The 144,179-nt window shown below is 31.9% G+C and overlaps 2 protein-coding genes across 2 annotated transcripts; one reads left to right on the forward strand and one right to left on the reverse strand.

Moving 5' to 3' along the window:
• Positions 1-6,431: 6,431 nt before the first annotated feature.
• On the forward strand, positions 6,432-117,820 carry LOC147079137 (uncharacterized). The gene is made up of 8 exons (XM_085948942.1): positions 6,432-6,704; positions 9,276-9,541; positions 93,238-93,381; positions 104,806-104,967; positions 106,765-106,944; positions 107,914-108,039; positions 115,815-116,071; positions 116,814-117,820. Exons 2-8 carry the CDS (start codon positions 9,301-9,303, stop codon positions 116,907-116,909), a joined length of 1,206 nt encoding a protein of 401 aa, XP_085805068.1. The 5' UTR covers positions 6,432-6,704; positions 9,276-9,300; the 3' UTR covers positions 116,910-117,820.
• Positions 117,821-136,689: 18,869 nt separating this feature from the next.
• On the reverse strand, positions 136,690-141,103 carry LOC147079138 (heat shock 70 kDa protein cognate 4). The gene is made up of 3 exons (XM_085953604.1): positions 141,018-141,103; positions 138,875-139,079; positions 136,690-138,636 (listed from the first exon to the last, which is right to left on the reverse strand). Exons 2-3 carry the CDS (start codon positions 139,077-139,079, stop codon positions 136,889-136,891), a joined length of 1,953 nt encoding a protein of 650 aa, XP_085809730.1. The 5' UTR covers positions 141,018-141,103; the 3' UTR covers positions 136,690-136,888.
• Positions 141,104-144,179: the final 3,076 nt, after the last annotated feature.

Genomic DNA, 144,179 nt, shown 5'->3' on the forward strand with positions numbered 1-144,179 from the left:
ATTCCACATACTTTGTTGCATTCCTGGCGTGTTATATCCAGCACGCACTGCTCTATACCACACTTTACTGAGGACATCTCTTTTACTTAGATCAAGTGGAGGTTATAATCATGATTGAAGTCTACGTATCCAATCCGGACCATGAGAACAAATGAAGACATGAGAATGAAAACTATGCAAAGACCAAATAGTGAATTTCACAAGAGAGCCTATAAACTGATTTAAAAAATATGTGTGATCCTATCATTCAAAAAGTGAATGTAACGTGATAGTTAAAATGGTTTTGAACATGTTATAAAAAAATAATTAAATATATGCAGATACATATTTTTTTATCAATTAAATTGTGTTTGGTCTTTATCCTATTTTCAATACCAATTTTAAAATTTTATTTTTACAGGAGAGTCTATAAACTGATATAAAAAAAGGGTGATCTTATCATTCAAAAAGTGAATGTAACATGATAGTTAACGTAGTTTTGAACATTTCACTATAAAAATAATTGAATATTTGCAGATACATATTTTTTTATCAATTAAATTGTGTTTGGTCTTTATCCTATTTTCAATACCAATTTTAAAATTTTATTTTTACAGGAGAGTCTATAAACTGATATAAAAAAAGGGTGAGCTTATCATTCAAAAAGTGAATGTAACATGATAGTTAACGTAGTTTTGAACATTTCACTATAAAAATAATTGAATATTTGCAGATACATATTTTTTTATCAATTAAATTGTGTTTGGTCTTTATCCTGTTTTCAATATCAATTTTATTAATTTATTTTTAAATACAAGTAAATGAATATTAATTCCATTTTTTGGCTTATTTATTTTCATAAATGTTTTTTATCACTTATAAGTAAAAATGTTACAAAATATGAGTATCAAAAATATTTTCCACTCATTTTGGAGATCAACATCTTCAACATTTTCGCCAGTTGTTTTTTAGTCTTCCTAGGACGACGAGGAGTACTAATTTCTTCTTCCTCACTTTCTAAGATGTACTCAGAGTCACTATATTCCATATTCTTGAACACATCTTCACTTTCACTCGACATAATATTAAGAAGACTCGACATAATAATAACCAAGATATTTGTAGTAGTCTAAAGACTGACTTAGGCCATCCGTTAACGCAGGAACTAAAATCTGACGAACTGGTTGGTGATGAAACTCGTAAGCTGGCCAGTGACTGATGCTTCGCACACGGCGCTACTGAAACCTAATAATCTCATAACCTCAAACTGTCAAACCCATTGTCTTTCTTAATTCATTCTAAGCTTTTCCCGTAATATCTTTACGGGAATATTCTGGAAGCCTGCAATTATACAGGCAGGAGCTTAGACTATAGATACATCTAGGCGCCACCCGTTGCATTGCTAAATGAAGCCGCGTGCCTTGCGTTTGGTTTGTGGGCGAGCGAACGCATTCGTCTACAAATGTTCGAGACCATAGACCATTTCGCTAGTGCTCGCCCAAAGTGCTCGCACTAGACGCTCAGAATTAAAATATAATTTTCTATTTTTTTTACGTTATATAGTATTTTTAAGCGGTAAAAATGCAACCATTAGATAAAGATATCCATAATTTAAGTTATTTTAAAGAAACACTAGGTCACTGATATTAAACTATATAATAAAATACAAATAAATTATCACGAATATGTATCAACTTACCTATGAAACGTAATACCATCTTCTTGCTTATCAGTACGGCTACCACATTTTAAGACAACACACAGAACCATCTTTTCTACTTAATTAATTAAAAATATTTACCATTGACTTTATGTTTAACACAAAAAATATCAATTTTAGCAACTCGAGCTCGCAAGTTATCGACGCTATGTAAAGCGTTTCGCCCCGATTTGATGTGCGATACTTTTGGAAACTAGCTCACAGATATGTAGACCTTTTATCTTACTCTAGCGCGTGTCGCAGAGATTGTAAGGGTGCCGAATACTTTCTCACTCGCACTCATGCATCGTTTTTGTTCAGGCCTTGGGCAGGAGTATATCTCAACATCTGCCATATGTTTTTAAATTAAAAATCAGTTCGCCCATTTTAACTTTTGACGCCTTGACTTGTTATTTGTTATTGTATGTTTAGTTCAGTTCAGTGCTACCAATTTTGGTAAGAAAATATGATTTTTCATCGAATTTACCGATATTGGTACCACTGTTTTATGGAACTGGAAACTGATAGACTGTGAAAATAGGATGTCGCGTCTCTTCGGTTTCGGTCGTGGACATTTTGAAACTGAGAGATTGCAGTCTTGCCGTCAGCGAGCCGCCATTAAAATACATTAGCTAGATACTGGAGTTTCAGACTCGTCTTTTTTTAGTATTCATTATTGTCTCACTTTTTAGGATAATGACAAGTCTAACGTATGACTATAGTCTGCGCTGAGCCTTACTGTAAATTTTTCACTTAGTTTTTCTTTCCAAAATATTGTGTGTTGAAAAATTTCTTACGCTTTTCGTGAAATATTACACTTTTTCTGAATACGTCCCTTATACGTGGAGGCTGTAAAGGTACCCCTCCCTCCCCTCTTAACTACCCTCGCAACGACCTCCTCGCCCCTTACTATATTCGCCGTTTTCCCGACATCAGTTTTCCAATAACCATCGCCGTGTTAGCATCTTCTGCATTGGTTCAACTCTAAAATAATACTCAATCTTAAGCTGTCTCCTCAAACATATATTTTACATCCTCGCGCTAAACACTCTGTTACTAACATTATGTGATAAAAAGATAACGCACTTTCTCATACAATGACAATTATCAAACGTGATTATTTCAAATTTCAGTAGACTAAAAGTATTTTTGCATGGTAATTTATATGTACATGTTTTGTATAAAAAACTCATTTTTAAAACAACATTATTTTTTATAAATTGATAAAGTATTATTAAAATTATAATATTACCAAAAGTCAGTTTTAATAAATTCAATTGATCTTTTATTATATTATTGATTTGACTAAATATATATAAAATAATATTATAATATAATTTTCAAGTGGTCTTTAATAATATGCAATAACGTTTAATAATGTATGTACCAGTATAAATATTGAAATTTAAATAATTCGGCGTAAAAAAATCAATTGAAAAAGACAATTTTAGTTCGTTTTATAAAGTGTAGTAGAAAAAAGTGTTCACAAAATTATAACAGTATTAATTCATTTATGTGTCATTTAACTGTAGCCGATATGTTTATTTACTAGTAAATACTTTCTTCAGATATTGTTTCAATTTAAATAAATATTTTTTAATTCTTTTTATCTAGTGCAGTAAAAATGCTATCTTACATAACGGTGTTACTGTCAACGCGTTTATCTATCATTTTAGTTGTAGTATTAAATTAAGATATTTTGGCATAATGCACGAAGAAGTTAATTGCTACAGATTATAACAACAATAAATAACAGAAAGAATTTATTTGAACACATTGAAAATGCTGTCGTACTGAATTGGTATTCACCATTTAACATACCCCTACAATGACATTAATACTTTGACCTAAAAACTATCGCCACTTACCGGTTTCTATGCAGTATAAGAATATAAAATAATACATCGCCATGTCAGCTAATTTTCTTGATCAAACGCAGTTCACATTTTCATCATGTTTCTTCTTCTTTGGCGGTTTTCTATTTTACCATTTTTTACTGAAGAAGCTCGTGAGGTGACTTTCAATGAATCGAATAATATCAATAATTCTCTTGATGATTATCAACCATTTTGCAATGATTCTGTAATTTAAACCCCTAAGTGACAAATATGGTATGATATATACTTAATAAATTATTTAACGATTACGTGACTTTTACATAATCATTTAATTTAATAATTTGAAACGCAATAATGTTAAACATAATATAAATAATCCAAATTGATGTATTCCTCCATTCATAAGTATTAACATTAAAACTGTATAAACAGCACAATAATATATAAATAGTATGGAATTATTAGTATGTTAATCATATTTTTAAAAAATGTGTAAAAGACACTCATAACGCACTTTTTAAAAATAAGTAAGATTTGTGCATTTCTTTGCAAATGTTAATATATAATAAATCTTATCCCATTTTCCTGTGATTTTTTTAAAGCCGGACGTGTTACATGGTATTAATTGTTCTCTACTTAACACAGCCAATCACTGTCCAAGTACATATTATTATTATTTTTTGGCTACCACATTCATCAGTGGGTATTTATTCTTCAGTGAATCACTATTCGAACCACTGCCCAAGATATGATGGTATATTTTTAATCAATCATCTAAAAATCACTTGGTTAGCTGAAAAACTAGCTATAATTACGTTATTTAACAGTAACTAAAAGTATCACTTCTTGGTTATTTATAGATTATAGACGTAGCATAATAATAGGACAGGCTGATAACCTTAGTACCGGAAATTAGTTCACTATGAAATGCGAATTTCGAAAATTAAGCAAGAAAATTTTCATACACTTCCTGTGTGAAAATATGAATTACATTTTAGGATTCATCCCAAGCATTACTACAAATGTCATGCTTACCTTTTTACAGTAACTTTCTCCGACATCTTTCTCTTTTTATCGATCTGTATTCGTGTTTAAAAATCATGGAAAAAGATTCAACACTTTTATCAGTAAAATTATGTTGTGTTCCCAAAATTCGCCATATATTTCGTATTTGTGACATACACCATCTTTATTATTTTGTTATCCAAACATTGGTACTTATCAGAATCTGTCTTCTAAATATTGACAGACCGTTTTTATTTTTTATATCCGAATTTTCGTTTTCCTAGATACCATTATTTTTGCACCAGATGTAGTCTAATTTCTTAGTAAAAGTAACACTTGTTAACTCCCTGCACTCTATTTGACAAAATTATCATTCAATATATTATATCATAATGGAAAATATGTAATATAAAGTATGAAATATTGTAATATCGTCACCCGAGTTCCATCTAATTGTAAGTAGATTTATTATTACATAATAGATTATAACTATTGCATCAAAATATATGCGATATGTTATACTGCCAATCAATAAAATATAAAGATTTATTATCAGTGAAGACAAAAACCAAAACGATACTAACACTTCATTTTCGCCTTACAACAAAATATAAAACATGATAATTATATATTAGTCTGTCGATATTATTAAGTAGATAGACTACATATTACAGGAAGATTTTTGAGTTTGTTGTAATTCCAGCAATAATTCAACAAGTTTCATTTAACACGTATAAAAACAAGAACAATAATTATAAATCTAATTTTTTCTTGCAATACATTTGATTGAACAGTTTTAGTATCTCTTATCAAAATCTTAATAGTTTGTAAGGCAGCTAAATATGTGTTCGTAAATTAAAGTCCAAGTGTTTGTCAAAACGGCATAATCGTGTTAATAATAATTAACTAACCATAAAAGTGATACTTAACGTTTTAACCCCATCTGCACATAACTAAAACATGACCATACAGTTAAAAAGAAAATCTTGATACGAATATCAAATATAAAGTTTGACAATGATATAATAATTATAAATTTTTGATCCATTAATTTTCTTCGCCCAGTTATTTTCAAACTGTGTACGTTATTCTGCTGATGTCTCGATGTCAACTGTCAATTATTCCTGCACTCCACAGCTAATATAGCATTTGTTAGAAAGAACCACTTATACTAGAGTCTTTATATGACCTTGTCGATAATCACCAGATTCTTCAAACGGGTTCTCCTGCGAGCAATATGGTAAAAAATATAGTGTCTTACGCACAACGCCGAGAGCATAGGGAATTATTGATGGCCAGCTGTTTCACGATGAAGGCGTTCACGATGAAGGCGTTTGGCCGCCCATGGTATTCTCAAAGCATCTTCATCTATAGCCACATCTAAAAAATGACCAAATATATTCTCACTCTTGCCTTAGTATACATATATAGTATATATGTATTTAGATAATTTAAAATCATTATTATTATCTTTCCATCGTACTGTATTCTATATTTTTATCTTTATCGACTGAAATGCCACCAAAAATTGCTCCCCCATCGTTTTTCTGCACTCACCAGTTCTGATCGCATCTGGAGAAGGAAATTCGTAGCGTAACACGCTTTTCCACATTTCATGTTCCTATTATATTTTGCAAGCCATATTGCAAGTTTGTATTTTATTCATTTTACTGGTGCCAAGATGTCAATCGTCCAGTTGATTAACCATACATAATATAATATCGCCAGTGAAATAAATGGCATGTTATATTGTTTAATATGCTATATTTCTCAAATTGATATTTAAAAAAAAATAGAATATTGTTATAAAATAATATTGTTTCATAACTTATAATTTCTTTAGTCATAAAAGGGTTAAATTATTTCTTCTGCATACGCTTGCGTGCAAATCATTGTGTAGAATAAAAATTACTCTTATAATTATTCCACACGCATACAAAACACTTGAAACGAATAAAATTCTTTTATTCTAATGAAAAAATATAGTGAATGAAAAAAAAACAATTTAATTATGTAACATTTAAGTGAAGTGTTTATCCTAATAATAGAATTATTATGTGTTAAGAAGATTTCCAGACATTGACTGACAAAATAAGTGTTTAGTTTGTATGGTAGTGGACTAATCGTATAGTTTAAATGTTCGAATATTACCGAAAAAATTGTACGAGTTTTTTGTGAAATAGGTAAGATCCTTTTAAATGTATTATTATAAGTTACTTATTCATATCATGATGCATGCCTGATTTGAATTGACCACAAGATATACCACACTGTACTACAATGTAAAACTGTATATTATCTGTATGTTTGTATTACTAATTTTGCATTTATTATAAATTGACCAAAGGCTTACCTGAATGCAATAATAATATTTAATTTGCAACGGAAATGTCATAATGGAGTCATTCTAATATTATACTTAAGTGCTCACACCTAAAATTGACCCAAATAATTCTGGCCATTTAACATCAAGGTTTCATTTAAAATTATACTTTTTTGGATCTTCTAAGTCTAATACCATGGCTGATCAAGTTTCGTGTTGTTTTATAATGTTTATTTTAATCCAGAGACTTGAAAAAATGACTGCCAATCTTTCTTAAAAAAAAACTCTCCGAAAAGGGCCCAAGATAGATTGCAAAATTAGTGGTAATAAACAGTATCATATTATGTTTATTGTACGTACATCATTGATTTTTTACTTCGTCACTCAGGATAAAATCTGATTTTGTACAATAAACGTCTATTCAAGTGTCTAATTTGAGAACACTTCTCAAAATTTATTCTTCTCCATATCTCATTTTACGCTCAGCTGACGAGAATTTATAAATTAGTTTTGCTACAAATGATACCGGTAACTTTTAGACATCCATTTATTTTCACAACTTAAAAGAAAGCGTCTCAAAAACTAAAAAAATCCTTGAAATTAAATTGGTTCGTTGAAAGTGTATGGAATTGACAGCTTATAATTACTTTTAATTACTTTCCACCTTATTTTCATGAAACTAGATTTTTTATGTGTTGGTACCTTTTTTAATTACTTTGTGCTGAAAGAAGAATGGAATCAACTTTTTAATATAATCTGAAAATGGCGATATCAATTCTAGTGTGATAAATCACATAAGATTAGTTTCATTTCAAGAAATAAAAATTGTGAGGTAAAATTACTAATAATTATATATTTGATACATGCAATTTATAAGTACCGAGCCGAGCTACATAGGATATCGACGTTATGTTAAATTGAAATAACATTGAAAGCACGTGTAATATTTTTTTTGATGTGCCGTAAATACAGGTGATGAAAACATTTCATAAATTAAGTGGACCATAATTGTTGTCAAATAAAATGAAGGGATCCGGTCATTTGAAAAAGGATAAAATTCTCAAATTATGAAAAATACACCGAACCATCTAAAGATCAACCATTAAATTTTATAGAAGTAAAATAAGGATAATATTCCGGGGCGATATGTTAAATAACATAGGCGCAAACATTTCATCTGGGGGCTTCCGGTTCGATCCTGGTGAGGTCACAAAATATATTTATGTGATTTTCTCAAAGCTTGGGTGTTTGTGATTGTTTCACTTCTACTTACTAATTACGCTACTATTATTAGGTCCTCGTGGCCTGTTATGTTAAAAAAGAATAACATTCCGATTGATGAAACACAATCATGTAGAGCTCCTCACTGTCAAAGTATATGATGGAATAGTCACAATTAATTTCAAAAGGTTACAGGATACCCCAAAAGTTATCCACTACATATCTACCGTAACTAAAGAGTACAAGATATTTTATGATGAGTCTTTAGTATTCTACTACCCGCATACGTGACAACAATGAATAAAAACGATTTTTTTTCTATTACAACTATTTCATAATATTTATAAAAAAGGATAATTATTTTGTAGTTTATGATTCTTCTTTCTTCTTTTGACCGTATCTTATCCTAATATTATGCTTATATGGGCCTTGAAAGAGTGGAGATTTGTATTAACAGATTTTTGCTTTACGAAAAATGGATGTCAGCCATTTGCTCAACCTATTAGGTCCATACTCAAACACAAATTGAAAAACATTTTGTGTATTTGCCATACCTAAGATTTGAACCTGGGACGCATTATAAGCCGACGCATGAACCGTTCGGCCACCGTGGGATGAGTTTATGAGTTATTAGTAAATAATAAGTTTTTTTATTAAAGTATTAATACATAATATAGTAAAGCATTTAATAGAAAAATGATAAAATTTCAGCACTTTTATTTAATAATAATTAATAAACTTTACTATTGGGTAGTTTTACCCTATAAAAAATAATTGAATACTTAGTTAGCTCTATAAATAAGTATCGGTATTTTTTTTCAATAAAACTAGAGTCACTGGTGTTATACTTTTTCCAACACTCGTTATACTGTCATATCTCAAATAAATGCTACTATTTATGTCATAAATTTGTACAAATTACCACTTCGCCAAAGATATGATCGAATAAAATAATATTTAATTCTGTTTTAATGATTTTCTTCTATTTGTGAATCGGCCAATTAGGCTCAGTTCAGACACGGCGGATTCACCGCGGGAGCCATTTTTTTGCGGTTGACTAACGGATATAGAAGCTAGTACAGATTGACTCCATGCAGATCAAACCGCGCGGAATCCGCCATGTCTGGACCGAGCCTTAGTTTTGACCAATTTTACTTTGTACAAATTACACGTAACAAAATTAATTGGTAAAATTAAAATATTTTCCCAGGGTGTGTGATGAGAAAGTGGTGTGGATGAGGGTTGCGCGGCTGCTGCCGGCGGCGGCAGCGTGGTGCTGCGCCGCGGCCGCCGCGCTGCCCGCCGCTCCTCAAGCCGCGCTGCTTGCCGCTCCGCAACCCGCTCTGCTCGCCCCCACAATGCCGACTGCGGGGCCACCTCCGCCCGGTGAGCAGCTCTTTTCGCCGCCCGACGAAGACGATCAGCCTCCGTCGTCGGATGACGAGGAAGACGAGCAGGACGAGCATAACTCATCAGGTGAGTAAACTCACACATGTACTATTATTTATTTCATTTTAGGCTATTTTTACGACTAGGGATTGCAATACCGGTATTTCAGAACCGGTATTCAATTATTTATCGATACCGAAATACCGGTTTCCAAAATCCAATATACCGGTATTTTCGGTATTAAGAAAGCATACACGTTTATGTTTTTCGAAATTGAAATTAATGTTATTTTAACATTACTTACTACTATATCGTATATTAAATTTAATATATAAGTTTTATGCTGTCAAAATGCAAATATATTGACTGAAACTAACAAAGGTTAAATAATATTAAAACAAAATCCTTCAAATAGACTCATAGAATAATAATTGTCGCGATGAATTAACGTATTTCGAAAAAGATAACATTCGTGGCTAATATTTTTAAATAGATTTTAATAGTCATATTTTTATTGATAGCTACTTATTTTTTTCTATAATTTATTTTGACGAATATCGGTATTCAATAAGAATTACCGAAATACCGGTATTAATATATTCATTCGGTATTGCAATCCCTATTTACGACCGAACAGCGAGTATTAAGCAACACGGTGGCATATTTGGTAGAACGCCAATATCTAAAGTTGAATCCCGGATGCAGGTTTAACAAAAACTACATATTACATGCGTGTGAAACATGGATCCTAAGTAAAAGTGAGATCCAGAAACTTAAAGTAGCACAACGTGGTATGGAGAGGTCCATTTTTGGCATAACGCGAAAGGACAAAAAGAGGAATGAGTGGATTAGGAAACAGACAAGGGTTTGAATTCGCAAAAAACCTCAAATGGAAATGGGCTGGACACATAGCTCGAAAAAGCGACAACCGTTGGACAAATTTAGTCATCCAGTGGTACCCAAGAGGTACAAAACGTCCGCAAGGTATACCTAGAGGCTGCTGAATCGATGAAATTATAAATTTCTGTGGAAGTACGTGGCAACGCAACGCACAGGATAGGACAGAAATGGAATTAGCTTGGAGAGGAATTCATCCAGCACGGAATACATTCTGATAGGCTGATGATGGTGATGACATGTTGAATACAAACTACTTATTATAGAGACCAATATTTTCTACTTAATCGAAATAGGCCGGACATATCGCTTGTTAAGTGAACAATCGATGGACAAATATATCATGTACATATATATCATACAGTAGTACGTTGGATAGACGAACTCATAAAGTTCGGTGGATGTACGTGGCAGCAAATAGCTAGGGACCAAAAGAGTAGAGGGGGCTAGGAGAGGTCTTCATCCAGCAGTGGGTCGACCCTGACTGATGATGATGATGACGACATAATTTGAAAACACTTTTGAAAAATACATAACCATTAGAAAAAAAAATGAAAAAATACGATGCCTTGCAGAATTTGAACTGCGCCCCTCGGGAATCGTGCCCATGTGCACTGACCACTATACTACAGATATATTATCCAATTGCGACCAATTTAACTAATGATTGCATTTATAATCTATTAAAATTTTAAATTATGAATCTTGTGAATTATTATTCGTTGAATAAAAAAATAGTTTATTGAATTATTAGTAAGGCAAGTACTGACACCTTGACACCGGTTAGTAATTAAGGTAATTTAATACTTTGATAATACAAAAAGTCAATTGCCAATTAGTAACGCAATTTATAAAGTGCTTCAGAGAGTATTGTAAAAACCATAATACAACAATAAGTTAATACAAACATCCATCCTGTGGAGGTCCATATGGTCTTCTTAGGATCGTATATGGTCAAATATTGTTTCTTTGTTATGCACCACAACAGGCCACGAAGCACAATTACAGAGACAAAACTCCCAGGCTTAAGGAATTTGCATATTAGATTATGTAATTATATTTTGACCTCACCGGGTATCGAACTCGGAGCTCCCGAATGGAAGGACAGCGCCTTACGCACTGCACCACGAGAGCCGCCAAATATATTTATATACTTAATTATATCTTTATCTTATTCACTTCTTCCGCCGTGTTTACCATATTCTTAACTATAATCCCTTGTCTTGCCATCATCTTGCTGGTATGGCAATCCACAAAATATTTTTTTTTTCTTTGCCGACCAGATCCGTTGACGTTGACGCTGACGTCAAAAAGAAGTAATGATGGTAGTGGAAGTATTTGATCCAGTACAAGAGCCCCATGGGTTGAGTGAATTACTTATACTTTTATTATAGTCCTAGTAAAAAATCTATTAATACAACCTCCGCCCTGTGGAAGTCCATATGTTCAATTTAGGATCGAACATATTGTTAAATACAAAATACATGCTTGAAGCATGGGTGATGACCATCTTTTCGTCATATTCTTATCGAATAACAAATTTGATGAAAGGCTATAGTTTAATGATTTTCTTTTGCATATATAATAATCAATGTTTAAAAACCATTTTTTTTAATTGCTTCACTATTAATATCAAAAGGTTTAGTTATGTTACTTGCTAGCTCCGTGCTCCAAGTAAAATCTTTAATTCAAAATATCTATGATCAAAAAATGTAATATTTTTTAAATAAACTTTATTTGAAAGAATGTTTAAAATATCAATCTTCAGCATCAAAAATTTTTCGGACAGTAAATCATCATTCATCGTTGCCTTGTAAAAAATACTTTTATAACAGAAAATAGATGAAAATCTGAAGCAGTAAATTTTTTCAGTTCTCCATCTTTGCTCGACTCGCACCAGATATGCGAGGGGAGTTCCATAAGTTCTAAGTAATGGGACAGAGAGAAAAGAATATGTATATATTATTAACTATTTTTTTTTATTCAACGAATAATTCACAAGATTTTGAGAATGTACCGTTCTAATTATTGAACACATTATAATAAAATCTAGTGAATTATTCGTTGAATAAAATAAATAGTTAATTTTTTTTTTTAGAAAGTTTAACTAAGTTACAACAGAAAATATTGGAGTGATCCGTGACGTCGGTGAGTAATTAAAGTAAAACATACTTTAATTTAGAATACAAAAACCGATTGCCTACCGTAATTTGGAGAGCGCTTATGAGCTTATTAAAAAAGCCAATAGTTAAAATTTGTCGCAATTAAGCATGGCAGGTTCGATTCCTGCCGGGTGTCTTACAAAGATTTTTTCTATTGGCTATATTTTCTCATGAGTGTTTTTAAAATTATGTCTTTTGAATATATATATTATATTTTTATTTTTTAGTAGAATCTCCTCGGACATTCTTAGATCTATCGATTATTTTTTTAAACTTTCATAAAAATAATTTTCCGATTTGCCTTAAAAATACTCGTTTACGGCTGCCTGTAGGGATTCATCATCATCACAATGTTTTCCACGTAAGACTGGTTTCAAATTTGGAAACAGGTAATAATTACTAGGTGCCAAATCAAGACTATAAGGTGGGTGAGGCAATTCCTGGAAGCCGAATTTTCTCATAGCAGCCATTGTAATTTGAACCTTATGAACAGGTGCGCTGTCATGAAGTTAGAACACGCCTTTTATTAATTTCCCCCTATGTTTTACTTAATAGATTCTTTTAAGCGGCTTAGAATATTAGTTTAGCATTGTCCTGCGATGTTGGTGCCTTTTGGTTTATAATCTATAAACAGGATTCCATGTGAATCCCAAAACACCGTTGCCATTACCTTCCCAGCCGATGGTACATCCTTAAACTTCTTGGGTGCTGAACCATCCTTTTTATACCACTGTATGGACTCTTGTTTTGGCTCAGGGTCAGAGATGAACACACGTTTTATCTGCCGTAACAATTTTGTTGATAAGTTCCTCTTGATTGACGCCAGACAGCTTCAAAAACTGCTTAGAACATTCCACACGGTAACTTTTTTGATGTGGCATAAGCATTCGTGGCGACCATCTTGCGCTTACCTTTGACATCCCAAGATTTTCCTGTACAATTCTGGAAATTGTTGTTTTGGATAGATTGGACCTTTCTGTGATTTTGATTAGTAATAGCCGACCATTTTCTTCGAGTTTTAATACCATTTCATGTGTGGTGACGTCACTGGGCCTTCCATAACCGTCGTCATCTTCTACTGACTATCTACCCTGTTTTAATAAACGTTACCGTTTGTAAATCATGGTTTTACCACAAAAAGAGTGCTATAAACCAATTTCGTTTCATTCTGGATGGCTTCCATACCCATTACCTGTTTTATGAAGAATTTAATTACTGGACGGAACCTATTTGACATTTTTTAAATTATCATTGACTTTTATTTTTGTTCTTTTGAATATTGGAAGCGATTTAAGCGATTGTTCTAAATCAACTTGAAATTGCACAAGTATACTTGCTACTTTCACCACCAATCCACGAACTTATAGAACTCCCCTCGTAAACTGTAGTTATAATTAATAAATACATCAATAGTGAGTAGGTACTTACTGGGAATTGATTTTAAATTAAAAATATATGAAAAAAAAAACAATACAATAATGAACATACAACGTTCAATAATTAAACTGGTACATTCTTAAATCTTGTGAATAATTCGTTACTTTCAATTCTGTTTGTTTGTCAGTCAGCTACTGGCTTGTTTCATAGATGCCAGAAGAGAGAACCCGGGTTTCGAAAAAATAATTTATAATAATATAATTATTTCTTCAGAAAAAAAAGAACGTTGCGTTTATTCAAATTTATTTCTCAACGCCTACGAACGACAGCCTAATCTGACCTCATTAAAAATAGTATCATTAATTCCAAACGCCTACTTATTGCATTTATCAATTCTGAAATATTAAAAATAAATTTATATACATAATATATTATATGGTATATTATTAGTTATTTAACTATATATGCACTGAAGTACATACATAAAACTGACTCGATAGTGATGTATGAAATAATTGGTCTGGAAAAAAATTCTTGGCGATGCAGCAAGTTACCGCTATTTCTTTATGTTAGGAAATGACGATGGTAAAAGCATATTTTCTGTATAAGACATATACTTTTGACCTACCATGAGCCTTGCAAAATTTAATATAAGTACTACGCAAGAGGTTATCTCTCTAATAAGCGATTACAACCACGACCACGACCAATGCAATAACCACACATCATATTCAAGAAATACATTTCTCAAAATGAGGTACCTCCTTATAATATAAACCGTAACCTAAAACTGAGACATTTTATAGTTTGCTGATATTCACTAAAATCTATTTTTTTTACACATACTCGTAGATGTGGATGCTAAACTTGCATATACCACTGAGTGTTTAGGCCTCTGAAGTGTATTTGTATAGATGTCTTCTCACAATTCCTTGAATTAGAGTGACTAATTTTGACGTCCTCAAATGGCTGTGAAAATACCGAGAAACTCTACATAGCATCAAAACTGGAAACTTACAGAAACTCGGCCGCGGACAAAAATACAGCGTCACTCAGTTCATTATCTAAGGAAATATAAACGGTATATGTAGCAAAGGAAGACGCTTCATTTTGTGACTTAACAACCACTGGTGGCAGACCTCCGATATGGTAAGGCAAAAGAATATTCTTTCTAAAAAAAATGAATTCATCAAAATCACCACTTTTCCCCTATGGAATCTTGTTCAATGACACTTAGAGTGTTTGACAATTGAGTTAGTATTGGCATTTTGACTGAATGGAATAATTCTATAAATAGCCAGAGAATTTGATTCTGAGTATCGACGATTGATGTATGAGACAGAAAGAAACCTTATTCGCTTGCTAGTTCAAACGAATCTGTTGAAAATACATTATATCAGAGCGAATGAATGAGATTGTGGTTATTTTACTCCGGCTGATTAAATAACTTTGATTGTACAATCAACAACGGAGTTATTCTACATTGTGGTTTCTGTATTGTATTTCATCTTTTGTGTTATATATTTTTTCGGCTGCTCCATTTCCCAATATTTGCGATAAACAAGCGCTATTACGTCGTACTTTTTGACGCTCCGGCGTGATACCGCATGTAGGTCACGATTTTGGTTTACGACTCCAAAGTTTGGCACTTTTGAAAATGAAATAACTTGAAAAATGCCGTGTCGTTTTAGTGGTTACCTTTAGTTAACTCTTAAAAGCATAGAATGCTGTTAATAGTGATCAACCCTTATTTTGGACAGAATATGACGATGGAGCATAGAATTAAATTTCTTATTTACTAATTAACTGAGCTAAATAAATGAACACGTTGTCGCTGAACTGTTAAAACTTCCAATAGGTACAACAGTTCTCTCAATAAGTTTTATTTTTTATATTCTCTGTTCTGTTATTTTAGTTTTTAATTTGACTGTATATCACAAAAATTTAAATATAAATATTTAATTGTCGAAATCTTTAATTTAACTTAATTTAATACCTAATAATGTCTCCAATATATATAGTCATCACGTGGGTGCTATGCCAAATAACGAACCGCCCACTACCTACATGTTATTTAGATAAATTAAGTTATTCAAAGATTTACAACAAAAAATTGAGTCACCTTTATTTTTCTGACAAGAAAGCAGTTTTGTGGCTTTCGAAGGTTTTAATATCTCAACGATAATACAATAATATAATTATAGAATTCGCCGTGGAAAGAGGCGTTATACTCGTAACATATACGTATGACATGTAACCACTAAAGTGGCTGGTAAAAAAGACATTGATGAAATTATAATTATTTACTAATTTACGTACTTTTGAGTATTTTAATGCAAACGTTTGGAAAGTTTGTGGCAGAATTATTCCCAATTGCGTCAAATTACAATTTGCCGATTTTAAATAATACACTATATCTATTTGTAGCCTTGTTAATTGACAATAGGTGCCATGTAATTAATTAACCACCAATATTTTATGACCCATTACACCAATTTGGTCCATATTAATATTTTGATGAAACACATGCAATATAAATGATACATATAAATCTGCAGTATTCGAGTAAAACAATAAGAATTAGTCGGTTTTGGTCGAAAATTAGCATTAAAAATATTCTCTTCAAGAGTAAACAGTATATTTTAAGATCTTAAAAATTATTATCAAAAATCACACCTAAAAGTAATTTTGCCTAAATTTAAAAGTGCTCTCATGTGGAATAATTATTTCAGGATTATATAGGTTCATAGTATTGTGAACACAGTATAATTAATACATTGTCAGTATTCCCCCTTCACAATATTGTCTGAAATTATTGCTATATTTAGTTACACCTGAAGTAAAAGATTTTTGGTGGTTTCTAATACATTCAATCTAATATACATAATTCATAAAATTAGACTTCGGGGCTTCAATCGTTCTAAGAAACTTTAACGCAGCATTCTGTTTTCATCAATATTTTAATAAAAGCTAATAAAAATCAAGAAAAAAATTTAATAGTCTAATAAAGTAAAGTCTCTTAAATAGACATACAATTCTATTTTTTACATAATTTTCACAACAAAGAAGAAAATGTGTGAACCAAAGTAAGATCACCAATGCGTTAGACAGCGGCGTGGGGCGGGGGAGGTAGGCTGTCAAGATTCGACATAAATAGTGCACACTAAACTTTGTCTGCCATACTTATTTGTTTTCATTGAAGTACGAATGCAATATGCTGGTTAGCATTTCTATTTTTATAAATGCCACATATGTTTCTCAAGACTGTAACTATTTTGTTAACGGCTCCATTTATATAGTTGGGTAAACTTAATAGCGACATCTCTGTAGCTGGTTCTTATTTTTTATGAATCACGTTTTAACGGCACGTATTTAAAATTAAGCATTCAATGTAAATAATACCTACATTCATTTTCCATTGCGAGTTGGAACCAGATTATAAAGATTCGTTGCGTAATGTAGAAAATAAAATCAAAATATTTTATTCGTAATGCCAAAGGTTGAAGGGATAATTCTCATAAAAATTCACCGCGTAGACTGCTATCAAAAAACTGTGTTTACGGTCAAAAATAAAACTTCATAAATAAATTTTCGCGAGAGAACATTTCCTAGCGTTACGTTTTGCCAGACAGGTGACCGACATAAAGCGTCATGTTGACGCAACCCTGAGGGAGACAAAAACATTTTATTTGCTTGTTTTTCTTAGCCATCCAGATAGCTTTTCACTAAAGTAGAGTTGAGACAGTGAACGATAAAGAAATAGATTAGAAAGAGATAACATCGCTACAGTTGAAACTTGTTCTTTTACGCCAGCGTATTGTTTTTCTTCTACATTGTATACAAACCTGTCTATATGCATGGTTCTCTTTTGTATACCTTTCTCTTTGTTGGCGTATCTTGCATCTCTATCCAAAGAGAGCCCGTGACGTCATGCTAGAGGTGGAACTATGACGCGGTCAATGCCCCCATCCCTATTCTGCCCTTACGACTCTAAAGAAAAATTTTACTACGTGCTTTTAAGAACCCCGTTCGTAAATTTATGTGATTTAAAAAACATGAAAAATGAAAAAGATTTCAGGTAAAAAAAAATATTTATCGCTTATACGTTTGAATAAGTATGACATAATATTATTTTTCCCATTTTGGCTGTATTCAAGTTTCTATAGAACTCTATAATTCAGAGAAAATAAAAAGTGGGTGAATAAAATGTTGTATAAAAGCTCTTAAAATGGGTTAGTTGTAGTGGTTATATTTTGCAATTGTTTATGAAAATTCAGTCAAAGAGATGGGAAATAAAGGTGATTTTTGCATGTATTATACCACACCACATAACATAGTAAGTTTTATTGTGATTAATTGACCAACCCTTCGATAAGATTTTTTATGATTTAGGACTCCTACTTATATCAAATTTTGACAGTACATTTATAAGTGCAAAATCAATATTATTCAGTTCACATTAAACAGTACAACTCAAATCCATCTATAACACGTAAAAACTAGAGTCGGGCATAACAGTATAAATAAAATCCTCAAACTGTACGCGGTTACAAGAGTATAAAAAGTATGTTTTTATGAACCATTTTACTATTTTTTATTTTGTTATTAACATTTTCCCAGGAAGGACGTTTTTTTTGTTTTTATCTACATTGTCATGTCAAAAAAATATTAAGACCTTTTCATGTGCTAATTTTGTAGGAAACATTTTTTAATATTTCAACTGGATTATAAGATAGCTTTTTCTTGATAAAATCCATGAAATCTTATTTTTAATGTCATTAGTGGCTGGAGTTTGACAACTCAAAAAACCAATTAAAGTTCAAAATATAATCCCGTTATCTGTCTTTTTCCTGGCTAAAAAGATGTTCAATGCGATTACACTACTGATAATATTGATATAAAGTATATAAAGTTGAAGCATATTGATTATATTATATACCTATAATCATGGACCCCACATCCTAAAGCGGCCCCCCCGACCAAGATCTTTGGCGGGCCCCCTACCCATCGCTAGGTTTAATAGCATGTGTGATGCACAACATAAGCGTTTTTAAAATTGTGTTAGAGGTAAAAGTAAGGGCTGTCAGTTTATTTGTAACGATTTAGTGGAGTTTTAATACATCTACTTGAATTATGGAGTTGTCGAATGGTGTACAAAATAATCAAAAATTGCATTTTACAACTTCATTTTTTAAATGTTAACAACCGCTTCGTGCTAAAGCGCCGCAGACAACTTTTTTTACTATTAGAGTGTGTGATGATCATATTTGTAAAGTGTGTTTATCTCATATATCTGATTGACCCGCCACGCCGGGCCCCCCTGAGCCCGGGCCTCTAAGCTAGAGCCCTGTCAGACCCCCCCCCCTTGTGGGAGCCATGCCTATAATATATTTAAAAGAAACCTTCCAGTATTGTTTCTGCTAGTAGTAGATAGTACTTGAGACAGCACCTATCAGAAATAATACTACAATAATATTAACGAAATAATTAATATTTGTATCAAGGCATCAGAATACTGGGCACCCAGAAAACAGAATGAGATAAATATGAATGAATATCTTTGAGAGGTGAGTTTTAAGAAGAATCTTTGGGGATATTCAAGAAAGTGGATATGGAGGTGAAGGGTAATTAGGAGCTGTACATAATTTATGGGGGTGAAAAGATCATGTGGAGATACGATCGGCCACTGCATAGACTGCCGGAGGATGTACCGGTGAAGCAGTCTATGTTCGCAACCCCCGATGGCAAGAGAAGACCTGTACGGCCGAAAATGAGATGGCTGTACGTGGCACCACGGGAGATTTAAAAATTCTCGATCAAATCAACTGGAGAGTGTCGGCGCTGATCGTCCGGGATGGAGAAAGTTTTTCAAGGAGGCCAAGACCCGCCATAGGTTGTATTGTACCATTAATGATGATGATGATGTGCTTCAATAATAATTATTAACAATACGATTTCTATAAATTAGCCTATTAAAATCTTTATAATATAATAACAATGCAGATGAAATACTATATAAATGCAGTAGGTAATAAATTAAAACAATTAAAAAAAATATCGGAAAAACAACTTTAATTTGATTTAAATTATATCGATAATTTTTTAAGACTATCACTCATTAAATTAATCCTAGATAACAATACTTACAGCTTTTAGAAATAATTATTATGTCATAAGAGACTTAAACAGATTTTCTTGTAGGTAGGTCTTAATAATATGAGAATTTGTGTAATCTGGATCGTAGAGAAAACATTTATATACCAAAATTAATACATTAATTAACTTTAATACCGCCTTCACTCATAATGATATTATTCTGTCATTCGTTGAGGTCATAACTTAATATCGAGGGGATACTGACAGAAAGCATTAAGTCATTAAAACGAGTTTTGAGATAATCGCAAAAAGGATTTCGTTTTCAATCAAACATTTGAGTTAGTGTAAAACATTTAAATCACTGAGCTCTTGTACAATAATAGAGTCCGGACTATTATAAATCTATAAATCTTATAAATCTACTCAGGACGTCTATTGAAAAACATTAAAAACAACCTCAATGACATCATGAACGATGTATTAGAAAACAAAATGGTTAGACGAGTATTTATAACAGGCCAGTGATTTCTTGGTTAGCAATAAATTGTTATTCGTTACTTAAAGGGGAGAGGCATGCAAGCAGAGGCACCTAGCGGAAAAATACGAAGCTTGCAATTAGAGACATTTTTTTGATAATTTACAATTTCAACTGTATTCATTAATAAATATGACGTATTTGATATAAATAAAAAGGATTTCAAGTTATACACATTTCTATTTTTATAAAAATCAATGTTTTTTTATAACATATATTAATTATTAGTAATTTTCGATTCAAAAGAAAATATTTTAATTAGATAATTATGTATGCGCTTTTGTTACACTATTTATTCAAGTCAACTATTACAAACTGATAAACAACATCCATTTTTTGAAAGGGAAAATAATATATACATAATATGGGCCTCGCACTTCCTAGAACCAGCCCTGAGTACAAGTACTTGTAGTATACGCTATATTTCAACTACATATTATTATAATAAGGCTGTCAGTTTAATATGAAAACTTTTGGTAAAACTGTCGTTATTTCCGAGTATAAGTCGTATAATTTAGTAGATAAACGATTATAATAATCTCAACTAATAAACCATCCATGTATTCGATTATATATTATCTTATTTACTTACGAAATAGGGTACATTATGCTTTTATAGCTACAGGCAGTTAACGTTGTCAGCTTTTATTATAATTTAATATTTTTTGGGAAGACAATTTTGTAAGATCCTGTAAGTTATTAATTCTAAATAATTGTTTTCCTTAAGTGCCTTCAAGTTTCCGCCAAGTGTTAATTTGCTTGGTCACAGCAGATGTTGCCATACGCTGCTTTTAAAAATGTTTTATTATTAGTGTTATAAAGCTAATGAAACGCCCTATGGCAACATTTCAGCGTTAAATGCGCCAATGCTCTAGAATTGTATGCGCTTGTTTCAAGCTTACACGCAAACACAAAGTGTACTAATACGTTAGATCATGGTTTCCCAAACTATGGGTCGCGACCCACCAGTGGGTCGCGAGCGAATATTGAGTGGGCCCTCGCCACTGTATACATGAATTAAAAAAATAGGAAGTGATAAATTTGATATTTCATTCCGCTATTTATAATTCCTAAAAATTGAAATAAACTTAAGTTACGAAATTCTGGCTCTCAGTTGCTGATAATTACCCTTGCCTGTTCGATGAAGCTATAAACGTCTTCCTCCTCTTTATTACCTCATATCTATGTGAGATCGGATTTTCGGCTATGGTTAACATTAAAACTAAATACCGAAATAAATTGGATATATCAAACTCACTGCGATTAAAAGTAACTAAAGTTGAAGTTGATGCTAAAACTTTAATGAAGAGAAATACGAAACAAATACATCTTTCCCATTGAAATAACTTTGTAAAAAACCTTGCAGGTGTAGGTATTTAAGTAATATTTTTTTTTATTTAAGTTGTGTTTCTTATTTCAACAGTCTTTCATTCATATTGTGTAAAACTTATAAAAAATATGTTTTTTATTTCAATTAGAAAAAAAAGACAGCATTAAGTAGTTCCACGACTCGCCACTAGGGAATCTGAGCATTACCAATATTTATGCCCTCTTTTCTCTAAGACAGCTACGAGGTGGGTCCCAAGATTGGAGATTTTTGTTAGATGGGTCGGAGCCCAGTCAACTTTGGGAACCACTGCGTTAGATTATTGTATAGGGTTATGCATTATTTAGTAAATACTGACATACATAAATATTATTTTATATCCATTATTATTTAGTATATACTAGCGATCGTTCACGAATTCATCCGCGGAAAAAAACGAAAAAAAGAAGTAGACAGATGTACACAATCAATAATCAATAAATTGTTGTATATTATTATTTTCTTAGTTTGTACGAATAACGCGGTCTATGAGCTATGTATGTTTTATCAATATTGGTCCAGTAGTATTATGAGGAATTCTATATTATATTATTAATTTATTTGGAACTGCATCGTATTATTGAGTTAGGAGGAATTTAATCAATCAACTGGAATGCACAGATAATATCAATTAATCATCAGCAAGTTAATAACAAAATAATTCATCTAAAAACTAGGAATAAAAGAAATCCTTGATTGATAATAATAAAAAAAGCTCATTTTAACAAATATCCATTTAATATCAATCTAACATTTTAGATATACTTAAACGGTTAAATGTGCTTATGGGTATTAACAGTTTTTTTGTATGTTTGGTAATCAGTATTGTAAAACTATAAAAAACTAAATACGTAACTCCGTTATGTCAAAAATGTGATTTAACGCACTTACTTATATGTGGCTAATATTATTATAATTCCAGAAACACATTAAACATGGTATGTTTAAGCAAAAAACAAATAAAAGAATTTTAAATTACAATAATTTATGTTTGAATTTTTTTAAATGTGTATTTTATTAACTTTGGATTATATTTTAAACTTTCCATGAAGACAAATAAGCTTTTAATTTAATTTTATTAGCTAATATTAGTAAAATTCTCTCGTTTAAAAAAACAAAAATAAAACCTCCCATTATTTTCCTGTTTGAGCCTACCAATATTTACCGACTTAAACTGCGGGATATTCATATTGACGTGAAAAATCGTTGTCTCTCTCTTTCTGGCTTTACGGTTTAACGATTCTCAACATTTTTTTACGTGGCAACCTGAATATTTTCTGTATATTACCATGTAAAAAAATCAAAAAATCCAAATCCAGGCCAACATACATACATTTATCCGGAGACAAGTAACAAAAATTGTTTATGAACTTTTATATATATTCTTTTTAAAAATGTTCTCATACATTTTTTGGATTCCCCCGCGGATCGACAACATGCCCAAATGCACTGACAAACAAGTATGGAAAATGTTGTGATAAATGCTCAATTTTATACGATGGCAACTTTCCAAGCAATATTTAATTTGACAACCATATTTTTAAGTATGGACATGCGTTATCTGTCCGTGAAAGTTTATAAACAATAATTGTGTAATTTGTTTAGGGGACAGTCGTTGTATATTCACTACTATAAAAGATACTTCGCAAAGAGAACTAGTCATCCGAATGCGAATAACGAAAATAATCTTCGACTCTATGCGGAATTACTTAAATTCACTGTTGTACTCGGTTGAATCTGATGATGCTGATGTAGTCGTGGTACCTTACGAAGTAGCCTTATCCTGAGCTTCGAGAACAGATATTTATGGCGAATATTGTGGGTTATTCAGAATCGAGGAGATAAGAGAGTATTTTGCTGACTTTTATCACATTCGAGTTCACGATGCGACGTTAGATTTAGAGTCTGTCTTCTATAAGCTGGTGTCCGGTTTCTCCCCCCCCCCCCCGCTTCAGCAATCAGCACTGCATTCTCTTTCGTTCCCTTCCATTGAAAACTTGCAACAGTCGAACGCGATGGCACAAAGCTTTCCGTCCAGGAACGACGGGACGTGAACGCCAGCTTATAGAATACAGACTCTAAATATGCTGTGTGGTATTGATAATAATAGGTTCCATACCATTTCGCGCACATACGAGACTCTTTTTCCTGGTCGTCTTTTGCTCTATATATTTCATTAACTGATGCATTGCATATTCTTTCCAAAGGATTAAAGCTTCAGATTTCGCAATATGTATAAAGAACCCCGGAAGGTTTTTAAGGCAATTATTTTGAGTATTACCTCATTAAGTCGTATTTATTGTTTTCACTGTGACTTGAGGAGTCTCCAATAAATGTACTTCTAAAAATCCTTTAGTCTCTCCTTTAGTCGTCATCAGTCATTACTTGGACAAAAGTCCATAAATTATACTTCGCAAGAAAACGCAGTATTTAGTCAGTCATGTGCTTATATATAGGTCCAATCACGGGTTGCACAGGACTTTAGGGACAGGAGTTCAATTTGCAGAACGGATTTCCTCTCTGTTCAACCCGACAATAGTGTTTAATCAATTAAACAAAGCAGTTGTGTCTTTTGTATTTGTTTTATCGCGATTACTAAGGGTTGCAAAATCTACATCAAAAGTACTCATTGACAGTTTCAACACACTCAACGGTCATTCGTCATTTTTTCACCCATTTTATATCCCATAACCATAGCCTTGAAATGGACCGGAGCGCAATGGAGCGCCGTTCCGATTCATCATATTCCTAAAAGTATCGCTCCGTCTCGTGGAAAAAATAATTCTCTAAGCTAAATATGCAATATAAAAAAATCTAACACTTTTTTTATATAATTACATTACTATGTTAATATTTATAATCAGAAAAATATCGAGCGCTCTGGTTCGTAAAATTTTCCATTTCGACAACTGCGGCCATAATTCCTAATTAACAGACAAATGGCCATGACATGCTTCATTTATTAACTTCGTTTATCTATAAAATAAATTTCTAATATAAATATTCGTGAGAATATTCGATTTGTAAATTAAATTCATGAAATTCAACTTAATTCATCATTCATTACCAAAGCTTGATGATTGATGACTGAAAAAATTAATAACCATTGCCGGAGATGGCCGGAGAAATTTCAACCGAATCAATAATGTACATAAATCCCAACACGCTTCTTGGGTAAATGCGTTAATTGTGTCTATTTGATTAGGGTAAAGGGTTCGGTCTTTGCATCAAATTTGGACTATTTTAATTGACAAGTTTGTAATCTTACAAGGAATACAACGATGACACATATGACGTACTCTCTTCGACTGTACATGTATTTCATTCATTAAAATAATAATGTAACATATATACAGGTAATCATTCCGTATAATTTAATACATCAGATTTCTAGCATTCTTCATTGAAAAATTATAATTTATGTACATAATTTGGAACAACTTCAGAAACATACTATTAAAAAAATCATAATAGAGCAATACCTACATTATTAGTTTTTTTTCTGTGATTATTTTTTACCATTCTCTAAAAAAATATTAAAAAAAAATTCAGACACGCGATGGGTACAATCCATACAGTGGTTATCTTCGTATCGGGTCATCACTGTTTATAAGTTATCGCTTGAAGGCAATAGCAGTTTTTCCACCTTGTAGGATTTGCTAAAGTTGAATTTAAATGAGCATACTTTGCATGAAAATACATTTACTATGCTTTTAATTTAATCATTCTTACAGACTCTTTCATCAGAGATTCCTCATTTCACAATATTGTGTCATGTTCAGTACTGGACACTGGCAACAGTGGAAGATTAATAATGTCCGTCGGGTCAAAACTAGTCTTAGGCTTATAATAGTCGTAGAGTGAATGCTGAAAAACTTTTAACTACATATTTTAAGTATTTGTTAACATATCATTACATCGAGAATTAACGGTGAAAATAATTAGTATCACTCAACTAAACAAATCATTTGTGCAATAGCAATATTAGATTGTAAAATTTGTATCCTGGTCATTTCATATATTGGAGTTCTGGTTTAAAGCTTTTACCAATTTAAGTTACGTTCGAAATTCACCAAAATCTACGCATCGTGTGGAAACATCAGTTTGAAAAGCGCTCTAAGCCACTGGTGTTATAAATTGGAAAAGTTTTCAGAATACCAAGAATTTAAAGCGGCTAGCTTTAAAAAGAGGCCACAAAACTGTAAAGCTATTCACGTATATTGTATGCACAGGTTTACGCTACATACATATTGTATGTTACCTATATTGCTCGTTATACTGAAGCTTTTAACTCGTGTATACAGTAATACCAGAAAAGCTCATTGACACCCTGAAACTAAGAGTTAATAAATAATTAACTATATTATATACCGTATAATAAACCTTGATATAGCTTCAAAATCTCCTATGCAATATTCATACAAAAACACTATCACAAACACTCCCTCCGAGTCTCAAGATATGGTTTAGTATAACTCCCTCCATTTGTTCATTCATTTAGTCTAGGTAGATGTTACTAAATTGGATTCAAAAGGTTTTAAAATTATTATTATTTATATTAAGTGGTTTACATTGAAAATTTATTTATTTCTTCGTGTGCATATCAATACGTCTCGTTTGAATAGTTTATGACAAAAAATATTATAAAATAAACTATACCTATACTAATATAATACCTATTATAATAAAACATTTGGACTCTAGATAGGAGAAGTCTAAAGCGCGAAATATATTATGGTGCATGTCGCGGACTATCACGTGACGTCGCAGTAAGCTGCCGCTACGGGAAAAAAGTGTGTAATGTCATTTTTCTTGGTGTTTAAAATGTTATCAAACTGATGCTCCCATCCCGTAGCACGTTTTGAACCTTTAAACTGATATAGTGAGTTGGAAAAATTTGCCGAAATCACCAGAACAATGATAAGGTCACCTCACGTTGAACTGCACTGCATCGACACCTGCATGACGTTTTGAACGTTTTTATCAATTTCTACATGTCTACACTTTTTCGAATCATGTCAAAATCACGTTTTTTGTTTTTAGTGGTTGGCACTACGTATTTTCTATAAGTATATTGTCTATTATCTATGGTCTGCAGGTTGGGTCTGTTCAAAATATTATCTATGGATATAATATCGCAAGTAAATTTAACATACGCATACGTAGAAACTGTTAAAATTAATTGACATTAGCATGAATAATTAATAATAATTCAAAATACTAATATATTAGGCACTCTCTATAATTGAATTTAGAGAGGTGGTGATCGTTTAAAATATTCTGCAAAATGACGAAACCATAGACCAAATTTACCGCCGTGACAGCGTGACAGTGACGTGACATGTATCTCAATTTGATCACAACTTTATACGCATTCCGTATTAGGAATTTTCAAATGTAGTTCGATTTTTGAATTGAAAGATTGTACGTGTAGTTGTATTGGGTACAAATTCATTATTTTCATCTTATATTGGCAGCCCTAAAAACAAAATGGTGGCTTGCGCTCTGGCTTAAACTTTGTTACTTTTTTACATAACCTGCATACGCATATTTTGGTGTTTACGTGATTATTAATCTCAAAAATAATAGTCAATGCTTTTGACTGCCTTTATAAAATTGAACGAATAAATATTTTTTCACAACTATTTATATTTAAATGTGTCATATTATGTGAGTTGCGTGAAATGTCAAATTGAATTCGAATTTAAATATACACTATCCAATCATATTTAAGAATTCGACACTTATTTCGCAAATGTCTGCATATTATAAATTCGTGTATTTAATTAACTAATTGGATGAATCTGAAATTATAGTATAATGGCATGGTATAATAAAGTATTGGTGTGAAGTTCTCTTGAAATGAACCTGCAATGCAAAGTCACTTGTAGCTAACTTAATCAATATACCCGAGGTTCTCTTTTTCCTTCAATTTCATACATTTAGGCATCATCTGTCTAGCATAAGGTTTTTTCAATGTTCTTGTATGATACCTATATACCTATATAATAGTACATCAATAGTGAACCTTTTTATGCTTACATGCCAAAATACTCGTAATAATGAGTGGCGTGCCAATGGCTAATATCGGCGGTAAATTATAAATTAGGAACCACATTATGTGCCTATTGGTAGTATTAATTGATTATCAAAAATTTACGGAAATCTATAATTTTTTTATTTCCGCCCTGCCGTCTCCATAAAGTGATGGTAAAAATAAAATAATAAAAACAATTTCAAATACGATATTTTTGTTCTTATGGATATGACACATATTGGTGAGACCTCAATTATATGCCATGTATATTCATCTACAAGCAGAAGATTTGGCCAGTTAAGCCTCAATTACATTGAGGTTATTTACGAGCTGTTTATTGGCGAATTTAAAAGCGGGCGATTCAGCTACTGCGATTTGATGATTACACACAAAACTTTCCATTCGCTGAGAAGCCACAAACCAGTGACTATTTTGACGGAACGTAGTTTTTTTACCGGGAGGTTGGTACTGCGCTCTACTGCGCAGACGCAGTAGGCCCACACGCCGGCGTGTAGCGTGTAAAGTTGGCCGGCTTTCAACGTTTCTCGGTAGAATGTTTACAACCTGCTTATTAGCTTATTCGATGATTACACTGGGCGACTTTACATGCAGATTGTAATACGCTACTAACGCTAATTGTAATACGCTAACAGCTCGTAAAGAAGCTCAAGGTAATTGAGGCTTTAAACATACATTATTATTCTTACACAAGATTCTTTCGCGTGCCAGCAAAATTACAGCGCGTGCCATAGGTTCGCCATCGCTGCTATAGTATATTCATATGGCTACAGTTTGCCATTTATATACAAAACATATATAATTTGTCAAAAAATCAAACCGGCCAAACTTCGTGTGATAATCGAGCGTTGGCAATTTGTTTATTAATTTTAAGATATATGTCATCAAGAAATATTGCATAATGACACAATTTAACAATTTCGTATCTTTCTATATTGTATACCTACTAGTTTATTTTTTATTTTTCAAACCACTGTTGAGATAAGTGTTCACAATTATGGATGTTGAGCTATAAATAAATAGTAAACAAACATAATTTAAAACATCTTATGTATATACCCACTAGAAAAAATCTAAATTAGAAAAAAAACGACACCCGACGAGACTTGAACATGACGTAACCACTGGATTCGTGCCAGTGTGATGTTCCAATTAAGCTATGGGTATATTAATATTATTCCAATTAAGCTATAGCTATAGCTTAATTGTAAAATATCTTACATTATTTTTTTTAATAATGTTGACTATATAGGTACATAATATGTATGTCATATTATGATATTTCCAAATTAATGTATGTTCAATATTTTGAATGTTACATTCTCAAATCTGTGAATCATCCGTTGAATAAAATAAACAGTTTATTAAATAAATATTAGTCAAAAAACGGTCTACTGATATTTGAAAGAAATATTCTTAGAACGGTGTTCGGAGCCGACAATGAAGATTGAGTATGACGTATACGAGACACAACCATATATAGGTACGAGTAATCTCATTAACCCAAATATGATCTAAAATCTCTAAACTAATATCACCTGGACACATTCAAAGAAGGCACACAAACTGACCAGCACCTGATATTAAAGGTCACTTGGGCCCCAATTCGTATCAATCCTCATATCCTTGAATCGGGAAGCTACGCTTCTGATGTAGTACGTATGATTAATGAATCATGTGTACCTATGTATAAAATAATGCGTAGAAAATGGCCGCATCATCTGCCAGGCTTAGTTACTACATAAAACGATATTCTACTAAATAATAATCGGAAATCGCTTAAACACGATGAATTTATTTTTAAGGTCTGATCCCTTCACTCGCTGTATTCAATTTCCGTTACATAAAAATTTATAGCCAACTAAATGAGTTTTCAATTCAAATTAGATTTCAGTAAGCGCCCTCTGGCGAAATGAGCTCGAAAGGGGTGAAATTTATGTAAGATACTGAATACATTTACTGGGACAGCTCCAATCTATCAATCTTTAACGACTGACTTTTAAATTATTACTATAAAAAGCAAATTAGTATTTAATTTAGGAGTGCTGTCAGAAATATACAACTTCTCTTCTCCAATTTTGCATTTATATTTTAATTTTGTATTTATTTACACACATTAACTATACGCTTAGTCTTTCTGTGCAATATTTTAAGACACAAATAATGTTATATTATAACAAATTTCGCTGACATGAACTTTCTTTGGTGAGCCTTACCTTTCCGCATTTTCTGAGGGTATAAGTTGTTGCCATTCCAATATAGTTACGAGAAATAATAATATTTCATTAAAATCCAAAAATAGTCTCCCCCATGGCCGTAGATTGCGAATGGAAAAATAAACAGAAACACCATAATGATTACCAGTAGCATTTTATAATACGTAGACCGATTACCCCATGATAGAAATAAATCCGTCAAACCTATAGTAAAAAATACTTTGTATTTTATGTTGTATTTGTTTATACTTTATGACAGGTTATACACCCATTTTCAAAATGTAGGCTGTACGATACGAGTATTAAAATACAGTAATACAGCGATGTTTACTGATTATTTACTGTATTTAAACCTACCGCTACAGACCATTCAAGTCGATGGCCAACTGCACAATCTCTATCCCGAGCTTTCTTTCTCGCTCCAGTCGCTCACGCAGCCTCTCTACGTACCTTTTGACGTTATCCGCCCATCTCCACTGGGAGCGGCTTGGCGTTTCTTTACACACTTTATTTAGAGCTTTAGATTCATCGCGTCTAACAACGTAGCCGTCTCACTTGAATCTTCGCGCCATCAAGAGATTTAATATATCGGGCTTAAATTGTTCGCACACCTCTAAATTCTTACGGTTTTTGGTTTTGTTTAACCGATCGAAGTATTCTTCGGAAAATATTATTTCTCCGTTAGCCGCCAAGTTTTACAACCATACAGAGCGATAGATTTCACGGTCACGTAATAGAGTTATATTTAAAATATTAATACTTTCGACCGAAGGTACTTGATGGAATTTGAATTTAAATTCTAATGGATTCAAGCTCTGTACTATTCCATTTAAGTCGTTTTTTGCGACCCGGGTTTCGCCTTTCGGCATCTTCAGTAGAATTAAAAAATGACCCTACTGTTAAATTTAATAAAAATGTGAAAGATTTAATTAAAAATTCAAAAATTACTATTAACTCAAAGGACATGTTTCATTTAACTGAGCGTAATCCATTAGCTCCTAAACTCTATGGGTTACCAAAATTACATAAAACATCTTTTCCTATAAGACCGGTAGTCTCATATGTGAATGCTCCAGCCTATAAATTATCTCAGAAGGCGAACCGATTAATTCGTTATTACACTAAATTTAATCCTAATTACAGCGTTAAAAATTCGATAGATTTAATTAGTAAAATAAATAATCATAATAATTGTAATATTCCTAGTAATTCCAAATTAATTTCTTTTGACGTAGTCAGTTTATTTACTAATGTACCCGTAGGTAAATGTAAAAATATTGTTCATGAAATGTTAACTAAACGCCGTGTGAATCCAGTGATTATCTCGGAGTTGATGAATATTTTAGACATATGTGTAGAACAAAATTATTTCCAATTTAACGGTAAATGTTATAAACAAATTTCAGGCCTGGCAATGGAAAATTGTCTGTCTCCTTTGTTAGCAGAGTTATATATGGACTTTTTAGATTCTATTATATTCGAAAACAAAACTAAAACCAGAGATATCATATATTGGTTTCGGTATGTAGATGATATACTTTGTTTGTTTAATGGTACAGATAGACAACTGACCAAATTCCATAAGTTTTTAAATTCACTAGATGATAATATTAAATTTACATTAGAAGTAGGTGTTAAGAAAATTAATTTTCTAGACCTAAATATTAACATAGAAAAGAACATACATGAGTTCAACATTTATAGAAAACCGACATATTCGGATTGCATTATACATAGTTCCTCGAATCATCCACCTGCATATAAACTAGCCGCATTTCATTCAGATATACATAGACTTGTAACTGTGCCCTTAAGTGAAACAAATTTTCAAAACGAACTTTCAACGATTAAACAAATTGCTATTAACAACGGTTATGAGGAGTCTCTTATAGACAAACTTTTAATAAAAAAGAAAATAAAATTAGTATCTAAATTATTATATAAAGGTATAGAACCTACCATACCGGTCATTGCTAATCATTGGTGTAGATTAAGTTATATAGGTAAAACCAGTGAAAAAGTTATAAAACATCTGTCCAAAAATAATGTCAAACCGGCATTTTATTGTAATAACACAGTTGGTAGATTATTAATAAATAATAAAGACTCCATAGAGATTAAAAATAAATCCGGTATTTACAAATTAGACTGTAACAACTGTCCTAAATTTTACATTGGGAAAACTACGAGGAGCCTAAATATTAGAATTTCAGAACATTTAGCAGCCCAAAGATTGGAGAAGGATACTTCAACGTTTGCTAACCACTTATTAAATGAAAAACACACGTTTGACATTGAAAAGGGTGCAAAACTACTTCACAGTCATACGGGTGATTATAAATTATTCTACCAAGAAATATTAGAAATAAATAGAGTACAGTTGCAGAGCTTACCTATATTGAACGATCAACTCAGCTTTCCTAGTAGCCCTTTGTTATATCCTGTAATATGATGTTTTACATATGAGACTATATTATGGTCAATTGTATTGACACACAATTTATATAATATGTTTGTATGAGATTATATATATTTGCATGAGAGTCTAGGGATGAGGATTTAGGTATGCATAATTGTATAATATATATATATATATTATATTAGGTGAGTTATATATTATATTATATTAAGCGAGTTTATATGTATAATTTTGTTTTTGTTAAAAAATAATGTTATAAAAATAAAAGTAGGTACCTTGTAAGTAGTATTATTATAGACATCTCATTAGTTAACTCGATTAATTATTTTTCTTAGAATTGACGATTTACACCTCTTGAGTGTAGTATTTTTTATTGTTATAAAGAATTTTGACCTATTATTAGGTTTGACGATTTATTATAAAAATATGCTGTCCAGTGTATTGTTATTAATAAGATAGGGTTTTTACTAATTGGGTTTTTTACTGACACTTCAGCTATTCATAATTTGTTTATTGTACTTTTTGTTGTAATTTCTGACTAAATAGGTAGGTAATGGAGTTTTTACCTACTTTATTGTATTGTTTTACTATATAAGGTAGAGTTAAGGGTGTTCGTTGTCAGTGTGTGTTTGCCTTTGGTGAGTGTACACGACGCCTGAAGATGCCGAAAGGCGAAACCCGGGTCGCAAAAAACGACTTAAATGGAATAGTACAGAGCTTGAATCCATTAGAATTTAGAGTTATATTTCCTTACATACAACTCTACTACATGTTACATAGTCTCATACATTCAGGCTCAGTAAGTAATCGCGAGGAATACGTTCTGGACAAAGTCGCGATAATCAAAATTTCGCGATCAACGGGGGGGGATTCTCTTGTTTGGCCTCTCTACGTTCACATATTGTGCAAAATTTGCGATTACTGTGAAGTAATCCACGTTTTCAGCACTCACTCGCTCGTAGTCTTCGACGTTCTCTTCTAACAACTCCATGCATTCATTGTGAAAAGAAAGGGCCTTTGCAATGGTTTTAATACTTAACTTTCGCACAAGAACAGGTTCGGAGACGTCATTTTCTAGGGACGTATGGCAGACCATTTCCTGCAGCTCTATATTAGTTAAGGGTTCGCCGTGTGATTTTACATCAACATACAATATTCTACATCAACACCTTCGATGCCTCCGGATATGGCTATAAGACTAATCTCTTCGATGATTATGAAAAATAAAAAGCGAGCGCCATATGCACTTCAAAGAGAATCGCCACTAATGAAAACACTATAGCTACTACAAATACACATAAATACACATCAGTAAAACTCGGTGCGATCATTTTTTACTGTAGAATTTTTAGGTACTATGTATTAATTATACTGCTGAAAATAAAATCGATTCCATTATTTGGAAGTATTTATTTTCATTTTCTCTGAATGATCGATCAAGTGGCCGCCATTATCTTTTAAAAGGGAATTATCCTTTTTGACGTACGTGTAACGTCTCTACCGCCTTATCGTCGTTATGCAGTAATCTATTAATATATAACGAATATAAGTTATAAAATAGTATCATCGTTGGCAATATAAAAGCAGTAACGCTGCCAGTGAGAAGTAGCTCGGCCATCGGAGATCCGGGCGGCGCGAAGTTCTCGCAGCAGGCCGATACGTCCGACTTCCGGCGACGATATCGATTACCGTTTTCTCACTCCACAAAGACATGTGCTCCTGATACTTTATTCTGTGCGTGTGCAGGTGGGATTGGATAATGGATACTTTTATAAACGGATGGGAGGAAAATCACTATCACATATCGGTCGTATAACAAAGACAAATGTATCTTAACACAGACATGCACGCCCGATACTTCGTATTTTGTGCTTGGGAATAAAAACTTTGCGGAAACTTTTTTGAAATGCTCAAATCTATTGTATTTTCAATTAATTGAAATTTATTTTTAATGTGAAACGAATGCTTACCTATAATTTAACATTCACTCCCTTTATGATAGATTTTTTAATAGGAGTTATTGTTACCATACGCCACCAACCACAGGGTACATTTTTTATCCTGAAACTGGATTGAACTCGTAAATTATTTGTTTTGTAGGTATTCAATTAATTATTATTTTATAAAACTTAATAGTTTTTATTGTCTCCACAGTCCGATGTGAGTCATAGCCACCTCGCGATCGTTTTTTTTTTAACTTAGATACATGCTTTTGTCTTGACCTCCCGGGCGGATTCGTTACGAAAAATTGCACAGGCGTAACGAAAAATAAAGTCACAAAAGTAGCACGGCCGCAACAGACTCCAGTCGGCCGCGCACGGCACTTCGGGAATGACGTGTACACCCGCGCCCCGCAATTTATTTTATTCTCTTTCGAATTTGGACAACCAGCATTCAGAGAATCAGTAGGCAAAGCATGGTTCCATGTTTAATAATTTAAGCCGTTAGGGTTTTTTTATATTTTGCATATTTTCGCATTGGCTAATCTCTGTAATGCCATAATACTAAGGGTTCGAACCCTGTTTTTAAGAGAAATTATGTTAACCACTTTCCTAACATATTAGGCCCATGCTCTGGGTATAACCATACATTGACAACCACGTGGGACCCCCGACTTCATAAGCGGACATGTTCCCACTCGTCCATCGCAGGCGCTCTGCGGCTTCACCTGTGCGGCGGCCAATTTTACGGTTCGATGTCTTCCAATCGGCGTCGCTCATAAGGTGGCACTAAATCCTTCAATTCCCGCAGGGGCTACGCTAAAAAATCATATGATATATTTTACTATTAGGTATATAAATGCAAAAGCTGCTTTAAGTTTATTTAAAAAAAAAAATACGGTTAGAAACGGATATTGCTCGGACCAAATACAACATATTATTATTATAATACAAAAAGATAAATACACACACAAAAACTATTTTTTTTCACCGAATAATTTAAAAGATTAAATTATTATGAAGTCTTAATAGGTTATAAATAAAATTTGGAGGGAGGTTAGTAATTAAGGTAATGTTAATACTTTGATTTTAAATTGAAAAGTCGATTGCCAAAAAGTGACACAATTAAAAAAGCAATTCAGTGATTATTGCGAAAACCATATTAAGTTATAATTAGATAGGACACGAATAGCTTAGTATCAGAGTACATGGGTGAGAATCCTAGGGGGCGCGGATTCAAATCCTGCTGGGTGTCTGGGGTGTTGATTTTTTTCAAAAAGATGTTTCCTAGTGTTTATATATTTCACAGAAGTATTGTAAAAAGCAACATAAAACGAGTATATAAGAAAGTAGGTATACCAAATAAGGGACGCTCTATCTTAGCAAAATATAAAACTATATCCACCTTAGACTATATATACATGCCTGTCATCAAACAAGTGGAATACATCGATATCCGAAGCAATTTGGGAGAACAAACACATCTCTTAATGTTTATCAGGAACACACAGATTTAATTTTTAACTTAAAGTTTAGTATGTATGTGATCCGAAAAAAATCAGTTGGAGAAAGTCACGGGTATTACCGATCCATATATTCCCAAGTAAAAGTCTCACATTTTTTTCTGAACCTTTCCCATTTTAATGTCGTACTAAATAGTGTAGACGGATTTTATTTATCTTTCGGATGACCTTCAGCTTAAAATAATATAACTACAATATAACACATTTGTATATTATGATATTTTTCTTTTTATTTAAAGCTTGCATAATATTTACACATGGGTTAGAATTAAAATTAACCACTGATTTGAAGAACATGTCAACAATTATTAAAATTGCTAGGATATATTATGGGTATTCGAATCATGAAAAATATATGTGTGATAATGGTATCACCCACTGAAAACCATAATGTTAGTTGAGCTGTTAAAACATCCAATATATAATATAATAGTAATATAGAATTTCAAATGTAATAAATATTGGTAGAAGATCTTAATAACTACATAATTTACAAAAAAAAATATTTTGTATAATCTAAAGCATCAAGATTTCCTGGGTAAGATTGCTTAGTCATATCCGATCAACGAATAAGGATGGACCAAGTCTAAGGACCAAGAAGGTTTTTTGTATGTAAAGCAATCTGGTTGGGAGGGTGAAATGAGACGTAAACCGTGGTGGCTTGATGACGTGGTGTCCCAATTGCAATGCGATATTAAATGAAAGTAGCTATAGAAAGACCGAACTGAGGACGATGACTTAAGGAGACCAGGACCAGCCTAGGTTTGGGTAGGGTGCCACGGGTGATGTGACATTATTTATTTAATATCAACGTTATGATATTATCTCTGTTTATAGAGACACGGCCAACCCTGATAAAAACAATCTTAAAAGAAATAATTTTTTGCTTCTAGCTTCAGTTGACAATGTCCTTATGAGTGTAAGTGGATGAACCTGGTCAAGATCATTTTTAAATTATGTAAATTAAGTACCACAGTTTAACTGTTTTTTTTAACCTAGGTCTCATCTTTCAGCATCATCAGGCACTATGCACAGACACCAATAATAAACGTACATCAGTCATACACAGGTAACTCTCGTTTATCACGACCATGGCGAGTGAGAATTAGTTGTATCGCGAACAATCTGTAATAATATTTTTTTGTACGCACTTACTTTGACATGTGCCACGTGCCAAAAATCATCAAAGTGGAATCAAGCGTAAATGATCAGATTATTTGATAGTTATCGACAAATTTTACATCATACATATAGACAAGCCAAACAGGACAAACTATTTCAATTTATTATGTTGTCTAGAAATGCATTATATTTTCAATTTTCATCAAATTTAATAGATTAAAGTCAAATATATTCGGTAACTTATTCAATTTATAGCAGTCATATCTTCGAAAAGAGACCCATAGATGGCGCGGCCCATTAACTAAGCGTCGTAAGCGCTATGTGGACAGATTATGATTTAACTCTATATATAGCGACGTAACTTCAAAAAGAGACCCGTAGATGGCGCTACCCATTGACTGGACGTCGCAAGCACTATATAGACGGATCAGGATTTATTTCTATGTTGACTCCGAAAGTGAATCTTTTACAGCCAGCCAGTAAAGTCTAATTAGCTCTGACCCTTTTGATCACACAGATCCTCTATTTTGAGACTAATTACCTTACACTATCGAAATTTGTTTCTAGTGATAAGTGTGGTATTTAGTTTTTAAATGAGATACCTACCTGAACTGAACTTATCCTTCACGGTAAAGGCAAGTTCATCTGGTTATTTATTTGGTCGAGCGAGTCATCTTACCTTGTTAATCTATTTTCGTGTACCGTTTGAAGTATTCTGTTATCGTTGATTAATCTCTGTGAACTCGGAATAAATACTAAAACTGGAAGTGTTTCTGTTTTATTACTAAAATATAATATAACTGGCAAAGTTATAAATCAATAAAAACCATCCAATAAATGGAGTTTGTAATCGAGTCGTAATTTTGGAGAAATTGCAACATATGTCGTTCCGTATTTGCCTTTATTATGACAATTGTATATATTATTATCTGAAGGTCCATTATCTCCCATTCAAAAAGTGCTAAAACATGTAAAGAATAGAATATTTTTTATTTCAAAATATGATTTTATAATATATTTTTTATAAATATAAGCACATATTTTATCATCAGCGTTCTATCGGCAATCGGATATTTTCAGACATGTAAAATCACGTTCCGGGATATTGAGATATTTGTTGAGATATTCGAAATGCAATAAATATTTTCATCACACATCTACCGACGTTATGACACGAAAAAGCAGGGAGAAATTCTGTATTTTATTCACATGAGAATAAAAAACCAAATTCATCCACATGTGACATGTCATCTGCTGACATGATGGGATTAAATTATTTGATTGCTATGGGACGACCCCGAGCAATCAATGTTTGGAGGCTTTACAAAATGTTTTAAGCGTAATATGACTAAAAACTCATATTATCTGTTCGGATTACTTTGGCGCACCATTTAAACTTCTACTGGCATAATATATAATTCAGTGGTGACGAATTCCTGTAGGAGGTAGCTAAACTATAAAAGTAAACAGTGATAATACTTATAATACCTGGTACTTATTATTATTCGAATTCGAATGTTGTATGGATAGATTACTATCAAAATATATACCACTAAGGCCGGTTTCAGACGGGACACCGGTGTCGCGCTCGTATATAATAAGGATACCTTTATTTTCGAATAAAAAGGTCTTTGTATTATGTTTATGAACGCCCCGAGCTAATGAGTCAAAGCGTGTATGGTACACTTTTCCGTCGGCCGCCACATTCTCAAGCCGCCAATACTCATGTTTTTATGACCGCAGCCAGTTTTATGTTCTAATTTATATCGCAAAATTATGCGTTGACTCATTAGCTCTGGGCGTTCATAAATATAATACAAATTCCCCTTTATTCGAATACAAAGGCCTCCTTATTATATACGAGCGCGACACCAGTGTCACGTCTGAAACGGGGGTAAGACGTTGGTAATACAGTGGCCTTTTATATGTCGTTTTTTCGAAACATTAATCTTCTCTGTCTTAAGGAATTAAGGGCGATCCATTTCGCTTTTCTTCTTCATAAAACTTGACAACATTATTTGTAATGAAATTTTTAGCCTGAGATCGCAAAGGTTTAGGCATTATTAAACCGATAATCGATGACGACGCGACGCTTTGATACAGACTAAAATTGTAGACCAGGAACGGTAGATGAGACGCTCTGTAAGAGGGGGGAGTGCATCTTTACTTTTGACGTCCAACGCAACTTCTGTGCGCATCGGTTAATAAGTCAGTCTGTAATTATTCTCAAATCTGCACATGACGTTTCTGGTCACCAAAGATTTCGAAAGGCCACAGAAATAAACTAGACATCGCGAACTCGACAAAAAAAATACAGCCCTGTTAAAAATTTTATGTCAATTAATACATTTTGTTTTTAACCATTGAGTTGAATTTTTTAATGGAAAGATATTTTAGTAAGACTTGTAGCTATTTCTATATTATTCTGCCTACTCCCACAGGACGTCACTGTCAACGCCATTTCATTTGCTGTACAGTTGCTATGTGGATTTGATTTGAAAACATTGAATTTATATGCGCATGTCAATAATTACCTACGTGTCCATGACCTCTTCTGAATCAGAACTGTTTTCTCGTGTCATGCTTATAAGACACCATTAGAAAGTGGTGCGAGACTAATAAATGCACTCCCCAGAGACAGATATTTTCAGTCATGTGGTAAGTATTTTGTTTTTAATGTTATTATTTAACATTTGTGTTTTGTATTCATCTCTCTTCTGAGGGTAATGTTGACTTAAGTAATATTTTTATTTAACTTGCTTGAGTATATATAACCAGTTCCTTTTACATTGAATTGTAATATTTTGAACGTCCTGAATTCTGATTTGATATGTACACATTTTTTTGTTTTTAAATAAATAAGAATATACTTACATAATTTTGAAACATGTCTGAGAAATATGTAACTACTAGAAAAAATCTTTTTGAAAAAAATACGACACTCTCATCGACATGTGCTCTGACTGCTAAGCTAGCTGACTATCATCTAACTACGACGAAATTAACTAATGGTTTTTACAAAAAATTCTGAATCACCTTCTAAACTTATTTCGTTCCACTTAGATAAGACATGTATCGCTTAGTGGTCAGAGCAATGAGCCTGAATACCAGGGACGCAGATTCAAATCCTGCTGAGCGTCTTGTTTTTTTCAAAAAGATCTTTTCAGGTGGTTATATATTTTTCAAAAGTATTTTCAAATTTTGTATGTTCATTATTAAATATTGTGAATTATTCGTTGAATAAATGAAATGGTTTATTAGAGGTTCTTTTAAACTATATTCTGCCAACGCAATCTTGGTCTCCACATGTAGAATCATTCTTCCAGCTTTGTCTACATAAAGCGGTTTCACGACAATGTGACAGTACCTATTATATTATATTATATTGTATGATTAAACTAGTGCCGCCATATTGCATTTTCACATAATATATTAGGCCAAAAATCATTTTAAACGCCCTACGCTAAAGCACCATTAGCATCTGGCAATCAGTGGAATACGTAGTTCATGTCTCAGTCCTATATAAGAGCAATGGCCTCACGAGAGTTTCGAATAACCGTATCTTTGTTTTCCTGGGTAATTTCATTGTAGTAGATCAGGGTTTCCCAATTTTTTTCTGCAATGGAATACTTCGCAAACCCGGAAATTTTAACGGTTCACTTAGCTTATTTTTTAGGTTGGTAATTCCTACTAGTGAAAATTTAAAAAAAAATGTTATTAAAACACATTATTTATTTAGTAATTATTTTAAAATATAAAACTATAATATAATATACACATGAAAATATGATAAATAAATCACTTAATGACTTTGATGATGTTGAGTCCTTGAATTGCATATCTTCTTGATATCAGGCATAATATTGGTAAGTTGGATTCTAATATCTGGTCTGGCGTCGAGCCTGTTCCTGCAATTTGACTTCGTTGCAGCGTAAAAAGAAAATCTCGCTTCGCATAAATGGATTGTAGAAAACGGAAGTAAAACAATAATAGCTTGTTTTGAAAAATTGGGGTACTCTTCTGACAAAATCGCCCAGAAATCATTTAAAGGCTGATTTTTGTATTTTTGTTTCAAATTAGAGTCACTAATTAAACCAATTAGATTTTCATAGTCAATTGCGCTTAAGCATACCTACTGGTTTGGCTATCACGGAAAATGGATTCCGAGCCCAGAAATCGTCCTTACAAATTTCTTTAATTATTTTAGTTTTACTTCTACTTAGTAGAAGATCTTTAAATGTATTGCATTGTATAAAACCTTTCCAGATTGTCGCGGAACACCTACTCAGGTTCGGCGGAACACTGGTCTTCCGCGGAACATAGTTTGGGAAACCCTGTAGTAGATCATGTTAGTGATGATTACTCTGCGTTTGTTTTGATTGTCAAATACTTTTTTATTTGGTCACATCGGAGGTTCTGATACATCAACAACGATATCTTACTAATTTTCAGTTTTGTTTCATTAAAACCTCTCGATTACTACTCCGGAAATCTTGCGATTGGAATTTTCTAGTTGATAGAAACTCTTTTCTAAATTATGAATATATGTTATATAAAGTGCGGTGGCATTCAAAAATATTCCCAAACCTCACCATGATCATTGTTTATTTTATAACAGATATATTTTTATTTAGGTAAACAACAAGATCAATCACAAAAGAACACAATATGATTAGTATGAGATGTAATGAGTGATGGTCTCAATAACAGTCAAACACAGAAAGCATAAATACAGTTATAAACAATACAGTGGGGAGAGTTATTAACAATTGATGAAAAAATAAAAACAGATAATACGTATAACAAAAAAACAAATTAAATATACCAAAAAACATGAAATTTAATATAAATGCCAGGCAGACGATACAAGAAGAAATGCAGTCGTCCAGTTATAATGAGGAGTAAATTTTGGAGCAACTTAATTTAAAAGAGGCAAGAGAACAAAACAGTTACAGTCGATCCAGTGACGTTCCGTGGGGGTAGGCAGATTGAGCATCGCTTGGCGGTGGCAGTTACTCGAAGGGCGGCAAATCGAGGAGAATCATTAGGAGTAGGTATATAGAAATAGGTACTAGTAATAACGGAAATATCTTTCCATTAAACGATTGAGCTCACTGGTTGGAAACAAAATGTATTAATTAATATAAAAGGTTTAACAGGCCTGATTTTTTATTGTCGAGTTCGCGATATCTAGTTTACTTCAGTTATCCTTGGACGTCACATCCTTGATGACTAGCAATGACACGTGCATGTTTGCGAATTATATTTGAATTATAGGTAGGGACATACTGACCTAATTAATTTATCCAAATATGTTTGCCAGTCATTAGCGAGTTTTGAAAGTTGTCAGGTACATGGCCCCCACAAGGAGAGGGCTGACAGGGCTCTAGCCTGGAGGCCCGGGCTCAGGAGGGACGTGGCGTGGCGAGTCGACCAGATAAGTGAGATAAACACACATCACAAATTTGCTTTAATAGCAAAAAAGTCGCTATTCTCCTTCGATAATGGTATTATTTAAAGTTATGTGGTTGTACGATACAACTTTAATTGTGTGTCGATGCTCGACAACTCCATAATTCAAATGGATGTATTAAAATATACAAAAAAAACACTGAATATAGGTACACATTGATTTTACCGGCTACACCATTAGAAAAACACTACTGTAGAGCGTCACACTGCCTTTATTCTTAGCGATAGGTAGTGGGCCCGCAAAAGATCCTAGCCTGGGGGCCCGCTTCAGGATGTGAGGCCCATGGTAATGTGTATATTTAAATGTGTATGTATCTGAAACCGTGGACACGCAATATTGTCTATTAAAGTATGACATTTAAATTAGATTCAGTGGTATATATTTTGTTAGTAATTTACCTATCCATACAACACATGTCTTAGATATTGGAGTCATGAAAAAATGATAAAAATTACTGTATAAAAAAATGGGGCGGCATTTTGTTTGGGGACGTCACTGACTCGATCACTTTGATGGTTCATAGTTCTACGGAGTCGAGCCACCAGACATAGTACCCTGAATTGGTTACATAATATGTTTCAATGTGTAGAAATGAAAAGTGTGAGAGCGAATTTTTACTCTCGGTATGTTAAACTTTTTTGGCATTAATTATTGTGGGCAATTTGAATAATTATAATTAATTTACTAAAGATAAAATGAGGTCACAAATTTAATAGTACGCCAGATTGCTAAAAAATGGGAATGAAAATGTAGTGTAGACAAGTTAATGTAAAGGTTTTTGGTGAAAGAGAGATATTATAAAACTATGCAACGTAGAACTGCGGGGATACGTTGCCTGGTTTCAGTTTTATAAAAGACATTTACACTTTGCGTAACCGATAACAGGGAATATTTGAAAATAACACGTAGTACCAAAGCAGCGGGAGAATTACACGGAAACGAAACGTGAAAATTTTTCTTTCGTATTCCACGCGAAGATACCGCGGTATTTAAGTGACAACTCATATAAAAGGGATAAAGCCGATCCCACAAAAGGCGGTAAAAGAAAAATTCTTAACTCAGAAAAGCACCAAGAGAAAGTGTCGATTGAGGGGGATTTTTGCGGAAAAAAAACGTTTTCTCTTCGAATGTTTTTCTTTGTATTTATATTTTTGTTTCGAATCTATTGAGCCGATTATCTTACGGCGATCAATGGTTGAATAAAATTTGCTCTATATTGATGGACGGATCATAAATTTATAAAATTTGAAATTAAAAAATCTAATGAATAAATTACTCACTTACTTTAGACCATGTTGAAACATATGGACACAAGTCTTGTTGATTCTTCGCAGGCCATGACAGCGTCACGCATCTCCACTGTAAACACTCTATGGTTGGTAGGTACTTATTTAGCACACATCCAGGAATCCGGTTAATTTAAAGAACATTCAGGCCAGATTGACTAAATTAACATAAAATAATTAGATCCATTTTCAACAAGAAGTAAACTGTTTTTCCTTGTTCATTTCAAAAACCGCATACATTTCAACACAATTTTGGATTCGCTCAAACCGTATTGTATTAAATTCAATTCCTTCAGAATTTTATTGTGTTCTGAATGAGTGGTATTGTTTATTTATTATGATTACTACATTTATATTAACCACATCGCACACGAAACATGTTAGACTTGTGCCGAAATCAAAACATTTATAACAAAACTCAAACGTAACTAAAACTGCCTCGGAAAAGATAGATCGTGTCAACTATTGTGCTTATATAGACTGCCAAATCACCAAACCATCTTTTTAGAAAATTTACATAAACATTCACAAACATTTGGTAGGTGTAATTTCATCATCATCATCGTCAGCCCAAATATATCCACTGCTGGATGAAAGCCTCTTCAAGCTGATTTTTCACTTCTCTCGGTGCTGTGCGTTGCGTTACTACGCAGAACTTTATCATTTCATCGATACAACGGCTTCTGGGTCTACCTTGCGGACGTTTTATACCTCTTGGGTACCACTGAATGACTATATTTGTCCCATATCCACTCATTTCTTATTTTATCCTTTCGCGTTATGCCCTGCATGTACCTCTCCATACCACTTTGGGCTACTCTAAGTTTATGGATCTCTCTTTTACTTAGGGTCCGTTTTTCACACGCATATGTGATTACGGGAAACACACACCGGTTGAGCACTTAGGTATGATGTGCATACATAATATTATTGTCAAAAGTAGCGGTGATAACCAATATTGCATAGCGGTCATTTTTTAATGCTATAACGTAAAAAACACTATGGCTACTAACTCAACCCTACTAAAATCTTTGTTCGCCATCAAGTGTTGAATTAAAAATGATCATAAGATTTCTTCTAGGTATATTTATTTTTAACTCTTTAGTAGTAGCCTTATTTTGTGAACGTACACAGATGCCGATACCAATGAGAACTAACTTATAAAAACCAACGTAAAGACGAAACTGACCACAGATCTAATGGCCGGACGAGTGGAGTTATAAATAGAAGCAAATAATATTCTTGGTTGAGTACGTACTTGAATTAACTACAGTACCAGCACATGTACTTTATAACAATGAATACTGGCAGGTGGTTCTCCGTAGTGGTTTTGATTAAGGTTCTCGAAAAATAATGCAAACAGTTAATTATTCTCGTTTCTCGAGATTTTTTGGTCAAAGATTTCAAGATTCTCATTTCTCAAGATGAGAATTTCGAAAGTTGGAGATTTTTTTTACCAAGAGTGATAATCGGTAATAGCCTTTCCATTTTAACGTTTTCTTGCCAGCATTTTCACATTACAATTCACAAATAAATGGTTACGTAATACCAATAATAAACCAATCTCAAATTCTCAAAAATCTAACCTCAAATTTAAATAGGCAATTGGGGTTAAGCGTATAAATATATAACAACGTCTAATCATTGTGTCAAATATTAAAATACCATCCATATTAATACAAAAACTGTATGTTATGTTGTATAACGTGAGTTGTGAAAAAATACAAACAATACACTACATCTTATCTTTTCTATTGTTAGATGTCAAAGAATCAATGTATCCGATAGTATCCGACCGAACATATATTTGAAATGTATGTCAAATGGTGTCATAAACATTTATATTGCCAATATAATATACGTACATCTATTATATAAAATATATATAGATAGCGCTTTCCTCTTGATGTTTTAGTGCCAACATAATACTAGGTATTATCGACGATTTCTAAAAATAAATTTATTTTATCGAATATTATTTCTGAATTCATGATTGGCAAAATAAGCGTTTGGTTTATATGTTCAAAATTGTCTTATAGTTTATTTTATAAAATATCTTGTGACGATATTATGTCATCAAACGTATGAATCTATGGCGAAAAAGTTTATTAACATCGCAACTTGATAAAAAAAAACTACTAATCTAACTTTACTAATCCTCTTTCATCGAGTATCATATCCATTAAGACTTTTTTTTTCGACCACGTCCGATTCTAATATGAACATATGGGCCTCCACGGAGTGGAGGTTTGTATTAACAGATTTTGTTTTTACGAGAAATGGATGTTAGCCACTTGCTCAACCTATTAAGTCCATACTCTGACTGATACATAAATTGAAAAATAATAGGTATGTGTACTTACCAGACCCAGGATTCGAACCTGGAATCTACGACGCTATAGACTGATGCCTAAGCCGCGCGGCCATCGTGGGTATCAAGACTAATTAATGATATTAACTGCGATATGTATCGGACTTTATTATTGTATTTAAAAAATCTTCGGTAGCTTTCCGATGCGTTCTAGTGTAACAACTCTTAACTTTCCCATCTAGCTTTAATTTAGATAAAACGATCATATTTGTGGTCACTTTTTTACTGTTAAATATCTGGTTTCGACGGTGCAAACAGTAACCCGATTAATTACATATAAAATATATCGTAACATTTAATCATAAATATGTGGATGTGAAGATTAGATTTCTTCTCGTGGACAGTAATTTTTCAGGTCTAATGTAATTTGTTACAGTTACTGTTACTGGATGTACTTACATAAAGCGTATTGCATCGCGTTTTCTCTCTTGGCACCCCTTTGACTTTGCCATTTTTCGTGCCAAATCTATCGAACCTCACGGTAATATAGTATGTTTATAGACCTACCGACAATATAGAATCTCATACCAGGCTTCAGATGATGTCAATTTATGGCGTTTGTTTCGTGTATAATTGACATGCTGCCATCATATAAATAATATAATCATTACATATTATTACATTCAAATAATATTAACTGTGTAAATAAAAAGATATTATAAATTGAAGAGCCACCGCAACATAAATAGATGTTTACAACCCTCTTTTTTCTTTCTACATGCCTTACCTTTTAAGTTTTTTTATCTTTAAACAAAAGTATATTTCATGCGGGAAAAATAAATAAAGTTTTCGTCTCCTACTGGAAACCATTATTTACAGAAATAACATTTGCAGTGGAGTGCTGAAAATTGTTTTTCTCAAATGTTATGATTATAATATGGAATAGCGTTGTTATGATAGCTTAAAGTTATTTATATAGGTAGGTACCTACTTAATTATAGATTTCAGTCCACATAGCGAAGAAAATAATCATCTTGGTTACCTAGTTCATCATTGTCACATTGGAATAAAATTCTTATCAAACTGTATAAAATATTTCACTTAAATTAAGTCGTCTAAGTATTTTAAAACACGGGAACAGAAAAATCTCGTCTGTCCATATAAGTATCTAAAAAAACATTTATTCCGTCACCTCTATCATGCGGTTCACACTGCTAGTGATAATACGTTATCTGTTTTCAACAAATAATATATAAGACCCAAAGTGTATTAGATGCAATCATTAATTATATATATTATACAATAATGAGAGCGTCTCACACCATGATCAGACGACTTTGGTGTGTGGGACACGTGCAACGCATAGTGATGGGTTGTGTAACCAGGTGGTTTGTAAAGATCCTAAATAGCAAAGACAAGTTGGATGTCCAAAGCTTTGTTAGGCCAATGATGAGCACCGTCTATTTTAGAATTTGCTAATATATTGAGCTATGTTCTATTCACATACATTATATCTATTTTTTCAACAGAATATTATTATATTTCATTCAATAGATGTTTTCCACATATAAATTCTGTACCTGAGAGCCAGAATAAGTACCTTAAGTACAAAAATGAAACTTTTGGGAAAATATAATGTAAGGTTGTTCGTATACTAACTTAATTTTTTAACTGAATTTTTTTATGAATAAACTCAACGTATGAATTGAACCAGATGAATATATAATATTTGCTGTAAAATACTGAATTTTTCAATTTAGCTGGAGCTTATTCGTAATTTAAATAAAACTACTTAGCACAGTATTTATAAACATCGCATGTCGTTTCAGTCGACTGCGACCCGTAGCAAAGTCCCTACATATTACATATTGTTATACAGAATTAAACCCACCCGGCTAACGTGTAAAACACAAAAACCTGCCCCTGTATGAGTTTTATGTGAAAAGTTTTTCGCCGCGTTCAAATGCATTTTAAAATAGACCATCGCAGCTAATTTAACAAGGAAACTACCTCCACGCTCTCTAAAAATATGCCGCGTACATGTCCCTACGTCGTTAATTTTGTTATGCCTTAAAATTTTAACGATATATCCCGTGATTAAAGTTATAAGTAGGTACTTTTTGTTATGCATATATATGTTATAATACACATGTGGACACTAGAGATATTTGAGTTGATTATAATAAAATTGTTAGTATATTGGCACGCGTGCACACTCTCCACAGACTGCCCGAACTGGGGACGTCACAGTACCCCCTTCGTAGTGAAATGCTTAACAATAAAACTCTTCACGCTGTCACAGTCGGCTAGACTGGTGCTTTGTTAGCTTTGGGTACCTTCTTGGAAACTACAGTAGGCCGACGCAGAAGCGGAAACGCCTCCTCACGATTTTCTGGTGGCGCATGAGGCTAGTGCCGGTGGTCTTCCTGCACTTAGTTTTCACTGACCAGTTGTACAATCGATGTTTAGCTGCACTGGCCGCATTGTGATTTTTAATGCGGTACGACGTTATCGTACACTCCACCGACACAGGGCATTTGTCTCATTTCGGCGATTACCCTCAACTGACTGCACTAGACGTCATACAAATTAGACTTTTTGCAATAATTACCAACATAAGAATTACTAATAACAATAACTGAGGGCCAATGATTTGAGTTTCCCCATCTCCAGCCGCCATGTATATGCAGCCACAGTTTGTGCACGGCCGCATCCATGACCCTATAAACGTGTCAGAATGAAAATATTTTAGTGCCACACTTCCTTGTCCCGAAGCGATGCTGCACGGGACTAATGTAGCAACCAGTCGGTTCAACTAGCAGTTGGGCCCATCAGACCGTCCGACCTGGTCGCCACAAAGGCCAATTTTATTGCATTTAGAACATTTGCGGCGTCATACTGCCAACATTAAGTTTACTTAGAATTTTCGGCAGTTTTGTATTAGCTTTATTTATTTCTACAATTTTTAATATTGCCTCTACGTACTCATCTCTCTACCTTAATTTAAAGTCGTGTAAATTCTGTCAAAGCACATTCGAGTGCATGGCGACTTTATTCTTAGGTAACTGCTCCTGAGACATTCCCAGTCATAAGAAAATATCCTTCACATCCAGACGTAGGGTCCCGTGATACGCCCGATTAAGACCGGGTGTGGTTTGGTGGGGCCATTAACTTCGATGAGGGCCATAAGTCAAAAAAATAGCTTTTAGGATGCCACAGAAAACTCTAATCGGAAAAGAATATTAAAATTAAATTTATTAGAAATAAAATAATTTTGAAAAACCTCGGAAATATACCTACATATAAGAAAAAATCTAGAATAAAATTAGAATGAGTGGAACTCGCACGTACGTCTTTAATGTTCCAGGTGAGTGCTTTTTCCTCTAAGATATCGGTCCGTTTATGATCCATGCAAATTATTTATTCATACCTACTTCAAATTACATTGATTAGAAGAAAATCTACTCTGTGATCAATTAAGATGACTGGCATTACTAATTTAACTGTAACAGACGACAGTTAGTAATGTCATGTTATTGTAATCAATAAATCATATTTGCAAGATTCTGAAATTTGATATTTCCTCATTGTTAACTGTTTGGTTCATTGTGGTTGGCTGTTATGCAATAACTAATAACAAAACTCGCCCATCTCACGTCGCGGTTTCCAGTTTTATTAATTACACGTATATCCCATATGTAAATTATTTCTAACCCTTGGAACCTGGGAAGTCTAAGACCCTATTTCAATTCTGTCAATTAGTGTGGCAACGGTTTAATCGTGCAACTGGCACACAAGGATTAATTAATAATTATTCATAGTGTGTTATTATTAACTTATCCACAAGTTGAAATTAATTCTACTCTCTACCTCACTGTTTTTATATAATAAATTTTAAACAAAGTCCTATTAAGATAATATTATTTAAAATACCCCAATATATTTATTATAAAATGTACTTGTATTTACATTAAAAAGCTCCATTGTTGTGGTTTGAAAATAAAGTTTTTGTTAAATCTACAATATTTGAATTATTTATATTGACGGGTGTTTCGAGATATTTTCGCAAATCCTCCCTCCCCTCACCACCAACTCTCTCTTTTTAATAATATATAATAATGAACATTAAACATAAACAAAAACCACTACACCACTGCTAAGAGGTGAGGCAAATAGGTTAGGATAATACACCCTCTGTTTCTGACACTATATAACCGCGATTAAACGTTCGCTATATTAATTTTAGTATTTTAATATACACATATTATGATGGAAACCGTATACCTAGTAATTCATTTCTTAATGTGTAATGTAATATAACATACTAATATACATAAATTGTTTGATAAACGTAAATAATTAAAAATTTCATGGGTATAATAATGTATGTATTAAGAGGTTTTCATTTTTATTTAATTCCGTCGCAATTTTGCTTGCGACGTTTTCAGACTTCTCTCTCCACGTCTCCTCCTTCAAGAGGCTTTGAATTAATGACTAACAAACAATCTTTGTTAAAAAATATCCTTTAAGACACCTCCACATTCTTCAAGCTTTGCCTGTACCAGACATGGTAATTAACTTTTAAAGCTCATTCAATTCCCGAACATTTCTCTGGGAAATAAGTTCGTATCCGAAATTGTGTACGCAAGCAGTTGGCCGTATTACAGTTTAACATGAGCTTTTGTATCGGAAATCGATGACCAAATAGCTTTGAGATCAAATTCATTGCTAAATAAATTACTTACAAAATAGGTGTGTAATAAAAATCACCGGAATAAAAGTGGAAGACAGACGAAAATAAGTAGGTGAGTAAATTAGAAATACAATCGTGTCGTATAATCCATATAAAATTCTCGTGGATGCTCGTAAGTATCAAGTTGTACCTATCAAAAATATGATAATAATGACAGCGTTATTATCAGATATTTGATATCATTCATGTTATTATTGAATTTAATAAAATTGGAACATTATTAAATAAATACACAAATAATTCACAAGATATAATTTAAATGTAACATTCTTAGACACATGCCTTGAAGAAATATTTATAAAATATATGGTTTCGGAAGGGACCGCGTGTCCAGTCCGACCGCGGTCTCAAAAATATGTTTCTGAAGTGTTTCCGAATTATGTATGAAGAAGAAGAAGTACATAGAGTATTATGTTATTCATCAAATATTAAATAATACAATATAACTAATCATACGTCTATCTTGGATATCAAATGCCAATTGACGATGTTATATAATATGACGAGATTGCTCGCAGAACCAAGCCGGCATGAAGTGTATTTGGGCGCCAGAATAGTATCTTCAAAAGTGACCTATAACTTCAATTGAGGCATGGTCTAAAAAGATCGTGGCTAGGCGATGCGCGGATTGTGCAAATGACACGTGCCAAACGAAATATACATAAATATATATAAAGACTCGCATTAAATCTATGTAAACCTGATGATTGATGAAATTTCGCTCATTGTTTATTCATATGACCAATCATCGATTTTATGAGATTTATTATTGCGCTAATATAATTTACAGTGAGGGAATTTTTGCTCTTTTGTTGAGCACAAAGCTACATATTTAAATTTAATCGCACCCCACTTCCCTCCGTCCACCCTCTAATTCCAAATATTGCATAACATAGCATTCAAACAATTTCTATTTAACCTATCAAAAAGAAAGTGAAAAAAATTTGGCCACTAATACCATAAAATGTCAAATTTATTAATTGCATTATTTATGAATATTTTGAAATATTTTTAGCGCTAAAACTTATGACGTCCGGTGACATTTTGTATGAACTAATCAACATTTTCATTTGATAACAGAAGCACGTCCGTAATATAAAATGATATATGCTTGATTCATGCAGTGACGGATATTAATTACTTACATTATTATCAAAATCGCAAATTAAACTGTCAACTCCGCGTGATAATGTGTGAACACGAACAAATGTATTGTCACTCTATCTTGAATATTATTAATATAACAACCTCCATTCATCATCAGCGGCGCTATTACAGAATGTGTACCTTGGCCGCCTTCAGGAAACGTTTCCACTCTTATCTATCTACCGCTACGCACTCTCCACTACCCTAGTCTCAGTAATGTCGTGTCTCTTTTTATTTCTACAGTCCAAACACCGCAGTATATTTATTTATTTATTTAAAAAAAGACACGTTGAGCTCATAACAAATTATTAATTCAAGACGTTCACAACATGACATTTAGAATAAAAAGTACAAGTAAATCAACTATAGAAAAAACAAGGTAGAGAAAAAAACAAATCAAAAAAAAAAAAAATTATATTCGCATCGCTAAAAATGTCCACATCTCTAGAGAGTGCATTGACCAGGCTGCCTGGTGAGCCTGACATGAGGGAAAAGCTTTCGCCCAAAATAGGTCATGACCACGCATATAATTGACGGGTGCATAAAAATTCAAATTTACCAGAATATCAGGATTGGAAACTATACCACGTGAGAGCAGGGAAAATGCTGTAAGAGCAGAAGTGACCTACGAGCTTCAAGAGAATGAAATGCAAGCATTCCTTGAAGAAAGTTAGTCGGAAAATACTCGTTTGAGAAGCTGTCAAAAAGAAAATAATTATAAACATTAAAATAAAGATATCAAGGAAATTTGTCTTCCGACTCCCTTTTTCCCATCTAGTGTATTGAAAATGTGGTTTTTGGGCACATGGTTGTCTTCCATCTTCGATACGTTGTCTGCTCAAGGGAGCTGTATTTCACGCGTGATACGATGGAGGGTCATTGCATAATGCTTATACTTCACTGTTATACATTCCGTGTAATTGTAATTGAATACGGCTTTAAAGACCCTTGTCAATATCTTCTTTTTTAATATTATATTTAGGTACAATTCAGTTTTTGATGTCCCAGCATTCCGATCCATATGATACTTTATAATAGCGCTTTATTTGAGTTTATTTGAGTGTGGTTATGGTCTGACATATTTATAAATCGTAATAGGATTTGTTTTTCATCGTAGGTACCTAATTTCTTCTTCAAACTTCATGAATGGTGTTATACCTATGTCGTTTTGAGATGTGTTGAAAGAACCTCCTTATGTTAATTATTTTTTTCTAGTTGTCGTCATCAACAAAAAGTTAGAATTCTACCATTCTGTTCAATTGATTACAGATTACGTTATCACTCGCATAGCAGATATTAAAAAAAACAATGTGTATGTTTTAGTTAAAACTATATGAAAAACGGCACTCAAGTGTATAATGCATCTTAACCTCGCTCCTCGCTCTATGCGTTTTGACTCCACACCCCACCACATGTTTTCATCATTTTGGGCGTAACGAATGAAAAGTTCCTTCAAAATAGTACTGGGAGTGTCATGGTATGAACTTCTTAAAACCCTACTTGTGAATTACTTGCACTATAATGTGCAAGTTTTGTATGTTAATGTCCATTGAATTGAAATCTAAATAATCCCTTTCGTAGATCGTAATAGCCAATCGGCCCAGGTAAATGTGTTGCTCTGGAGTGGATACTATGGGCTGTCGTGTTTATAGTCTATTAACTCTATACATGCATTATTTTCAGCATCCAATCATGCGTGTCTCTTACTACGACCAGACATAGTGTGTCTGGAGACAGAAATAATTAAATAATTTGTCGCTACATAAACTATATAGCTTAATAATTTATTGTTGTAACCGTTAAAAATTAATCTGTTCATATGAACGTATGCTGCGCAGCCACTTTCCATGTTTTCACTTAATAATAATCCGTATCTTCCTAATAGCACTGTCATAATATGTGCCTGTCTTCCCTTTCAAAGAGTGCCTGGGCAAGGGGAGGTAACATATAGCAATACTATATTACAGTAATACATATAAATGGTTACAACACAACATAATTATATGTTCAACCTCTGTGTCAATTTATTTTTATTTCATCATTGTCGTAGAGTGGACGTTTCCTTTCCGCATTGCATCAATTTTGGTTTTATGTATTTGAAGGTTGTTGAATAATAAATTTGCCAATATGTTAAAAATCTCATATTATATCTTGATATTACTCGTTCAGCTACTTTTAATAGGTTAATGTAGAACCGGTTAAGAAAGCCGTGGCCTTCCAATCTAACACCTTAACGCAAAATTTAAATGTATTTGGACTAACAAAAAAACATGTTCAGAAAGGAAGATAATATAAGAAGGCACAATATTAGATTTTATTTTTCATTCATACTATTCATAAAAAAAACTGTACGTCATTATTCAGCGTATACGCAATGAATCACAAGCCTTCTTGGGTTTTTTTATTTTCTTGCTGTAGCAATTTTTCATTCCTGTAATATCGACACGCGATCTTTAGACGGATAATGCCTTGTAGAGTATTATATTAATAGACGCGAAAAATTATTGTAATATCATAATCATTTTTGAAATTCTTTCTGGTAGGCATTGATAAATAGTTATTACAAATAATGTTGTTTAACACAATCTCAATAGTATAAGTTGTAAGTAATAAAACATAGTAGTTATTAGAAACGGGTCAAATGTATCTTATAGTATTATTATTTCATTCAATACTGAATATACACAATGTTAGATTCTTATTAAGTATTGGAAATGTATCATTTTTTTTAAAACCTCAGAAAGATATAATATATTCAAAATTATACATTATCTTCTATTGTAATTATCATATATTTGTTACCTTTCTACGCTCATTTTTACTATTTACAATTTATGTTATCTTTTCTAGTACTTAGTATTATTAGCATATAGTTAGTATTATATGCAAAATCGGGTCTCCAAAAAAATTAAGCTCCATGGCAACTACCCCTCTTTTGATATTCCAGTATGATAAATTACGCGATTTTGGCAAATTTTTCATCTGAATATTCAAAATAATGATCATTCATTGTATTTAGCTGTCAATCTGGTAAGTGTTGAATATAGGAATTGTGAATGTATGCAGCGATTGTTAAAATAATGCCATCAATTCATTACATATCAAAGTCTACGGTTTGTGTATCTTAGTTTTTATCTATACATTTAATATTTTCATTGATTGAATTGAGTTTTAAGTGAATCTAAGATTTTACTGAAATGCTTGCAGTTTTTGACGAATGCAGGCGATAACAGTGAAAAATGTGCTACAAATAAAGAAGTTGGAATTTAAATATAAGAAGAATTAAAAATACTTTACTTCTGTTATGATATTTGAAATTATTTAGCAAACTCGTTAAGCATGATTATATTGGTAAACTATACCAATCACTATATCACTCAGTTGTCATTCCGATTTTTTTATTCACGTAATATGGCCGCCATTTTATTCATTGTGATTATTTAAACAGTTATAAACTATTTTACAATTTTTTTTAGGATTTTCAACTAAATAATAATTCGTAACGGGTTGTTTATTATTTACCCTGAAAATTGGGAAATAAATGTCATATCAGTAGTGGGAATACCTCGGCAAATGAAACTGAAATTTAAAGTCACGTGTAGGTAACTTAATCAGTGGACCAGTGGTTATTTCTTTTTTTGTTTAATTTTATACATTTAGGCTCCATCTCTATAGAAAGGGGTTTTTGACACATTTGCCACAAATGAATTTACAATTTGAAATTACTCTCAGATGATTTAATCATTAGTTTAGATTATTTAAAATACTCAGGCTCCGTCTAGAATTGAAATTGATAACAGTCAAAAAATACTCATTTATCTATAAAATATCTAAAATTATGCAATTAAATCATACATCTTTGGATAATTTATAGATAGAATAATATTTTGTATCTATTATAGTTTGGTTTAGGCAGGCCTTAATAAATTTAAAAAAACGAACCAACAATATGTGCAATATGTATTCTTAATCGAACGAAAATAAATAAGTATGAATGAAAAAGTGTGTACAATTTTGTCGTATCGTCCTTTTAAAAACCAACAAACACCATCTCCAAATTATTGTAATCTTAGTTCAATAAAAAAAAAAGTGTGGGTAACAAAGATTAATCTGCACTATTTATGACGGAACTTAACAGCCTACTTCCACACTTCGCTACTGATATATATAGAAGGTTTTCTTCAATGCCTATATTACTAACTTTTTACAAGATTAAAAAATGATTGAAGTTGAATAATTTCTGTTGTTTTTTTTATCAAATAATCATTATATTTCTAATCTTCAAATGTGTTTTACAAAACAGAGTAATTATGATATTTTACGGCACCCAATAAATATACAGTCATTAGAGATTTTCGCGACACGTGCTACGATCCTATCGTCGAAGCGAAATATTAATAGCTCGTTTAAAATATCGATTTCACTTTTCGAGTATATTTTTAGTTGTAAACCAAATAGTATTTCCTTCGTAGATACATAACATAGTAGATAATTTGAAATAGAGAAGGTCACACAGCTGAGACTTAAATATTTATATTCGACCTGAATAAGAATAGTTCACTGGTACACAAACATACGTGAACTGGAGTACGTACAATGGAGTAGGTAATTATAAATAAATGATTGGTGTTTAATTTGATAACTTTAATAATTCAGTGCCTATAAAAAGACCAGATTATTCGTCATATCGTTATAATAACTGTGTATCTAAATATACTAACAATACATGTTAAATGAATATGATATTTGCTTATTTGACAGCGTTTATGCAACGAAATATTGTTTTCTCATTGAATCGATAAGTACTATTATAAATTATGATCTCAGAATAACTTAAATCAAAATTAAAATATATTGTCCGATGCTAAAAAGTGCAGATGTTAGATCAATAAAGATGCAGTAGGTATTTTAAATATGAAATAGTGCTAAAGCGATTAAAGCAACGATTAATTAAAATACCAGGACGTGAGATCGTTTAAGAACAGTAAAACATTTACCTATATGGATATATGAATAGATAGCAGTAAAATATAAAAGTTATTAAGTATGTATATTAGTAATTAGGGTGCCAAGTTGAACATAATGAAATAAAAAAAACCAGTGTAATTTAAATAGTTTACAGTTATTTATTAAAAAATAAAACACATATTAATCTTAATTAACTATTTTTTTTTATTCAAAGAATAATTCACAAGATTGGAGAATGTAATATTCTAATTATTGAACGTACATAATTTTGAAAACACGTCAGAGAAAATAATATTATATAACCAATAGAAAAAATTATTTTTGAAAACTTAGAATGTTACATTCTTAAATCTTGTGAATTATTAGTTGAATAAAAAAATAGTTATTTAAAATTATTAGCAATTTCAAGTAGTTAAAACAAAAATATCTAGGAGTAATCCGTGACGTCGGTTAGTAATTAAAATAATACCTACATTACCCATATTATAAATACAAAAGACGATCGCCAATAGTAACTTAATTTGGAAAGCGCTTCAGAGAGTATTAAGAGGCATTAGTAAAAATTTGTCGCAATTAAGTATGATGCCTATAGCATAGTGGAACACGTATATGTGCATGGGCGTGAAACCTGAGAGATGCATGTTCGATTCCTGCTGGATGCTATATTAGCTATATTGTGAGTACCAATTTGGTAGAAATTCATCTTGATATCTGAAAATGTTTCGAACTTAAAAGAAAAACTTCTCCAAGGCAACGCACTTGCAACAATTCATGAGAAGTAACTAAAGATAAAGTGGTAAGCTCTGTAGTGGTGAGCTGAAGTACATCCATATGTTATCGATCACGTGGGATTATACTAGGGTTATACTGACATGCGTGTCTAAAGACGTTTATTGGATGTTCATATAAACGAAACGACTAGGTATAGGGCCAACCATGCATATCTCATTGGTATAGAAATTTATAATAGAAGGATCAATTACATCCATTCTTCATTCTGTATACTTTTGCTTTCCGTATTTCACGCAGATAACGTTACGGGAGATTGCTAGTTTAAGTCTGTAAGTATCAAACTTATTATTTGTTAGCGTAATCATATTATAACTTATAAAAACAATGAAGAACAACAAATAGTAGAAGAAGATTTAATACGTAATGCACATAAGAAAACATAATAACTAGATTAGCTGTTTGACACTTACTACCAGATATATGAGAAAATATGGCGTAGTATGGGATTTTCTATTTTGGCAGTGAAAAATAAAATTGATTTAGTGGATTTTTTTAATGTTGATTTTAATATTACAAAAAGTAGAATAATATATCATACATGTATATAAAAAAAAGTTTGCTAATTTCACACGCAATTTTCTTAGATGTATACAGATATAAGATATATGCATGGAGAGAAAAAAACAAATGAAAATATATTATAATAGCATGATTATAAAGGGAAACATAATTATCAGAGATTAAAATGTTTTCTAATTTAGAAAAAAGTTTTATAAAACAGTTCTCAGCTATTCCATGGTTTTTAGGACGCAGTCTGGTGACATATTTTCAAAGAAATCTTTCCCTAATTATTAAAAATTATCATTTTAAAATAGGTCATTAAATTTATTTATGCAACATTATTTTTTTTAGAAAAATATAAAATAATACAATAATAAGAACAGTTTAAAAAAATCTTAAAATTTGATTTATGTGATTGTTCTCCCGGCCATCGATTATTTTAAGGAATCACTGAATACTAAATGCACGTATAATTTAATAAATGACTAATAGCATTCATGCTATTAGTCATTTCTTTAGATAATCTGTCATCGACTCTTTAATTTCGATAATTTATAAATTGAGTGTGATATAAAATGTTACATAATTTTGTTATATTGCGATGCGTATATAATTATATAACTATATATAATATTATATATACATCTGGAAATGCCGCTTACGATTCTCATCTATATTTGCATATGATTGACAAATTATAATATTGAAATGTCATAAGTTTTTCATATATTAGTATAAATTAAATATCGATATTGTCTAGTAGGCTCTACGCTTGCTACGCTAACATTGGCTACGACAGCGACGTTGTACACCGTAGCACCGTAGCACAAGTTTCTTGATTAAGCGCATACTCGTAGTCCGACTGCGGCGCTATGACGTCATCACGTAACTCATTTTGATTCATCCTGGAATTATCGTGACCTACTTTAAATATTTTCAAACTCGCTCCAATTGAATAAACGAAATATTTTCAAAATTTATTTCACTGGTTTTGTATTATTTGTATTTTGAACTCGGGAGAGTTTTCGTTCCAGTCCAACAATTTGTTAAATTGATAACTTTCCTACATCAAATATTTATTATAAAGTCAATAGTATATTTGGGAGGTATTTACATAAATTTATTATTGTTGTTTTTAGAATAATAAACAACTTTATAGCATGGTGCTAAAAAACAATATATTACAATAAACATTATGGTACCTATACCTACTCTGAATACATAGTTACACAATCAAAAAATATGTTCTTTTGTTATATTTAATTATCTAGCAATGGCGGAGCGTGGAGGTTGGATATTAAAATCCGACAAAAATAGTGTACACTAAACTGTGTCAGTCAAACGTATTTGTATTCATTGAACTAAGCCTACAATGTGTAGTGTAGATAGTGTTTGTTAGTTTTTAAAATTCTCTATTCTGTATAATTCAAGCCATTTTCATTTACCTATAAAATATCTAAAATTATGCCATAATACCATGGTATATATTTTAGATATGTTATAGATAGAAAAATATTTTTAATCGATTACGTTTTAGTATAGGACTATTGAATTTAAAAAAAAACTAGCCCACACCATCTGTAATATGCATTCTAAATTTAACGAAAACAAATAAATATGACTCAAAAAGTATGCACTATTTTTGTCGAATCACCCATAGCATATCTTAACTATTATGGTCTGGTTTAGGCAGGGTTTATTTGAATTTTAACCAGCACCATCAGCAAATCAGCACATTGTGAATCTTAGTTCAATAAAAACAAATAAGTTTGACTGACAAAGGTTAGTGTGCTCAATTTATGTCGAATATTAACAGCCTATCTTCATCCTTCGCCACTGATGTCTAGTAAGTACTATAGTCATATTATCAGACTGGTAATTGGTCGATCTTAGGATCAATAAATAAACTGTTAGTTCTGCAGTTTTATGTTTGATACGAATATGGTGGCAGTTATGTTTTATACTGAATATTAAGATAATACAATTTTCATAAGTCGTGCACAATGAAGTTTAATTTTTGAGACGTTCATTCACTTTAGTAACAACCTAACAACATGATTATTAAAAATGTATGTAAACTGTAAAATTGTAAATAGTATTTTGTTTCAAGAATATTTTTTTGCGGCTTGGCTATTTTCAGCAGAATGTAGAGAAAACCTTCTCGCATCTGATCTATATCAAATCTCATTTTTTTATTTTTTGTGGACTGGCTACTTTCTGCATAACTATGTCCAATTAATATTGCGTAATTGAATCCTGGCTGTACATTCTTTCTTCATTCCTTCACATAATCTTTTATGTTGTAAAGGTTTTAAAAAATTAATTAAATAAAAGTCAATCCAATCCGTATAAGTTACCTAATACAGATCGGTACCAGTTTTGTCCACTCAAATAAACATTGTCAATTGATTTCCACGTGATTGGACAAAACTATTAATTATTATTTCATTCTAATTGTTATTTTATCTCTCGACCAAGAATTTAATATAATCAATCCTCGTAAATAATTATTGTTCATTAAGATATTTTGAAATTTGCACTTTGTGGAAAATTTAACATAATTTTATGTCCTGTCAAAATACTAAAATAAAATCCAACATATTAACACATTGGTTAGAAATCAGTAATCAGTAGAATTGATAATATTAACATAGAGATATTTCTTGAATCCAGAATATTTATTATTCGTTTGATGTAAATACTATTTCATTTATATTGAACATCAAAATATGATGTCAACAATAATAATAATAAGCAATCCCACATAGAAAACGCGCGTAGAGAAATTACTGATTTGTTATATATAGTTTTATTATGTTTTTTATTTGTCGTGCTTTTTAATATATTTTTTTCATATAATTTCACCTTGACTTTGCTTACAAGGTGATTTTTTCTATGCCTCTTTTTTATCTCATTTTGTTGAAAATTTTCTCTTAATATATTTTTGAGAGGCAATAAATATATTAAGAGATAAATAATACTTTTATTACATAGAGATATTGAGATTTGCTTTGATATAATATACCAGTGTTAAGTTAAGTGAATAGTATACCAAGATTTATTGCTACCAATTGTTAGGAGAAAAAAAGGTGGATATAGAAAATTATTGGAATGAAAAGTAACAAGAGTAGGTAGACGCTTGAATAAGTAAAGTACAGACATATTGACAATTACTACTCAACAGTAAAGCAAAGATTAAATTGACATTCAATATTAAGACGTAAAATCGCGCTGTCACTTAGATTTGACTAACGGATATCAGTTGACAAAGGTTATTAAATACCATTGTGTTGTTAGTAAGTATATTAATAATACGTACGCTTAGCGTTATCTTAGATATTAAAGTAACTTGACAAATATTTTTTAGAAGATAAAATATATATAATTTTAATTAAATTCAATACAAAAGGAAGATACATGATATGTTTAATAATTGAGAGTAAAGTTGTGATCTTTGGTTTGCAGATATAGTAAATTTATTCTAACTGTATATTAAGACGTATCCGGAAATTTGTACGTAAACAGTTCAACGTAGAACACTTATTCGTGTGCCGCAGTACGTGAAACATGAGTTCGTGCAACATTTAATCAAATGACGAGTTCTTCTTTGAACATTTCACCGTGGAATACATTTCACCGTGGAATGCGTATTCTACAACATGTGGCGCTGGTTTGCAGTTCCAATTAGATTCAATACGAATTTTATGAGATGTCTTTATTGGTTTTAAATAATTTAATGTTGAAACTACATACATATAATTACAATATGAAACTATTTCTAATTTAGTTACCTACTTATTTTCTTCCGTCTTTCCCATATACTCCGATGGTTTAAGTGTTATAATTTTACATGATTATTATATGTTACCAAAATAGCATTATTTACTTCAAAATTGTAATTAAATAATATTATATTTCTTTACCTTCGTAAAAGAAGTGGTTATGTCGATATGTCATTTTTTCCAGTACAAACGATTCTTTAATGCCTTTCAAAGTCATTAATTGATAATTTAAATAATAATATGCACGATAGATTTTTATATTGTTTTTAATACAAGTAAATAATTTGGAAAAGACCAAAAAATAAAGCAATTTTTGAACATTTTTAAGAACTTTTCAACACTTAACTTAGTATTGGCAAATTTTGATATTAGCACTTATTTTACCAAGATCCAGATTTATAATTCCTTGTGTAATATAGATATTATCGTGTAAGTATTAAGTACTTAATATTATGAAGTGCACTTAATGGTAACTATAAAAACAGCTATTTATTGGTTGGAATTAGGAAAACATTTTTTTAGGTAGTTAATTAAAATAAAACACAAAAATAAGTAGTTAGTGTTTATTCCACAATTCACACATGGATATTATAGGTTAACCTATAATCCTGAGATATTGGTATCATTTCAGTATCGTTTATTATGTATTGTACTTATAAGTAATAAGTAAAACTATTAATACACCCATGGTGGCTGAGTTGGTAAAGTGGTCGTCTATCAAGAAGTGGGATCGATCAATACAGCGTAAAGACCCAATGTGTCGTGCAGTGGCGCAACCAGGGGGGGCAAGGGGCCCTGGCACCCCCCAAAAATGAAAATTATCAGAATGATTTTAAACATTGAAATTGAAAGCCAATAAACTATACCTTTGGGCTTAGACAAATAAAGACACGGCAAAAAAATGATTTGTAATAATTCTCCATCACCCTTTTTAGAAAAATTTCTTAGATTTTAATTTTTAACACAAAAATTTTGAAACACTAATGTCAGGTTTTTTTAGAAACACAATCCCTAATGGAAATGTCAAAAATTCTCGATGTCCACCCGAATTCCGGAGTAGTGTCGGTCATGGCTGGGGAGGGCTGACAGAGCTCTAGCCTGAGGGCCCGGGCTGTGGGGGGCCCGGCGTGTCGGGTTGACCAGATAAGTGAGATAAACACACATCATAAATTAGCGTTAATAGTAAAAAAAGTCGCCTGCGGCGCTATTATACTTCATGGTCATGAACATTTTCAATTACTTATATAATTATGCAATATAGTTTTTGATTATAATGTGTCGATACTCGATACTGTCGAGACAGCTCCATTAAAGTAGATGTATTAAAAATCGCCAATAATTCACTGTATAAGTACCCTTAATTTGAACTGAAACACAATTTGAAGAACGTTAATGTAGTATTTCACACTGCCTTTAATCTAATATCGTAGTCTGAGAGCCCGTTTCAGGATGTGGGGACCATGGTGTAGGTACACCGAGCGCAATAGACAAAAGACCGATAAACGAGAAATTAGGCTGTGAAGAAGAAATAGATCCTATGGGACTAATTTACATTTTCCTCCTTGCCCCCCCCCCCCCCCCCATATTAAATCCTGGGTGCGCCACTGGTGTCGTGTCAAGTGATTATTTCTAGTGTGACAATCAATATATAGAATGTTACATTCTCAAATCTAGGGTCTTATTCGTTGAAAAAAAAATGGTTTATTATAATTTTTATAATACCTATGTATTTATTTAATAATACATTCAGTTTACTGTGGGAAACATGTCCTAAATATAATTAAAAAACCAATAACGTAGTAAGTATTTTGAAATGATGCATTACCTAATTACAAATCCGTTTTATTTTGGTGGAATCTAGTAAGTGACACAGATTAAAGTCTAAACAATACATTCATTCAAGACAAATGTGTCCAAATGGTTAAAAGTTTTTGTATTATGGTCAATTTATTGGGTTGGCCCTTTCTCGAGAGTTCCCTTGTTCATAGTATATAATTAGTATATATAGTAACCATATACATAGTATATTTGTCTATGGTAATACCTACGTAATGCACATTAATGGTATTAACTATCAAGTTTAGTATTGATGAGAAAATATTAAGTATATTATTAATTTAAATACCTATAACACAACAATAATATTTAGGTAAGTACCTAATGTTTATTTCACAATTTAGACAGGTATATATATATATATATATATGTACAGATAAGTTTACTGAAATTACAAATATTCCTAATGCTAATTTAAATCTATTTCCGTTTTATCTATGAACGTATATTTTATATTATTTTTATAATAACTTAACTTGTGTACTCCATCATAATGCAGGAAATTAAGAAGGCATCAGAAGTGTAGATAGATAAAGATTGTCATGGCTACGGAACCAACGTGTGTTTCAAAACATACATTCTTGAAATTGACTACAATGTTCTTATAGCTATTTACCACGTGATAAAGAATATGTTAATTACATTATGTAAGTATCATAATATGTTTTATTTTGTTAACTGTCAATTCATGGTGGAACTGCATTGTTGTTATATTATTTCTGTCGCTTTGGAATTTGTTTGATAAATATTGTTTTAAAAAAATGTATTCAGTTGAAAATGTCCCTCTGAGGCGGACGAAACAGGTCCTAATTAAAAGTGGAATAAGTACTACAAAAAATGCGTTTTATTAAATTAAAACAACAATATCATAGTATGCATTAAAGTTTCTATAATATTGGCAATATTTGAAGACACTAAACGGGCTAAGTATTTCTTGCGTTGCTGGCTTCAAATTCTTCATCGATGGTGACTGGCTTTCGCATTTCTATCTTATTAATCAGTTCTATGGTATGTCCTATAGATATTTAAAATGGGTACTGTTTGGTTATACGGAATACAGAGGAAAACATATTTTGAAAATAGCCGATAAACTGGATTATTTGTTAGGTTAACCTAACCTAACCTAACCCAACCTAACCTAACCCAAACTAACAAATACTCCAGTATATCGGGTATTTTTAAAATTTGTTTTCCGCTGTATTTCGTATAACCGAACAGTACCAAAAAAATATATTAAGTAAGTATATGAAAAATATTCTCTTAGGTATAAGTATAAATAAAACAAATCAAATGTTTCTCCTACACATAATTTTGCGTGCGGACAGTGGACTAATTGAATTAAAACTTATTGTAAGTAGGTATTATTGAAAATACAATACCTACTTTAATTTAAAAAAGTAAATTTTTTTACCTAGGTATATAAATAAATGCTGTTATTTAATTCATTTAGGATAATATCGATCTTTATATATGTAAAGTATGCAGTACCTACCAACATGTCCTAAATATAATTAAAAAATCAATAACTCATGTAGTGTTTTGAAATAAATCAATTACAAATCCGTTGTATTTTGGTGGAATCTTCTGAGCCTGCATGTCATAAAAATGACAAAAGACGTATCCAGATGTTAATGATTTTGTATAGAAATTAGGGTCAGTTTATTGTGTAGGTATGTCCTTTAACTTTCACGTGCTTCTATTATTATGTGCACAAAAAATATTTGGCCACTGTAACATACCTAATATCCGGAGTTAGAGTTTATAAATAAATGTACCTACAGATATTTCACGGGCCCCCTACCTATCTCTAAAGATATAGACAGTGTGATGCTCTTTTCCAAATGGTGTACGCGGTAAAATTAATGTGTATATTTAGTGTTTTTTGTATAATTGAATTCATCTATTTGTCTTTTTTTACTATTCGAGAGAATTTGTGATGTGTTTAAATCACTTATCTGGTCGATTCGCCACGCCGGGCCCTTCTTGAGCCCAGCCCCCCAAGGTAGAGCCCTATCAGCTCTCCCTTTATGGAAGCCATGTCTAGTGGTATCCAATAAGTACAAAACGTTCGCAAGGTAGACCTAGAGGCCGCTGGATCGATGAAATGATCAAGTTCTGCGGAAAAAGTACGTGGCAAAGCAACGCACAGGACCGAGAGAAGTGGAAACAGCTTGAAGAGGCTTTTATCCAGCATTGGATAGATTCAGGCTGATGATGATGATTATCGAACTTAGGGTAGGTTTGTATGCTATATTTTAACAGCACCTATCTTGCTGCTGTTAAAATATAGCATTTATTGCAACAATTACAAATATCTTATTGTAATTGTTACAATAAGTGTTTTTCTCACGTTGGATTAACACACATTAAAAAAACAACATGTATTTTTTATCCAGTCACGTGATTGAACCCACTTTTTATATGGAACCGCTCTGCCAAGTCGGATACCATACCTGTATTATCAGGATATGCTAAAGTTAAAGTACCTATGTAGTAGTACCTATCTATAAAGTTGCAAAGATCAATCATATCCAAAATGAATTCAATAAATGCAGTCATCTATATAAGTAGGTATATTTATTTTTACGTTCGTATATTCAATAATATCCATTTACAAAAAGTTTCAAACCAACATTGTCCATAATATTATTTTAAATAATAATAAGAACACACATTTTCTATAATACTATAATAAATTTTCAACATATTTGGTAGTTAATTAAAATAAAACGCAATAAGCCACAATAGACAAGTAAAATTTTTTAAACATTTAAAACCAATAAAGACATCTCATAAAATTCGTTTTGAATCTAATTGGAAGAGCAAACTAGCGCCACGTGTTGTAGAATACGTATTCCACGGTGAAATGTATTCCACGGTGAAATGTTCAACGAAGAACTAGTCATTTGATTAAATGTTGCACGAACTCATGTTTCACGTACTGCGGCACACGAATAAGTGTTCCACGAAGAACTGCATACGTACAACTTACATGTAACCATATTAAGATACATAAGTGCGTATCTGACTTTCCTCCGTTTTTTTATATAAACTGACCAGATTATTTTTTTCAAAAGAAGCTACATCTTTAACTGAATTTGGATGGATTGTTCAACAAAGAGTTCCGATCGAATGTTTGGTTAAGTGGAAACTATTAAAATTTGCAGTTATGTATATTTACTGATTTTGAAACAAAAATAAGTTTTAGACACGTAGTTATACTTAAGAGGTATTTTGAATTTACAGTTAGTACTATTATTTTAGGATGTTTCTGCATTTACTGTAATTAATCTTTTTGTGAAAAATACTTAGGTACTATCGTAATATTATACAGTCTTTTGTAAATTATTTAAAATAGATTATTATACTAAACATATAAAGGTCTTAATTGTGTATATAACATAATGTAGGCACAGAGTTCAATTCATACAAATGCATAATGAACGAAACTTTTGTAGAGCGTTTTAAACATTTCGAGTGTACCTATCCAATTTGGGAATCGATTATTTTAACAGCTGCAATATGTATTTGGATAGAAGCTACGCGCCTGTGTAAGCCCATTCATTCTCATTACAAGGCACTCAAGTAAAATTATTTTCATTGCCGCTTATCTAAGTAATTTACGCTTAGACATATTTAAATTACCTAGATGGCCTCTGTAGATACACAGTTTTCATAAATATTCAGTATTTATATAAGATAATGTTATATCATGCCTTTCTTTGTTTGAATGAATGAGAAAAGAAGAAAAGCTTATTAGAGAGATATTTAGATATCACAAACGCCCTAGATTGGGAACAGGTTATCCGAATCTTCAGCTTTAGTTATAGCCGACTGTTCCGTAAATGGGTTTATAGTCCGAAACGGCTATCATCGCAAATCACTTAATTAAAGTTGAATTAACTAAAATTACTTTGTTTCAAAACCGATATATCATGCCAATAAAGACATTTTGTCATTTTCCGCGATAGTTAGGCTCAGAACTTTCTTTTGCAAGTAGCACAACACTATCACTTAGCTACTACTTTTTTTTCTTCTTTTTTAAAACAACCAGGGGCGGCCCTACCTTAAGGGTTCATAGGGACCATCCCCACATAGTTATCATGTCAAAAATACACGTCCGATATTTTTACCATTATCATAATAAACCTACTTAATTACATAATTAAATTAACTATTTAATTTATTATATCCATCTAAACCGGTCGCAATTTTATAGAGATATTTATTATTATTAAGCAAATAAATAAAATAATGATTGTAAATTATGTAATAGCATAATGATGATTACACGGTTTTCACATAATTAATTAAATTAAATACACCCTATTTCACGGTGACACCTCTGTACAAATTAAGAAAGCTATGGCGTCTATTTTTTGATGACCGGGGTTACTCAATCCTATCCCGTCGCCGCGGTGCAAATGTCATTCTACAAAGGATTTGAATACATTAGCGTTAGTATACGCATACTGGGGAGCGAATCAAATGACCCCCCGGTTAGTAAAAACGCCCGCGGTTTGTCGTTGTTCAAAACTGATAATGGTAAGTCTATAATAATAATTATTATTAATTAAGTTAATATTTTTAAGCAGGCGTTTTAGATGTGATTAAGTAACGACTCAGATAATCATATGATGTATTCTGAAAAATTACTTTTTTCCTAATTAATAAAATCATTTTATTATAAGTAGCTTGGTACATAACGTATTATATGAGAAAATAGGTAGGTATGTATATTTAATAATTAGTGGCTAAACCCCACCACCTATGTAGTCGTCGAGCCGTCACTGAAAACAACACATGCGGCCCAATGACAGTAATTTAGTAGAACAGGTTAGGTATAGCAGTACTGGAAGTGAAACAATCACATAAACACACAGGCTTTGAAAAGATCATATAAATGTATTGTGACATATGACACCGAGAATCGAAACTGGAGTCCTCGAATGACAAACTAGTGTCATCATAATAGTGTATCATTTTACAATACTGTTTACCAAACGTGTTAACATTGGGCATTTTTCACGATTCTAATTAACCTACTTGTAATAATATGTAGGTAGACATACAAATGTCAATAGTAGCAAACAGACGAAATCGATCCTTATCATTATCAAGCTTTTTAGTTAAGTGTATTGAATAAAAAAGAACTTTATCGCAAGTACGAAAATAATAAAAATTTGGCTAGCACCTGACGTGAGCTATAACTAAGTTTGAAATTTCATTTACCTTAATACATTACAAAGCTGATTGCTTTTCATTTGGAAGAATATCCAATAATTAAGTATTTAACATACTTAAAATCGCATGTATTTTCAGTATGAATTAATTAATTATCAAAAAGTTTAATTATTTCTCATTTCATCACTTTACTAATATACATATTGCATGTTTTTAGAGAAGCTTATAAACAGAGAGTATCGATAAGATCGGTAAGTAATTGTAAATATATCTTTATACGTGATTTATAGTGAAAGCTCCAAAGAGCGACAAATAAGGAAGTAAGAATAACACAGCCGTATCAATAGCAATGTCGTTCTAAAAATAGCTTTTAAAAGAAGCATAAAGACTCAGTCTGTTTTCGTGACCCAATTGCGGCAGGGTTGGGGTTCGATTGATTATTTTTGGCCGAAATCCAAAACTGCACACATTCCTTCAAGTCTCTGCACAAATGTATTCACTTTCGAAAGCTTACCGGCTCTACGCTAGGAAACTTTTTACTCTCGTATATTTGATCTCTGTTAGAAGGACTTTGTTCACCACACGATTATGTTAATGTATCAAAGACAAGTTTTCACATATATTTTGCGCGCTTTTAGTTATAAATATATTATATATATTGTTACTGCTTGTTTTTGTTTTATTTAATTCAAATAATGTAGTATTTGAATAGAATATTTTTAATATATTTAAATCTTGTTGTATTTTACCAAATTACTTATGATAAATAGTACAGATTTATTAATATACTAATCACCTATCTCTATAAAATTTGTCAATATGAAATATAATTGTAATTAAATGTTGGAACTATTTCATAAGAATCGGTTAAAGGGACACAAACTTTATAAATACATATTATGTAATATATGTGTTTTTATAATGAATCTTTGTTTCAACCATGTATCCACGATCCTAATAAGATCATATGGGCCTCCACAGAGTAGAAGTTTGTATTAACAGATTTTGCTTTTACGAGAAATGGATGTCAGCCACTTGCTCAACCTATAAGGTCCATACTCTGACTCGTACACAAATTGAAAAACAATATTTGTACCATTGCTAGACCCAGTATTCGAATCTGGGACCCACGACGTTATAGGCCGACGCTTAAGCCGCGCGGCCATTGTGAATCTTTACCCGACTTGAATCTTCCCGAAGAGGATTATTAACATATTATAATATGTATAGTTTACCTATGAACACACTGACTATACATGAACATATCTAAAAAATCAAGGTTTTGAGTTGATAATGTCTTTTTATGAAGATTTTTTTAAATAAGTCAGTTAAAAAATATTTGAACGTGTTATGAAGTTGAATAACTCGTTTCAGAGTAATCATTATTTATATTTTCTACGAGAATATCTAAGGATATTTATTATTCAAATGTACATTTTTATTGAACCTTAGAAAATGTATTAGGGTAGATAAAAAAATCACATTTTCCTCATAAATCAAGGTTTTTGAATTGAAATGAAAATTTGTGTTAAAACTTCAAACATCATTATATTAGAGCAAGGTTATTGAGTGGCTTCGGTGTAGAACTAGGTCGTACGGTCGCTTCATTATAAAGTACCGACATGATAGTTCAAAGAAATCACACGGGGGCCTCTAAACGTGTCAATGCCTCACACTTTCGCGTACTTAAAATTACCGCTGTTTGAGAGGAGGTTTCGTAAAAATGATCTTACCCTCAGATGATATATACGCATTTTTTTCAAGATATTTGTTGTATTTTTCACTTTAAGATAGTAAAATAGACAGGTATGCACCACAATTTCACAAAAAAAAATGAGCCTAAAAATAAAAGGTGAGGGCATTTTACGTCTGACTAAGGGCGGCGCTTTGTCTAGGGATGTATACTATGTTTTCTAAAATAATAAATTGTTTGAATAAATATATTATTTGGAAAATTAAAATTCGTTTGTTCGTTGTTGTTTGTGCGTGGCGACCTCAATCTTGGGTATCTGCTCCTGAGATATTACCAGTACGAAAAACTGCTGATGATGCTTCACAACCAAACGTAGGGCCTCGTGATACGCTCGATTGAGACCAAGTGTGGTGCGAGGTGGGTTGGTTTGTAGGGGTCTGTGTTTGTGTTGTTCATTTACCTATCGTAAGGGGCAGGTCTTGGTAACTACATCTTAAAGAGGCTTATTACTAGATATTCGAGGAGACATCTGTCTTAATTGTATAATTTATTTACGTTGAATTAATAAAGATATAATTTTAAAATATGTTAGATACTAATATAAATTTAAACCTTGAATATACTTACATATATTTCATTTCCAATATGATATTATTATAACAATGTTATCATAAAGTTTGGACCCTATTCTAGATAAAATCTGGTACCTGAGACATTCATGTATATTACACACATTAGCGGTGACATTTATTAGCGCAAATTACCAAAATTAGAAACTTAACCATAAAAGCTGTTAAGTGAAGCTTGCATAGGGGTGGTAATAGGCAAAACCGTAGATGTTTTTCATCGAGGTCTAGCGTAGAGGAGTTTTTGTAGACACATATATAACACTGTGCCTATGCTATTGACCCAAAAAATTGCTAACCAAAATCACTGCGTCACTGCGGTGAATTTTAGTGTTATAGCTAACAATGAAATTGTTTATTGGGGGATAATAATTGAAAGGGTCTTGTGTTATCAAATCGTATATAAATCCATTGCCATTTCAAGGTTTTTTAAGCAGTTTGTATAGCTATTAATTACGAGCAAATCTACCTTTGTTATTTTGTACTCGTAATTATTCATGATCACGAAACCATCGAATATTCAAAACATTGTTAACTCAGCCTATATTATATAATTTAGGTGATGAGAATTAAACGAGTACAGGTGTCACAGATTTAAAAAATATTTACGAGCACTTTTCACATCACTGCATACGTCTTTATACGTGAAACAGAATTCAAAGACGCAACCGCTTTGTATGAAAATATAATAACGTTTTATTCCCAACACTGGAGTATTATATATTCCATGGATACGGAATATAAAATGTCGTTATTATTTTCACAGCAACCGTATATAATTTGAATGTTTTGGCTTAGTTTAGTCTCGTTGAAACATTGCAAACATTAATATCAATATTTTGGAATAAAATAAAGGATTTCTAACGAAACTTCATCAATACAGAATGTTGTGAACCGTTGTATAGAACTTAAAGTCGCATGTAATTAACCATCGTTTTAAAGTCGTTTTTTCGATTACCAGTGCACTTGTATTCTTTCAATCTTCGGCATTTCGATCATGATCTATATTTCGTTTGATATTATTAATAATAATTATTCTCTCAAATGCATCAAAGAAAAGCTTATCTCAATATAAATGTGAAACTGAAAAAATCTTATTAAAATGAATGATTAAATTAGCCGCAACTTATTTTGTATTATAAATTTATCTGTAGCAACTACACACTAATTATATGCATTTATCAAAAACTACTAGTAGTTAAACAAAAAATTTAATCGATAAATTTACTATGTATTTTTTTTTTCGTGAAAACATTGTGTGTCTTTCAAACATAATGAAAATGCTTGAACTGATTTTTTTCTTCGTCTTCCGATAGCACTACAAGTCAAATCAAACCTTGACCTTTTCCACCGCCATCCTCTGCGGTACCTCTGCAGTCTTCGGCGATGAGAAGGACGTGTACTGTATTAATTTCCTCATGCATGGTATCTTTTTACATTTATTTTTACCATTTAAAAAAATATAACACATGTCAGTTTCCCAAATTCATTGGTATGTATTTCTGGTAGACCTAACATTCTCTTATGCAAAAAAATAATTTTAGAGCTTTGTATATATTATGGCTGTTATGAATGAAAAACACGAATATTACGATTAATTTATGAAAAATGCATAATTGTTAAAAGAATACAAATTTAATGAAGCGATTTGTTCATTATGTACTTACTTCATAACTATCGACATTTTCCAAAAGTTTAACTAATTAAAAAAAATGCACTCACGTGATACCATAATAAACATAATATTTTGAATATCTTTAGTACACAAATAATTTTAGTAGCAAAACTATGAAATTTAGTTATATGATTTTAAATGAATAAACGTGTGATTTATTTAAATTGTCTCCGCTGTCAAAAAAAGCAGTCACAACTCACAAATGTCAGCGTATTGTCGTCAACACGGTACTGTGATGGCAGACGGTTATAACTGCTATTTTTTCACTTTTTAGTGCTTTTCCATAACATGTTCAAATTTTACATTCTTTAATGTAGCAAAATATTAAAGCTGCAACTTTATTGGTCACAAAGTAAAGTTGAAAGATATCGGTATCTGACCAAATGTGAAAAAAGTTGATATGGCAGAAAGATATATCTGCTTAAAATGCAAGATACATAAAACATAATTTGTTTTAAAAGAATGATTTGAGGTTTCTGTTGGAATGCTTATTTTGCTTATTTTGATATAAAATACTTCGAAATATCTTATAAACCAACTCTTGTCAGACTGATTTTAAAACATTGTTTTTGCTTTCTTGTAAAATTGTGTAAACAATAGTTATAACCGTTTACCATCGCAGTACCGAACTATTTTCAAACACAATATGATTGCCGTCGGGTGGCGTATAGTGTTTTTCTTTAAAAAAAACGCACAGTCCTATTTAACTATGTTTTTTCTCCTAGCCGTAGACTGTATAATATGATGAATCTGAAAATATACACAATAGTTCTTTAATTTTCTGAGGATTTAGTGCTTTGTTTATTTCAGATATTACTATTAATTTAATCATTGGTATAAGAGTCACGTATTGTCAATATATAAATATGTATAATATAGTTATACATATTGTTATTAAACTCTTATATAATTCTTATAATCAGAGAATCGTTGAAGTCCAGCAACGCAAAACACCTACGTTAATTTATAAGACAATTTACAATAAAACTAAAGAAACAAAAAAAACTTGAAAATACGTCAGCGTAGGGAAATTCGTCATCCGCAGTGGCAGCATAAATTTTAATGAGATTAAAAAGTTTACCTCGGCGAAGGGGTTAAGCACAGTTCCAAGATGGCGGAACAATTGTTCCACAAATTCAAAGGCCTAACGTAGCGAGCATGCAAAATAGAAGTGTGTTGGTACTTCTTTACCTTTTACCCTTCGATAGGGTTACCATATTCCGTAAAAAAACTATTTTTTTTCAAGCTTATGTAACTACACGTCCGAAAAAAACTTTAAATTAATACTTTTCATATAACTACATCACCAATCAACTTTGTGTTTACTTAAAATGTTTATTTTGTAAATATAGCAACTATTGAGCGGCTTGGAAGAAGTCTCTCGATGGATTTCAGCTCTTTCTATTTTCATTTTTGTAACCCTGACTATTAATACTTTGGACGCGGAAGACGCACACGGCGCGTAATGACCAGGCGGCCGATCGATGTAATTAACGTGCATTTTAAAGGGGGCAATTAAAATCTCATTATCTCTTCAGCAGCGAAAGCGTTAAAGACCGTGGCTTATTGTATACAGTCATAATTCGCATATATATGTGTGTATGTGAATTGTTTATCCCGTAATATCGGTAACTTGGCCGGATCATCTGCAAGGAAACTTACGTCTTCTGCATCAACCGTCAATATATCCTCTGTCGATGAACCTTTCCAAATTATTGTTTTACCTTCTGGCATGTGACTAAATAACTACAGAACTCTGTGGAGACATGATGTTAAGAACCGGTTCTTCTGGATGTAATATAAAACATAAAACACAACTTCTTGTATGAAAATTACTTCAAATTTGCAAATCGACTAAATGCAGTTACTTGAACATATTGTTTGTGATGTTTTATGTCGTTATATTTTTATCAAAAGAAAAATAATATGTTATGCATAGGCAGCATTGCAATATTTATCATTATTTACAAATAAAAAAGATGGCAATAAGTTTTGACGATTTGGCTTACTTACTTATTTTTACAGCTGGGGGAATTTCGTTTCCAATAACCCACAACGTGTGTGGAGAACGGCTTATATTTTACAGATCAAAACAATATATTATATACATATATAATATTTTCATTTCTTCACGCGAATGGTAACCCTATCAAAATCGACCGATCGAAATCCTGTCTGCTTTACAAATGTACATATAACTCACCCACGTAATTTTACCTTCAGTATCCTGAAATAGACTCAACCCCTGTCAGGGTTTGCAAAAAATCGTGTTAATTCGGTGGGCTGTTATCGTCGAATCGTTTTTTTATTTGAGTCAACAAAACATCGACCACACGTTTTTCCCTGTCGAATATCAAACACTGAATAAGCAAAACAAGCGAACAAAATATCGTCGCTGCGAGCTTTTGCAATCTTTATAATGGGAGCTTTTCAGCCGTTTGCGCGTTGACATATTTTTAAAGCTCCGTTTGGTATTATTATTATTCCAAAAGATATTTTCCTCTACATTTTCAAAATAGATTCTCTCAATTGAACAATATTTACATTTAATCTGCATGACAGAATATCTAGATCGCTTCCATTCCATGTAATGTATTATATTATTATATTATAAATAGAAGAATTCAATATTATATAACTTACGGCAGAGGTTTTTGAAGTGTCGGTACGTTGAGGTGCTGCAGGGTATTCTAAATTGATAATATTTACATTAAATCTCAATGTAATGCAATACCGTAGGCAATATTTCAAAGCAGCATACTGTTGTTCTCTTATCGAAGTTATCATTCATGGAATTAGTTAGGTGTTCAGTATAATCAGTAAAGGATTTATTTTCTTTCCAGAGTACTTAATCTGATCGGATCATAGTGCCATTTACAATGATTTACGTGTTCGATGTTGTAGTATAAACAAAATAGCGTTTAACATGGTAGCTTTATTTAATTCTATGAATTGAAAAAAATTCGTATTTAAGCAAATTTAATAAGCATCGCATAACCTGCCCGGCCTCACAGGACGTCCCGGTTTAGGTCGCTGTGCACAAATCGTTATACATAAGAGATCCGTAAAATTAATTAGTTTGAAAACCACTGGTACTGTATTTACATCAAAACAGTATTTTTTACAGCATAATATTTGTAAACCTGTCATAATATAAATGTAAATATTCATAATAAGCTCGCGTTTGAATTCATACCAATACAAACAAGCTATACGATCTTACCTAAAAATATTCAATCTGACGATTGAGGTGTCAATCTGACATGACATGGACATTTACAGAGTGATGATTATATTAAAAGATGTTTTACAGGAAATTATTTTTTGCCATCCGACCAATATCCATTTTGTTGGCAGCTATGGAATCGAACTCGCGACCTCGCCTTTAGTGACATCCGTTCTACCAACTGGGACACTATTATTAGGCTTTTTAAGCAAGCAATATTTTAACAAATGTATATTTATTAAGATATATAACATGATACATTACGCACAAACTCATACACAGTAACCAAACAAGCACCCGGGCGGCAGATTTCAGGGTGCGGTAAAATACTTGAAAAAATATTTATAATTAATATTTAAAAAAAAAAAAAAAAAAAAAACATATACCGCAATGTACAAGGTATGTATTTTTCTAGGGGTGGCACTTATTAAGAGGCTGCAAATCGAAAAATGAACGAAAAAAAATATTACAACATATATTTTTTTCTATTGAGGAATTAAACAGCGTTGGTCTATGACTATATGTAACAGTTTCAATAAAAGTAACCGCCTTCGTTAAATTTGCTATATTTTATCTAAAAGTGAAAATTTCAGGTCTCCATTTCGAAAATTTAATAATATAAAAGTACCCTTGGCACGACCATGCAAACAAAACTATACCAACCATGTATCCAAAAGCAATAGAAACATATTATTATAGAGTTGAAGTTAAAATTTTAATGAATGTTCTAAATGAATTTTGATTACAACTACCTTCCCATCACGCCTGGCCAATAGCTAATATAAATTAGAGTAGGTATTACTTAATACCAATATAATATTATATTCACATGATTTTCTGAGATTTTGTGTAAGTTTTTAATGAAATCAATTAGTCTTAATTAGTCTTTCTGCTTCGCTGATATCATGTTCAAATAACTACCTACCTACCTACCTACCCATACGTAGGTAACAATACGTAGGTATTTAGAGGCGTAATAATATGTAATTATATAAATAGGAAAACTACTTTTATTTTTATTATTAGATGGAATACATAAGCTCACGGGACTTGAAAAATAGAATAATTAACAAGAAGTGAAGTTTTTCTCCAGATTGCCATGAATTAAAAGGCATTTATGACATAGGTAGGTATCATTATTTGATCAACGTCGACTATGTTCATCTTTTTAAGTCAATTGTCACTGATCTCAAATTTCTTAGACTTTGATGTTCAGATAAATCAGAGTATAATTAATAAAAAGTAGATACGTTTTTTGTGATTTTACCAAAGCTTTGACTGCGACTTGCTGTCACATCGCCTCTTCTCTTCTAGAAGGGAATCCGCCGATCAGACCCTCAATTCTATTCTGTTAAAGAACTTTCCAATTATTTCATTCTTTTTTGCTTCATACTTCTGGCATTCCATTGTACAATCATAGTTAGATTTTTATTATCTATTTTGTTGTAGAACCTCTCCCAGAATTTCTCCTAAATGCCCTTAGATACGTTTTAATATTCTAGTTTTCTATTAGCTTTCCTTCAAAAAAATATGTCCGTCCGCCAGAATAAATCAAGGCCTTTATTTTTTTCGTTCCTATCTTTCATTACCTTTTTATTTTTGTTTTTTTATTTATATTTAATACATCTCTAATTACGCCCAGACATAATATAGTATTTGATTTAATATGTATTATACATAATACACTGAATAATGATTATGGTTGAACTAATTGTAAATAATTACATTTTATATTAGTTATATATTGATTAGATTGTTTGATATAAGATACTCTTGGAAATGTCGAGTGATATCCATAATATGGTGTCTTAAGGGGCAAATTCAAAGAACGTGAAAAAGAAGGATAAACGTTTTAAGCATCTTAGCTTTAACGAACCTTTCTGATAGCGATAAATTATTTGTGGATTTTTTCCGGTGTGTCTCTTAGACAAATGAGCCTACGCCGTGAGTTGATTTGGACAATTAATTAATCTCCAAAAACATTATTTGATTACAAACTGTCCATAAATCACAGTCTTGTTTTTTTTGCATTAATATAAATATACTTACTGCAGTATTTTAGTGCGAATACACTTACAAAATAATGAAACTATATAAACATTGACGTAAAGGTAGGTTTACCAAGTTTTTATTTGAAAATCCGGGAGTTTGAAATATTAATAGAAATTTCAGATGTTTATTGAAAAAAAACTCTTGTCCTGAAATATTTATAAGGCAAAAACGTTGAATAAAAGTTTCTCTACTACGGGTAGGTATAAAAATAAACCTGAATAAATAGTTATTGTCTACTTTTAAAATCGCTTCAATTCATTTCGCATTACGGATTCATCTCTAATGGTACACTTCTTTCGACCATAATTGTAACATTTTAACAAAATGTCAACCGAATTTTTTGTTCAATGAAATAGTAAATATCTTAAATTATTCTTAATCTTATTGCTTTTATTTTTGTATTCAATAAAATTATTAAGCCCGTGTTGTTTTAAATTTAAATTATTTAATATTATAATGATACACGGTGACGATGAATAAGATCGAGAAACAGGCTATACTGAAATTAATGATAAAGGGCTTATCATTATAAAGTTAATTGTAATTACTCACATATTAGACAAGTTAACGGATTCAACGGAACGTGTATAGAAATTTAATGAATATTTTAATAAAAAATCGTAAATCAATGGTATTGTCAAGTGATACACAATCAGTAACCATACGTTTCAAAGTAATAAAATTATAGATGCCCTTAAAATTATATTTTAAATTTGTACGTACAAGTAACTTGCTTGCATTTTAGACAGTACATAATATAATAATGTGTTTGTCCAACACTACGCTAAAAAATTTTCCACGTTTGCAACTGGTACAGACAATGCACGTTTATTTTTTTTTTAAGTCTACCCACACTGCGTATTTTTCAAAATAGTTTTTAAGATGACTTTTGCTATTTTTTAGTCCCGGAAACTCACGGAATTTTGGTAAGATTGGAAACCCTAGCAGCAGACTATTTTTCTTGCTGGTAACTGCTGGGTGGTTTTATTAAAATTTCAAATAAAAAGAATATAATAAGAAGTCATAATAATATTCTTCGCTTGCGTTTTTGACATACGGATTTCAAGGTGTCAGTATTTTTTAATTGATTAGAATATTAGATGATAACCAATTTTTTGCTCAAATCGCAGATCTGCCGTGAACAGGGACAGAGAAGAAACATGACAAACGCCCACGTTAACTGTACAATGTTTTACGTTAAAAAAAAAATTTACTTTGACCCTGATGCATAGAATGACACTAATTATTAAAAACTAAACACCCGTCGGGTAAATATTATTTAGTTTGTAAATATTGACTAGATTCTGCGAAAATGACAATTTTACGGATGGTTTCAGAGGTGAAAAAATAATAAAACCAATTTCATCAAATATATTTATGTAAGTAATTGTCGCGATGAATTATCGTCATATTATTTCGAAATAGAAAACATCCGTGACAAAAATGTTAATTAAAAATTGTAATTTTATTGATTAGCACCTACTTCTGTTTTTTTAATGTTTAAGAAATACTGGTATTAATACCGATATTCAATAAGAAATACCGAAAAACCGGTATTGACATTTTCATTCGGTATTGCAATCCCTAATGTAGCTGTATACTGTTTTACTCGTTTATTTTATAATGTACCTTTCCATATCTCAATATAAGGCATTCATGTACCTAGGTGTTTTTCGATATTTTTACAAAATATTTCAAGGGTCCAAACAAAAGGTTGGGAATTACTGATTTAAGCGATTAAAACACACAAACATCATTAACCCGATTTTATATCACATATATAACGAGCGCATATAAATCACAAACAAGACACTCGACACCCACTCGTTATATTTCTTATAGAACATCGCCAATATTGTTTCCGTGATAAAAGAAAGCACCCTAATTTCAAATTTGTTACATTGTTATCGCGTTTAATATCAATTATCTTGAAATTTAAAAAACGCCTCCGCTAATCTTCAACTCCCTTCCGCGCCCAAGCTTTTTTGCTTGAGCGTGAAAGCTTCCGTAAAGGGTGTGTGCTTTTAAATTTAATCTCGAATTTTCAATATGTGGCATAAAAAATATTTTGAAGAAATATGAAATAAAGTATGATGTTGGATTCAAATGTTTTTATGGCGACATGAAAGAGATATTCGTATAACATATTATTAGGTTTACAATTTAGGTGTTACCTACAGAAAAAATAATATACTTACCTAATAATATATATATATATATATTATTATACTGTTAGTCTTTCATGTGTACGTATATAATCGATACTCAAAATAATAGTCTATTTTCAAAAACATGTAGGAAACGACATTATAAACTATTTAGTCAAATTTTCAAGATATTCGTCGGGCGAGCAGATTCTTGTGCGCAAGTTTAGCGCGTATTATAGACGTTAAAGCTCGGCAACCGAGACATGAGATAGCAACCTGTATAATAATTACCATTATTAACAGTATTACCATAATATACAAACCTAGACACAACAATGACGTTTCGTACTCGGGCCGATTTTTTTTTTCTACCAATAGCACCAAATTCAAGTTTATATATTTTACCTATAATGAACATGACAAATTCAAAGTGTTCACAATATGACAAAAAGAGCGGGTACTGAATTGAATAAAAAAGGACATGGAAATAAGCCGAGGAACAAATTAGACCATATTTTATATGCATAAATTAATTAACGTCTACGTAAACACCCGCGTAAGTAGAATATATGAATATTCAAAGTGATTTTAATGAACACAGTCATTGGCATTAGTGGTTAGTTGTGCATATTGGAACAGGCACCCTGCCCCCTTCCTCTCTCTATGTATCAGTTTGTATAAGTATTTTTATTTATATCACACTGATTTTTTAAATACTTATGTATAATTATGTATTTTCATTGTTTTACTGTTAACATCATTTGTAATGTTCATCCATGTAAATAAATTAATAAATTGAATTTAATTACCATTAATTTTATAATTAAAATAATATTAAAAATAATTTATAATAAAATAAAAATTGCGGTAACCCTGGCCAATGCAATTAACAAAGTGTGGAGCGACAATTTTGAAACGCTGCCTTCTCTGTATTCATTAATAAACCTTCTTTCTTTCGACGTGATAATATTTTTATGCATAGCGTTATTACGATAAAAAATTTGAGATTTCAAATTGAAAGATAAATACTGAAAAGAAAAACGAAATTGAAAAATAACAGTTAAATGATTTTGTGTGTCGTCGGCATAGATTTTTAATTAATATCTAAAATTTTAAGCAATTAAAAAAAAATACACAACATTTACATCGAAAGATTCGAAAATATTTAATTATTTTCTTGAAAAATATCATGCATATATTATAGTGGTAGGTACCGCCTTACAATAATGTTATGTCTTCCCATGAGCAAGGAGTATAATAGTGTACGGACTAAAAATGGTCGCCATCACCGACAGTGTACAAAATCTCCTATATATTATTATCCTAAGAGATTTTGGAAAACTTTTATTTATTATTTTACATATTTTTTATTATTTTACATCTTCACTTCAATATGTGCGCTGCCGAATTATCTACCGATTGAATTGACTAAATTTGAGAAATATCCGATGATTTTCCAGAAACGTGACGTTTATAACCGATATTTTCTCATATACCGTATACAATTCGCCATATTTCTTTTAACGCACAGCAGAATGACGTCTTCGTCACTTAAGACCTTCTAATCCTTTATTGACAAACGGAATCGATTATTTTTATTCAAATATCGTAATGTAGGCATTGGCGCACTTTTTTCCGGCGAGAAAGCCATAATCTTGGTACAATTCACGATATTTATGTTAAAATGCATTTTGACAGACTATTCCTAATCGGATCGACTAATACACATACTTTATTTAATTTAATCATGTTCCCGAGAGATATTAAATGCGAATTAATTCATAACATCGCCTCAAAAATTAAATAGGTACTCATAACCTCAAAATAAATGTAACGTCATCATAAAATAATGTATACACACATAGTGGTCTTTTTTTGGTATGGCTATAAATACTATTTTTTTGAACCAATGAAAATTATTTAAAGCCTGGATATAAATACAATTTAAAATTAAAATTCATTTTTGACAAACATCGGATCGACTGATACACATACTTTATTTGATTTAATCATGTTCCCGAGAGATATTAAATGCGAATTAATTCATAACATCGTCTCAAAAAGTAAATAGGTACCCATAACCTCAAAATAAATGTAACGTCATCATAAAAATGTATACACACTGTTCTTTTTTTTTAAGTATGGCTATAAATACTATTTTTTTGAACCAATATATTATATTTATCAAAATTTATGATAATTATCTACTATTCATATCGTCATTATCATCATCATCTGGATTAATCCACTGTTGGATAAAGGTTATCCCAACTTGATTCTACTTTTCTTGGTCATAGAAATTGCTATATTATATATTTAAAAATCGTGTTTTTATATACCTACCCATTTATATCATCATTATCGTCATTAACCAGTATCAATCCACTGCTGGATGAAGGCTTCTCTAATCTGATTGAATCCCTGTCGGTCATATGAATTACTGTATTTATCAAAATCGGTGATATTATATTTATCATATCTACATATTCATATCATCATCATCAACCAGGATCAATCCACTGCTGGATGAAGTGTTCCGCAACCTGATTCTACTACTATCGGTTTAACGAATTTGTGATATTATACCTATTTCTATCATCCTTATCATCTTCGACCTGAACCAATCCACTGCTGGATAAAGGCCTCCCATAGCCTGATTATACTCCTTTCTGTCATTTGAATTGCTGTATTTATCAAAATCGGTGATATTATATTTATCTACATATTCATATCGTCATCATCATCATCATCATCATCATCATCAGCCAGGATCAATCCACTGCTGGATGAAGGGTTCCGCAACCTCTATTATACTACTATCGGTTTAACGAATTTGTGATAGTATACCTATTTCTATCGTCTTTATCATCATCGACCTGAACCAATACACTGCTGGGTAAAGGCCTCCCTAGCCTAATTCTACTCCTTTCTGTCATTTGAATTGCTATATTTATCAAAATCGGTTATATTATATTTATCTACATATTCATATCGTCATCATCATCATCATCATCAACCAGGATCAATCCACTGCTGGATGAAGGGTTCGGCAACCTGATTCTACTACTATCGGTTTAACGAATTTGTGATATTATACATATTTCTATCGTCCTTATCATCATCGACCTGAACCCATCCACTGCTGGATAAAGGCATCTTTAGCCTGATTCTACTCTTTTCTGTCATTTGAATTGCTGTATTTATCAAAATCGGTGATTTTATATTATATCTATTTTTATTGCCATTATCATCATGAGCCTGGATCAATCCACTGGTGGATGAAGGCCTCTCTAATTTATTTGTATTTCTGTCGGTCATATGAGTTGCTTTATTTATCAAAATTGCTGATATTATATTTACCCATTCATAATATTGTCATTATCATCATCATCTGGATTAATCCACTGCTGGATGAAGGCCTCTCTAAGGTGATTCCACACCTTTGGGTCTTATAAATTCCTATTCTAATCAGAATTGATTTATTCCTCTCAGATGTATATATTGCTTCATTATTTATCAACATTTCTTTCGATATGAATGTCCCGCACCGACATTGAAAGAAAATAATGTTAAAATTTATTAAGTATTAGTAAGTATATTGTTTGCATTGTCTTGCTTGGCTCCCTTCCTACTTTCCATACTTATGTATAATGATCAATGTGGTACATGTAGGTATGCATATACATACTAATTTCATATGGCTACATTTTATTGTTCGTATATATTTTATGGGGAAAACAATTATCAGTAAACAATTTTAGTTGTATGATATATAACATTACATGGGAAGCCTATCCAAAGATGTACGAAAAAATAATTTAATTCTTGTTAAACATTAGGAACTTTATAGTGACATACCTATATAATTTATGAACGTGTCTCGTGTGAAATAACAGAAAATATATTCTTATCACTAACAAGGGAAATGAAAAAGGCTTTATTAATTATTAAATGTGAAAAGTACTACTTACATAAGCCTTCATCGTTTCCTTAAAACCTTCCAATAAATCTTTTTCATTATATAATCCAAAATGTTTACCATTATTTTAAGGAACCGTCACAATACAATATGTACCTAGATACACAATGTACGTGTAATTTAATTAATAACAATAATATTGTTTAATAATTAATATTAATTTCAGTGCGCAATGCAAATGACAAAAACGCTATTTAAATCTATTTTGAACTGCACAGAAGATTCACTTTTTGGAAAATATAAAATAAAAATTATATTTTATAAGGCATGGTGACAAATATCAACAGTAGTAAAAAATCGGCGTGTGTACTTATGTACGCGCGTTAGAAGTTGTACTTCTTTGGCGTAACAAAACAAAATAAGCCGTTACCTGAGTCTATGAATATTACAGTGGATTACAAGTATATTTTCATAGCAAATAAAATCCACGGTCACATTGCATTTTATATAAATGTTTTATTAACCTTTGAATCATAACTGTGAGTATGTTAGAATGATATTGTCAAGGTTAGCGTGACATTCATTGCATTTTCATTGCTATCATGTGTTTAATATTATTAGCAATTCAATGACGATGTATTGTATCTTCTTATTTATGTGCTTGTGGTTTACCATGAGAGATAATGCAATATTAAAATTTGTTTATTATTGTCGACATTTGTTTCCACTTACACGCTAATTCGTTTATTTGCTCAGTATTTATTTTATTTATAAACTTTAGTTAGTTACGGTATTTGCGTAAGTAAGTAGTAGTAGTAGTAAGTAGCGGTAGTTGGTAATAACTAATACCAGAAAACTTTTGTAAATAGCATTGAAAAGTAATTACATAATAAAGCGTGCATTAAAACCACTAAGAATGAGAAAAATCTAGCGCATGAGTTATTCAGTGAGGGTTTAAGTGAAATCATATAAATATCCACGTACGACAACATCAAACCACAGTCACTAAAACAAAATCATGTTATAAATAAATACATCGTTTGCACTAGGCCTAGGGTGACAACGGTCAAGTTTCGATTTTGGTAGATGACAGAAAGCATCCCAGGAACAGGAAAGACATACAAAACGCATGTCTCAACGATATGATTAGAATTGTTGACACCCCGGATATATTATATTATTATACTATAATACACAATATCGAGTATTATATTAACGTCTGTGGCTTAGGCCTATCATATACATATTTGCGGGTGAATCAAGTACCTGAAAACTTTACTGTTGGGTCTAATATCAGATAGGAATTTCTTACCTTAGGTGTCTGCCATTCACGGTACCAGACCTTTCACCCACCTCCTCTTTTGCCTACTAGTTATATATGGGCAATAAGATCATAATAATATAAGCTTTACGCTTATATTACGGGAGATTAAAGTTTTTAAAAAAACCTCTTTATACTCTTTTATAGTCGCTGTGTCAGGCTTGAGCTTCCTAAGTGGGTTAAATAGAAACTGCTATAATAAATTATAACGTACTTACCCAATTAGAATAATAATATATCTGTCAGTTTCCGAAATAATTCGATTGAAAGTCGCTACTTTTCTTCCAATTGACAGCATCAGTGGCAAATGAGCTCTATATAAAAAGATAGCAAATAACAGTGAACTAATAATGGTAATAAATTGATCAGTTACACTACGCATGAGTCGGAAAAAATAAAGAACTCTTCTAACCTTTAAACTTTAACTAAAACGTCTCCCAGCTGCCTTCATATCAATAAGACACAGGATGGTATATATCTTGTGGTGTAAATATTTATATTTACGTACATACTACTAAGTATCGATTACTTTTGGAGAATCAGATAGCATCTAGACCAGTGATTCTCAAACTTGTTCATACTACGGACCCCTAAATCTGAAAAAAATATAAAAACAGTTCATAATATGAATATTATTCATACATGCGTATAAAATGAAAAAATTACGACGATATTAATTTACCATATAAATTAGCAAAAAAAAATGCTAACTTATCAAAAAAAATAATTGAAAACTTTAAACCATGTTGTAATTCATAAACACAATTTTCAAATATGAATAAATAAGTACCAAATATAATTGTACCGATTTTTGTCAAATTTTGTAAATAAAATCGATTTTTTGTGTTAAGTATATAAATATAAAAATAATAATATTATTCTTTTTCTTTGGAAAACAGACTCATGGAATTAAATTGTATTATAAAAAAAACAAATAATTGGCAAACATAGTTTCTACTTTACTATATACATGAACGATGTAAACCTATAGGTTTCAAATCAACTTACTATGTTTGTTTTTAAATATAGATATTAGTAGATTATTTTTAAATACACTATTTTTTCGAGGATCCCTGAAATACACTTCACGATGTCCCTCAGTTTGAGAAGCACTGAACTATGCTAAAAATAGTTGTATTGGTGAGTATGTAAAATAGATGATTCGAGATTTAATGTTTGCCATAATTCGTAGGCCGTTTCTATGACAACCGAGTTCGATCAAATGAGCTTGCAATTTTTTTAACAATGCCAAAAATGGGAATATCGTCACCGTTCAGGCAAAAGTCACCAACCCTAAAAATATAGTTTTGAGATATCGCAATTCGAAAGTTTGAAAATGCAGGAAAAATCAGATTTTAATGTTTTTAAGGTTTTATCTACATTAAATTATTTTCTCATGTCTTCTTAATAATTTCTTTAAGGTAATTTTACTTTTTGATGCTAATTAAAACATCTGGAAGATTTTGAAGGAGGCAAGGTAGCTCAATTATGGTTTGGTGACTTTTGCTTGTTAATAATCTGAACAATGTTAGCCAAAAGAAGGATCAGTAAAACTCACCATCCATAGTATAGTGACTTTTGCTTGTATATTTATAACGAAGGATTTATTTTTTTTGTATAGTAAATAATGTCTATTCACCTATAATGACTTTTGCTTGTTAAGATTTTATCGAAAGTCATTTAGTGAAAAACAAATAATTGGGATTTTAGCAAAATTTTACTAACTAATGTACCGTGGTGAGTTTTGCATCTTAAAGAACATAATTTTACGCTTCGGGTGACATACTCAACTCAAAACTGCCATTTTCAGGGTTGGTGACTTTTGCCTGAACGGTGACGATATCAAACATGCGGCCCGTAACCTTACTTAACGTTGTATTATGATTGGGTGATATATAAACATATCATCACGTGCTTTCTCTCCATCACCCACCACGTATATACATTGTTTTGAGTGTATACGGATTTTTAGTTTGAATATTCCAAATTTAATTTTGGTCGAACCTAGATCAGAAGAGACATTTTCTCTTGCCATAAGATTCTGCATATTTGTTAATAATGTCAAGTAATTAGCCCTCGTGTAAATAGCCGATCGGCCCAACTGAAGGTTAGACGATAATATTGTATAATATTGTCACAGTATTGATTGGTTTACGTTCAACCAACTCATGGGAATGTCATGGACATCCTCCGATTCGATGCTTAATTGAAAATGTCCGTTAGGAAGAAACCAACTTTGTTTAAAACCAAATTATAATCGTGGTAAAAAGTATATTCAAAAAAATTATAACTTTTATTCGTCTCCACCATGGCCGAGCGGCTTAAGCATCGGCTTATAATGTAGTGGGGTCCCAGGTTCAAATCTCGGGTCTGGAAAATACGTTTTCAATGTCTGTTTGGAGTAAGAGTATGGACCTAATAGGTTGAGCGAATAGCTAACATCCGTTTCTATATGATTACATATGCCCATATGATCTTCTTGGGATAGGACATGGTCAATAATATATATATATGTGTGTATATATTAATATTATCTTATCACTGTGTATGGCAGGAACTCTGAATGACTATTGTATTATCTGAATGAATGAAATTCATATACTGGTATTTAACTTTTTATCGTAGAGCAGATATTATAATAAGTTATAGGGTTTAAAACGCCATTCATAAATATGTAGTATTTGAGGTAATAAAAACAGTTTCGGGTACGAATACATTTCATCAAATTGCCCTATTTTTAAGACTTTGTACTGAACTAACGAGCTACTTCGCGCAAACATTAATGCTTGGAAAATATATTATTGAGAAATATGTGTTCATGTTGAAGTATATTAATCATTTTTGGCACAGTCTAGTTCAGCGAACTTCAATCTTTTTTATTGATGTACCCACAAAGAACCTCGTTCTTATATTTTGTATCTCACATATATACGAGTAAGTATATTATAATAAAGTATGTCTAGTATATTTTTCTACGAGTGAACCTCTAAGTTGTGACCATACTGAAACTCAATTCAAAATAAATAAAAATGATTTCATTATAAACCCTCAACGAACGCTAATTTTATAGTTATACTTTTTTTTAATTGTCACTTTGAAATTTCTTGTATAACTGTCAATTATCGGTGGGAATACATTGAATTAATTAAAATAAAATACAATGTGTAGTGCTTATTCCACTTAGTTTAATACTCACAAGGATCGACTTCGCCCACTTCAAAAAGAACAGTGTCGACTGGTATAGAATAATATTATGCGATTCATTGGCGATAATAGATACTAATATTTATTGAAGATACGAACAACAATTGAATATTATGATTCTAAGAAGTTCTCTTTTAAAATAAGCAACGCAATTTAATTTACCGAGTTTTTCAAATAATATTAATACAATCGTATTTAGGTACTTAGGCTATATAAAGTGAATGTTGTAATATTTCAAAAATTAAACTCGCATTATTAAAATATTCTGATTATTGTTCAACTAAGTGGAATAAGTACTACATATTGTTTTTTTTGTTTTTATTAATATTACGCAGGATTTAAAAACATTCATGGTTTTATTTGTCAATCACCAGGTGAATTAATAATTTATCATTTTACTCCTACACGTTTATACAATATATAATAAATATAATATTATTATTTGTTTTTGCAAACAAACAGTTACATATTATATTAGATTGATACTATATAGAGAAAAAATAATAGTATTAAAAAATAAACGATATAAGTTCATATAATATATTATAACCCAATAAACTAATAATTATAAAATTATTGATATACTCTGTCTCCCCAAGAATATAAAATACCCTCTCCAGTCCCCTGGATACCTAAAACAGCGACTGCTCTTTAGATTTATATGCTTATTCGCTGTCTCATATACTCAGTTGAACGGCACTCACCTGTTTTATCAGTCAAGCAATGACCAATGCCACGTCTTCAAAGCAGAGGGTCTTCATGGTGCAAATGTTTTGAACCCCAGGGGACAGACGATATAATTGGGTGACAGATTCTCGGCTACCCGCGGTTGAATAATTCTGGTATAATTAATAGATTGTATTAGTATATTATTTTTTAAACTATCTGATGTCACTAATAATATCATGTATACTCATGTATAAAAAAGTTGTATATTTATTATATATAAGTATGTAAAAAAATCTTTCAGCATACTATTGTATTGTTAACAAATAAGGGCCTTCCTTGCGAAAAATTTAAGGGGCTTAAACCTGTCATAAAAATTCAAACAAATAATACTTGTAACATATTAATATGTGGAGTTATTTTCAAAAACCGATAAGTATATAATTCACTGTGTGTGGTAAACGACGATTTTGGGAATGAAGCCGTAAATCATTATATTTTTCATCCTTTTGTTTTTTCAATTAACAACATCCCTCCCATTTATTATCTACCCAACCTTTCTCTGCAATAAATATAAGCAAAATAAATTTGGACATATTGACATTTATTTGTATCATTTTAAATACTCGGTTTCTGTCTTTATGTTTAAATATATTCGTATAATTTTAGCGGGGCTTAGAAGTTAATGATCCTTACATATTGTGTGAACCGACCCTAGAATATAGATATATATGTATATACGAGTATTTTGACCATATGTGTCTCTTGTCTTTGTTTGAAAATAAGTGTTTCAAATACGTAATATATCATGTTGTCATTTTTAAATCGATACGCATGAAATTGGTTATTTTCTATATATCACTGCTAACCTTTTAATTGCCACATTTAAATAACACGTTAATTATATCTCATTTCCAACGACTCCAATCGCGGCAGTCGCTGTGTGAATACACAGTGTGAGTAAATACTTGTGTATTTATAAAACAAATGACGTTTTATTGCATATTATGCTAACTGCTATGTATTGTTAACTATTTTGATATTGAAACATTTACCGGCGTTAGTTTCGTTAATATAGTTTTAATGATTTCAAAATTCGTACATATATATATATATACACACAAATATTTTTTCATATATTTCTTTCCTTTGATTTTGCCTTACCCCATGTTGTCAGGAAATAGCATGAATTCAATCATCCGAAAAACATTTGACGAATATTTTATATAGCGGAAATAACAAATTACTTTCGAGTATCTTTTATAATTTTCACCCCAATTTGATTCTTAGTCAGTAAATTTATAATTTAGTTTCGTTGAACTTTCAAGTAATATTAAAAAAGCTGTTGTTCAGAGAAAATTCAGCCAATATGAGCTAACTTGCATTTTTTTATTTGTTCACACTATACGCAAGAAATTGAATAACTTGTATAAAGAGCTGTTTTTTTTTTATTAATTCTCTCATATAAAAGTTACATGAATTATTCTCCATCCAATATGTCTATGATGGAAGCACATATTTTTATTTCGTTGAATTTTCATGCAATATTAAAAAGTAATACGCGAGAACGGCTCTGCAAAAATTCCGTCGAAAAGAGCTTACTTGCATTTTTTGTTTGATCACACTATAAATAGGAAATTGAACAACTTTTATGAAAAGCTGTGCTATATTAATTTTCTCATATAAAAGTTATTTTATGAAATAAAAAATACTATCTCCCTGCAAATACCTAGTTTTATTATTATCGTTTACTTATTTCCTAAAAAGTATTCAAAGTGTTTAAATAGGGTGATATTTTTTAGAATGCGTCACTATCATTGGCTCAATTAGTCACCTATGGATCTTGTCCACCTCCACAATATTTATCCACGCATGCCTGTCCTGACCCAGTACGGTAGAATCTCTATTAATGCAGTCAAGTTATCTCAATGAATGCTTAATACTTAAATGCAACCAAATTGACCAGGTAGCACGATGCGACGGCCCCAACAGCTGGTTGAACTTACTTGAGCAGCTCTTCCTTTTCCATACGCATTTTAGCATATTCATCACAGGGTGTGGTGTTCATCTTGTATTTATCCGCCATATGGACATGTTGAACGGTTAATAAGACCGAGCTCATAGATCCTGGCACTCTGTCTAGTCCAGTTCCCCGTCAAAAATTTTGATATATTGTATACTATATTATAAATACGTCCACAACTCCAATATCGAATTTCATGGGAAAATTCTACGAAAATGTTTACATTGATTACAATATTTGGCTTCACTTGACAAAATGTTAAAATATTTACAAGAGTAGATAATAATATATTGGATAAAGGTGATTGGTTTCGCAATATGCTTTTAAATTGGAAATGAATTTATCAAATGACTGCCAGCACTTGAAAGATTTCAAAGCTTTATTGAAAAAATTTCTCCATCATATTCAATATATTGTTTGAGACGGGTGGAATATTTCATAATAACCAAAGATAGCGCTCTATAAAAAAACATTGCGAACTATATTGAAATCATAATTGTATTCATGAAACCGTACCTATTCTTCCGTGTATGAACGTAACATCGTTGAAAACTACTTTAAAATTCTTATTTTTAGTTTTAGTCATATTTTCTCAATCTGCTGCCTCTTTATATAAAGACGCTCCAATCTTTAAGAAGTCAGTGATATTTTTAAGTCTTCTTTTAAACATTCTTCTTCTGCCAAGATTATGAAAGAGCTTCTAGATTAAAATAATCTGGTTCAAATGCGTAAAATGTAACTTACGGCAATCGTTTAATAATTAGGGTTATAAATTAATAAGCTATGGTTACCAGGTGGTATCCAAAAGAAATACATGAATCCTTTTTCAATAATGTCCTCCATTCATTTTAGTAACGATCCTCCTTTGTTCTCTATTTTGAACTGGTCATCGGCCACCGATTAGAGAAAAATTAGCCATTTTTTATTTTGCATTTGCGGACATAATTTCAAATTAAAATTGTCATTGGTTCCACTTTTAAGTACATCAGAACCTGTGAGCTAACCAGTGCTCCGCAACCGATGTCAATACTCAACAAATAGTTATTATTGTTAACCCGACAACTAACCATAATTCAAGTGGATGTATTAATAAATACAATCGCTAAACATACAATCAATACCATTAATTTCACCTCGAACACCATTTGAAAAACGCTATTTTAGAGTATTACTAGGTAGGGGGACCCGCCAAGGATCCTGGCCTGTGGTACCTCTTCAGGATGTGGGGTCTATGTTTTGGTGTATAAATTGTTTTACGTGTGGTGTGCCATGGATTAGAAAAGGTTGCGGAGCACTGAGCTAAAGTATATGAACTCATCAGTTGCCCCAATGCATATTGTTTTGTTCATCGTGGAGTGACCCTGTGGCAAAATTTATTTAGTGTAACACACTATATTTTGTTTTTGGTAACTGTGCAATACCTACTGAAAATATCTGTTTACCCCAAAAGCTGTATAGATTTTATATTATTAAACTTACTATGATTTTCAGATCGTGGCATGTTCCTGGGAGCACCGTGTGAGTTCACGTGCAATCCGAAACTTCACCACGTGTTCTGCGACCCTGTCACCGGCCACTGCGAATGCGAGAAAACATTTCCGGTCAAACTGGGACCTTCAAAAGGATGTGGAAAACGTGAGAAAAAATTTATTGATCTATCCATATCAGACAGTATTTATCAAAAAATATGATAAGTATGTGTGTAAATTTTAAACTCATAGTTACTTTAATATTATGTAGTACAAACGCCCCACTTTGTAAATGCAATCATTAAATCGTTACAATATATTATAATATATTTTAAGTGAACTAATATTTAGGTACAATAATTTACTGATTACATCACTGTCTTGATATCTTGTGTACCTGCTTCCACTTTTTTTAAAACCTTACTTCAGCCCCGAGATTCATTTTCGGATTGTAATATTACAATCCAACAGTTTGCTCATTGAGATAACACTAATAACAATAAGTAGGTAGGTACAACGATTGGGCAATACTACTAAACCGTACCTAATTATTCTCATCACAATTGTTAAAAGTTTAAATATTTAACACTTTATTAAATCATTTTGGTATTACTTTTAAAGTATCGAGTATTGCTCTACTCCGTTTAACACAAGCGTATAGCGCAGCCATGTTATGTATGAGATTCTCATACAACGTAGGTAATTGCAAAGTCGAACCGTTAAATATTAGGTTCAGTAAATGAAAACCTAGTACCTCTATAGATCGGCGACACAGCAATCTCTTTTCAGCACTTATGTATGCATCAATATTTTACATAGCTCTTGATATTATGAAAGAACAGTGTAAGTAAAGACAACAAGATAAGAAACGTATATTATTAAAATATATTAAATAGGTAATCGATTGATTAAGTAGGACTCTAATAGTAGTGGCAGCTCGACGACGTTCTAGGTGGTGGAGTTTAGCCATTAGTTATTAAATATACATAACTATCTACTTTCTCATATTGTACATTATGTACCAAGACCAAACTACTTATAATAATATTATATTATTAATGAGGAAATGAGTAAATTTTCAGAATAAATAATATGATTATCTGAGGCATTACTAAATCACATCTATAAAGCATACTTAATGAACTTAATTAATAGTAATTATTATTATAGACTTACCATTATCAGTTTTAAATAACGACATACAGCAAGCATTTTTACTCACCTAGGGGTCATTTGATTCGCTCCCCAGTATGCGTATAGTACGCTAATGCATTCACATCCTTTGTAGAATGAAATTTGTACCGCGATAACGGGGTGAGACTGAGTGACCCCCCCCCTCCCCCGGTCAGCAAAAAATAGACGCCATAGCTTTGTATATAATTTAATTAATTATTTTACTACCGCTTAATCGTCATTATGTACGTTACATAATTTACAATCATTGCTTTATTTATTTATATAATAATAATAATAATTATCTCTATAAAATTGCGACGGGTGTAGATGGATAAAATAAATTAAATAGTTCATTTAATCATGTATTTAAGTAGGTATATTATGAGAATGATAAAAATATTTGATGTGTGTTTTCGACATGATAACGATGTGAGGATAGTCCCTACGAACTCTTAAAGTAGAGCCGCCCCTGTCTAATAGAATATAGCACCAATACGGGTAAAAATATAGTGCACTTTACATAACATGTATAATCTCGTATATCTGATATCCAAGCTAAGTAAATACTTCCTTCTCTACATAATAATTTGACGAGAATCTATTATTAGAGTCGTATTGTATTGCTATATATTTTCAAATACTTCTACTACTTCTACATAGAAAATATCGGCTGCAGTGCAATTTTGTTCAGGTTAATAATATACTTTACAATATTCAAGCAACTATCCGTATTTAGAGTTTGCTATTGTTTGATAGAAACGCTATTAGATGATCAATATTAGCACCAAAATGATTATGAACATCCCTGTTATATATTGTACTATTGATAAATAACCGTGTATCATGTATTATATTATGTTATGCTAGTGTATATTTTGGATATTACGTTTTCGGTATATTATTTTAAAACAACCATTTAAAAATACCTAATAATATTTCTGGCTATTTGCCATTTTTTATATATCTCCAGTATCGCTGAGTATAAAAAGTGTTTCAAACCGATAAGCTAAATTTTTTGAAATATTTTAATATAGATAGGTATGTACTTTCATTCTCTCTCTACTAAGCACTTAGGAACAGGTGTGCAGAACAGGCCTATAATCCATTATTTTTCACCCAATAAATAACCCGGCTAATTACATTTACTTTAATAATTTAATTTATGCTTTGTAAACTTTAAATTTCAGTATTAAAATAGAATTTTATAATTTATAGCGTCCCAATAAAGTCAATGATAGACTTCATTAAAATAACGCATGATTAATGAAAAACTATAATAAATATTCGCACAGTAAAACTTTAATTTTATTAGTATTTAGAGGTTTTTTTTAGTTAAAAAAATATTTTTTTTATTTCTGGTAGTTCATGACGCGTAGAAAATAAACTATACACATAATAGCATCCGTCCTAATCCAGATTTTATTCTGATAAGCAACGGATCTGGAGTTTCGCAAAGGGGGCTTATTATCCGAATTGGAATAACTGGAGCAACTTTCAATTCTATGCGGAATGTCTGGGTGTCAAGGCTGTACTATGTTACAACCAAATTCAGTAGCATTCTGACGATGCTGTTTTATGGTAATGCGTAGTGGCATCTTCCTAATACTCAAAGCAACTGTATGCCGGAATTCGAAAACAAATGTTTGCGGTGGATATTGAGTATATGCACAGTAAACCGATCATACAAATTCGTCTCGACTGCAAAACGTTTAATTTGTCGATGTTACCTTGTTATTCACAAAACCCATGTAAATTAATGTACTGCTGTACATAGCGTTGTTGTGATATTTTTGGTAGAAAAAAACATATGATTTCGTGACATCTTGCGTTTCTCTAGATTCTTGAATTCAATAATATGTTTTTTTTTCGAGAATAATTCGAGATTGGTTTATAGATTTCTCAATAATTTTGAGAATTCTCTAAAAATATCTTTAATTCGTTTTTAACTCATCTCGTTCAAATTTTCTGACAGCCAAGTTAATTTTAGCTCAAATTCGAGATTTTCTAAGCTATTCTTATGCCAAAAAGTATTCTCCGATAAATTTTAAATGATACGTTCCGGTTCAAAGACGAGGGTTTTTTTTAGCTTTCGTGCCAAAACATTTTTTATTGGCAAATTTCATAGATTCTATTCCGGTTGAAAGTTGAGAGCTTTATTTTTTTATTGCCTTTCTTGTGTCTAAGATAGAGAAGATACCCTATAAAAATTTTACCGGCGAATAAGAAATGCCGGTACGGTTCAAAGTCTAGTGCTTTTTTCCTCTAGGGAATTGCAAAGTTTCCATTTCATTCAAGGTCGGCAACATTCTTTTTCCGTTTCAAATTCCATTTTTTCTTAGTAATAATTTCTTGAATACTCAATGAGGTTCTCATTGATTATTTCTGATGAGAAATGATAATTTTCGAAATTTCGTAAAATTTATTTCTCGTGATTAGAGATTCACCTTTTCTGATTATTTCTCGGTCACAACCTCAAAATGCACAATGCAACATCTAATCACATTTAAGGTGAAGATGTGACGATAGCCATGGCTCGGCCAACACAGTCTGATTCTGACGTCCTAGAAGACCGCTAACATGGTGCATACGACGGAATTATGGAATGCTGGAATAGCCTGAGAAAATGAAGGAAATCGAGACAGTAACAGAGTCATAGAGAGACCGTGTGGTATTTATATGCTACACCTAAGGAGCGGAATGGACAAACAAATATATTTATGACAATTTATAAAATTTTTGTTGTAATTTGGGATATAGGCATATATTTAATTGAAATACAACTGAATATAACGTAGTACTAATTCCACTTAGATTAATAATAATCAACACCAGTTTCATATGCTTCAAATCGATATTATCAACTGTACAATACAATACAATCAAAAATCAATTTAATTTACCTAACTTTTCAGAAAACATTATTTACTCATATTCAGGTAAGTAATTAAACTTAATAAAACGAATATTAATATTTTAATATTGATGTGGGAAATTTTAGAAATCATCACAAATTAGAAGTGAATTAATTATCATTTACGAAAGAAACCCCTGATTTTTAACATTAAATTATATTAGCATAATTACAATAAAACCCACTTACTTACTAACCATAAATAAACTACGATTTTCTTTTATTTTATGCCGAAGGCAAAATGTTTCTAAAATAAACCGTATTTACTTATTTATTTAGCTGTTTATTTTGTGCTATTAAGCAGATAAATAATGTTATTTACTGTTATATTTGTAATTAATTAGCAATTAAGATTTACATCAAAACAAAAAGCGTTCAAGTGTTTATGATCTACCTAATTGGTAATAATATCTTCTGCAAATAACATATAACGTGATTATAATAATTAGGTAATAAAATAATCAAAATATTATTTGTGGTAAAATTAACAATTACATTAGAAACATATCAACTTGGGTCAATGTCAAGGTCTACCCTAGCTTCTTTCGGTACTTGTTTTTCGGTGTTGAGTAATAATTGTATTAAAAAAAATATAGTAATATTCTTATGTACAATACGACTATATGACAATATTTAACAAATCTAATCATATAGTGGCAGCCAAGAATCGACAATAAAAATACAACATAACTCACAGCTATTTGGAACAACTATTTGGAGCTTTGTATTATAGAGGTACCTTATCTAGTAGTAGATTGATTGATTACTAATTGTTAATTAGAGATTTAATAATGGTCTAATCCAATATTGGTCAATAAATTGTTAACATTTAAACGTAGAAATAATTCAATAAATATAAAATATTAATAACAGGCATCTTGTCATTTATTTAACTAAAATTTAAAGCTTTTGTTTTGTGTAAATTTAATAAAATTGCGGTATAAACAATACCATTTTACTGACTATCAAACAGCATAATAGTATTCTTGGACGTTTATCATTCCATCAAGTTTTAATTGCTGAATAATATTTTGTACATCATCTCATAAAGTAATCTGATCCACTCTGATATTTCGTATCCAATTAGTGCAGAGCATTCTGTATTCCAGTCACACAATCTTATTGTATCAACAGCCGTAGATCGTTAAATTGTATAGCGTTATATAACATCGCGTTGAGTTATGAGCTCGGAGCTACGAAACCATGATGCTACGAGCTACGACTGCTACGGCCGCTAAATTTGAAATAATGTAGACGCGTAGACCCTTCCAGAACAACGCTCCAGAACATTCAGCAAGCACCACTATAGTTTTTCAGCGAATTCCTTGAATGTGTAATTATATTGTTATATTTCTTCAAACATCATATGTGTGCATTTCTTAGTACAGCATCTATTTTCCATAGCCCGGGTTTATGATTTTAAAATCGGCGCACCAAGAAAGTATTTTCGCAATTAAAAACGATAATATTTTTATGTTACCACTTTTTAAATTTATAATTGTACGAGATATTTAAAAAATATTTACTGAGGATATATTATTATATCACTGAAATTACAGGCTTTCAACATATTATTCAACAATATCCTTCCATCTAGACCATGGGTTTTCAACACGGCTCCCATATGCGTAAGTCTGTATATGGAGATTTCTGATTGCGCCCATTGTAAAATACAAAATAATAGTAAAAAATATTTATTTTATTTTATTTTTAAATGTGATTTTTTTAAATAAAAATATATACATAAATATACTATGGTGTCTTTTTACGAATCCTTTTAATTTACAAATGGAGATAACAGAAATGGCGAAATCAATAGTTGATACCCATTGAAGCAGAAGTACAGAAAATTGAAGAGAAAAATTTGGAACTTCTTGTATTCAACGATGCATCGATACAACGATAGAAGCCTTGAAAAGTTTATTATTAATTAAAAATATGTTGTAGGTATTATTTTCCGATAAATCTAACTTTTTTTTTCTTTTATATTATCACTATTTGCTTTATAAGACATATCTGAATGCAAATACTGACCTTTTTTAGATTCGTTTGAATATTTTACTATTTGAAAAAAATATACAAAATTGACTTTTTATTAAATTGATTTTTTTCATACAAAAAAGTTTGTTTGCAATTATCAATTCTTCAAAAATAAAAAATGTTTTGCAGGTTTCAACTGTTTTTTTTTTATTCACTTGCCTAACACTTTCCAGCATAAATTAAGAAAGTTGTCGTCCGAGTTTCTACTTACCTCACATGGGTTGGTAAGTGTTAACGCTCTACCCTCAGATCAAAAAGAATTCATAACTTTTATATTAGTTAATGTACCAAAGTTTTTTTTTTCAAAATGAACTTTCCTATTTTCCATTGAAAAAATGTTGGTGCACGTCACTTTCTGCTCAATCTCAAATGCGCTCGCGACTATAAAGCTGGGTGTTGAGAGCCCTTAATCTAGAGCAGTGGTTCTCATGTGCGGCCACCAGAGGATTTTACTGCGGCTACCAGCGCTTTACAGAATATTATTTCAAAAATTGATTTATAAAATTATAAAAACGGTTGAATACAAAAACAAACTAAAAAAACATACTGAAAAGTCTTGTGTTAGAAGTTGAAAATGACAATTTTTCTATTTTATCTTCTTTTAGCGATTTCAAAGATAAAATTACGAACATAACTTCTAAATTAAAGTTAAAGCTTGAAATAATAGAGTGTTTTCAATCTCTAAATCTGGAACATGATAAAAGGTTCAAAAATTGATTTTTTTTACTCTTTCTTTCGTAACTTCGCCTTTTCAGATGATGGCAAATGAAAATTTCATGGGACTACAAACGAAATTAACATATTTTTCATTGTTTAATTTAATTTAAATTAATTTAAAAAAAGTGTTATTGGAAATGAGTCATGACCAAGTACTTAAAAACCATTTTAATAATACCACGGTTGAAAATTTTTGCTCGAAGTTATACGTTGAGCAAGAATCAAGTCAATTCAAAGAATTGGCAACAATAATTGCTTTATTAATATTGTCGATTTTTAATACTACTGTATACTGTGAAAGATCATTCAGTGTAATGCACTTCATAAAAATAAATATCTAAGCCAGTTGACAGAAGATGTAAACTTAGAAGCAGCCATTCAGCTCGCATTGGAAAGTAGTATTGAGGAAATTCCATTTGCATTATTTTTAAATAAATAGATATGTACCTATTAAAAAGGTCCAAATGTCTTTTATTAAATGGACTTTTCTATAAATAAATTAATCCATTTTTTTAGTAAATAAAAGTTAGCTTTAATTTTTTCCATCACAACAAAGGTGATATTTGGTGCGGCCACCAGAAGTTTCCATAGAACTGTCAATTTCGATTGTGCAGCCACAGTTAAATTTAACGTGAGAACCACTGATCTAGAGCGATCCTGCGCTGATCTTGTAACGTTAGTTATTGTCAATTCAGTCACTTACTTGATAGTAATTCTCCATCTAGAAGGCGCACGTCCTCGCAACCTCGCAACCTCCACCCTTCGACTCCATCAGAAATCACTCTTCCTTGGCTTACAGGATCACAGTTTTCACATCACCATGTATTATTTATTATCAAAGCGACACGTTTTCAGTGCGTTGTTTCTGTGAATGTCCACGTCTTCCCTCCATTTAGTAGGACCTAAAACACATAGCATCTCACCATTTCCATGTATAGGTCGTAGCTGCACTCTATTTTTTACAGTTATGTAAAAAAGCTTTAAGTTTATTTGCCCAATGCATTTCAATTTAATGGTAATCTCACAGTTATCATTCAGCATATATATAAGGGATCATGTACTTCATTCAAACCATGCTCTTTGTTAACTCATTCACGAATAATAATCAACCATTCTTTCTATGGAAATTTTCATATTGATTCAATTTTATGAAAATTCAGTAGGAACTAAAAGCATTATCAATATGTTCCTACAGTGGCGCCCTCAGGATTTAATATTAGGGGGAGCCAAGTAGGAGGGTTAAAAATATTTTTCATGAAAATGAAAAAAAAAACATTTAGTAGGATGAAAATTTTATTTACAGAACAAAACCAAGTTTTCTTTTTTTTACAAAGCTCTTCAATTACTTTAATCTCTCTGTTTATATAAATTAAGGCTAGTCCATTTAATCTTGACTGCGTCATAGTAGATCTTAGGTATGTTTTTAAAAGGCGTTAGGTTGAAAATGATCTTTCACTGACGCATGTTGTGACGGGAAGTGTTCTGAATATTTTAAGTAAATGAAAGATGTTGGGGTAAATCTTTTGTCGCATTCCGAAATGGCATTAATAGCATTTCTGCATGGAGTGACTGCATTTGATTTATCGAACTTTTTACACCATAATATCAATTCGGCGTTCAAAATTGCAAGATTTGTAGAAGGCATATCACGGTCATAAAATTCGCACAGCTCATGAAATTCTTCCAATGCCCTTTCTGTTGGAGCATCTTTTCCGTATGGAAGAGCTAAAAACTGCTTCAGTACTTTGCGATATAGCATGAAACGTTCATTGAGCTGATTTAATATTTAGTCAATAAATAAAACAAAGATAGTTCTTCTGAAATACTCTTCTACTGAATCAACTGGAACATTACACCTCAATGTTTGTTTCGATGTAGTTAGCGACTTTTGTATTTGAACATTAAAGTTATTGGCTTTTGCACACGCTTCATCATAAATTACTTTAAATGAAGATTGTGTTCTTTTTAAAACGGTATTTATTTCACCCACAACATCATCAACAAAAACTAGGGCAGTTAAAACGTCACTGTCTGACTTTTGCAATATTTTAGACAATGGCAAGGTGTACAAAAATTATTTGTCTAAGCCCAAGGTATATTTTATTGGCTTTCAATTTCAATCTTTAAATCATTCTGATAATTTTTATGTTTGGAGGTGCCAGGGTCCCTTGCCCCCCTGGGTGCGCCCTGGGTGCCTACAAAAAGTGTAGAATAATATTTGGTAAATATTTTGCATTTTGGAAAGTGTTTAAACCAACGTAGTGGACAAAATAATTAATTTATCACCCCATCACTTCAAATGGATTCGTTTTGTTTTTTTTCTCTCCTTTGTCCATTATGTATTGTTAGAGAAGAACAGAGAAGCAAAAATTGTTTTGTAATGTAATTTACATGTCACCAGCTAAGCCAGCACGAGTGACATAAAATAATTACTCATCTCTACCTGTGTATTTAATTTTGTAAATAATATATGTATATTTTATTTTAGATTATTGAACGCCCAGAATACATGCTATACCTACAGCGAAATTCAGGTCGTACGAACGGTTTTTTCGAATATCGAGTCAAAATTTGATTAAACCATGTATGCTAACGTTTATTTGTAACTACTGTCAATTGTCTTTAATTAGAACACATCGGAACTAGGTCATTTTGGCTCAATTAAGCGAATTCCACATAAAATTAAATATTGAATATTTATCTTAAAAAAAATATTTATTTAAATTCTAATGGATTTAAGTTTTGTACTATTCCATTTGAGTCGTTTTTTGCGACCCGGGTTTCGCCTTTAGACATCTTCAGGCACTGTGTACACTCACCAAAATCCATTAAAATTTAAATTCAAATTCCACCAAGTACCTTCGGTCGCTAGTATTAACATTATAAATATTTATTTCTATAGCCAGGAGAATAATAAATTCTAAAAGAAATATGTACTTACATACAATTTTAACAGCAAGAGTCATATCTTTTAAATTGACAAAAACCAAATTTACGCATATTTCGCACACATAAGGCGTGGTAACTGAATATGGTACGTTAACCAAATGGTAGTCGTAGACTCCTTGACGACTGGCACATCGCAACATTATTGTGATGTATAATGAAAAAGAACGTAGCTAACTGGTGTCCAAATTAAGCAGAATCATCTTATATAGCACATTTAGTTGTAACAATAATACAGTAAGCTTTTAGTTTATCGGTAACCTTAAAGTAGTTTGGCTTAGGAGTTAGATGTATGGGGACATTAAAGTTATAACATACTTACTTTGATACAGTTTTTTACTCATATTTTCGTAAATCATTTAGTAGGGATTTGAAATTAAAATTCAGTATACAAAGTAAGATAATGTACAAATAATGGTAACATTTAAAGGGAACCAACAGAAATACGTGACCGTAGGATTTAAGGACAATGAGGGAAATGGTTCTGGAATCTGTCACGTTCTATGGTGGTCGGTCGGGTGTTGCAATTTTCTAATGTAGTCGACGTTGAAATACAGTTTTAATGACATCAGGTTCAGTCGTTTAAAAGGCTATTAATCTATTTCTGGCAATATAAAATTGATAATATTAGTAGCAGGTATATACCTAATAATATATCGTTCACAAAATGATTGAATAGATTAAAAATAAAACACAAACAAATCTGAAATCATTTAACTACATCATACGCTATTCCTGTATCATGTGTCCGTATACGTTATATTTTAGTTTATGATTTTAGTCGTAAAATACTCCAACATGCATCAATAAGCCCATTAAAGGCAGCTTATATTTAGTAATACGGTAGGAGTAGCTTAAGTAGTTTTTGCATGGAGGGCCAATATTTCCAGCTATGCCACTATACCTGGGCACATAATACAACTACATATATGCCTGCAATATTTGACGTACAATGTAAACCCAACATACCCTTTGTGGATTTAGGATCAGCTATTTTAACCTTTACGTATGAATAAATTAATTCCTGTAAAAGGACAATGTGTCATTTGAAAAGTTATTCGATTTTTTTTTTTATTAAATACTTTTTTAACTTCAACCTTCAACTTTAACATAAATAATTTATTTAATCGCTTATCGTGAGCTAGTGAGTTTGTTCATCGGTAGAGTATTAAACTAGCATACATAATTAATCATGAACTTCAATACCAAATGATCTAAAGTCTCTTGATGGATGGGGCAAGAATTTTGTAAATTTTCCTCAGTTTTTTACAAGTGTGTATGGTTTTGTTCTATCTTTAGTATGAATGAAAGTCTTTAATGCCTGGAATTATATCCTATAAATATTTAATTAAGTGACAATTTTAGGTGGAAAGACATTTTTTCAAATAAAATAAAACGTAATTATTATGTTGTAGGTACTTATTCCACATAATTTATTTATAATCTTTGCCAATTTCATCCACTGACTGACAGTTGACAATATTCAATTTAGAAAACCGGTCCTGATTATTATGTAATTATGTGGAATAAGTACCTACTATAAATTCTGTTTTATTTTGTTTATAATCTATAATATATTAATCACATATATTTTAATTCTATCTTCAAATTAGTTTATTGAAACAAAATCGATAAAATATTAATCAACCATAGTAAAAACAATAAAATAATACAATATAAAATTTACATCAGATTGTGCCTGGTGGATTTTTGAAGGAGCTCAAATGTACACAGAGTTAAAGGACATGGCATTAAGAGCTTTTTATCAAAATAACTAAATACTTTTACTCTCTTTTCCAGCAAAAAGTTTAGGGGAGCAGTGCTTCTATCGACAGGCTTGCACATTTCTGGACCCGCATGCCTCCTGCGTCCAAGTGAACCACAATGCTCTGTGCCAATGTGAATCAGGATACCACAGTGTCTCGTATTCGAAGCCAGTCAGAAAAGTTTTTTGCACTGAAGGTAATATAATATTCTATCATTGTTTTCTTAATTATGTCGCCGTAATTATCTGTACTTTATACCTACTATGATAATTTATACCTTTTTCGAACAGATGAAAATTCAAGAGAAGTTTATTTAGTTTACCTTTAAGCATTGATTAAGGGCATTAGAGACATTGAATTACGCATTAACTGGATATTGGTTGACATCCTTTGTCTATGTCTGCTCCTTCTTCAGAGTTTATGGACACCACGTGACCTCTCCAAGAATCAATATTGCTCGCCAGTTTTCTTTGTCTCAATTACAAATGGTAGAAAATAAGGTCAAAGATCATCTTCAAAATTAAGATGGCAATGGGTCGTATCTTTAATAATAAATACTTCAATCTCATCGATCAGTACATATTTTATATTTTATATAACGATGAATAAAAAAAATATTTACTTTCTCATCAGCTATCGGAAAGACCGGAATCTGATTGAAAGTACTTATATGAAAATGCTAGAAGAATAATAGCGCTTATGCACATGCATGGATTTACTGGCAGCGATAGTGTGTAATTTAAACTATCGTGATAATAACTATTTACACGTATAAGTGCTGACTGTCTCTCCAATCTCATTACTCAAGATTAACTCATTTAGTACTAACACTGCGACTGGCGCATTTGGAGTCATTGACCATTAGATATAATTAACGTGTTATTTAAATGTGGTAATTAAAAGGTTAGCAGTGATTGTGTTAGCGAGACGCGATGTTGTCATTTTATGGTACTATTTCACAGGTCGTAAAAATCGGTTAACCTCAAAATGAGTCTCTCTGCGGTGTAGTTCGTTTTCTTGCCGGCAGGTTCGTCACTATCGTTCTACTGCGCAGGCGCAGATCGAAAAATCCCAACTGTCGCATGAAAATTCAGAAGCATTCAGAAGCTTCCTAACTTTTTTTATTCATGCATGCAATCTTGCAACTGCAGGATAATATTTTTTTACGCGTAAGTACATTTTCTTGTTATGGCCGCGATAATTCGTACTACCAGTAGTAAATCCATGTGCGTGTAAATGGTGTTTTATACTATAAAGAGAATGCTGTCCTACACAGATCCTATAAAAACGACGAATCAATTATTCTTTTATTGTTATCAGAAATAATTTTAAATAAAAAACTTGTAAACATAATAATGAGGACTATGCCGGTTTTTAATAACAGACAAAAATATTATTTATTAATAATATTGTTATTTGATTTCATTTCGTGATCAAAGGATAACAATGACAGTTAACTATCTCCCCTCTTTTTTTATTTTATTTTATTTTATTTATTAAGGAAAACAAACAGTTACATATTGATTACAGAAATTTAAAATATAACAATAAAAAGTTATTGCAACCAGCAAAGTTTCCATATATACATTATAATATAGTTGAGCCTAACAAGATAGAGAGTACAAATAACATAAATATAAAGAAATTACATAAGAAGATTGCATGAGAAAAATGAGGAATAATAATGAATAATTAAATGATATACAAAAGAAAAAAAGAAATATAAAAAAGTAACATAAAAAAGATAATATATATATATATATGTATAAGTAAATACATTATATATCTATTTATACAAAATTTTGGAGATCTTGCTATAATAATTATACTGAATCACAGAATTCTATGTGACCGTGTCTGATTATTCGTTATTCTTCAAAAAAAATTCTATTGAATATTTTATAATTAGAACACTGTGACTTAAATTCAGTTTTAATTTACTTAAATTCTCATATTTAACTGGTCGTTTATAAATACAATCATTTAATTCCAGATCTGGCTTTGCTGACAGCTGATGTCCCAACATTGTTAGGTGTCTGTTCCGGCATTGCTCTCTTGGCAGGTCTGCTTTGCCTTGTGTTGCACCTCTACACCCGTGGAAGAACACCTCATCACGCTGGACATTATGCAGATGCTAATCTGTCTCCGCCGATGCTCTTCTCGAGTGAAATAGGTACATTTTACCTGTCTATCGACTATTTCTTAACCTTTAAAGTTTGTATAGGTATTTGGTAAGTTTCATATAATTAATTAAATTATGTGCCTATCTACATCTTAAGTTTTTTATCGATATTTTTAATGGTGGCAAACAACCTAGTTGGCTATTAATTCTGCACTTTCTTCAGACATTCTTTTTCTACTTCTATTCTATCTGTCTGTCCAGGAAGATGAATTTCTATTCGACAATTTTATAATCACGTAAAAATGAAAATTACCATATCCGCTACAAGATAGAACGCATGATCCTTCATACTGTAAAACCATCGTTTTCTTGGACATACTTCTATTATATATTGTATGTGTTCCATTCGTTCATGGATCATAAGGGTTGTAGAAACGTAATGTTATGAATGACATAGCTGGATGATCTCATTTACAGGACAAACTTAACGGATGTGTTATTATAGTCCACAAAAGTCCAAACCCTTGATATACTATATATACGCCCTTACATACAATCTCTCAATAGTAAAATGAACACAATTGGCAGAATAGTTCAATGAAATCTGACGATAACCTGTAAAATAACCCTTATTGCTATGTATGTAGAGTTCATTTGCTATACAACATATGTATTTTTACAAATATATTTACTGGTTTACCGTAGACTGCGTTAGCATAATAGGACAATACATATATTGTGACAATTATTAACGCATATTTGGAATAATAACTCGAATTGCAATCTATGTAAAGTTCATTTTTCAACCACATTTATTGTTATAAAAATATATGTAAGTAAGTGCCTATATTATTTTATTTTTTTTCTTCGAAAAAACAAATTAAAAAGTTGGCCCTGGCAGACCCAGAATTCTAAAGGCAGACTAGTTTACGAGGAACCTTTTATTTTTGATACGGTTCATCCAGTTATTCAATCAATGGTTTCGACCGTCGTTGACCCTCGCAACTGCTATGCCCGCAGGCATTCCAATGGCTGTCCAAGGCAACCGGCCGTCCTCGAGGTCCTCTCAGCGCAGCTACAACGGCCGACGCTCGACTCCGTCTCCTCGGGACGCCAACTCGGCGCCCTCGTCGTCGTCGCGCGCAGGTGCGGCTCGCGCGGCGGCCATCTTGCTTATCTCTTGCCGCATGCCGGAGCGGCGTGCACTTAGCTTGCCCGCGGCAGGTGAACCCACTAACGTATCGACGTGTCGTGTCGTACCATATATCCATGTTTGACCGTTCGTTGCCTGCTGTTGGTGTTTGTCCCCAGATTGATGTGTTTATTTTTACGACCGCGAATTTTCAAAAGGGTTTCCGGAGTAGGCGGAAAGAACCTAGCTGAAATCTCTTTCGACAGAACCGAATCCATGATCCACCTTTAGTCTTTTACACAAACAATTTAAAAATACCTCAGATAAATACCTACCTACTAGAAAAATCTTTGAAAAAAATATCGACGGGACTCAAACCCGTATCCACTAGATTCGCGCCAATTTGCGTTACCAAGTAAGATACGTGCGTCCAAGAATATTACATTTCCAAATCTTATAAAAAAAAAAATTCGTTATTAAATTATTAGCAAGTGCAAGTACGTTAAACAAACAAAAAAGTAAAATTTGGAGATATTCTGACCTCGATTTGCAATTAAGGTAATTTATACATTGACTTAAAACACAAAAGATGATTGCCAAAAATGAATGCAATTTGCGCTTTACGGTGTACAAATTACCACTTAATTTCGCCGTAAATAGATAGGACGCACGTGGCTCAATTGGTAAAACATATTGTCCCGAATCCATTGGATACCATCGAGCGTCGTATTATTTTCAAAGATTTAATAGACATATTATATGTGAGGTGTTTTAAAATCATGTATGATCAATGAAAAGAATCTTACATTTTCAAATCTTGTGAATTATTCATTGAATGAAAAAAAAATATTTATTAAATTAGTCTTGTGTTCAACGTTTTAACATTTTATTAGTTTCTCGACTACTCTCTTCCTCCACTTAATCATAGCATTACTATGAGGAATGCTCACAGCGCGAGAGACGCTGTTAAATGCATGTAATCGACCTTTTATGTTTTGTAATACGATTAAGTAATTTTATGAACACGTTAGTTGAGTTTTCTGACGAAAATTTGACACATAATACGCTAAATGATCTTTCTAGTATGCTATCAAAATAATAAATCTACAAACGTTGCAATACTACTCACCAAAATTCAATTTTAATGTTACAAGCCCCTGATAAGATGGAATGCATATATTATAATATAGTATTTTCAACAGCATCGTTTACAAGAAAAGTCACCTCTAGTATCTCTATTATGTTTCGTTTTACTTCCACAACATGTCGATATCGCAAAATATAAGCACATTTTTTTATTTGTGTAAACTGTAAACGTAATTCAATTTTGTTGATACGCATTTTTTTACTGACGCTGCATACTTGCTATAGCTCCGGATCATTTGCATGCAGAAATGCGACGTGTTTACCTACCAGAGGCACCTAACGGAAAGATACGAAGCTAACAATTTGAAACATTTTTTTGATAATTTACAATTTCAACGGCACAGTTTTGGTACACGGGTACAGAGGACACTTCATGTCATTAAAGATAAATGACGGCAGAGCAAGTTATTTTTTTTTCTTAAACTCTTTCTTTAAGCACTAAGGTGCATGGTTGCTACATCGGTTCCATGCAGCATCGTTTCGAGACAAGGAAGTGTGGCACTGATTTTTTTCATTCTGACACGTTTATAGCGTCATGGAAGGCGGCTGTGCACAAACCGCGGCTGCATATACATGGCGGGTGGAGATCGGGCAACTGAAATCATTGTATTAAATAATAAATATGTAGATGCCTATCTGAAAACATTAAAAAGAAACATATTTTTTATTATAAGTCAAAGATAAACCTACAATAATTGTAAAAAAAAATTATAAAATGTGAATTTGTCAAAGGACCCAATCTTATTATTACATATTTTTTCCATTATTTTATATTTATCGAGCTTCAATATTGGACCACACCTAAATAAGATTTCATATAAATAAAAAGGATTTCAAGTTATACACATTTATATTACTATAAAAATCGATGTTTTTTAAATAAATATAAAAAGTATTAAAACTATGAATTAGTCAAAAACATCTTAGGTATAACATAGAAAACTTAATAAACTAAATTTTAATAATAAATATAACCACAGAATATAATATGTAATAATAAGATTGGGTCCTTTGACAAATTCTCATTTTATAACATTTTTTACAATGATTGTAGGTTTATTTTAGACTTTTTCTTTTTAATGTTTTCAGATACCTAAATATATATTAATTAATACAGTTGACATTGTAAATTATCAAAAAATGTCTCAAATTGCTAGCTTTGTATTTTTTTCACTAGGTGCTTCTGGTAAGTAAAGACATCGCCTTAAGGAAGCGCGGCGGTACGATGAAATTAATTAATATATAATAAGTTTGTATTTTTCCATATAAAACACGTATTGGTACCTATCTATATCATGAATTTATTGGGAAATTGTGTGACTTTGTTAGAATATTATATTTGATATTTTATTTTAATAATAATATGTTTTCTAAATTGAAAATATATAATATTGTTTTAACTTTACACGTCCCATGGTTAGGCAAATATAAGAGATTATTGAAAAAAGCTTCAAAAGCAATAAAATACCCAATACTAAAAAGCATAACGCAATGAACTAAAACTGTACTAAATTAACAATTAATCGTAGTTTTTAGCTTCATTTACATATTGTGCTTTTTATGTTGGATATTGTTTCAGCGGAAATAAGGCGATTTTAATGATCGTTTTATAAAATATCAAAATAATTCGATGTGCTATTATAGCAGCGTTTGAGTCTCAACGTCTCAACTTTTCACCTGGAAATAATATTTAATACACAAAGATTACCCTCGCACTCTTAGCGTAATGCGCTGGCCTTTCATCTGGGGGCTCCGAGTTCGATCTCGGTAAGGTCACAATATATTTATGTGATTTTATCAAAGCCTAGGTGTTTGTGATCGTTTCTCTTGACAAAATTGTAAATACACTACCGTTTCACTACACCACTGTCATTCGGCCTCGTAGCCTGTCGAAGTGTTAAAAAGAATAATATGTATACATATATACATATTATTCAAAAGAAACCTGGTGACGGTGCGTTAATATAAGAATATACATACAAAATAACACCACCCTCGCTTTCATTTTTAGATCTCGAGCGTCAAAAATATATAAAACAGAAATTTATTTGACTTCTTTACCCACTTTTTTAAAATCTCTGACAATTTCATAACCAAACAATCAGGTACCATAATTAATTGCGAATTTTACTAGTCGGGGCTCCCTATAGAAAAAAATACAATGTGAATATTGCAACGTTAATAAAATACACATTATAATATAATCTACTTACATGCATAAAATGGCAAATGATACGAAAAATGTAATTTAATCTATAATAATTTCTCAATTAGACATATAATAATTGTTTTGATTACATATTATATTAATATAAATTGGTATTCTTATAATATATACAGGAAAAAATATTTTCCGATAATGCATTAAAGCCACTATTCTCTTTGCTACGTCGAATTAATGAAGATTTGGATACAATAAATTTATGCAACTATTATTGGTATTTTTTTAATTTGGGGGCCCCTTGTAAACGCGGGGCTCTACTCCTGTGCTCAGTAAAAGTACTTGTAAATCTGCAGCTGCCCATAATAAACAATGGTATCTATTAACATATATATTGTGATATTATTAATTACTTAACTTAACCAAATTTTATATATTATACATATATATACAATTTACTGACAATAATCCTTGGCAAACATTTTATAACCCAACATATATTTTTTTTATTGTTGCTACAATATTTTAAATGCAATGGATAACATGTTATGACATACGTTTGTACATTTATATCAAAATAAAAATAAATATTATTATATTGATACAACGACTTGTACGCAGATATGCAAAAATAAATTGCGCGGAAATAGATACTGCAGAAATAAGGAAAACTTGGAAACCTGTCAAAGAGCTTTCAGCTTTGGTCTTTGAATCTAGAATACCCTTATAATAGATAAAAATCGATTGCATCTTCTTAACGTGAAATAAATCACCTTATCCACACTACCTATTTTTTCTACATCATTTTTTTGTTCAATTCATTCTTGAATCTAAATTTATATCATAAAATTTAATCTTAAAGGTTTCTTCATTGCCTAATTTACTCTCTTGGAGTCTTTCTATTCAACAAAAAACGGCTTTAAAAAGAATCGAGGATTGTGTACGTATTTTTAAAATACGTAAATATGTATATGACCTAGTCTACTTTATAAAGATTACCAATTAATAATCAATATACAATATATAGAATCTTTGATTTCTAAAAAAATCTTGGAAAAATCTTGTTACTACATTTATGCATTGTTGCACAAACTTACCTGAGTAGGTACAATAAGTAAGTATCCAATAATTATTGTAATAGTTAGAAATACAATTTAAATAGGATATCACACCATAGATGGCAACTCTAACAAATATTCTAATTGAAAAAAGTTTTCTAATACATATTTTATTACCACTCAGGCAAAGAATCCTCCAAGAGAAGCAAGATGGTCCAAGGCCTTTTATCAATGAAATATTTGTAGATAGAATTTTACCCTTTTTGCCGATTAAACTTTAAACTTCTTTCTTTTTATTGCTTTATATTTTTATAATATTATTCTCACAAACCTTAACTTCCACAATAACACACATTTTATTAATGGTAATTATAATTATACATATAATAAACACCTTCATTGAGTATTTCAAATGAATAAAAAAGATACTGAATTAAAAAATGAACCAGCTTTAAAGCATGAAAAAAATACTTAGTAAGTATGCATACAATTAAAATAATCCATATAGCATTTTGTCAAAAAACAAAATCACTGACTTAAAAAAATAATTACGTCTCAATAATGATAATATTTGTCATTATTTGTAAAAGAAATAATCATTATATTTAATTATCATATTGATTTATAATCATATCGATCAAATCTCTCAAATCAAAATGCTCAATTCAAAATTATTTACTTTTTTTATATAAAGGTGTAACGATATAATCATGGCCTTTCTGCTATCTCTGTTCTAAAATTTTAATGGTTTTTGATGGAGTATAATATATGCATACGAATACAAATTTAATATTATGAATGACTAAATTCACTACATAATAAACTATATTGACAAAATGTAATATGGTTGGTAGAGATTTATTAGGATAATTATTTATGTTGATATGAAAACGCACCAAAACGCAATGTGTGTAATGAATATTAAATGTGCACCTACCACACAACATATTTTTATGACTACTGTGCTTTTCACACTTTCCGGCGCTTTTTTTAACTTTTTGAATCCCATAATCTTATAGTTTTATTACTTACGTGCTTTCGATTAAAATTTGTGCGCCTTTTCCCATAGTTATTCATTTGTTTCGTCAATTATTATTTTCTCCCAATCTATTGATTGCGGTAATACTATAGTAAATATAAACACACTTTCCCAGAATATCGTTTAATATTCTTTTTTTTATATTGTCATCAAACAAATTTAATATTTATCATTCTTTATTATTTCTCATTTGGCATATAATTTATTAAAAATGAAATTTTTATAACAGTGTATTTATCAAATCATTTATAAAAATCAATTGCTGAACGTTTATAGCACCATTCCAAATAATAATCATAGTTTTTAGTAGGTAACTCACTTTTGAAATGATTTCGCATTTACGAATTAATCAACATAGAGGTATAAAAAATGTGACCAATAATTTAGGTCATAGGTAAGGTATGTAATCTCTAAATTGTAATTAAAGACATGCACAATTTATAAAATTATGTTTAAATACCCTACCATAATAATATTAAGTTACATTAAATTGTATGAACAAACGCTTTATTTGTTGGCAGTAACTTGTATGGCTTAAATATATTATATTTTAAGAACAAAACAATTTGATGAATATTGAAGATCATTTTGAATTAAATACTTTGTTTATTTATTAATCGGTGGCGGTTTTCCTTGAAGTGCAGAAAGTTGAAAAATTTTAAACAAATTTTTCACGATTTGTGGTTTTAAAGTGTACTAAATCTCTGCAATACTACTTGCTATATTACTTACTGTACGTACATATTTTTACCAGTTATTAACGATTTTTGCAAAAATTTAAATTTCGCATGGAGTCCTCCAAATCTGACATAAAATACGAAAAAAATAATAGTTGTCTACAAATGTAGATAATATACGTAAATCAATCTGTTTTATCCAAATTTCAAATGCGATAAATCTATTTATGTCGGTACATTGCATACAAAATGAAATAAATATTGTATTTTTTTTAATAAAATTTGATTAGTTTAATTTGTATTATAAGGGAACCTCCACCAATCTTAAACCGCCACTATTAATGTTAATGTTATTAGTTTATTTATGAACCTACTACTGTTTTGGTTAGCTTCTTTTATGTCCAAATGATGATATTTCGTCACTTTCCATTATAATTAGCCTCCATTGTCATCCCGTTATATTTTTTCTAATTTTATTTATTACACATTTATTGATAGAAATTTACTTCATATTTACACTTGTGAAGGTCAGCATGATAGAATGTCAGTGTAAACATAATTATAAGAATTTAATATTACAAAAATACAAACTTTTTTTATTATTTTATACTGGGTAAGTAAATTCATCAAATCTTTGTTAAAATAAATAATTCAAAATTAGGTACAATTTACATGTGCTATAATTAATAATCCGGTAAGTTTTTCATTTTTAAATCATAATATATCTACATTCTACACACAGTGGAAGTTGTGCCTATTAACAGATTTTTGTTTTCACGAGAAATGGATGTTAGCCACATGTTCAACCTATAAGGTCCGTATTTGCCAGATCCACGAAATTATAAGCCGACACGTTACCGCTCGGCCTCGTGGAGGGACTGTAATTAAAAGAATATTAGTCAAACGACCGTACAATATATTATATTTCGATAGTACGATTTAAAAGCGTTTGATTATCAATTATTATGAATTCATACATACCTATATGAAACTCAAATTTCGACGTTACGGGTAGTTTTTCAATGTTAACTACATCAAAATCACTCTATATATAATATAGTAAAAAAAGTTGCAAGACTTTAAATTGGATGATACATAAATGAGCATTCTATCGAACCGATCACTGGGACTTTCTGAAAAGTGTCACGAAAAATTAAGTTTACTACATTATATAATATAATATTTACCATTTTTTTTTAAGAATTCAAATTTTAAAGTTGTCACTCGAATCCATTATAATTAAACGATATTATTTGTGATCAACACACAATCATTATCTTGTAATGTCTTGGTGATTGTTAATTTAATTTAATATTGCAGTGGGAGGTCATTTTTTTAAACGGCTGTGAATCTTTTCGACAACATATAATATCGCCATAAAATGAATACAAAAAGCTACCGTGTACATTATATTATATTATAACGAATTTTCTAACACAGCCGCCAAGTAAACTCGTAATATCTTTGGGAAGTTCAAAGTAAATAAGTTTCAGGACGTTGTACATAACATATCGCTTCGGTTGAATGCTCGATCAGCAAGAAGTTATATAATTTGAATCCAGTGCTCGAAAAGGAAAAATTGCAGCTGCGTTCCGGTGTGCTCCGGCACATTTCGAGCCCTGCATTTGACATTATATGTAGAGCTATGAATCTATTTTGAAGTGGTCCGCTCTAATGTTCAGCGCTCGCGTGCCTTATTGGTTTCCAGGTTCAAGACGTCCAAGTATGACGTCGTTGCAGAGCACCTCTTCGTCCGTGCGCAGCTATAGTGCACGTCGCTTCGAGAAAGAGAGGGAGCAGAAGGAAAGGCGGCAACACCTGCAGATGCAGATGCGCTTTGCACAGTTTGCAACAGACTGTGATAATGGGATCAATAATGGAGACGGGAGAGGAGGTCCTACTCCGAGCCCTAGGACTCCTAATTCTACGGATGGTCTTCTTCCGTCTGTATGCGAGGGTAGAGAGGTAAATATATATTAAACCATTGTATATTATCAGGATTCATACATTTCGTACCTATGTAGTTCATAAGCGGTTGGCTACTCAAATATCAAATGGTGGCGTCACATACGTACCTTCAATCAGACCTAATCCAAAAGCGTATGCTAAAGGATCTTGAATTAGATTTCATGGGATATTTTTCAATTGGTCGCTCATAACAGTCATAACACTCATAACATAATTTTAAACATGTCCATGTGGTGGAGCATACAAGATGCAAACCACATCCTCCGGAAGCGTCCGAGAATGTGATCCGAAAGGGAAGAGATGAAATCGGTCCAACCAAAGGCAAATTTTATTGCGTTTAAAAACATTGCGCACGTGAAAATCTCTCCATATAGTTTTTTATCTACGTATTGTTTTAGCTTTGTTTTTTGTATAAGTACCTACTATATATTAATTAATTACAATCTTTGTTTTTGTTAGTTCACTATGCTCCTCTCTCCCATGAGTACTGTATAAGAAAGTCTCTTTCAACTAAAAAAAAAAACTAAAGTGCGTGGCGTCCTTAGTCTTGGGTATCTGCTCCTGAGACATTCTCAGGTGTAAAAAAACTACTGATGCCGCACATCCAAACGTAGGGCCTCGTGATACGCTCGATTAAGACTGAATGTGGTGCGGGGCGGTTTGGGTTCGAGGTGTCTATGTTTGTGTTGTCATAATAAATTAACTATTATATTTTAACTGATAGTTCTTTTTGTTTCAGCTGTCGTTATCGCGATCTCCAGGCATGCACGAATACGGTTCTTCTAGTATGGATGGCATTCTTGGGCCGTGCTCATCATCGGGGACTTCTTACTGACAGCTACGACCCCAACCCAACGCGTTGCCTTTCCTTCATTGGGGAAACAATACTATAAGACTTTTCACACAATGGCTGTTGCAAGTGGACACAATATATGACATTATTAATGCTATATATGTGGCGGAACTGGCCTGCGTTAAAGTATACAGCTCGAAAGATAAAATAATATGCTTTATGAAAATACTTAATATTCTGATGTTTGTTTTCAAGTTATAAGCATTTTACAATATTATGTCACTCACCTACGCTCACATGATACCGAATAAAAGTGTGCATTGACATTCACCGAATTGGTAAAACGTATTCATGCGATCAGAATACACAATATATTATATACTAGACTTGATTTCATCGGTATTTGATTTTCGATAAAAATAACTTAATCTAACAATAATCGTCATTTTATCGGTTTTTTTTACTTATAAATATGTTAAAATTGATAGCAACTGATTTTTTTTTCAGTTAGTGCCGCTCCTAAGCAGCGATGCAACGCGTAAAACGCCTGAGCATTATCTGATGATGACAATATGATGTTATCTACATATTCTACCAGTTTAATTTGGAATTAAAACTATTTCTCAAAAAACTGTCTTACATTTGCGTAATGCTAAATTATTATTAAATACAGATAACTTGTTTAAATATTAGATTTGAAAAACATTGTAAAGATTGTAATTACATACCAATTCGGCAATCCGTCAAGTCAGTTGTCGTGTGAATGAGGTGTTATTGATATTCTTTAAATGCCTAAATGATAAATATATTATCAGTCGCGATGAATTAATAGAATTGAAAAATAATTATGTTTGATGCTTTAACAACGTAATTTGCAAAATAATTTTTGGTTTTGTTACTTAAAAAATATCATTTATTGACGTGCCGTAATAAGAAAACTTAACAAGAAACCTAAGAAAAAATAAATAAATTTTTCATTTTACTGAAGTCATAGCCATTTCAATATGCTGATTCCATTAATAATGCACAAAACCTCTTAAAGAAACAACCGCAAACAATCGTAATACATGTATGTATTCACAACGTTCAGTACAGTTATTTTATATAAAAAGATGATATCATTAATGTTATTTAAAGGTTAGTTGCCTAATGATTTATAATACTTATAATATCATTTCACGAAACTGTTTTTTAAACAGAATATTCGTTTTAAAGCTTTTTTTAAATTTCTAAAAGCTACATGATTAAGTAATAACATTACGTTAGAACACGAATTAAAGAATAAAATTAAAATGAAATCATGCTTCCTAAAAAAAATTAAATAGTTGTGTCTAGTGCACAATTGTGTATGCTAATTGAATTAATGAGTCGACGTGCATTGTTATCGTTCAGAATGAATCTATGAAATTGAGCATCAAACTGTGAAACGTTAATAATAAATTACAATAAAATCTTAATAGAAATTAATTAATAATATGTTTGCTAAAAAAAACTTGAATTTCCTTACCGCATTGCACATGCGCATTGCAGTGGACTGACTAGATGTAACAATCACATGAAAACTAAAATATTTGGCCTACAATTAATAAAATTATACTGTAAGGATGCGACAGTAAACTAATTGAGAGTTTTTGTACTATTTATTAAAAAAAAAATTACGTGTTGTTTCACGTGATTTAATGGGTATGTAAGCAAGACAATTATTAAGTGATTATTTGTGAATGATTATTATTTATTGTGTGTACAACATCTTATAAAATCTCATAACTTAAACTTACAACTAAACATTTCACATAACTTATAAATTATCATGTAGCTAATATGAATCATCATTTCAGTGGTCTCGTTTCAAGGGTAGAACTGTCACGTCATATATTATAATAATGGGTATAATGTGACACTTCTACCTTTGATACCTGACAACTAATTCTTTCCTAGATGCTTTATCTATAAATACTATCTTGCAATATGTCACTTACTAGGTACCTACATACTATTTGAAATCCATTTTAGCCATCACATAATATTACATGAACATGGTCTGTAATCCAGCCACGATGCTATACATCATAATTGAATGGGTACCAAAATATATTTTAAGTACCTATCTAAATTAATATTAACTGAAAGCTAACAAATAATTACTTGAATGGGCTAATTAAACAATAAACGCAGATTGGTGGAGCGGACCATACAATTTTTCGGGGAATATTTTCAAAATTTGTTTTATCTTTTTTGGAAAGTTCTTAATTCATTGCGATTGGAATTCTATACGGTCAATCATACAGTATGTTTACTTAATAAAATCGAAATGTTCATATTAACTGTATCGTGTTAATAAACTACAGACTCTTATAACAGATTGTTAAATTTGACTTTGCAAGAAAAAGAGGGCCGCTACATGAGAGTGAATAGCGTTGTTCTGGATTACTGGCATTATAGGACTGCCTCTGAGATTTTTTTTTGATTAAGCTTTCATTTCATGGTTGTGTAACAAGAGAATGTGTGGATTTGAAGATGTGCAATTATAATAATTTATTGACGGTATCTATTTACAAAAACAAAGGTACACATTAGAAGTGGGAAAACTGGTCGATGTTGAAGACTAAGTATACTTACTACCAGTATAAAAAAGTACTTAGTAACAAAACTTGTTCCAAAATACTTATTAACATTTGAAATATCGGCTTTAATAGAATCGCTAAAAATACACAGAAAATGAATATACAATGATTTTTTTTAAATTCAAAACATATTTTGAGCTGTCATAACAAGCCTGTGCCCTCACCCGAGGGAATGTGCTGCCAATTACACAAATTATATGACCTATTGTTCATACATAAGATTATGTCATTCGAGTGCATAGACTAATAAATTAAAATGGTATACTTGAAAGGCTTTGGAACAAGTTTATTGGGCCACACGTACTGAGTATGAGTAGTTTCCATCCGATACTTGAGTACACAAACTGGTGACTGTATTTCCAACTCACCTCTAGTACACATAATGGATAGAAGATGAAGGTAAGTAGTACCAATATACCTAACCGACGAGATTATAGTGTAAAGTCAAATATTGAAAAATATTAATGCGCATAGTCGGGGCATAAAATAAGCCGTTTGAATGATTTTTTTTTAAATACAAGTACAAAATAGCCGCTTTACTCAAAATAATCAAGAACATTCTCAAAACACTGTCATAATTGTCACAAGCCATGAAAATGAAACCCGCAAGACATCAGCAGCATGAGCCCAAAACTCATGCTGCGATTTTTTTTAAACTGAGATATTATTATCACTTGATATTCACGACATATGAAATTATTTATATACATGTGTTTCATCCTCATCGTGAACTGCGATTATGCGAACTGTATGATTACTGTGTGACCTAAGCACGTGTCCTAGATGCATAGCAATACAACTATGCAAACGCGAAGCATGTAAGGAAGGGATGGCGAACCTATTACACGCTAGTCACTATGTGTGACCATTTGTGTGCGACACGGGGGCAATGTTTTGTTTTCGTGAGCAATTTTTTTTTATAGTTTTGTATACTTAATGTATCTCATATAAGCCAATTGCAAATTGAAAATTCAAATTTCTTGATCGTTTTATCGTGTTAAACAGAGTATGCGACAATTTAAATAATATTAGTTCTACTTTTAGCAAACAGGCAAAAAACAAATATCTTACTAAATTGTAAATAATGTACGTTTGCAAATTTATAAAATATATGATAACCCAATCTTTTTTTGTAAATTTCACAATAAACAAAATGATACTACAAAATAAAGGTAGGTACTCGTATGTAAAAACCTATCCAAGAATTTTCGTTTTTTCTTATTTTATTTATCTGGCACTAGCCAATATTTTTTTCATTTTTTGCATCAAATTTTACACACTCGTAGAAAAAGGTTCGCCATCTCTGGCTGACGAAAATCTTTAAAAAAAAAAAAAAAAGACATGTGTACACGCTGAATCCTCTGACAAGGCTATCCAGTGAGCTTTGCGGTTCATCAAATATTTGACATGCATTCAGTTCAGTAATAGAACGGTGTGAAATTCTTCTGGCAGCACAGGCGACTCATTTAGTTGATTATTACTTACTTTATTAATTACTTTCAAACGACACCGTTCCAAAGTGATTTTGCGTGGGCGCAATGCCAGAAGAATCTGTCCTTCCTTTACCATATAAAACGTGTATAAAAATATGGTAATCATAATTCAACATATTAATAATTGTTTTAACGGTTTTATGAAAAAAATAATATTGCAATATTCTTCCATTGGTAATATTTCTCAGAGGTGGGAATATATTCTTAAAAAAACTCTTGTATGACTGACTTAATCAATACAAATATCAATAATCGTTCATGGTGTTCAGCTCGAAATCAATAAATCGTCATTTAGATTGTATTCTAAATTAATTGAAAAACAGTGTAGAGTAAACTAGAAGAGAATATCAGTATTTTCTAAGCAATATATTTATAGACTGGTGGAACTCTTTATATCAATAGAAGTAATCCTTGAGACTTAGACATTCAGGGTAGAAAATTACAAGCCTGGCCGACGATAGGACTTTGGTCGTATAATTTCTAGTGGCGTAGCGCTGCTACGCCAAGCTGAATGGGCTAGCTGGAATAACTCACATTATTGTATGATAACCGGAACAGTTCGATAGAACTGCTCGCCTATTGGTCATGGATATTCACGGGGTCTTCTCTCCCGGAATATTCCTTTCACTTGTCCTGGTATAAACAGTTGCAGAATGATTTACTTTAGCACGATCGGATTTTGCCAGTCGGGCCCTACTGGGAGTTACGTAAAAAAATATATTTAACAAATATTCTTAATTATTACAACACAAAAGTGTTAAAACATAGAAATAGTGAATGTCATGAAACATTGCATTTCATAATATTTAATTCAAATAATTTTGATTTCACTTCTCTGATTCCACAGCACTGACGTATCGCATAGTGTGGTACATCGCTGTTTCCCTTTTAAATAGTTCAGTATCTTTGAATAATATATATGTAGGTTTTATTGTGCGTTTTATCTTTGGGTCGTAATCTATCAAGTATCAAATCTTGTGACAGTTAATTTGTAATGACATTGATACATTTACATTAAGAAAGAAATATGTATACATAGTCTCAATAAATAAAACGGCCAGCCCATCCAGCTAGACGTTCTAGAGGCGTTTCAAACATATTCTAAAAAATATATTGATTTACCTTAACTTAAATACTATAATACATTCTTCAAGTTCTAAAAGTTACGTTATGAGGTTTCGTAATTCAATTAGACAAAAAAAAATTGCTGATAATGTTATAAGTGTGTAATTAATTATTACGTGTTGTTTTAATGTTTAACGCGTAAAAAACAATGTAAGGTGTCATTTTTTTACTTTTTTAATGTAACGCACCCTTATATAATATTTTTTGGTAATATAATTAGTGAAAAATATATCATTTTGAAAGAAATACGTTATCAAAAGTCTTATGAAATTGTAAATATTCCACTGAACATTAATTAATGAGTAAAATAATTATTTGACTATTAATAAAATGACATGGATAGAATTAAGTTACTGATATAAAAAATGTATTTTTTTTCCACTCCATTGTAATAATTTATAATGCTGTTATTTTGCTTTCAGCTTTTGGTATTCTATATTTTATGACATTATTTTTGATTCATTCATTTGGAAATTTTGAGACCTTTGGTAATAAGTTAAACACATTATATAAATTTATAATTTTAATCAATCAAGTATGAAGAATTATATACCACAACAATTGTCTTCTTTAATTTTAGTTGAATTCCATATTGTACATACACCGTTTCTTCTCAGAAGACGTAATGTAATGAATTGGTTGTACTGATTGCGGAAATAAATTTCCACACACGTAAAATCAATGTCTATGGTGAAAAACATATTTTAATTGTTTACTTGGTGTCAGTATTACGCACTAAATACGATCGAACAGCCAAAGACAAGGCTCGTCGACTGTCGAATCCAAAAGAGACAATATTTTACTAGGCATACATCCCCATTCAGGCGTGGATTTGCCATAAAGGGGGTAAACGGACTATAGAACCCAGGTCACCCGAATTGAAAGGCTCCCAGGCCCTAGAAAATAAATTAATTGACGAGGGGAAAAGTCTTTTGAAAATTGTCAATAAGTCAACATCAATAATGTCCACTTCCCCTAATGGCAATATCGTCTGAAATCTTAAATTGATTAGATGTTGATTGAATAGTATAGGGTTATTAATTGTTTAATATGATATCTGTTGTAAATTAGTAACGTATACTTTAATAAATTTTTTTTGGAACCCCAGATATATAATATTTAGTATGTACCAAAGGCCCCTCCCCTCCTAGGGTAAATTTGGCCCAGTCTCAATTATTTACTCATAAGCAAGGTGTAATAATTAGTTTATTGTAGTAATTGTTTTTTTAATCTTGAATATTATTATACTTCTTTCAAGAAAACTTTTACCACCAATTAATAGATCATAATAATTGTGTTGTTGTTTTTTTTTTATTTCTCTGTGCTTTTCACAACCTCCACATAGTTCCCAAACGATATACTTAATAACTTAGATAATAATTAGACCGTGTTTAATTAATGTAATGTAGTGAAGGATAAATGACCAATTTTTAAAAGGAGTGATTGAGTTGGTATAAGAAAAAAATATCTCACAAAGGCACATCCCCGCCTCGCCAACAGAGTGCAGAGAGAAATAAAATTAGAATTTATTATTTAATTGAATTTTGCTACTGCGCATGTGGGGATGCGCTTTTGTGAAGTTAAAAATCTATACCCAATTATTATGTTGAACATTGCTACATTTCAACTAAATTAACGGTATATTTACTGGAAAAGGCTACAATGTTGTTTTCGCTCAATATCTCAATTTCAAATAATATAAACATAGGAAATCTTGCATATTATTATGAATTAAATATTATCGTTTCCCTATCCTCTGTACATACTACGTCATAGTAGTTTTATGACTGTATTGTCGTTCTGATAGATTACATATTATTATTATGTATGTAATAAAAATATAATATTTCAACATCTCATTGAATAAATGTGGTTAATTATTAAATCAAATTATTATTTTTAGGTAACACGATGTTATTATTGAATATCTTATAGCCAGTCTACTTAGGTGAGTGTATTTACTTTGAAATTCCATAATCACTTTATCATGTACTCCTAAGCCAGCGTTTCCCAAATATGATTTTGCGAAACCATGAAAAATTAAGTGTAACCCGATGATTGCTGATTTTTTGTTTGATATTGATAAAAATGTTGAACAGTGAGAGTAGCTCAAAATGTTTCCAACATACTCGAAACTGTGCTACACCAAGCGGTCCAAACGTTAACTTTATTAAAAATCTTGATTTTTCTTTTATATTTTAGATTTAAAAGCTCTTGAGCTGTCGGCATATTTTCTGGACCATAGAATACATTTCGTAAATATCAAAAATTACATATCTTACCGAGACGTTGACAAAATCAAATCAATATGTTAATGAATTCGAGGGGAAGTTCGCAGCAATCACATTATTCTCTACGATAATAATAAGTATGGGATTCCGTTGTGTTATACAAAATTTAAAAAGGTTGCCTGACTAAAATTAATTCGGAAACGCTGCTCTAGTTGGATGAAACCGGTCTTGATAATAATAATTGTTGTTTGATGAGGGTTAAGTACTACATATATTAATTTTGTTTTATTTAAATTACGCGAATAATACATTGTATTAATTAATAATAGTACGAGTATAAAAAATACAGAAAAGATGGGATTTTTATATATCTGGGTAGTATTTGTGCATAACCCATATAACTTGATAATCCATGGGCCCTCGAGAAAATGGAATAAAATACTTTGTGTCGCAAAGAGGGTCTTGCATTTCAGCTTATTTTGTACATATATATTATTAATTATTTATCACAATTATTCAAAAAATATGTAATACTTTTAATCTATGGGATGTAAGTAAATATTTACTTATATTCTTGAAACGTGGTATTTTATTTGATATCCTTCAATAAATTTTAAATAGGTGTCATTTAATATTAATTTAAGTTATTAAGCAAATTCTGTGTCATGGGATGCTTTGAGATGTGTACATAATGAAAAATGTAATGAATTATTATTGTTGTACCATTTGGCTTTGTTGAAAAAATATTACTATGGAAATAAAACATGACAAATGAAAAAAACGCTTTATTTTTATGAATCGTAGCATTTCAGATTGTAGTAAATAGTCCTTCTCGAGAGAACTTTCAACATGGCAGATCAATCACCACAAATCATCAAACTATAAAAAATACTAATTAAAATATGTGATTATCGCACAAGTAAAATCACTGCCATTTGAATGGACACGGTCAATTCGGTTGCGATCATCGATCGCTTAAGTAAAATCACACAATTATCTACTTAATTTTTTTTGTAATAAATGAGTTTTCTTACTTAGTTTGACGAAGACATCTAAAAAAACACGTCGACACAGTTTTGGACGGAAAAAATAGATTGATGAAACAGTTATTGATTTTTTCTCACACGTTGTATAAGGATGCGTAATTTTAACACCCACGATAGCCGCACGGCTTAAGCGTTGGACTACAGCGTCGTGGGTCCCAGGTTCGATCCCTGGGTCTGGCAATTATATATATTATTTTTCAATTTGTGTATTAGTCAAAGTATGGACCCAATAGGTTGAGCAAGTGGCTAACATCCATTTCTCGTAACAAAAAAATCTGTTAATACAAACTTCTACTATGTGGAGGCCCATATGATCTTATTAGGATCGGGCATGGTTAATATATATATATATATTTATTATTATTAAGCTGTATACGGAGGCATTGCACTGATATAACATGGGACGTGCCAAGTCTTATTATTTGTATATAAGTGTTACCAATGAATATGAATGAAAGACTGTTGAAATAAGAAACACAACTTAAATAAAAAATAAAAAATACTTAAATACCTGCAAGGTTTTTTTACAAAGTTATTTCAATGGGAAGGATGTATTTGTTTCTTATTTTTCTTCATTACAGTTTTAGCATCAACTTCAACTTTAGTTACTTTTAATCGCAGTGAGTTTGATATATCCAATTTATTTCGGTATTTAGTTTTAATGTTAACCATAGCCGAAAATCCGACCTCACATAGATATGACGTAGTAAAGAGGGGGAGGACTTTCATAGCTTCATCGAACAGGCAAGGATAATTATCAGCAACTGAGAACCAGAATTTCGTTAACTGTTTACGATTGAAACTATTTTTCAGTGACGTATCTTCTGATAAATCAATAAGTTCTTCACTTGCTTTTGTTGACATACTAGTTGGTAAGTCATCTTGAAATGGGTTACAAATCCAAAGCAACGAATCAAACTTTTTCATCGCTCCTCCAAAATAGTCGTCAAAGTTATTTATTAACAGTGATAAATGACTGGAAATTTCAGACAGTACGTTCATCTTAGGCTGCATTTGGTTTTTAATAATAAAAATTTCAAGTGTTTCAAAACAATCATACTTGCCATTCTCAATACAACTTTTCTACAACATAAGCTTTTTCATGAACGCTCGAATTTTATCGTGAACTGCAAAAATGTCTGATCCGTTTGATCCTTGCAAATACAAATTAAGTTCGTTTAATTTCAAAAAAATATCGGCCAAATAAGTGAGCTTGACAATGAATTCTTCGTCCTGTAGATGTTTAATATATTCAGTTTTTCCTTTCAAGTAAATTGTAACTTTATTACGCAATTCCACTAATCGTGTCAGTACTTTTCCCCTGGATAACCAGCGAACTTCTGTATGCAGAAGAAGAGATGTATGGCGGCTACCCATTTCTTCACATAGTGCATTGGCAATTCAAAATTATTATTATTTTATCACAATATTTTCCGTAACTTAAGTTTATTTAAATTTTTAGGAATTATAAATAGCTGAATGAAATATCAAATTTATCACTTCCTATTTTTTTTAAATTTATGTATACAGTGGCGAGGGCCCACTCAATATTCGCTCGCGACCCACTGGTGGGTCGCGACCCATAGTTTGGGAAACCATGGCTTAGAGTTTAAAATATCCGAACTATGGCAAATACACGACAGTTTGTTGTACAGACCTGTCCCAACTGACTCGGCCGCCTCTATTCAAAATTTGAAAAGTCGCTCTCTCTACTTTCATTACATTTTTTTAATATTATAATTTAGTATTTCTGTCCATATTCCCGTGTTTAAACTATTATGGATGACGGTAAGAAACGGTGGAAACATAGGTTGGTCCACAGGAGGCAGCGAAAATAAATTTAGTGAATATCCTGACCTGACCTGACAGAAAGAGATTCAACCTCTTTAACCTGACAACTTTTATTGTAGATGTCATATTACAAAACGACTACACTGAAACATGCCATGATTTACTTTTGGTGTATCCTGTATATAATATTTTATGATTGTTGTGGACTGGGAGGATTTCTTTGTAAAACGTGACGGTCATTAATTTTAAAGATTTTTTATAATCTTGACAGAAAATGTTTTGAAAAGAAAACCGGAAAGTTTTTGGGCGCTCTCTATGCAAATTCGGCCGCCCTGGCAATTTCGCGTGGTTAGACTGGGACGACTCTGCAATCGTTTACCTGATACCATAATATCAAAAAGAATTCTCTCAAAGTCGCAATAGAATGGGTTATAGTGTAAGCAATAAATTCCTTTATAGTAGCAGTATAAAGGAATTTATTGAAAGGGTAATTTTTCTTATGATTTTTTCACGTAAAGTAAAAACATCAGCTGTGATGCAATTTTCTATCAAATTGATAAACCTATAAATTATTATATTTATATGGTATTATATATACGAGTAACGCAACGTAGCATAGGACTGTGCATGTTGAACATAAAAGAAACCAATGAATAAGGAAGCAGACAAGAGTACGAGATGTAAAAGATGTCGCTAAGTAGGTGAAAAGCCAATTGGCTGGACAAGTTGATCGGCGTGTGGACAACCGCTGGACAAATGCCGTCATTCAGCGGTACCCAAGGGGGCACTAAACGCCCACATTGACACCCCAAAACCCGCTAGATAGATGAACTTATAAAGTTAGGTGGGTTTCCGGGGCAGCAAAGAACGAAGGATCGAGAAGACTGGAAGGAGCTAGGGGAGACCTTCACCCAGCAGTGGATCGACCCTGGCTGATGACGATATATTTTTAAGTGATCGAGTATTGTTTCTCAATGTATGCCTTATTTATTTAAATAGGTAATAATATGAATGCGGAGTTCAATTATTTTATAGAAATCCTTACTAAGTATATTTTTTAACCTGTTTGGTCCTTAATACTTTGGACGCGGAAGACGCACACGGCGCGTAATGAGCAGGCGGCCGATCGATGTAATTAACGTGCATTTTAAAGGGGGCAATTAAAATCTCATTATCTCTTCAGCAGCGAAAGCGTTAAAAGATCATAATGATTCTCCACAGAGTAGAGGTTATTTTAACAGATTTGTGTTTAGGATAAATGGGTGTTAGCCATTTACTCAACCTATTAGGAGCTCCAAACACACATTGAAAAACAATATGTGAATTTGCCAGATGCGAGATTCGACCTGGGACCCATTATAAGCGTAGGTATTAATAATACTGTATAGGTGATAATATCAATTATGTCTGCTATTTGCGGGATTTCTTTCGTATCCAGTGTATGGTAGTTATCAATTTTGCAAAAATGAGTAGGTACCCATTTTAAAAAAACTACATTTTAATGTTGTATTGGGGGGGGGTAATGTGTATTAACGCAGAGCCCCTTCAAGTATAAATGAAACCCTGATTATTAGGCATATCGCCCTTATGATATCCGAAAAATACTTAACATAATTTGATATTTTTGAATGATTATTCAGCGCTCCGGTTCGTAAGATTTTCTATTTCGAGCACCGCTGGTCGCGCACTTGGCAAGCCAGGCTGCGGAAGCCATAATAAGGTACCTAGGTAGTGCACATTTTAATAGTACTTATATCGAATTATTAAATTAATTATTATTAAAATCTTTATGTTTTCAGATGTTCAATAATAGAGTATTATGCTTCATAACTTTTTAATTCATAATTCTTAATTTCAACTTCATAATTTTTACTACACTAATACGCCTCTTTGCCTGATTACCTCGCATAAAATCTAATCTAGATCTAATGATATTCACTTGTATTAATATAATGTAGTAATAAATAAATAGATAATATTATGTAAAAAATATTTTTTTAGAATATATTATTATCATTATTGTTACCCTACACCGGAGTGCAAAGTTATAAAGCGTATCTCTACATAAAAAATATTAAATTATTATCCAAAATTGCAAGCATCGTCTTTTGCCGCTACATGCTTTGTGGGTCTATTCTATTATACCTACCTGTCGACCGCTAAAGTGTTAAAGTGATAAATATAATCAAACTTAGAGTAGGTTTGATTATATTTATCACTTTATCACTTTAGCGGTCGATAAAGTATAGAATAGACCCACTGGTAAGTTAAGCATTCACCGTTTCGGAAACAAAGGTTTTGAATAAATGGTGGCAGGAGTTGCATATGGAAATCAATAATATGAAATGAAAAAATGACATTTCAGCTTTTCTATAAAAATTAGTGACAGACCCAAACTTAGAATTACTGATGCCAATTTATGACCACGTTTTATAAAACATTGTATAAAATAATAAAATTTTATTTTATTTTAATTATACTTACTTTATGGAACCTACTTAAGAGCAAATAATATAAATATGTAAGCTTAAAAAATACGAATGCAAAATTAGATTTTCCAGATAGGTACCTAGCTGCTGACATATTTGCACTAGCAGAAGGTTTATCGATCTACGTACACAAGTAAAAAACAAGATATTCTAGTGATACTATTAATAAAGTTTTTCCTTCTGATGTACTTATACACTTCGAAAAAGATTGATTTCAATAACCCAAGGTTTGACTTTAGGCATATTCAGGCCATCAATATAGTTATTATATATAATATTATGCCCCATAGATATGTAGGTATAAAATTCCAAGGTGCCGAAGTGCGGAATTCAATAAATTCAATGAAAACAATATTCTCAGAAGGTTTGAGAGAAACCTATTTTGAGTTGCTTCATGAAATAAAAAATATTTGTTAATATTGTAATTTTCTATCAAGCCTTTAAATTGTGATATTATTGTTGTGTTATTTCTGAAATAGAAATAATAATTAATTCTGTTTTTTTTTTCAATATTCACCTTATTTAGTGGATACGTAAAATCTGAAAACATCGTAAATGACACTATGATTATATTAGTAGTAAATATCAATGGTAGTAAATAGGTAGAGCTTGACTCAGACTAACAGAGATTACAATAAAATTAAGTACTTAATTAATTAGTTGGTCCAATACAATAATTAAATTAGGTACAAATTATCATGTGCTATATGAGACACAGATGAATCGCGTACGTTTTCATCAACTTAATCCACTGTAATATTAATAGACTCAGGTAACCGCTTATTTTGTTTTGTTACGCCAAAGAAGTATAACTTCTAAAGCGCGTACATAAGTACACACGTCGATTATTTCCTATTGTTGATATTTGTCACCATGCACGCGCCAAACACGCACGTTAACATCATTTTACTCCCTACTTCAATTATAGTTTGTCAATTTATGGCTACGGCCGTATGTTGTAGCTTAACTACTGGGGAATACCAAAAGAAATGGCGTATTTCAAAAAAACACTACCTTATTCTTAGGTCAATAATTATTATAAAGCAATCATTATTCGTATGATGTTTATTACACTTGAATGGTCAAAGACATAGCTTATAATTAGTATCTTTAGAATATTGCTTCAAATGTGTTAATCTTGCCCATTTTTTGAATAATAAAATGCCTAATTCTTGTCAAATTTGGGATCACAGAGATTAGCAATATATTTTTTTATTGTAAATCTCTATATATATAAAAATCTCGTGTCACGATGTTTGTGGTCGAACTCCTCCGAAATGGCTCGACCGATTTTTATGATTTTTTTTATGTATATTTGTTAGGTATGAGAATAGGTCAACAAGTATATTTCATACCGCTAGGTGATTAGGGTATCTCTATCCAGAAAAATTTTCTTTTATTTTTTTTTTATTATTTGGCATAAAAAAACACCTATAACCTCAAATTTTCACTTTCCTACCCCCATCCTCCCATTTTTTAATCGCGATTTTATTATTTTTGTATGAACAAATTTAACCGTCGTTCGTATTTCCAACAGAACGAAATTATTTATGTGGTTGAATGACAGATGGCACTACGTCCGAGAAGAATTCAAGAGAAGCGTCGCGTCATTTTGACATTTCATTCGGCAAATCACAACGCAGTGCGTGCAAAATTTTGTACGATTTATTTTAATTTATCTATTTTTATGTGCGTGTACTACAGTGCACAATGCCAGCAAGACGCAAGGAGGGCCATTTGGGCCGTCGAACGAATAAAGCAACAAACATGCGAAATAGTAGAGTAGAAAGAAAAGACGAACAAATCCAACAAGATAACAAAAACGTGCGTGTAAGCATGTCACAATTGCGTGCATCTCAATCACAAGAGGCACGAGCTGAACGAAATCAACAACGACAATTGGAACGGAGCCAAGCGCGCCGGTTCGTAGTTAACACACGCAGAGCAAATGACCGACAACGCCAACAAGTACATCGAACATTTACATCCGCTTCGTTCCTTCGTCTTGCATTCGAGTACGAGCCAGATATTGAATATTCCGCTCATCCGAAAGTGCTGATTGGTGCTATGGACAAAGAATGTCCCCATTGTCATGCGCTCAAATTCAAACATGAGTCAGCCGGGATGTGTTGCGCATCAGGAAAAGTGCAACTACCAGAAATTGAGATACCACCAGAACCATTGAACAGCTTGCTCATCGGCACGGTTCCAGATTCAAACCTGTTCCTGAAGTCCATTCGCACATTCAATTCATGCTTCCAAATGACTTCGTCCGGAGCAAGAGAAATAGTTCACAATACTGCGGCAAATGGTCAACAATTCCATTCTACGTTCAAAATCAAAGGTCAAGTATACCACAAAGTAGGCGCATTGCTGCTAATGCCAAACGAACCACATACATTTTTACAAATCTACTTCATGGGCGCGGCGGTGAGGACATCAATCATGTGGATGCACGTTGCGGCTACAATAGCCTCAATTCGCCTAATGCCAGGCGCATCGTCGGCGAACTGGACGCCCTGTTGAATGAGCACAATGAATTATTGAAATTCTTCAAAGCACACGTGCACGAATTGCAAAGTGACAATCACGCTATTGTCATCAATCCTGATAAAACACCAGCTGGAGAGCACGTACGTCGATTCAATGCGACTGTTGTTGACGACATTGCTGGAATCATGGTTGGCGACCGCACATCGACGCGATAAATCGTGATTCGAAGAAGAAACAATAATCTGGAGTTCATCGTTGACACACACCGTTCATACGACGCTCTCCAATATCCGTTAATTTTCTGGAAGGGACAAGACGTATATTGCATAAACATTAAACAACGAGATCCTGTCACAGGTAATTCATTCATTATGAACATCATTACTCATTTTGAATTGAGAAAATGAATGGTTGATGTTTTTTTGTTTTTATCGGCGGTCATCGTCTACAGTGCTCTATTCCTCTTTCTGTCATAGATCCCATCCCCACACACTTACGATACATTCGTTACTTTTTATTTAACAACCAAAATATTCACTAGAAATAATTTATATGGCAGAACAACGTTTGCCTGGTCAGCTAGTATACTATAATAATGTCGACATAAATTATACTAATGGGTTTATAAATGCGTTTAAAAATTAATAAATATAAAAAAATCTTAACACCACTGCACATGCATGTACTGAAATATGACTATATTCTAAAACATTAGTGCGAGAGGTTTAAAAGAATACTATTTTATGTTATAAAAATATTTTATGCAGTCATCAAATGTTTAAAATAAATACAAAGGATAATAAGGCTTCAAAATTATATAAATAGATTATCTACAACGTTTAAGGAATGTCCAGGATCATGCTTTGAAAATGCAATAAAAGCTCCATTTTGACCTACGCTGAGCATGTCCGCCCTTAATCTTCAGACCAATTTCACTTTATTATTTATTTTGTGAACGTTATTTTACTTTATTATTTGTGAACTTAATTACTTTTGTGATCGGCATCTTTTCTGTAGAAATAAACTTTCCTAAAGGTGTACTTTTTTCCAATCTTGGTTTACCAAAAAAAAGAAAAAATTCTTTAACACACATAAGAAAAAATAGTTGACTGGAACTTCATTCAGGCTTGCAGAACGTTGGCAAAACATGCGCTTTTTATATCCCGAGCAGTGATGCCAACCGTATATAGTTATAGTACAATACTATAATATTAATTCTGCGAAAAATGTAAAATACTATATTTTTACGCCAAATATACCAAAATACTATATTTTTGAAGGATTCAAGACGAAAAATGTTCCTGTACTATATATTTTTTAGAAATACTATATTTTTTACGCATTTGTACTATAATCAGCATAGAAAAAGATGGCAACACTGATCCCGAGTGCGGCCGTTTGGAAAAATTGTGAGATTGACTTGTGGCTGAATTATTTCATAATAATAATAAAATGTAAACCATTAGCATTTTTTTTTCGTTTCATTACAAGGGGGAGACCCATCGAAATTTATTGTCAAATTAAAGCTTTAAACACATTTCAATAATTGACCAATCTCTATCTAAATATAATTGAGAAAATAAAATATATATTTTTTATTTAAAAGAGAAAGCGACAATTTCGACAAAAAAACTGCTAAAATAAGGTTCGACTGTTAAATTGTTCCGAGTCGCTTATGAAAAAAATATAGTTTTCTACATTGTAATGAAGAGATTTTTGACCACTTCATAGTTTTATTATTTTTAAACTTTATATTAAAAAACATCGATTTTTTATAAAAAATATAAATGGGTATAACTTGAAATCCTTTTTAATTATCATAATATTGAAGCTCGATGTAATATAAATAAAAAGGATTTCAAGTTATACACATTTATATTTTTATAATAATCAATGTTTTTTAAAATAAATATAAAACATTAAAACTATGAATTAGTTAAAAATCTCTTCATTACAATATAGTAAACTTAATAAACTAAATTTTAATAAGATCAATCTAGGTTGCTTAAACCGATAGGTATTTGAAGAAAAGTAGGCATGTATGTAAGTACAATATTCCTATAATTTACAACAGTAAATAATATCTCCATTATCAGATGTTTTTGTCTACCGCAATATGGCACGGGCATGATTTAAAAAACCATCTTAATACGTCAATATTTAAATTCTGAATGATTTAAGGGAGGACATGCTCGTCGTAGGTCAAAATTGAGTTTTTATTGTATTTTCAAACCATGATCCTGGACACTCCTTAAACGTTGTAGATAATCTATTTATATAATTTTGAAGCCTTATTATCCCTCATATTTATTTTAAACATTTGATGACTGCATCAAGTATTTTTGTTACATAAAATAGTATTCTTTTAAACCTCTCGCTCTAATGTTTTAGAGTATAGTCATATTTCGGTACATAACTGTGCAGTGGTGTTAAGATTTTTTACATTTATTAATTTTTAAACGCATTTATAAAACCATTAGTATAATTTATGACGAGATTTTTGTAAAATATTCACGATAAAAAATTATATTGATAATCTCTGTGATCCCAAATTTGACAAGAATTAGGCATTTTATTATTCAAAAATCGGCAATATTAACACATTTGAAGATAATTCTAATGATACTCATTATAACCTATGTTTTTGACCATTCAAGTGTGATAAACATCCTACGAATAATGATTGCTTTATAATAATTATTGACCTAAGAATAAGGTAGTAAGTGTTTTTTTGAAATACGCCATTTCTTTTGGCATTCCCCAGTAGTTAAGCTACAACATACGGCCGTAGCCATAAATTGACAATCTATAATTAAAGTAGGGAGTAAAATTATGTTAACGCGCGTGTTTGAACATGTACCTAACCGATTTTTTTTTTAAACGGTACATGTTCAAACACGCGCGTCAATATCATTTTACTCCCTACTTCAATTATAGTTTGTCAATTTATGGCTACGGCCGTATGTTGTAGCTTAACTACTGGGGAATGCCAAAAGAAATGGCGTATTTCAAAAAAACACTACCTTATTCTTAGGTCAATAATTATTATAAAGCAATCATTATTCATAAGATGTTTATCACACTTGAATGGTCAAAGACATAGCTAATAATAAGTATCTTTAAGATCATCTTCAAAATGTGTTAATCTTGCCGATTTTTTGAATAATAAAATGCCTAATTCTTGTCAAATTTGGGATCACAGAGATTATCAATATAATTTTTTATCGTGAATATTTTACAAAAATTATCTCGTCATAAATTATACTAATGGTTTTATAAATGCGTTTAAAAATTAATAAATGTAAAAAATCTTAACACCACTGCACAGTTATGTACTGAAATATGACTATATTCTAAAACATTAGAGCGAGAGGTTTAAAAGAATACTTACTATTTTATGTAACAAAAGTACTTTATGCAATCAAATGTTTAAAATAACTATAAAGGATAATAAGGCTTCAAAATTATATAAATAGATTATCTACAACGTTTAAGGAGTGTCCAGGATCATGGTTTGAAAATACAATAAAAACTCAATTTTGACCCACGACGAGCATGTGGGCCGTTAAGTCTTGTATGTACTATTTCGAGCTATTCCAGCCCATCTCCATTTTAGGCTTTTAATGAACTCTATTACATCATAAACCCTTGTCTGCTTCCTTATCCACTCATTCCTTTTTGTTCTTTCGCGTTATGCCCAGCATGCACCTCTCCATACCACGTTGTGCTACTTTCTGGATCTTTCTTTTACATAGGGTCCATGTTTCACACGCATGTGATTACGGTAAGCACACACTGGTTGAACATTTTGCGCTTAAACTAAATTATTTTAATAAAAAATATAAAAATGTGACCCTGCAACAAATCCACATTTTATTACAATTATTGTAAGTGTATCTGACTTAAAAAAAACCTTTTTAATGTTTTCAGAACTGTAAATTATCAAAAAAATCTCAAATTGCAAGCTACGTATTTTTCGGCTAGGTTCTGTGGGCATAAGGATCCCATGGACATCTCCGTAATCATCATCGCCAATATGCCAAAATATAAAGGCTGATTGAAATAAAATACACGATATACTATTATCATTGTTTAAAAATAATTATTTAATGTAACATTGATTTTTTAAATATTGTTATTAATATTATATTGTAATGTAATTATGATAATTAGTGACATCTAGGTAGGATGGCTGAAAGATAATATATAAATGGATGCATAACTTATATTTGAATTTTTTTGAAACTTCCTGAAATTAATTTTTAGTGTATTGATGGAAAAAATGGTGCCACAAATGTTTCAAAAAAACTGGAAAATATTTCAAATGCAATTAATACTTCCAGCTGACAAACCATAAAAAAATATAAATTTGTCCATTTTTCTTTTTAAAATTTAGTGCTAGTTTTGTCTAAACAGATTTTTGACTCAGAATTCAGTTTTAATATTTTTTGCATTTATTTACATTATATTAACACAGCTTCAAAAAACCAAAAGTACAAAATATCTTAATCCATGAAAATAAAAGACAGGTTTGCAGTGTGGTAAATTTTATTGCTATCAAAAGATACTCAGCCACTGCAAGCACCCAATGGGGCAGTTCAGTCACTAGGACAAAGGGTGCAGAGGAACAAAAGTTAAATGTTTCAGGTGTACAACTGGTTTGAATTATTTAATACTGAGTAATGAGGATTGCAGGTTGCAGGAATGAAAAGTGAAGAAGGCGATCCGTTTAATCGACCTCCTCGATGGTGGGTCCAGCGCCTCCGGCACCGGGTGGGGGTCCGCCAGCCCCAGCTCCGGGGAAACCAGGGGGCATTCCTCCGGCTCCGGGAGCGCCTCCAGCGCTCTGGTACATCTTGGTGATGATTGGATTGCAGACGGCCTCTAGTTCTTTCTGCTTCTCCTCATATTCTTCCTTCTCAGCCAGCTGGTTGGAGTCCAACCATTTGATAGTCTCGTTGCACTTATCCATGATACTTGTTTTTTCGGCATCAGTAAGCTTATCTTTGATCTTCTCCTCCTCCATGGTTGACTTCATATTGAAACAGTATGATTCAAGTGCATTCTTAGCAGTGATGGTGGTCTTCTGCTTCTCATCCTCGCTGCGGTACTTCTCAGCCTCATTGACCATGCGCTCAATGTCCTCCTTGGAGAGACGACCTTTATCATTGGTGATGGTGATCTTGTTCTCCTTGTTGGTAGTCTTCTCAAGGGCTGATACGTTAAGGATGCCATTGGCGTCAATGTCGAAAGTCACCTCGATCTGAGGCACGCCGCGGGGCGCCGGGGGAATACCTGTCAACTCGAACTTGCCCAACAGGTTGTTGTCTTTGGTCATGGCACGCTCGCCTTCGAACACTTGGATGAGCACTCCGGGCTGGTTGTCCGAGTAAGTGGTGAAGGTTTGAGTCTGCTTAGTGGGAATGGTGGTGTTACGCTTGATGAGGGTGGTCATCATGCCTCCGGCGGTCTCAATACCCAGGGACAGAGGGGTGACATCAAGAAGGAGCAGATCCTGCACCTCCTCAGACTTGTCTCCGTGGAGGATAGCAGCCTGGACGGCAGCGCCATAGGCCACAGCCTCATCGGGGTTGATTGACTTGTTCAGCTCCTTTCCATTGAAAAAGTCTTGAAGGAGCTTCTGGACCTTAGGAATGCGGGTGGATCCTCCGACGAGAACGATATCATGCACCTGCGCTTTATCCATCTTGGCGTCACGGAGAGACTTCTCAACAGGCTCCATGGTGGAACGGAACAGATCAGCGTTAAGTTCTTCGAAGCGGGCTCGAGTGATGGAGGTGTAGAAATCAATGCCTTCAAAGAGAGAATCGATCTCAATGCTGGCCTGGGTGGAGGAAGACAGGGTTCTCTTCGCCCTCTCGCATGCCGTCCTCAACCTTCTCAAAGACCTCTTGTTTGACCCCAGCTCCTTCTTGTGTTTTCGCTTGAACTCTTGGACGAAATGGTCTACCATTCTGTTGTCGAAGTCCTCACCTCCGAGATGGGTATCCCCAGCTGTCGACTTCACCTCGAAGATTCCGTCCTCGATGGTGAGGATGGAAACGTCAAAGGTGCCACCGCCCAGATCGAAGATGAGTACGTTGCGCTCACCGACTCCTTTCTTATCCAGACCGTACGCGATGGCGGCGGCCGTGGGCTCATTGATGATTCTGAGGACATTCAGACCGGAGATAGTACCGGCATCTTTGGTAGCCTGTCTCTGGGAATCATTGAAGTAGGCGGGCACAGTGATGACTGCGTTCTGGACGGTCTTTCCTAAGTAAGCTTCAGCGGTCTCCTTCATTTTGGTGAGGACCATCGAGCTGACCTCCTCGGGGAAGAAAGTCTTGTCCTCTCCTTTGTAGTTGACCTTAATCTTTGGTTTCGTTGCATCGTCTACGACATCAAACGGCCAATGTTTCATATCTGCTTGGACCGTTGTGTCTTCGAACTTGCGACCGATGAGACGTTTTGCATCTGCAGACAAAGAAAAAAAATATCAATAAAGGGAAATTCATTTATTCACCGAATTCGGCAAACCAATTTGTATTAAAACCTTCAGATTGAAACTTCAAATCAAACAATTTGTAATTGTCAGAAACTCTAGTCTAAATGTATTGTCATCATGTAAACGGCACCAGATAATTATGTGTATTTAATCATAAAATTGTTTTTTTTTTTTTTTTAAATAAAAGATGATTCAAGTTGCTCTCACCGAAAATAGTGTTGTTTGGGTTCATGGCGACCTGGTTCTTGGCGGCATCCCCAATGAGACGCTCGGTTTCTGTGAAGGCCACATAGGAAGGTGTGGTGCGGTTGCCCTGGTCGTTGGCGATGATTTCGACCTTTCCATGCTGGAAGACTCCAACACAGGAGTAGGTGGTACCCAAATCAATACCGATTGCTGGAGCTTTAGCCATCTGTGGACAAATAATAAAATCATTAAAAACTAGAAAACTTACTCGTGATAAAACAAAATAAATTGCTAACTATACACCTTTAGTATTACATTGTGGCTGTGGTATGTCTTAGCGGCGATGAGCTACCTGCTCTTTCGTATTTATCTAGATTTATGCCTTTACGGCAAACAGTTTTGTCCTTTACATAGGTATGTACATCACCATGAAATTGCAACCATTACGTCTCAGATTATAGAAAAATATAGGTAGCTATTGCATGAGTTTGTCCTTCAAAACATGACGAATTTAATCATGCACTTGCCTCGCCCCCTTCACGCTTCCTCCGCAACCCTTTCCTGGATTATTCGAAAATATGTGTGACAGTGTGCGTGTCGTAGTGTTACCAGAATCGAATATTTATTCCAATGTTATAATTTTACAAGCGATGTTTTTATAAATTATATTATGGCAACACTGGTGTAACATGCACTTGGTAAAACATTACTCACTAAAATCGGCTCATGCGGAGAGCTTGCATTACATATTGGCAGCTGTTCATGCTCATCATAAACATCATTATAGGTATACCTATTACCTTCCTAACCAAGCTTAGAAGAATTAAATCCAAAGCATGTAATAGTGAATGTATAAATCTCATGGTAAAGATAAGGTAGGTATGTATGTACTCAAAATCATTCTGTGATTGATGTGTTCAGAGACCAATTTCCAAACCAAAACCTAATGTAACCTGCTTTAGGTTAAAATAAGTCATTAAGTTTTCGGTCCCAAATGACCTAAACCGCATATCTTTACTATTTTAATTACTAATCTACCAGGATAAAGAAAAAAATTAATAAGTGTAGCTTCAGTCAGCAATACAATGATTCAACAAAAAAAAATGTCATCCAAATAGCACAAAATAATGGTTTCGTGTTTATAATAAGATGGTTGATGCAATAATTATATTAATAATAGTAGGTAGGTATTAGAATTTCAATGCAGTGTAGGTGAAAATCGCAATGGGAATGACATACCTAGCTAGTTCTAGTAATATTTCGCAGACAAGTCACGGAAAAAACCATGGTCGTACAATCGGATCAAGGTTCGCGGCCTCACAAAGTATGACGCACGTGCTCATTTACAGGAAAAACCAATATTCGCGGAAACACTTCCATAAAAAAAAAAAAAACGTGATAACATCGACTGATCGCCTCCATAAAACAGTGACTATTGTAAATGCAAATCAACGTAGATATTTGGGCGCGTCGACAAGAAACACCAACGCTTCTACAATTTCCACGCAAGACATAATAAAGTAGGTAGATCGAAACAAAAGTATTCATACAAAGATAAATTACACAGAAAACGAGTAAGTGTATAGACTATAGTGCGTACCATCAAATCGACGACGCGTGAGAGCTCATGATTATTCTGAAATACCGCGTTGAAAATAATTTGTAGCTCGATACTACAGAGAAACATACATGTCGGAATTCCTAGTTAGATAACCGCCATGCCATCATGGCGGCCGGCGGGAAAGATGCATAATTTTCACCAAAACATGGCCAATTTAAATGATGAATCTTTTAAACGCCAGCCATGTCATGCCACCAATATTATGAAGAACACGAGGTCAACATGGATGGGACCTTATGTGGCTATACACAGGCCACCACACGTGGTTGGGTAACAGGCGGCATTTCTAACAAAGACGATAAGTTTCTAGCTAAATATTTAATTACAATAATATAGCATAACGGTGATAAGTTAAACACAAAAAAAACATTTAGGACACGATATTGATGCAGTAAAAAAGTACTGAATCTTGGATACACCCCGAATACAACCTAAAAATTAATTCGAATCCAGCGAGACAAAACCAAACGGTTTACCCGGAATATGACGAATAGAATAATATTAAAATAATGGAATAAAACAATAAATTAATAAAATACATACCTTGGGATAAAATGTGTTACTTCTAGTTGCAGATAAAACCGGAAGAAATCCCTATATGTTTCTCGTGCGGATGGCTATTCTTAATTGAAAACCAAAATGGCGGGTAGCAGTATTTATATGTCAGATGACGTCACGACGCTTCGAGAATAGTCTAGAAAACTGAAGTGGTTGATAACCATTGAAAAAATGTGGCAGTAATAAATTGGTCTATGGTCAAATCCAAAACAAAATGATGAAACAGCACTAATTTTGATAATTCAATAAATAAACAAGGCATAGGTGATCGCTACAAATACTATGCCTTCTCAGTGATAGAATGCAAGTCGTTTCAATCTGCAACGGTTAGGATGACAAACTCCTGTTGACTCGTAATCCCTCAAAGCGTCCACATACAGCACGTGGACAATAAATAATTAGTTACCGTGCAAAATTAATGAACGTTTCATCTCGCTATAGCGAAACTAATATAATATATTCATGAATATGTGCATATAAGATTTATTCTCGTGCACAGTAGAAAGCGCTAATATGATTGTATTTATGGTTGCTATCGTCGACTGTACTAAGTATGTAAATCTAGCGATTGAACCTATGGTAGATATGTGGTATGACCAATGACATTAATATGGACGAAGCATCTGGAAAAAATGGCCGAATGGCATAATCTGTTCTAACGCCATTACAATAAAGGTGATATTGCTATAAATTCCCGATGCTTTTTGTCGGGTCTGCCGAATGGTTCGGTTCGAACGGGTTCGCTCAAATGAACATTGACACTAGAAACACTGTTCTAACGCCATTAGAACAAAGGTGATATGACTATAAATTCCCGATGCGTGATATCGCATAGTTGAAATTGCATGACATTTACCTGTACATGTGCGAATGTTGCTATGCGCGAATTTACTTGCTAGCTACTGTATTGAGTGGGTTGTCCATTAATGATGTCATTGGGTATGGCTCTCTCTCGCTATGCGCTCCTCCGACTTAGTTACAAGAAAACCTTTACTATATTTTTTCATATTTTAATTTTGTCCTATCATAAAAATCGTAAAATGCCACATACTTACGTATTACATAAGTAGTAGGTACCATTACTCTGGAAGTGCTCAGCTCTGAGCTATTATTACATTTCTATTATTATATTCTTATTCTATTACTCTTATTATTCTATTATTATTCTAGTTTTCATACTACCTGGGAATTTCAGTTTAAAAACATAAATCTAAGGTGTTCAATGTACCTAACAAGCATAATATTACAGTATTATAATTAAATGGGTACACGTGCCTCAAAAAATCATCTGCTTAAAATTTATTTTTAAATGATGTCAATATTAATTACTCATTTTTTTTGAATATTAGAAACTGTACTTTCAAGAATCCAGATCGAATAAAAATAGTCTACGATCACTGCACATGTGGAATCTTCCAGTGTGCTATGCGTCAACGTTTTTCTATTGGCTGGAGTATAATGCGTCAATCTTTACAACGCATTGCAACACTGACCGGATATTACATACTAAAATATTGTTTTTGAAGTATAAAAGTATCTAAAAAATGTATAATGCCAATATCATAGAGGATATTAAAATATTCGAATATAATAAAACAGTATTGTTGTTTAATTTCATTTACTCTTACATATGTCATTCAGGAATTATTATAATAATGATATATTACAAATACTTAATAAAACACCATTTTTTGTCGCTTAGAGCACTGGCAGTGTTGCCAGCCGTATTATAATAAATTATAGTACAATACCATTAAACCCGGGAAAAATGTAAAATACTATAATTTTGCGCCAAATATGCCAAAATACTATAATTTTAAAGGATTCGAGATGGAAAATGTTCCTGTACTATATTTTATACAGAAATACTATAATTTTTTCGCCTTTGTCCTTCAGCATAGAAAAAGATGGCAGCACTGGGCAGTGGTAAAACTATAACGTAAATTACCATCTATAGGTAAAACACGGTGACCATTTCGTCGTATTGTATTTTTATAAATATATAAATATCATACAAAATGTGAACGGTCACAAAAGACAAAAATTGCCAACCGTATGTACTATAATTATTAAGCCGGCGCTGCATTGGCACGCAAGTCAAACGATTTACAGTCTTCGGACTTTTTTTTCACGTGGAGTACCCCAGGCCTGCGGACTTTTTAATCCGCAGACCAGGCTCGTTGGATTTCAAACATGTTTGATATTTTTGCCAGACTTCGTCAGTCGATCACTATGCAAATTCGATTTGAGATTAGTATGCAATCATTCGGACCGAAAAAAAATCTGTAATCGTTTTAAACATTTTCATTGATTTATTTGTTAATTTACACATTAGAAAATGAGAGATTTACCAATTATTTTTTTATTTGTATTTATGAAATTCATAAAAGAAATCGTAAAACTTGTATTGTTTTCACTGCTTTATTATTTTATGCAAGTCTACATATAAATAAAACAAACTTATAGGATTATCGGAAGACATTACGAGAATCTTAACTTTTCACTTTTGACAGCTCGACTTTTTTATTCGTTCGTTGATCAGTAGCAGAGCATAGACAAATCGGACGATTTATTGTCCTCGGACTTTTGGCTCGCCAATGGAGCGCTGGCATTATAGTAGGTATTGTATTATATCTTTGGGCCGCATACTATATGGTATAGGTATAGGTATGCAGCTATACATAGGTAGGTAGGTACCTCTAGTCCACTCTACTGTCCAACAAGATCTTCTTGGCTATGTGATAAAACTGTGAAGTAAACAAGCTCCTCCTTATCAACGCCAGCGACTTTCGACTTGTGCCTAAATTTAATCTTCTTGTTGGACAGTACCTAGTCAAAAAGATTGGACGGTGCCTATAGTACTAGGTACCTAGTATTTTTTTTACATTAAAAAATATGCCGAAAGTATTATAATTTCGATATTTCCGTACCTACTATAGTTAAGTGCAAAGTACTTGTAATAGAGGAACATTTTTGGTGAATACCTACTCATAATGGGAAAAAAATGTTCAGAAAGGTAAAAAAGCCGTTGACTGATTTAAAATGGAATTTCTCAAATTCCCCATTATTGTTTTGTATGAAACAAAAAAATCTATAGGTACATTTTTAATCGAAGACTATAGTTTTTGCCGATATAATATGCTATAA

This window comes from Rhyacophila brunnea, unplaced genomic scaffold, assembly GCF_057557595.1.
Source record: "Rhyacophila brunnea isolate RB1 unplaced genomic scaffold, BYU_Rbru_1.0 scaffold_10, whole genome shotgun sequence".
NCBI lineage: Eukaryota > Metazoa > Arthropoda > Insecta > Trichoptera > Rhyacophilidae > Rhyacophila > Rhyacophila brunnea.

Bases quoted from the DNA above. Each gene is read 5' to 3' on its own strand.
- LOC147079138 (XM_085953604.1), bottom strand. From the start codon at position 139,079: ATGGCTAAAGCTCCAGCAATCGGTATTGATTTGGGTACCACCTACTCC. The intron at 138,637-138,874 runs GTGAGAGCAACT...CTTTGTCTGCAG, and splicing joins CCCAAACAACACTATTTTCG to ATGCAAAACGTCTCATCGGT.
- LOC147079137 (XM_085948942.1), top strand. From the start codon at position 9,301: ATGAGGGTTGCGCGGCTGCTGCCGGCGGCGGCAGCGTGGTGCTGCGCC. The intron at 108,040-115,814 runs GTGCGGCTCGCG...ATTGGTTTCCAG, and splicing joins CTCGTCGTCGTCGCGCGCAG to GTTCAAGACGTCCAAGTATG. The intron at 116,072-116,813 runs GTAAATATATAT...TTTTTGTTTCAG, and splicing joins CTGTATGCGAGGGTAGAGAG to CTGTCGTTATCGCGATCTCC.